The sequence below is a fragment of the Dama dama genome, chromosome 9 (genome assembly GCF_033118175.1).
Source record: "Dama dama isolate Ldn47 chromosome 9, ASM3311817v1, whole genome shotgun sequence".
Lineage (NCBI taxonomy): Eukaryota > Metazoa > Chordata > Mammalia > Artiodactyla > Cervidae > Dama > Dama dama.
Genome location: NC_083689.1, coordinates 14,787,521 through 14,924,984, shown reverse-complemented (window position 1 = coordinate 14,924,984; position 137,464 = coordinate 14,787,521). Strand labels below are relative to the sequence as shown.

The window sequence follows — 137,464 nt, the reverse complement described above, 5'->3', positions numbered from 1 at the left end:
CCTAGGCAGTTGGAGAGGAGGGCCCTGGTGACTCTGCCCCATCCACCCCTCCAGATGCCCCCCAGTCCCCTGGCACAGGCGACTCCGCCTGCTCCGCCACCAACCTGAGCCGCGTAGCCGGTCTGGAGAAGCAGCTGGCCATCGAGCTGAAGGTGAAGCAGGGGGCAGAGAACATGATCCAGACGTACAGCAACGGCAGCACCAAGGTGGGAGTAGCGTGCGTGCACACCCCCCTGTATGCATGTACACCTGCGGGTGCATCACAGGCTGGAGCGTGGGGTGGGGGGCTGGGTGGTACCTCCGTCTGCCCCCCAGGAGGCTGGGACGCTCTGGGCTGGGGACAGAGGGCTCTGGAGTGACTCTGCAGCAGGACTGGAGTGTGGGCAGCTTGGGTGGGGGCAGATAGGAAACTGGATGACTGTGGGTGATGTCAGATAGACACATGGCAGAGACTGACCCCCCCATATTCAGTTACCCCCAGAGACAGGGCAACATGCAGCCTCCCACTGCTGGTGGCGTCTCTGACATGTACACACAGATCAACACCTAGATGCACACGTTACTCTTTAGTGGCTCAGTCGTGTCCGACTCTTTGCAACCCTATGGGCTGTAGCCCACCAGGCTCCTCTGTCCATAGGATTTTTTAGGCAAGAATACTGGAGTGGGTTGTCATTTCCTCCTCCAGGGGATCTTCCCAACCCAGGGATTGAACTCAAGTCTCCTGCGTTGATAGGCGGGCTCTTTACCACTGAGCCACCAGGGAAGTCCAGATGCACACATACTATAATCATAATATCTAGAGACACACCCCATGGTCATAACAGCATCTAGAGACACACAGTGGCATATCACCACTGAGAGAGACACATATACCATCACAACATCTAGATTCACAGCAGTAACAACGCTCAGAAATACGTGGAGGATAAACCACCAGTCACCTCTAGGCACAGAGAGACACACCATCATAGGACACCCGGGACACACAGCACAGGCCAACAGGACGCCTGGACACACAGACACACACATCATCAGTTTTTCACACCCAGAGATCAGAGTTGTCACACAGACGTACCCCAGTTGTACCAACACCAAGTACACAGTCACAGGTTTGCAGCAACACCCAGAGACTCACCCACAGGCAGAGTTAGACCTACAGCCAGAGACCCAGAGAGCACCCATGCCTGTGAGTGCACACACAAACGTGAATATTACACAGGAGGACACAGACCATGCAGAATTGTTTTTAACCTTTTATTAAGGTGTAACAAATGGACATCAAGTGCAGAAAACCTAAGTGTACAGCCAGGGAATTTTCATCTAGGTGCCCACCGCCCTTACTGAACTACAGAACCTTTCCTGTCCCCCAGAAGGGCCCTCCTGCCCCTTTCAGTCAATACCCAGTCTTCTTGCATCACAGATTGGCAGTGCCTGGCTTTTTATTTATTTATTTATTTTTTTTTTCCTGATTCATATCAATGTATGACAAGTGCCTGGCTTTTTAAAAGTTTATTTTATTTACTTTTATTTTTGGGTGCTCTGGGACTTCATTGCTATGCTCAGGCTTTCTGTAGTTGTGGAGAGTAGGGGGCCGCTCTCTAGTTGCAGTGGCTTCTCTTGTCATGGAGCACAGGCTCTAGGGTGCGCAGGCTCAGTAGTTGTGGCTCATGGGCCTAGTTGCCCTGCTGCATGTGGAGTCTTCCCGGATCAGGGATCGAACCTGTGTCCCGTGCATTGGCAGGTGGATTCTTAACATTGGACCACCAGGGAAGTCTGTCAGTGCCTGGTTTTGAGCATAGCACCAAGTCGATGGAAAAATCCACCACCAGTTCCTGGCACTTGTACACACATAGGGTCCTTGGCTTATGCCCAGTCAACCCTGTAGATTGAACTGCACACACCAGCATTAGGACCCTGCTTCTTGCAACTGCCTACAACTGTCTCACACCCAGTCACCCTTGGACTCACCCGTGTGGCTACAGGCAAGGCTACGCCCACCATGGGGAACACTCACACACGTACGCCATTCTAACAGCTGACAAATACAGTGCCTGCTGGTGCCAGGCACAGTTCTGAGCCCTGCACACAGATTGCCTCCTTTAATCCTCAGCCCAGTGGTGGTTGGTGCTGTTGGTACTCCCCTTCCCGCAGATGAGCAGACAGACCCAGAGTGGTTGAGCGGCTTGTCCAAAGTCACACAGCTGTTAGGTGGCAGCTGTCAGGATTCACATGCCACAGGCTCCATCTCCCTTCAACACCCAGGAACACGTTCTGTCATACCCACACATGAATGCTTTGTCATCCAGAGCCTGCCTGGGGTGGACACCAGGATGGGTGGTCAGACCCCCACCTGCCCAGTCTTCCCCTCACGGCCTGTCTCTGCCATCAGGACCGGAAGCTGCTGCTGACGGCCCAGCAGATGCTGCAAGACAGTAAGACCAAGATAGATATCATCCGCATGCAACTGCGCCGGGCACTGCAGGCCTGCCAGCTGGAGAGCCAGGCGGCCCCAGACGAGGCTCAAGGTGAGTCCATCGCCCTGAGACAGCCTCCCCTGCATTCCACCTTGCAGTTCAGCTCCCAGCCCCACAAGGGGTCCCTTTCTAAGGCAGGGAGGTGGGTGCTGTGACTCACCATGCTAGAATGCGTTCCTGACCCTCTCTGGGCCCCAGTTCCCCATTCTGTCCCACTCAGGATTTGCACGTGATCAGTTATTGGCAAACTACAGCTCTTGGACCAAATCTGCTACTGCCTTTTTTGGTTTGTTTGTTTTAGAACTACTGAAAACCCAGCCATGCCCATTCATTTACTGTCACCCATGACTGCTTCTGCATTGTGACAGTGGGGCCAAGTGGTGGCAACAGAGCTTGTGGTCCACAGAGACAAAAATACTTACATTTTGGCTCTTTTAAAAAAAATTATTTATTTCTTCAGTTTTGGCTGTGCTGGGTCTTTGCTGCTGTGTGAAGGCGTCTCATTGCAGTGGCTTCTTCTATCGTGGAGCACGGACTCTCGGGCTTCGGTAGTTGCAGCTCATGGGCTCTAGCTCACAGGCTCAGTAGTTGTGCAGCAGGGGTTCAGTTGCCCTGCAGCATATGGGATCTCCCTGGACCAGGGTTTGAATCCACGTCCTCTGTATTGGCAGGCAGACTCTTAACCACTAGACCACCAGGGAAGTCCTACCCTTTGGCTCTTGATGGAAAACATGTGTGGACCCCTGGGCTAGGCAGTTGCCTTGCCATGTTGGTCTCAGTAATAGGAAACTGTGGGAGTCCACAGCATGTGTGTGTTTCCTGTGTATCTCAGTGTCTGAATGCCTGAGGACGTCTCAACCCAATTGTCATCCTGAATTTGAGACAGGCTGTGTTGTATGCGTCAGTTCTCCAGGTCTCATGTGCAGGGGTGACTGTACTAGTGACGTTTGTCAGTGTTAATGTGGTATTTGCCGTGGGGACCAGAGTTTGTACACATGCCCCATAACTATGAGAGTTCCTCTGTCACCATGAGAGTGCGTCAGCTGTTGGTGGGTGTTAGTGTGTTTGGGCTGCTCCACCACAATACCACAGACTGGGGAGGAGGGGGCATGTAAACAACAGACATTTACCTCTCACTGTGCTGGGGGCTGAAAGTCCAAGATCACGGCGCTGGCAGACACAGCGTCTGGTGAGAGCCCTCTTCCAGATTCATAGATGGTTGCCTCCTTACCATGTCCTCGCACTGTAACTTCTGGTGACAGCCTGATTTTGTCCCTGCAAGTGTAAAAGTCTTAATGACCATCTGGGCACATGTGACAAAGGTCTTGGTGGGTGCTGCACGGCTGTGGGTGAGTGTGGCTGTAGGAGTGCTTCAGTCTGAGTCTAGGTCGTCATATGGGACCACAAGACTGTCCTTGAGAGCTACAGCCGTGGATAAGCATGACTGTGAGCTTGTGTCTGTGGGTGACAGGTTTCCTGTATCTAGGTGACAGCGTACCCCTGTGCCGGTGGGTGACTGGCTGTGTCCTCTTTGGGGCTGTGGCTCTGTCCCTGGGACTTCACTCTGAGCGTGAAGCCAGCCTGTTTCCCTGTGACATTGGGTCTCTGTGTCTATGAGTATCGCTCACGCTACCCTGACTGTTATGATGTCATGACAGCATGTCTTTTAAAGATGTTTTTTCAATGTGGATCATTTTTTTTGTTCTTCAAAAAAAATTTATTTTTAATTGGAGGACAATTGCTCTACAGTATTGTGTTGGTTTCTGCCATACATCAACATGCATCAGCCATAACTATACATATGTCTTCTCCCTCTTGAACCTTCCCTCCCGCTCCATGCCATCCCTCTAGGTTGTCATAGAGCACTGGTTTGAGGTGCCTGCATCATACAGCAAATTCCCACTGGCTATCTGTGTTACACGTGGTGGTGTATATATGTCAGTGCTACTCCTATTCATCCCACCCTCTCCTTCCCCCACTGTGTCCACAAGTCCTCACTGAATTTGCTACAACACTGCCTCCATTCCATGCCTTGATTCCCCGGCTGTGAGGCACGTGGGACCCTCAGCCCCCAACCAGGGATCAAATCTGAACCGCCTGCCCTGGAAGGCGAAGTCCTAACCACTGGACCACCAGGGAAGTCCCGTGCTGGCATTTCTTTGCCTGTGCCTTATCTGTGTGGCAGTGTGACTGTGTTGCCATGATCCTCCCTGGGCTGGAATTAGAGCCCTGGGAGTTTTGCTATTGTGTGACTCTGTCCCGACTCAATGGACATGGGTTTGGGTGGACTCCAGGAGTTGGTGCTGGACAGGGAGGCCTGGCATGCTGTGGTTCATGAGGTTGCAAAGAGTCGGACACGACTGAGTGACTGGACTGACTGACCGACTCTGTCCCATTAGGGTGTTTATGTTTTGTGACTTTCCCTCTGTCCCTGTGACAGAGGGAGATGCTGAGAGTTGACAGGGTGTATAGGGCTTCCCAGGTGGCGCTAATGGTAAAGAACCCGCCTGCCAATGCAGAAGACATAAGAACTGCAGGTTCGATTCCTGGGTTGGGAAGATCCCCTGGAGAAGGGAATGGGACCCCACTCTAGTATTCTTGCCTGGAGAATCCCATGGACAGAGGAACCTGGTGGGCTACAGTCCATGGGGTTGCAAAGAGCTGGACAGGACTGAACGATAGCACGTAGCACAGCACAGACAAGGTATCTATCTGTGTCTATAACATCAGTCTTACCCACGTGACAGCGTCCCTGTGTGGCAGCGTGGTGACATCTTTGTGAGTGTGTATGGGTATGTGTGTTCCAAGGCCTACACCTGTGACAAAGTGACAATGCCATTGTCACCCTCTGACAGTCTGATGACATCTATCTGACCCTGTTCCTGTTCCTCTAACTACGTTGTATTTCATGGTGTGGGTGGTCACCATTCATTTACTCAGACCCCTACTAGAGGAAATGCAGTATCTTCCAATCTTTTGCTCTTGAAAAAAAATGCTATGAATAACCATATATAATACATATATCAAGGGAAATTCCCTGGCAGTCCAGTGGTTAGGACTCTGCACTTTCACTGCAGGGGAGGGGGTTTGCGATTCAATTCCTAGTCAGGGAACTAAGATGCCACAAGCTGCACAGTATGGCCAAAAAAAAAAACACCACCCAACATTTATCAAGTACAAAGTTGTTTCTATGGGATAAAGTACCTGAACTGGGATTGCTAAATCAAAAGGTAGATACATTTATAATTCGGACAGAAATCGCCAAACTGCCTCCATTGGAAAGCAACTTGTGTTCCCATCAGCAACGTGTCTGTTCCTAAGTGTGTGTTTTATTTTTATTTATTTATTTGGCTGCACCGAGTCTTAGTTGTGGCACCCGAGGTCTTCATTGCATCATGCAGGATCTTTCCTTGTGGTGCACAGAATCTCTAGGTTGAGGTGTGCAGGCTCAGTAGTTGTGGGGACATGGGCTTAGTTGCTCTGGAGCATGTGGGATCTTAGTTCCCTCACCAGGGATCGAACCTTCATCCACTGCAGTGGAAGGCAGATTCTTAACCGCTGGACCACCAGGGAAGTTCCCTAAGTATGTGTTAAGTGTGTGTCTGTGTATAAGACTGCCCCTGGGTGGCAGCTTAACTACATCCCTGGGACGGGCTCTGTGGGTGATGGTGTCTGGATAAAAGAGCGACAGCATCCGGGTCATGTGTGGCTGTCTGCCCGTGGGTGACAGTGTGACTGTCCCCATGACCCCCTACCTTGGGAGTAAGTGATGCTTGCTGATGGCTATCTGTCTCTGGCCAGTGCCTGTTCATACAGATGGCTGCATGTCTCTGGAACCAGGATGGTTGGACCCGGGGCTCAGGCTGGCCTCACTGCCTCGTGTCTCACGCCCACAGGGAGTCCGGACCTGGGGGCAGTGGAGCTGCGCATCGAGGAGCTGCGTCACCACTTCCGAGTGGAGCACGCGGTGGCCGAGGGCGCCAAGAACGTGCTGCGCCTGCTCAGCGCCGCCAAGGCTCCGGACCGCAAAGCCGTCAGCGAGGTGAGGGGCGGGGCGTCGGCCCGGAGAGGTGGGGCTTCAGCAAGGGGTGGGGATTCATGTTTCAAGTCGGACCCAGATGATTGGAGGGCTCGGGCTTCCGGGGAGGAGCTCCAGGTGGGACTTAGCCGGCCTGGGGGCGGGGCATGCCGGATCCCGCCCGCAGCCCGGCCAGGCTTCTCCCACCTTAGGCCCAGGAGAAGCTGACCGAGTCCAACCAGAAGCTGGGGCTGCTTCGGGAGGCGCTGGAGCGGCGGCTTGGGGAGCTGCCCGCTGACCACCCGAAGGGGCGGCTGTTGCGCGAGGAGCTCGCCGCGGCTTCGTCCGCAGCCTTTAGCGCCCGCCTGGCCGGGCCCTTCCCCGCCACGCACTACAGCACCCTGTGCAAGCCTGCACCACTCACAGGTGGGTCCCAACACCTCCCCCGTCCTCCCGCGCCCGCCCCAAATCAGGACCCCACCCTCGTAGCTCTAGACTCCTGCCCCTCTGATCCCCTAGCCGCAAGACCCGCCACTGGGATTTTCATTCTCCCTAGTCCTGGACTCCCATCCCACTGTCCCCTCCCTTCTCCATTCACCCCAACCCTGTAGCCCTGGGCCCCATTTACTCACGCCAGACAGACCCGTGGGCCGTAGACTTCCCACCCCAGCTTGCCCTCCCAGAGACTCTTGCCCTTGTCTCCCCATCCTTGATCCCTGGGTGGGGAAGATCCCCAGGAGATGGAAATGGTGACCCACTCTAGTATTCTTGCCTGGGAAATTCCACGGACAGAGGAGCCTGGTAGTCTGTAGTCCGCAAGGTCGCAAAAGAATCAGACACACACACACACACACAGAAAGAGTCCGACACAATTGAGTGAGTAAAGAGCAACAGCAGCAACAGTCCCATCTTCACTCCCCTCCCTGAAGGGCCCTGTCTTCTCTCTCCAGCCCAAGTCCTCGATTTCAGTCTCATAGTCCCTCACTCTCAGAATACTCAGTCCTGAACCTCTGACCCCCACTCCCAGACTAACCAACTCCTCCCTTCTTAGATCCGTCACTACCTCCCCAGACCAGTCCTACCATAGACCCCAGCCCCAGTGTCAGACCTCAGACTAGCCTACCAAATCCTACCTGGGACTCCCCAGTCCTACCTGGCTCACCACCGCCTGGACCTCCAGCCTACACTCTGAACTGCTCTTCTGTCACTAAACCTCAGCATCTAGAGTCCTTCCCCAGATTGTCCCACCCCTCCCCCTTGTCCCCTGTTTCTCTCTTCTGGGCACAGCCATCTCTGCATTAGACCCCCTGCCTCACCCCAGTTGTCCCTCACCAACTCCCACTTGCATGCTGGCCACTTCTGCACACGTCCTCTTCACCTGCACCTGCTCCCCGCGTCCTGCCCCAGAGGGAACCCACCCCATGAGCCTGCCCCTCTCTCAGGGACCCTGGAGGTGCGTGTGGTGGGCTGCAGAGACCTTCCAGAGACCATCCCTTGGAACCCTTCACCTTCGGTGGGGGGGCCTGGGACCCCTGACAGCCGCACCCCCTTCCTGAGCCGCCCAGCCCGAGGTCTTTACAGCCGAACTGGAAGCCTCAGTGGCAGGAGCAGCCTCAAAGCGGAAGCCGAGAACACCAGTGAGTGGCACTGATGTCTGGGAGGGATGAGGTGGGGTAGGCTGGGGGTGGTCCCTGATTTCCCACATTGGTAACATTCTGAAAAAGTCGTTCGTCACACTCATTAGGATGGATACTGTAAAATAGAACAAGATAAAATAACAGGTGTTAGGGAGGATGTGGAGAAGATGGAAGGCTTCTACACTGTTGGTGGGAATGTAAAATTGTGTGGCCACCGTGGAAAGCAGCATGGCAGGTCCTCAAATAATGAAACATAGAATTACCATAAGATCCAGTATTCCTACTTCTGAATAGATACTCAAAAGAGTTGGAAGCCGGATCTCAAAGAGATTTTGGTACACACCCTTGTTCATAGCAGCATTATTCACAGTGGTCAGAAGGCAGAAGCAACCCAGTGTCTGTTGATGGATGAATGGATAAACAAATTGTGGTCCATCCACACAGTGGATTCCAGAAAAGTCTATTCTATAGAAATGGATTCTATTCTATAGAAATACATCTACAATGATGGTAAATTTTATGTTATGAGTTTTACCACAATGTGAAAAGAAGCGAATGCACACATTTAAAAGTATGAATAAAAGAAGAATAACACTAGAGTAACTGCCAATGTTACCACCACCCAGGTCAAAAAATAGAATTCTCTGGATTTTTTAGCCTTAAAAAAGAAGGCCATTCTGAAACATGCTGCAACATGGATGAACTTGAGTACATAAGTGAAATAAACCAGTTGTAAAATGACAAGTGGAATTCCCTGGTGGCTCAGTGGTAAAGAACCTGCCTGCCAGTGCAGGAGACACGAGTTTGATCCCGGAGTTGGGAAGATTCCCTGGAGAAGAAAATGACAACCCGCTCCAGTATCCTTGCCTGGGAAATCCCATGGACAGAGGAGCCTGGCGGGCTACAGTCCACGGGGTCACAGAAGAGTCGGATATGACTTAGCAACTGAACATGGGGATGCTTCTTGTCTTTTTGTTGTTGTTGAGTCACTAAGTTGTGTCTGACTCTTTTGCGGCCCCATGAACTGTAGCCTGCCAGACTCCTCTGTCCATGGGATTTCCCAGGCAAGAAAACTGGAGCGAGTTGCCATTTCCTTCTCCGAGGGATCTTCCCCACCCGGGGATTGAATCCCTGGGTTCAACCCATGTCTCCTGAGCCTCCTGCATTGGCAGGCAAATTCTTTACCACTGAGCCACCTGGGAAACCAACAAGTAGTATAGGATTCTACTTATATAAGTATCTACATTGGTTACATTCATAGAGATGGAAAGAAAAGTGGTTGCTAGTGGTTGAGGGGGAGGGGAAAACGGAGAGTTATTGTTTACCTGGGACAGAGGAAAATGGAGAGTTATTGTTTACCCGGGACAGAGTTTCAGTTGGGAAAGATGAAGAGTTCTGGAGATGGATGATGGTGATGATTACACAACGGTGTAAACGTACTTGGTACCACTGAGCTGTGTACTTGAAAATGATAATGATGGTAAATTTTGTTATGTGAGTTTTACCACAATGTGAAAAGAAACGAATGCACACATGTAAAAGAATGAACAAAAGAAGAATAACAATAGAGTAACCGCCTGTGTTACCACCACCCAGGTCAAGAAATAGAATTCTCTGGAAGTCCTCTCATGCCCCCTCCTCAATTCCAGCCCCTTCCTCTGTCCTAGAGGTAGCTACTCTCCTCACTCTTACCGTTATCATTTCCTTGCTTTTCTTTGTAGTTTTAGCACCCATGTACCATTTCAAAGCAATGCAGTTTAATTTGCCTGTGTTTCAACTGCACATATGTGGAATCGTACAGAATGTATTCCATGGTAACGGCTGCTTTTATTCAACATTGTGTGGGAGACTTATTCATACCGTTGCATGAAATTATACTTCATTCATTTTTAGCCCGGTTTAATTGTCTTAGACTGAGCCATATCAAATTGCTGTCTTTTTTTTTTTTTTTAGGTAAAAAATAGTTGAATATAAGAGATTTCATGGTTTAGCTAATAACCCTATATTACCATTTATGTGTTAATTCATAGACAAATGTTTCTAGTTTAGAGCTGTTACGTAGGCATTATATTTATGCATCTCCCAGTGTATACTTGCTGGCATTTTTTTAGAGTGAATACTTAGGAATATATTGTTGGAATTTATATATAGAATAAAAGTGAATTTGGATCCCTGCCTCACACCACACACCAAAATCAACTGGAGATGGATTGAAGGGCTTAATGTGAAAGGCAGGACTGTAGAGCTTGGTCAGATAGCATAGCAGAATATTATAGGGGAAGAGAGGATTTCCTCATTAATAAGATATAAGAGATTACCCTCCTCCCCAGAATCTCCTGACACCCTCCCCTCACCCCTGTTCCAGATGAGGTGAGCACTGTGCTCAAGTTGGATAACACAGTGGTGGGACAGACATCCTGGAAGCCATGTGGCCCCAACGCCTGGGACCAGAGCTTTACCCTGGAACTGGAGAGGGTGAGTTAGGCTGGGGAGTGAGAGGGCTGGGAGAAGGCGGGGCCTGGGGCCTCAGGCACCCCAGGTGACAGCCCTCTTCTTCCCTCAGGCACGGGAACTGGAGCTGGCTGTGTTCTGGCGGGACCAGCGGGGCCTGTGTGCCCTCAAATTCCTGAAGTTGGAGGATTTCTTGGACAACGAGAGGCATGAGGTGCAGCTGGACATGGAACCTCAGGGCTGCCTGGTGGCTGAGGTACAGCCTGACCCCCACCCTGAGAAAATGCTTTTTTTTCGGCTGTGCTGGGTCTTCGTTGCTGCTCGGGATACTCTCGAGCTGCGGCACATGTGGATTTCTAATTGCACTGGCTTTTCTTGTTGTGGAACATGGGCTTAGGGTGCATGGGCTTCAGTAATTGCAGGACATGGGCTCAATAGTTATAGCTCCCGGGCTCCAGAGCGCAGGCTTAGCAGTTGCGGCACACGGGCTTAGTTGTCCTGTGGCATGTGGGATCTTCCCGGACCAGGGATTGAACCTGTGTCTCCTGCCCTGGCAGGTGGATTCTTCACTGCCAAGCCACCAGGAAAGCCCAGAAAAAATGCTTTTTGTGTCTCTTTCTCCTGGTTTTCTAGAAGGGGAAGGTGTGTTTTCCCCTTAGTCTCTGAACCTTGATGGGAAAGTACATGTAATTAGTCCCATGATGCGTGACTAAACTTGGGATTGGTTTCATTCTGAAACAAGATATTAAAAAAAAGAAGAAACAGCAAAATGTTGTCAAGCCAAAAAAGAAAAGGAAAACCAAGCAACGTATTATGGGGATTGCTACGAGAGCCACAGTTGAGCAGAGAGATTCCTTCCCCAGTGCCGTCAGGGTGAGGGTCCTCATGAGGGGAGCCCACGCCCTACCCTTGGCGCAATGGACATTTGGGCTGGATCGTTCTTGGTTGCAGGACTGCTCTATGTGCTGCAGGGTGCTGAGTCACATCCTCCGTCCCCACCCACGGGATGGGATGCTGGTAGCAGCCCCGCACAAGTTGTGACAACTAAAAATGCCTCCAGACCTGGCCAGCGGCCCCTGATTGAGAGCCCATAGTCTAAATGACATTCCTAGCTGACCCCTTGTCGTATGGCCATGCCCTGTCCCAAGTGCAGTGCTGTCACTGACTTATAAATCCTCACAAGAACCCGTGCAAGAGGGACCGTGATTAATTACATCTGACAGAGGAGGAAACTGAGACACAGAGAAAGAAAGTCACTGGCCCCGTCTTTTAACCAGAATTATTCTCAGAAATTCTTTAAATTTGCCCCTAAAATACTCATGTACCCTGTTTTATGTATTGGGCTGAACAGGAAGTTCATTTGGGTTTTCTCATAAGATCTTATAGAAAAAAAAAAACTTTTTGGCCAATCCAATACACAAACACACACACACACACACACACACACACACACACACACACGTATATGAATTGCTTCCCTGGTAGCTCAGATGGTAAAGAATCCGCCTGCAATGCAGGAGACCTGGATTCAATCCCTGGGTTGGGAAGATCCTCTGGAGAAAAAAATGGCAACCCACTCCAGTATTCTTGCCTGGAGAGTTCTATGGGCAGAGGAGCCTTGTGGGTTGTACAGTCCATGGGGTCACAAAGAGCCGGACACGACTGAGTGACTAACACTTGCGTTTCATGTGTGTGTGTGTGTGTGTGTACACATATGTATGTATTTATGTACAGATATATCTCCCCATGTCCTTAACCCTAGGGGCAAATTCTTTTTTTTTTTTTTTTTTTTAATTTATTACTTATTTTGGCTGTGCTGGGTCTTCATTGCGGCTCTTGGGCTTCTCTAGTTGTGGTGCCTGGGCTCTAGAGTGCTTGGGTTCAGTCATTGCAGTTTGTAGACTTGATTGCCATATGTGGGATCTTTGTTTCCTGACCAGGGATTGAACCTGGGCCCTGTGCATTGAGAGTGTGGAGTCTTAGCCACTGGACCACCAGGGAAGTCCCCACCACTTGCTTAGATTTTTAAATACTAGTTTTCTTTGCAAAAAGATCAGACCATGTGAAAGAGATCAGAAATGTGAAAAAGAAACAGAATTCCCAGTGTATGCGTGCTAAGTCGCTTCAGTCATTTCCTATTCTTTGTGATGCTATGGACTGTAGCCCACCAGGCTCCTCTGTCCATGGGATTCTCCAGGCAAGAATACTGCAGTGTGTTGCCATGCCCTCCAGAGAATCTTCCTGACCCAGGGGTCAAACCTGCATCTCTTATATCTCCAACATTGGCAGACAGGTTCTTTACCACTAGCTCAACCTGGGAAACCCTAGTATAAAAAATTCCCAGTGCACAATATTAAAAAAAAAAAAAAATACCAGCTGTATAACTAAGTCTGTTTTCAGGAATGGGGTAAGTATCAAGAGAGTCATTGGGTTCAAGTGAGTTTAAAGATTAACCTGAAAGAAGCTTTTCCTTGGCTGTGAAAGTCGTTCACTTGTGTCTGACTCTCTGTGACCCCATGGACTATACAGTCCATGGAATTCTCCAGGCCAGAATACTGGAGTGGGTAGCCTATCCCTTCTGCAGTGGATCTTTCCAACCCAGGAGTCGAACCAAGGTCTCTCGCATTGCAGGTGGATTCTTTACCAGCTGAGCTACCAGGGAAGCCTATAGAGACCAAAAATCTATATTACTCGATAAGTTTTCACTAGAAAATGCTTCCAAAATTTCAAAACATTAGTCACTTATCACTAATTTCTAACGAATTCACTAATTCCTAAAAATATCTAGAAAAATTCTTGAAATAGTCAAGGGCTATCCTACCATCTGGGTGAAAATTCTTACATGGTCTCATAATCCAGGACCACAGAAGGAAAGGAACAGAGAAGAGCTGACTTCAGATGGCAGGGCCATGAAATTATTCTTCTGTTAGGAAGATTGTCCAAAACCCAAGTGGACAATAGTGGTGGGTGGCCAGGGGTAAGAATTCTGAGGCAGTCCTGCTTGTCTATAAAATTTACTTATTATTTTTTTAAGAAAGATTGTTGTTTCTTTTTAAAAAAAATGGTACTTATTTTTATTTTTGTCTTGGCTGTGTCATTGTTGCTGCTCGGGCTTTTCTCTAGTTGTGGCGGGCGGGCTTCTCATTGCCGTGGCTTCTCTACTGATAGAACACAGGCTCAGTAGTTGTGACTCACGGGCTTAGCTGCTCGGCGGCATGTGGGGTCTGCCTGGATCAGCAATTGAACCTGTGCCTCCTGCATTGGCAGGCGGACTCTTTACCACCAGGGAAGCCCCCCAAGGTATACTTATAACATTCTATTTTGTTCTCCCCAAAGCACCATCCTATAGAACCTTCTGCAGTTCTGTTGTCGATGAGCCTACAATAGTTGAGTTCTGTCGTAGATAGAATTGTTCCGTGTCCGTGTCCTCCTATCTAGTAGCCGCTAGCCACTTGAAGTCTGGCTAGTGTGACTGTGGGACTGACGTTTTCCGTCAGCTTACATTTTACTTCATTTCAGTAGCCACACGTGGCTAGAGGTGACCAGATCGGACACCCAGAAAGTCACACGGTTCTGTGACTTCCGCACCTTCCAGAAGATGCGGTGCAGTTGGGAGAATTACACGAGACCAGTGGTTTCCCCACATGAGTGGACACCAGCATCATCACTTGGAAGGCTTGATAGAACACACACTGCTGGATTCCACCCCCAGGGTTTCTGATTCAGTGGGTCCAGGGTGGGTGGAGGTGCTGAGAATCTCCCATTTCCAGCAGGTTCCCAGGTGATGCTGGTCTGTGAGCACAGGTGGGGAGGCAGGATGCTAGAGGAAGGGTAGTTCCCATTTGCTAGAGTCATCTGTAGGTCTTGTTGGATCAGAGCTGCTCCCCACCCCTAGAAGAGGGCCTGCTTGCCTGCTTCTTGCTTTTCCAGGGTGGCTTTCAAGAGGTGATCCTGTCAAAGGATGGATTGGTTTTGTGACCCCTTAATACGCTGCATGGTACTCTGTGGTTGGATGCGATTCCACAGTGACCGGAACCCAGGAAACATACGGGTGTGCACGCCTATGACCCTGAGGCTGCCCCCAGCGAGATGCTAGAGGTGAGCCAGGGTCCTCACGCCAGCCCCTCCCCTCAGGTCACCTTCCGCAACCCTGTCATTGAGAGGATCCCCCGGCTAAGACGACAGAAGAAGATCTTCTCCAAGCAGCAAGGTGAGGGGATGAACCAGGGCAGCGCAGAGACCAGGGGTGCCGGGCGTGTCACGGAGGCTAATGTCCCCCCCCACACCCCTCCCCAGGGAAGGCATTTCAGCGTGCTCGGCAGATGAACATTGACGTCGCCACCTGGGTACGGCTGCTCCGCAGGCTCATCCCCAACGCCACGGCCACTGGTACCTTCAGCCCGGGGGCTTCACCAGGACCTGAGGCTCGGTCCGCAGGGTAAGTGGGTGGTGGGGCCCTGGGAGGCCGGCTGCCCCTGGCTGCTTGCCCGGATGCTGGGTCTTAGATGTGCCCTTCTTCCTTGTGCTGCAGTGACATATCTGTGGAGAAGCTGAACCTCGGGGCTGAGACAGACAGCCCACCCCAGAAGAGCCCTGTGGGTCCTCCTTCCAGCCCATCCAGTCTGGTGAGCAGCCCCCCTGGCCCAGCTCAAGCTCCAAGCTCCAAGCTCTCACCAGGAACTTCCTTGGTCACACAGCACACCTCTGCCAGAGCTAGGGTCTCATTTTCTATCCCAGATAAAATCATGAGCTCGGGAGCCAGGCCACCTGGGTCCCACTCCTGCCCTGTTGCCTTCTATCTGTGTGACCCCTGCCAAGCCGCTTTGCCTCTCGGTGCTTAGTACACCACCCTGTAAAACGATCAAGTTTAAAACTCAAGTCGATGACAGGAGTCAAGTTAGTGATTTCCTCTGGGCATTTTATTGACAGGAGGGTGGACTCAGGAGAGCCTGCCAGCATGATGAAAATGTTCTGAAGCTTGATCTAGGTCAGAGGGCAGTACAGTTTTTCTGGGAAGGACCATATCGTTAGTATCTTCAGCTTTGTGGGTCAGATGGGTCACAGTGATGACTTGTCAATACTACTCTCAGAAAGCAGCAACACGTGATAGAGACATGAAGGGGTGTGGCTGTGCACTGGGGAAGCCTTACTGAATGTCATATCCCTTTCAAGAATCATGAACTATTTTTCTTTTGATTTTTCTCCTCAACCCTTTAAAAACATAAAAATGATTCTTAGCTTACAGACTGTACAAAACACGGAATTTACCAACCCCTGGTCTAGTTCACAGGCATCTGGGTAGACACATATGTCTACCCACCCCACTGAATGCATTTTATACCTCATTTTCTAAAAAATGGCAGCAATAATAATATATGCTTCATGGTGTTAAATGAGATACCTCATTAAATAGATGAATTTGGCAAAAAAAAAAAAATCCAAAAGTTGAATAACACTAAATGCTGGAGAAGATGCAGGAAAACAGGCGGTCAGTGGGAGGCATGTGAATCACTACATCTCCTCAGGAGGGCAAGCTGGTTGAGTTAAACATGGGTATTATCTTGACTTAGATGTTCCACTCCTGGACATCTGTGATGGCCATTCACACACATGCACCAAAAAATGCTTGAATGGGTATAAAATACATCTAGAAAGGTACCCATGATATTATTAATAGCAGCTGGCTCTGGGGAGAGCAGCTGGGGCAGGAAAAACTGTATTTCCTACTGTATACCTGTTTGCACTGGTTGAACTTTTAAAACTATGTCTATAGTGGGGAATGATGGACCAGTAGGTAAATTTTCACCCACTTAAATTTTTAATTTTGATTCTTCATTATATATGCATATGATGTAAAGAATTAGGTTGTTCCATAAGGCTATTACCAATAAAGGCAATAGGTTGGAAGCATTAGAGCTTCCGCAGCAGTCCTCCCAATGACTGTGCAGAGTTGATTTCCTTTAGGACTGACTGGTTTGATCTCCTTGCTGTCCAAGGGACTGTTGAGTCTTTTCTAGCACCACAATTCAAAGGCTTCAGTTCTTCGGCACTCAGCCTTCTGTATGGTCCAGCTCTCACACCTGTACATGACTCTTGGGAGAACCATAGCTTTGACTATACTGAGAGGAGAGGTCAGATTGGAGATGGGGCATATCCATTGTGGTTATGAGTTACTGTACTCTGACCTCCTCTCTCTGTCACAGAGTTCTCCAGCCCAGGTGACTACTACCACTCCCGAGCTGCCTTCGGAGACCCAGGGGACCCCAGGCCCCACCCTGTGCAGGTGATACCCCTCCCCTGGCCCCCCTTCCCCCCCGCCACCCTTGCCCGCTGTCCCTTCCTTCCCACCAGTCCTGTCTTTCTGCAGCCCTCTGAGGAAGTCACCCCTGACCCTCGAGGATTTCAAGTTCCTGGCAGTGCTGGGCCGGGGTCACTTTGGGAAGGTGAGGTATGGGGGGTAAGGAGTAGAGGGGCTGGGGGTCCAGACCCCCAGGTCCTTGGACTGGCCACTAAGGCCACCCCTGTGACCACTGGTTTCAGGTGCTGCTCTCCGAATTCCGGCCCAGCGGGGAGCTGTTCGCCATCAAGGCTTTGAAGAAAGGGGACATTGTGGCCCGAGACGAGGTGGAGAGGTGGGGAGCCTGCTCATGCCCTCTGAGAGCTTCAGTCTTCTCTTCTGGGAAGTGGGAGATGGAGCACTCCCTCCTGGGAGTTGCTGTGAGAATGATTCATAACAATCATTCCTACTTGCTAAGCTAGTTGTCGTTGAGTTGCTAAGTCGTGTCTGACTCTCTTGCGACCCCGTGTAGCCCAGCAGGCTCCTCTGTCCATGGGATTTCCCAGGCAAGAATACTGGAGTGGGTTGCCATTTCCTTCTCCAGGGAATCTTCCCGACCCAGGGATCAAACCCAGGTCTCCTGCATCGCAGGTAGTCTCTTGCATTGCAGGCATATTCTTTTACCTACTGAACCGCCAGTATTTAATGACTCTTAGCAAGCACCGGTCATGTCCTTTACATTCAGTAACTCGTTCCTCACAACAGCTCTAAGAGGTCAACCCTGTTATAGTCCCAGTTCTGCTGATGGAAGAGAGAGATTGAGCAAATTGCCCAGGGTCCCATAGCCAGTAAGCAGCAGGTCTGGGATTTGAACTTAGGGACTCAGGTTCTGAAGCCTGTGCTATTAATGGAGCCATCTACTGCCTCTGCTTTGGGGTCAGGACCCTGAGTTCAAATCCTGCCTCTGCTGCAGATGTGCATAGAAACTTTAGAGTGGTCACTTTACCCTCTGAACCTCAGCCTCCTTATCTGTAAAAGGGGAGTAATAATTCCTTTCTTGCAGGGTTGCTGGATGGATTGAATGGGAGTATGCCTCTAGATAATTCTGCAGAGTGCCTTGCACCCTGTAGATGCCCAGTAGAGGCACTGAGATAGACCCAGTCTTCTTGACATCCTTTTATTAACCAGGAATTCAGCTTAGACAGGCTTAAGCAAATAGAGGAATTTATTGCTCTGGATCGGAAAAGTCCAGGGGTGGACTGCCTTCAGGCATGGCTGTATCCAGGTGCTCAGTTGACGTCTCTCACTTCTGCTTTTATCTGTGTGGGCTTTGCTTGTACTCGCCTCATAGGGTCAGAGATATCTCCTACTTTAGCACTTTTTTTAACTTTTTTTTTTTTAAACTTTAGCACTTTAAGGTTTATCTGCCAGCTTTGGCCCTTCTCCCTTATTCATTCCAGCAGAAATCTTGAGTTTGAATCCATTGGCTTGGCTTGCCCATTCATGAACCAATTCCTGGCCTGGGAGATGGGGTGCTCTGAAGGGAAGTAACAGTTCCCCTGGCAGTTTCCCAAAAGGAAGTCAGGGGACTGTTACTAGGACAATGGATGGATTCTGGGTGCCTCTTGAGCAGGTTCAGAAGCATTAAGCAACTTGCCCAAGTGTGCATAGCCATTCAAGGCCCTTGAGCAAACATCTGATGATTGAGGACTCTAGGGAACAACGGGAGTCAGGGGTGGTGAGCTGCTGCCTTCTCTGACCCCCCTCCCCACCCTGCCCTGCCCAGCCTGATGTGTGAGAAACGGATCTTGGCAGCTGTGACGAACGCGGGACACCCCTTTCTGGTGAACCTGTTTGGCTGTTTCCAGACACCAGAGCATGTGTGCTTCGTGATGGAGTACTCAGCCGGTGGGGACCTGATGCTGCATATCCACAGTGATGTGTTCTCGGAGCCCCGTGCTGTGTGAGCGTGGCACCCTGCCTCCCCACACCTCCTGGAGTTATGGGCAACTGTGGGGGGCTTTTGACGATGTGGGAGCCTTCTGTGACCCTCCTCCCTTGTCTGGAGACCCGGTCCCTCATACCAGCCTCTCTCTGCAGCTTTTATTCGGCCTGTGTGGTGCTGGGGCTGCAGTTTCTCCATGAACACAAGATTGTCTACAGGTGTGTGTGCATGTATGTGCGCGCGCGTGTGCGTTCACGCCTGTGGGCTTGTGCATACATGCACATACCCGCTCTGCCCACTGGGGGGCCCTCAGGCTTCAGGCAGAACCCACGTCCCCACTCATCCCTCCTTACATTCTTCCACCCCCTCTCACAGGGACCTGAAATTGGACAATTTGCTTCTGGACACCGAGGGCTATGTCAAGATTGCAGACTTTGGCCTCTGCAAGGAGGGTGAGGGGGTGGGGATTCGGATCTGAGGGGCTGACCTCTGGGGTTCAGACAGGGGAGGGAATGGAGTCCCCCAGCCCCACCTGGGTACCCCTACCAGGTTCCTAGGGCTGGCTGTCTAGGCCACCCCATGCTGGGCTGGGCTAGAGCTGTGACCTCCCCCATAACCTCACGTTGCCTTGCTGCCCCCCCCGCCAGGGATGGGCTATGGGGACCGGACCAGCACTTTCTGCGGGACCCCGGAGTTCCTGGCGCCCGAGGTGCTGACGGACACATCGTACACTCGGGCGGTGGACTGGTGGGGACTGGGCGTGTTGCTCTATGAGATGCTGGTTGGTGAGGTGAGATCCCAGGTGTCTCCACCCTGCCTGTCCCTGGTAACTTAGATGTGTGCTGGTGAGGTGGGAGGGTTGTTTAATCACTAAGTCATGCCCAACTCTGTGACACCATGGACTGTAGCCTGCCAAGCTCCTCTGCCCGTGGGATTTTCCAGGCAAGAACACTAGAGTGGGCTGCCATTTCCTTCTCCAGGGAATCTTCCTGACCCAGAGATCGAACCTGCATCTCCTGTATTGGCAGGCGGGTTCTTTGCTGCTGATCCAGTAGGGTAGCCAGCAGGGGGAGGGTGTCAGAGTCACCCTCCACTATGTGCTGTCTGATTGAGGACAGGTAGCTCTGCCTCCTTGGCCTCAGTTTCTGCATCTGTAAATTGGGGGCCTTCCCCTCCCAAGCGAGCCGTGTCAGAGTACAGCTGGAGCCCTAGGTGGATGGAACCGGGTGCGGTGTGGTCAGAGGGGCCTAATTCACCCACGCTCTCCTTGTCCCAGTCCCCATTCCCAGGGGACGACGAGGAGGAGGTATTTGACAGCATTGTCAACGATGAGGTTCGCTACCCCCGCTTCTTGTCAGCTGAAGCCATTGGCATCATGCGCAGGGTAAGGACCCCCGCCCAACTTGGGGTGAGCCAGGGGAAGTGACCCTGGGGCTGGGAAGGGGAACGCTGACACGGAACTCCCTCCACCCAGCTGCTGCGGCGGAATCCAGAGCGGAGGCTGGGATCCAGCGAGAGGGATGCTGAGGATGTGAAAAAACAGCCTTTCTTCAGGGTGAAGTCTCCCACCCCCAGGACCCATTCCCTCATGTCCAAGACCTAGTGGCTTCACTTCCAACGTTGTTACCTCCCCTCACCACCCGCCTGCCTTTGCTTCCTCCCATTTACCCCCACTGACCTTCCTACACCCACCCAAGTTAAGTGCAGGCTGGCCTGTTGGGGAGCATTGCTGTGTATGAGCCCAGCCGCCCCTGCCCCCGCCATACACTCATACCGTAATCCTTCCTGAGCCCCCAGCATGCCGCCCCCCACCTCTGTCGTGTGACTCTATGTTGATTCTCAAAGAACCAGACTCAGACAGGTCTCAAGGAGCAGACCTTCCTGCGGTCTGCCCCGAACCTCCCCCGGTGACCTCTCCCCTCCTCGCCCTGCAGACCCTGGGCTGGGATGCCCTGCTGGCCCGGCGCCTGCCTCCGCCTTTCGTACCCACGCTGGCCGGCCGCACTGATGTCAGCAACTTCGACGAGGAATTCACAGGGGAGGCCCCCACGCTGAGCCCACCCCGCGACGCACGGCCCCTCACGGCCACAGAACAGGCGGCCTTCCGGGACTTCGACTTTGTGGCCGGGGGCTGCTAGCCCCCTCCCCCGCCCCTGCCGTCACCGAGCTGTTAGTAGTTTTTAAAAAGGCCTTTGGGGTTTGCCCCGCCCATGCATCCTTCGTTTCTTTTTGTGCACAGTGATGATGGGGGCTGGGAGGAGTGCTTGGAGGTGGGAAGAGTTGGGAAGGGAAGCAATGGGTGACTGGCGGCGTAGGGAGTGATGGGGAGATGCCCTGGATTATGGTGGGGGATCATATGAGGAGGGGCCAAGGGGTGGTGGAGACTCAGGCCTGTGACTGGTGGAGAGCCTAGGTGGGCTGCCATGGGAGCTGTGTAGAGGAATCAGAGGCCCGTAATGGGGCGTGGCTTGTGGGTAGGGACTTGGGGTTGTGTTGGGGGCGGTCAGAGCCACAATGAGCGAATGGTTGTGGGAGTCATTCCTGATGGCGGCAGGGGCGACTAGCGCCCCCAAACCCTCTTGCTCTGCTCCCAGCGGAGCCCCCGCCCCCGGACTGTGACCCTGGAGTCTTGCGCATGCTCCCGCAACTCCCCCTCTGCGTCTCTACGCCCCCGCGTGGCAAGTTCAAGAACTGCACGCCCCGGAGGCGCACACAGCGCCTGTGCCGCCTCCGCTTGGCCACTAGGGTGCTGCAACCCGGACGGGAGCCACCGCCCTGGGCTTGTCCGCAAAAACCTTTCATTCCCCGAAGGCTCTGCGATGCGGACCTGAGGCCGGTCCGGAGTGGTCTGGCTTAGACGCCAGGCGTGCCTAAAAGGAGCTGAGGCCACTGTGCCGAGAACTGCGCAGCGAGCTGGCCTCCCAAGTGCTCCTGGTTAGGCCCAGCCCTGCATGGCTGCCCTTGGCGCCTGCCCTTGAAGGCAGCAGGCGAAGCAGTTGGCGAAGCACTGCCTGGCGCAGCAAGATGTACACCCAGGGGTCCAGAATCTGGTTCCACGAGGCGAGGCGCACGGCCAAAAACAGCGGCTGCTGCAGGGAGCTGGAGCCCCAGCCTGCGACGGCCAGCACCACCACCACCTGCGGGAAAAGGTGGTGTGAGCGGTGTAAGAAAAGGAGTCTGGGGAAGGGTAGGGCTGGGATGTGTGGGAGCCTGCCGGGGAAGTAAGGGGCCTGTGAGAAGGAACGCAAGGTAAAAGTAAGTGGGAGTCTAACTGGGAAGGAGCCGTGGAGAGGGGGTGGAAAGCGGGGCCTCACAGAGCACGGCAGAAGCAAAGGCTTCATTGGGTGTGCTCTCAGGCGAGAAAGAAGTCCCAGATATGCTAAGGGACAGAGGATGGAAGAAGTTTCCCTGGTGGCTCAGTGGTAAAGAATCTGCTTGCCAATGCAGGAGACGCGGGTTCGATCCCTGGTCTGGAAAGATTTCCTATATGCCAGCTGGGAGGCTAAGCCAGAGCACCACAACTGCTGAGCCTGTGGTCTGGAGCCTGGAAGCTGCAATTATTGAGCCCACATGCCTCTAGTACTGAAGCCCATACATCCTAGAGCCCGTACTAGGCAGTAAGACACTGAGCAAAAGAGAAGCCCGCGCACCACAAGGAGAGAAAAAGCCCGAGAAGCAACTAACATCCAGCACAGCCAAAAATAAAATTGTAGGGAAAAAAAGAAAAGGGGTGGTGATGCTAGAAGGGAGCTAGGGAGTGAAGGCACTTGGGAGGGTGGGGTTGGAACGGATTCGGTGAACTATACAGACCCCAGAAGGAGTAAGACAAGGGGCCTAGAAAGAGTGGGATGTCAGAGGGAGAGAGCAAAGGCTGGACTCTGGCAGGTGGGGGGCCTCAAGAGGGCAGAGCCCTGGCTGGGCCAGGGAGAAAGGACTCAGGATGGACAAGGGTGGGAGGGGTCACGGAGGGCGTGGGAATGAGCAGGGTTGGAGTGGACCTGTGCGCCCCTCACCAGCAGGGGACTCCAGCAGATACACGACACCACCATGATGCCTGCGAGCTGGCCCACCATCTCCACGTCGTGGGCGCGGGCTCTGCGCGAGGAACCACGGCCGGGAGAGCCGCCCGGGGCGGCGGAGGCCGAAGCGACGGACGAGGCGGATGAAGCGGAGGCCGAGCGGGGTCCGCGCCCTCCCCAGTGACGACGGCTGTCGGGGCCTCCTCCGGCTGGGAAGTGCTGTCGAGAGCGGCGGCGCCGCCAACGGGCGCGCAGCAGGGCCAGGCCGCTGAGCGTGTTGCACAGGAGCGCGGCGAGCAACGAAGCCAAGCCGAGGCCGGCGAAGAGGCCGGCGAGCAGCGCCTGGCGCCAGCCTCCCGCCGGGCCCAGCCCGATGAAGCACCACGTGCCGGGGTACTGCAGCTCATAGCGGCCTACGCGCGCCAGCGGCAGCAGCGCCACGGCCAAGGCCACGGCGGCCAGCGCTGCCAGAGCCAGCCGCGCACGGGCCACCGAGACGCGGGCTGCGTGCAACAGCGGCCGCGTGACGCCCACGCAGCGCTCCACGGCCATGCCGCAGCCCAGCAGCAGCGGGCACAGGCCGAAGAAGACCATGCAGCCGCCCAGGAAGTGGCAGGCGCCGCCGGCAGGCGCACGCCCCGCCGCGTACAGGCGCAGCACTAGCGCCCCCGGGATCACGTGGCCCGCCAGGTCGGTGGCCAGCAGGCTGGCGACGAACAGCAGGAAGGTGGCTGCTGAGCGGCGGCGCCGCAGACGGCCCGCGGCCTGCGCCAGAAGCCCCAGGGCCAGCACGTTGGACACGGCACCCAGCGTCATGGAGAAGATGGGCAGCGCGGGCGATGCGCCCGCCAGACCCAACGGTGGTCCGGCGGACGTGTTGGGGGACCCGGGTGCCGTGCACGTGGTCGCCTCGCCCGCCAGGCTCAGGTTGAGGGGCCCGCAGGGGCTCATGTCAGGTGCTGCGGGTGGGGCTGGGAAGAGGAGAGGAGGGGAAGGTGAAGTCCCGCCGTTGGCCTGGGACCAGCTGGTTTTCCCCTCCCACATCATCCCGACCCATTTGACTTCATAGAGTTCTCTTACCCATGGCAACTCTAAATGACTCTGGCTGCCCCATGCCTGATCCAGTTCTCCTCAGCTGCCCCTAATCAGCCGATCTCTCGCTCCCGGCCCCAGTCGCCCTCACTGCACACCTCCCCTGATCATCAGGGCTCACCTGGTTTCAATCCACCTGTCTCCAACCCCACTTCTGAGCCTTGCCCACCCACCTGACACCCACCTTCCATTTTGGCACCACCCCACATTCCTGGGCCCCCAGCTCTCTCTGATAACCATTAACCCATTTCTGATCCCAGGGCCCCACCTGACCTCACTGCCCCATCTCTGACCATCACCATGTCCCCTTTACTCCGGTCCCACCCTACATGCTCACAGCCCCACCTCTCCCACCATGGACACCACACTTTCCCCCCGGGCCATATCCCTGTTCCCTCAATCCCCATCTTTGTCCTCATAGCCCCATTTCTGTCCTCAAGGCCACATCTCTGTGCCCACAGACCCATCCCCTGGGCACCTCTGGCCTGTCGGCAGAGCCTCAGCCCTGTGCCCCACACTGCCATCCCTGAGCTCCCCCTGGATGTCCAGTTTCCTCCTGCTGGCTCCCCATCCCCCGCCCCAGAGGCCTCAAGGCTGACCCATCACTATCCGTTCCTTGATACCCCCTGGTGAGGGCTGAGAGGGCAGAACTGCTAGGTCTTCTGGAAAAAGAGGCTGGACAGAGGATAAGATCAACTGGGACAGACAGATGGGCTGAGAGTCAAAGAACACATGAAGCACAGGCTGCGGGAGCCCCGTCCTTCCACGCCTGCCTCCCCCACTGACGGTCCTCGGCACAAGCCTTCTTACCCGGTGCTGCCTCAGATGCAGGGTCCCCATCGCCTTCCGCCTGGCCCCTGCCGCCCCGCTGCGCCGCTGCACCCCAGCCTGCTGCCGAGCTCTCCGGCAGGCCGCTCCCTCCCCCTCCCTCCCTCCTGGGGCGGCTCCTCCACTCCCTGCCTCCTCCCGCTGCCCACTCCAGCCTCCAGGGGCCGTTCCACTGGGTGTATGCCTTCAGGGGACTTGGGTTGGCAGGGACCACCCCCGCCGCGCCCCCCCCCCCCCCCCCGCACTCCTGGAAATGGTCCGGGACCACTCCCAGACCTTAGCTCCCCTCACGAGGAAGTGGGGGCCTCCAGGAAGTTGGCCTGTCCTCCCTGCCCCGTGACCCTCTTCCCCTGGTGGGACGGGAGCAGCCCCCTTCCCCGCCCCCCAGGCGTGGGCCTCTTGCCTGCCTCATTAATAAAGTGGATAAAATCTAAACACTGGAAAATGTGAGTGTCGCCCAGGGCAGGCGGGGGCGGCTTAGGGGGGGCGCCGCTACCCCCACCAGGGCTGCGAGGTGGGAGAGCGAGCCCTAAGTGGGGCCACCGGCAGCCTCTTGCCCTGCCAGAGCCTTCCTGGATGCTGGGTGGGTGGTGGTGGGCAGAGCCTTGGGTGGACCAGCTTGGATCAGGCCCAGCCGGCCTAGGAGATCCGCCCATTATTTACACAGGGGCTTAAAGCCCAGGCATACAGCCAGTCATCCCCCAGGAAGGGAGAGGGAGGAGGCCGAAGCGGGGCAGGGGGACCAGGAGGTGTGGTGACCGGTAGGCGGTCTCCTAGATCCTGCTTTAGGACATGGTCCCAAGTCACACACAGCCACAGCTGTGGGCACACAGCTGCATCCTCACCTCCTGCCCCAAGAAATAGAATCACATCCCTGAGGGGCATGTGCGCGTGTGCACACACACACACACGGTCTCACACCCAAACATACACAATTGTATCCCTTAACATTCCAAGACCCCGCCACCATCATGGCCTGTTTCCAGCCCAGCAGCAGCCACATTCCTCAGACCCTTGGCATCAGCCACCGTCACCCTGAGACAGTGTCACCCCCAACACCCGACCCCCATAGTCACAGACTCCAACAGCCTGAAATACAGGCCCCTGTGAAAGGGACCATCACACCCCTTGTTGTTCCTGAGTCACTAAGTTGTGTCTGACTCTTTTGCAACTCCATGGACTGCAGCCTGCCAGGCTCCTCTGTCCATGGGATTTCCCAGGCAAGAATACCGGAGTGGGTTGCCATTTCTTTCTCCATGGCATCTTCCAGACCCAGGGATCGAACCCCCATCTCCTATATTGGAGGTGGATTCTTTACTGAGGCACCTGGGAAGTCCATCACACCCATAAGTGCCATCAAACAGTCTCACCCTGCACCTTGAGCAGTGCACACAACCGCTAACACTGACAGAGCCCCCCAGCAACACCCCAAATCACCTAGAGATGCCCCCTAACAGTCCAAGACAGGCCCCACAGGTACACACTGCATATGCCTGAGACATAAGGAGGGGTAATCCCCTAGATACCCCAAGATCTAGCCAGTCACACCCCTAGTAACAGCAACACCCAGAGAAACCCGCTTATGGCACTGGACACCCCAAGATGTGGTCACACAGCCACACTCCACACAGAAGCCCTGCCAGTTACAAACACCCTGGAACGTAAAGACAGCTGTCACACCTTATTCCCTCAACACAGTCACAAACCACCAACACCGAGAGAGACGGTCCTACCCCTCTCAACACCCAGACTCACAGCCTCACCCCTTCACAACCTGAGCGATTAACACAGACACACAAAGTACCCACAGGTGCCCAGGGAATCCTGGAGCAACCCCTGTCCCCGCGCCCCCCTCCCAGGACCCACTGCCTGCATGTGGGAAATGGGGAGCGAACAGGCTCACACCTTGCCTCTCAGCTCGTCCTCAAACATTCCTGTGGGGACCTCTGGCTGGGTTCCCCTTGCTTCAGTCCTTGCTCTTGCCTCCAGGTCTGGCGAGGGTCCCACCCCCGCCTGCCCTGGTCCCCCCTCAATCCTCAAGGATGAAGTGGGTTGTCAAAACAAGCACTCCAAAAAAAAAAAAAAAAAAGCACTCCAGGTTTATTACATCCAGCACAGAAGTATGGTGTGCCCTGGATGCTGACAGACCCCACACATCCAGAGTCAGCCTGGGCAGAGTGGGGGGGTGGGGTGGGTGAGGGTGCATCGTGACTGCTTCCCCACCAACGTCAAGCCTTAGGGTGGGTTCCTCCCCATCGGCACTGACTGGGCCAGGCTGAGACCCCATCTTCAGCCCACCTCATCTTTCTTTCTCCATGCCTTCTGACCCAGACAGCAAAGAATCTACCTGCAATGCAGAAGACTGGGGTTCGATCCTTGGGTCGGCAGCCCACTCCAGTATTCCTGCCTGGGAATTCCACGGGCTGAGGAGCCTGGTGGGCTATACAGTCCATGGGGTCACAACAAGTCAGACAGGACTGAGCCAGTAACACTTTCACTTTCTGACCTGGGGGCTCTCTGGGCCACTGGGTTGGAACAGACAAGGGCCCGCAGCCTCTTGCCCACTGTTCACATCAGGCCAGAGGGTGGCAGGAAGCTTTGTTCAAAAGGGAGCAAGATTTGCACCCTGAGTAGGCGAAGAAGCTCCGGCCTTGCCTGGAAGCCTGGTGGCTTGCAGCCAAGAGCCTCATCAGGCTGAACGGGTGGGAGGGGGCGGGTGGCTGGGGCCAGCTCCTAATTCAATTTGGAGCCCGAAGAGGATGGATTTCAGCTGCTACATTCTTTCCCAGCCCCGACCCACCCTCCTCTCTCACCCAGAAGCCGCCACACAGATCCAACAGCAGATAGATTCTTTATGTTCCAGACAGCAAATTCAGGTACAAAAGCCCACCGCCATCATCCCTCCCTCCTGCCCCTTCGGTCTGGGGCTGAGCTGAGGGAGACATGAGGGGGGCCGGGGAGGGAGGGAGTTTGGGAGGGTTTCACAGCAGACTAGTGTTTCAAATGCGGAGGTAACAGACTCCACAGTGAGGGGGCTCCTCTGGGGAGATGGGGGGTGGTGGAAGAGGAAGGTATTATTGCATTTGCTGAGGGGGGACACATAGCCCCCTCCTGCATTCCCTGCATCAGGAAACTAGGGAGGTCACGACCCCCAAACAGAACCCGAGGCCCCAGGGAGATAGGAGGGACCAGTTTGGCAGCTGAGGCGGAAAGTATTGGGGGCAGGGAGGGGGGGTGGCCACCCAATCTGGTTGGTCCCTCTCCGCCGCTGTGCCTGACCCTGGCTGAGGTAGGTGGGGAGGAGGGCGGGGGTGGGGGGCTGGGCGCCCCAGCCAGGCTGGGAACTGGCAAGGGGGTGGTACCGATTGGAGGAGGGGCAGAGGCCTGGCCCCACCTCCGCTCCGCATCATCTCCTGGCTACTGAGCTGGGCCCAAGCTAGATGCTGGGGTCCGGGCTCTGGTGTCTCCGCCCCAGAGGCTCCCACTGGGCCTGGCCCAAGTCATCTCGAGGTCCAGCGGAAGGCCTAGTAGCGGCCAACCTTGGCGTCCCCGATGGCCCCCCAGACGTCAAAGACAAACTCATCCGGGAAGGCGAAGTCACCCAGCCGTTCATCCAGGGCCTCGGCCAGCTCGTCCGGGTTCCTTTTGTCCTTTCCAAGCTCCACCATGGTGGCCGCTGGAGTGGGTAGGATGGGGGAGCAGAATGGAGGCACAGATGACAGAGGGGCTCAGGGTAGACTCAGCCCCACGGGACCTACAAGCCCCTTTCTCCCACACGCCCATGCATCCCCAGACCCTGATGACCCCATCCTCACTTACCCAGCTCTGTGTCCCTGATGCCCATGTAACTCTCCAACAGGTCATCTACCTTCTCAATGGCCTTCTCCTCAAAGGCTGAAGGCTGGGGGCAGGAAGAGGGATGACATTATAATAATGTGAATATACCTGTAATTATACTGAGCGCTGGGTGCAATTTTTTTTTTTTAACCACTTTTGATATAGAAACCCATGGTTCTTCCTCATGACAACCCCAAAAGTGGCAGTATTATTAGCCCCGTTTCACAGATTAGGAAAACTAAGGTCCACTTGCCCAGGGTAGGTCCCAGAGCTGGGAGATGGTAGAGGTGGATAGACATCCAGTGCCCAGAGGCCCTCAGCTAAGAGTGATGCTGCCACCTATAAATTTCACAGGGAAGTGGTGGGGGCGGGGAGGGACTTAGGCTCTGCTGGAACACTCACCAGATCCTCTACTGTGGCTGGACCCCGGGATCGGAGCCGGAGGGTTCCTCGGCCAGTGCCCAGCTGGGGACCCGAGCCAGGGCGGCCACCCCCTGAACGCATGCTGATCATGTCTGTGGGAGGTAGGGGGAAGGGTTGAGGACTGGAGGAGCCCAGTTCCAGCATGTTCTGGGCAGAAACCCAGACATCCCGGCCTCAGACCACCCTCTACCTTCTCCAAGCTTCTGTAGGCTTTGGGGGCATTGGGGGCTGAGGTGACCCCAGGAGGGTAGGTCTCCTAACTCTGGCTTGGCTGGGGTGTAGGAGGCGCAGCCAGGGCTAGGTATGGAAAAGGGCTGGGAGGCTGGAGGGGACCACTCCTGTCCTGGGGGCTGGAGGGACAGGAAGGGGATGGGTCCTGGGTCTCCAGCTAGTTTCCCCAAGGCCAAGGGGGTTTAGCTGCTGGGCAGCAGACCAGCCCTATCTGCCTGGGGAAGTGTTTTAGAGTCCCCCACCCCCAAGCCAGGGACCTTGAGCCCATTCCTGAGAGTTAATGAAGCTGGACAAAAAAGTAGGCGGGCTTGCACAGGGCAGCCAAGCCTGGCTTCTTGGGGCTAGGGGGTTGGCCAGGTTGGGGGCGCTTGGCTAGGCTAATGGCTCCTGGAAGCTGGGTGTGGGGGCAACTTCCTCCTTGCCTCCATCCTCCTCCTGAGCTAGGCAGTGAGCCAACACCCTCTCCCCGCAGAAGGGTGGGGCTGCCCCACCCCCTTTCCCACCCGTTACCACCAGCTGGGCTTGGGTACCACCTGCTGGTGGTCCTTGGTACTACAGGCGGGAGGGCGGGCGTTGCAGGGGGGGTAGGCGGCAGCCCCTCACCAAAGGCTTTTCGAGGCTCTGTGAGCTTCAATGTGAAGGTGCGGCCTCGGGGCAGCTCCTTGAGCAGCCGGGCCACCTCGTAGTGCCGGCAGCCCAGCAGGCTCTGTCCGTTGATGGCCTCGATCATGTCACCCACACTGATGAGCTGGATGTGGTCGATCACGCTGCCCTCCTTAATGCGCTGTGGGGAAAGGAGCTGTCAGCCCCCGTGGCTCCACCCTTGGGTCCTACTGTCATAGGCTAGACCTTACCCTTGAGACCCTGGGTGCCCCACGCCCAGGTACCTTGATGAAGGCATAGCCAGCCCCATTGTCTGTGATGGTGAGCCCCAATGCCTCCTCCGACTTGAACACCTCCACTTCCTTGCGCTGCCCCTTGACGTGGGCAAAGATGAAGTCCTCCAGCCCTATCTGCCCCCCTAGGAGCTTGTCCATGTCCACTTTGTGGGTGTTGAGGGTGCAGAACATCACCTGCAGGAGTGGGAGACATTCAACCGTCACCTCTCTCCCACGCCCTTTGCCAACTGCTACCTGAGGGGGAAGGAAGGAGCGCTGGGAAGGGCCTGGAGGTATCGCTCCCAGTGCTTGACCACCCCGGAGCCCAGTCAAAGCCCCCACTAGGATGTCAGCTCTGCTGGGGCTGGGTTTCTGTCCTAGAAAAAACTCCCTACTGGTTCCAGGGCATAGAGCCTGGCATGCAGTGGGTGATCAGAAAATGCTTTTGGAATGAATGAAGGGGCCCAGATACACATTCTGCCTACTGAGACCCCTGCATCTACTTCCTGCACGATCCCACTGTCGCCCTCTTTGCTTCCTCCATTCCTTTGGTCCCTGAAATCCTTGGGGTTGGACCTCCCAATGAATCATAGAGAGGTGAATCTTGCATCTGACCTCCAGCTCCCACAATCCACTGGGCTACAACCCCCTCAATGTAAGATGGGAATGTAGCATCCAGCCCTGGCCGTCCATTCCCACAATCCACTGGGGCTGAGGCCTCCCAGTGCTGATGGGAACTCAGCACCCAGTCCTGGTCTCCAGTTACCCACAATACACTGGGCTGCAGGTCTCCTAATGCATGCCTGACTGGAACTCAGCATCCAGCTGTGGCCACCAGCCCCCATAATCCACTGGGGCACAGGCCTCACAATGGCTGGTAGGAATGCTGCGTCCGCCTATGGCCTCCAGATTGCCACAAAGTAATGGGGTGCAGGCCTCCCAATGCCTGAGGAAACTCAGCTCCAGCCCTGCCTACAGTTCCCCATAATTCACTGGGGTAAAGCCTCAGTATTTGCAGCTTCAGCACCTGAGCCATAGCTCACAAACAGGATGCACGCTCTGGCCTCTCTCTAGCTCACCATCAGGGAACCCCGGTGCCCGGCTCCCCAGTGGGTACCTCGGCAGCTGGCAGCCGGAAGGCCTCGGCAATCTTGCCATACAGCTCCTTGACGTTGGTGAATCCCTCGATGCGGCCAGTGGGACTGCCATGGGCCAGCTGGGTGTGGAACACGAGGCGGGGCCGCAGGGCGGGGGGAGGAGGGGGCAAGCCCATCTGGGGCCCCCCCGCCCCACCTCCTCCCAGGGGCCCCGGCTCCCCCACGCCCAGCCCACCACGGCCTGGCTCAGCCTCCTCATTTTCCACCAGAGGTGGTGCCTTTTTCCGCCGCCCCAGTCCTAGTGGCATGAGCAGTGAGAAGAGGGGGCACACCCAGGAAATCTGCAGGACAGGAAAAGGTGCTCAGGGGCCTGGGTTGTAGCCTCAGGCCGCCTTGCCCCTACAGGCCCAATGAAATTATTCAGAAAACAGGCTGGCCTCAGTTCAAAATCGGGTCCCAGTTCAGAGCCAGGCAATCACCCAGCCAGATGACTGGCCAAAGGGAACCTGGAAAAAATGCCTCATATAAGTGATTCAAACTACCACAAGGGCATGACACTCTAAGTCCCTCATGTGTGCCTATTCACACTTTTTCCTCCTAATAAACACTTTGTTTCACTTAAAAAACACAAAACACCTGGTCCTAGCACTCACACACCTGCATGGAAATAATAATATCAGCTAATACCTATCATAACTGCTAACTGCTCTGTGATCTTACTTTATCCTCATGTCACATCGTGGGGACCATATTATTGTCCCAATGTGATTACATGACGTACCATATATGTGATTATGCCCGTTTAATAGATGAGAAAATGGAGGCTCACAGCCTACGTTTCTCTGTTTTTCTATTGGTTGCAATCATTAGTGCTGTGCACAAAAAATTTCTGACTCTTCCCTTTCAAAGTATGTAAGCAGATGGCATTCCTGGCCTCTTTATGACTGGGTAAGCATATGAACAGTTCTGGACAATTGAGTTGTGAGAGGAAGTGACACATGACATTTCTGGGCTGAAGCATTTAATTACTGGAGCAAGAACCTCCACAGATCTAATCTTCCTGGCAGGGTGACCAGCCACATTTGATGTGATGGCTACCCCGTCAGGGCAGGCTCTGAATGACTACAATGAATGAAACCCCCCAGCTAAGCTGCAGTGGACATGTAGCAGGAACAAAAAATAAACCATTGTAGAGTATGACTGCTAAGATTCTGGGCAATGTTCGTTACTGCAGCAAAACCTATCCTGACTGATACACTTTTTTTCTTTCTTCTCCCTCCACTCTATTTTTCTCTCTCTCTTCCTCCCTCCCTCCCTTCAAACAAATATGTTTTGGGTACTAACTATATTCCATGCACCATTGTAGATATTGCCTTCAATAAGATAAGCAAGGTCCCACATTTCCTTACCCAGAGTAAATAAGGAGCCTGTGATGAAAGGTTAATGGATGAAGAAAACAATCTTACATGGATAAATTCTAAGCATTTACAAATACACATACATATGTATGTATGTGTGTGTATATATATATACCATGGGTGTATGTGTTTAAGTGGATACATGCATGTGTGTGTGGTGTATATTTTTTAAAAACTTTAATTAGGAAATTCCCTGGCAGTCCAGTGGTTAAGATTCAGCATGGGTTCAATCCCTGGTTGGGTAACTAAGATCCCACAAGCATGTAGTGCAGTAAAAGAAAAAGCTTTATTTAATTATAATTCAAAGCTGTAATTAATAATTTCATAAAAGTATGCTAAATAGTATACCTGTGAAGGTAAGATAAAATCTCTGTGAATAACTCAAGCACATTACTGAACCACTGAGCATAATGTATGCTGCAAATATTAAAATAACTTCAATTATTAAAAAAAAAAAAAAAAGACAATCTGAAGGTCTCTGACTAGGGCCATCATGAGCAGTTACACAGGTTGTTCACTGTGCAAAAGCACCAGACTCAGGGTTGCATTTTACGAATTCACTCCTAGTTGCTGCAGAGGTTAGCTAGCTGGGGCTCTGTCCATGCTGTCCAAAAGCATACAGTACAGAGAAGATGTACAGTGAGCAAGCAAATGTGTAAATATTCTATATAATTTCTAAGAGAGCTATAAAAACAATAAAACAAGCTTTACAGACAAGGTCACAGAGGACCTGCCTCTCTGAGGAGGCGAAGCTGAGACTTGAAAGACAGGAGGGAATATTCATAGGAAGATATGAGGCAAGAACATTCAGGCAGAGAGAACAGCTAGTGCAAAGGCCCTGAGGTGGGGATTTACTTGACATATTGGAGGATCAGCAAGGAGGCCTGTGTGGTTGGATCCCCAAGTAAGAGGGACAGTAGGAAAAGGTGAGGGCAGAGACGTAAAAAGCAGAGACATTACTTTGCTGACAAAGGTCCGTCTACTCAAAGTTATGGTTTTTCCAATCGTCATGTATGGATGTGAGAGTTGGACTATAAAGAAAGCTGAGCACCAAAGAATTGATGCTTTTGGTGGTGCTGAGAAGACTCCTGAGAGTCTGTTGGACAGTAAGGAGATCAAACCAGTCAATCCTAAAGGGAATCAGTCCTGATTATTCACTGGAAGGACTGATGCTGAAGCTGAAACTCCAATACTTTGGCCACCTGATGCGAAGAACTGACTCATTGGAAAAGACCCTGATGCTGGGAAAGACTGAAGGCAGGAGAAGGGGACGACAGAGGATGAGATGGATAGATGGCATCACCGACTCGATGGACATGAGTTTTAGCAAGCTCTGGGAGCTGGTGATGGACAAGGAAGCCTGACGTGCTACAGTCCATGGGGTTGCAAAGAGTTGGACACAACTGAGTGACTGAACTGAACCGAACTGAGAGAGGTAACAGGCAGACTGTGCAGGGCCCTGTGGGCCAGAGGCAGAACTTGAACTTTTGATCTGAGTGAAACGGCAGTCATGGGAGATTCTGAGCAGATTCACAATTAAGCTAGAGACCAGTGTGGCTAGAGTGGAGTGAGCAATGGGAGAATACGAAGGGGGCAGTAAAAGAGGTGATGGAGGGGGACTTCCCTGGTGGCCCAGTGGCTAAGACTACATGCTCCCAATGCAGGGGGCCCAGGTTTGATCACCAGTCAGGCAAATAGATCCCACAAGCAGCAACTAAGGGTTTGCATGCTGAAACTAGAGATCCTGAATGCTGCAACTAAGACCTGGTGCAGCCTAACGAATAAATACTAAAAAAGAAAGAAAGAAAGAAAAAAAAGAAGAAGCGATGGAGGTCAACTGTATAGGTCTTTATAGACTAGGAAAGAGAGTTCATGTTTAAGTCACATGTCCAAAGTCACAGAAACTGGCCCCAACCCTCAGGTCTGACTCCCAAGCCCAAGTTCATCACAGTGATGCTCTCCCCTAGGTGACTCAACCTCCCTGGGCCTCAGATGCCTGACCTGTAAATGGGGACATTCCATCCACCTGGCCAGGTTGTGGCAAGGATCAGATTATGCCAAATTATATTTTTGTATGTAAGGGGGACTTCTTGCTCCCTCCTTTCAGATCACCTCCTCCCTAGGGCTGTCCTGGATTCAGCAGAGCCCCTGAGCTAGACCCATTTTCATTCATTCATCTGTTCTCCAACACCTCCTCTAACATCACCTGGTCCAGTCCCATCAACACTCAGCAAGAGCTTCTCAGGTGGCTCAGTGGTAAAGAGTTCCCCTGCCAATGCAGGATACATGGGTTAGATCCCTGGGCTCAGAAGATCCCACATGCCATGGAGCAACTCAGCCCATGCGTCACAACTACTGAGCCCATGCATCACAACTACTGAAGCCCACATGCCCTAGAGCCCATGTTCCGCAACAACAGAAAACACTGCAATGAGAAGCCTGTGCACTACAACTAGAGAAGGCCCCAGGGCAGCAATGAAGACCCAGAGCGACCATAAATAAATAAATCTTAAAAACAAAAACAACTCACCTAGACGACTGCAGCTGCCTTCTCTGAGTCTCCCAGCTTCTGCCCTTGCCCCCCCCCAGTGGTTAATACAGCAGCCAGAGTGATCCTGTAAAACATAAGTCAGGTCACATTTGTCCACGCTCCAACCCCTCCCAGGGCTCCTACCTCACTTGGAGTAAAAGTCAATGTCCTCCCCTTGGCCCATGGGCCCCAAATGACCAGCCCATATCACCCATGTGCCCTCATCTCCTGCCTCTGTCCCCTCGCTCATTCCCTGCAGATACAAGGGCCTCCTCCTTGTTTTTTCAACACACTGTATGAAGTTCAACCTCAGGGCCTTTGCACTGGCTGTGCCCTCTGGTAGCCACACAACTCACTCTCTTACCTCTTTCAGGTGGAAACCATACTTCGTTCATTTAGCTTGTTCATTGTCTGTTTGCCAAAAAGGGCAGGGAACTTTGCCTGCCTTACTCATTCCTCTATTCTTAGCTCAGAGAACAGGGCCTGGCACTTGTGGAATTAATGAGTGGGGAATTAATGAATTAATGGATGAATTAATGAATCTAATATTCACCAGCCCACCAGTCTCTGTGCCCAGCTCTGGGGAAACAAAGAAGCACAGGCTGTAGCATCTGCCCTCATTAGGATCTTGTCTCCCCAGCAACAGTATAAGTCCTACCTCTAGGGTCCCTTATTCCTTGCTTCCCAGCATAATTCTGGACACAAAGTAGGTGCTTCACCTAACCACGGAGACATTGAAATTTTGCCTTTTTCAACTCCCCTTCTAATCAGTGATACTAAACAACCTTTAAAACATTTGAAACCATTTGGATTTGCCCTTTTGTAAACTGTCTACTAAAGTCTTTGCCCATTTTTAAAAACCGCATTTTTTTTTTTTTTTTCTTGCCATGCCACGTGGCTCATGGGATCTTAGTTCCCTGACCAGAGATTGAATCCCGGCCCTCAACAGTGAATGAGCAGAGTCCTAATCACTGAACCACCAGGGAATTCTCTAAAACCACATGGTCTGTTTTTAATTGCAATGCCTAGTCTTTTCTCTTATTGATTTGTGGGAACTCTATATATTCTAGAAATAAAACACATTCTGAATGAATAAACCAGTACTGCTCTGTCAAGTTATTTCACTATACTCACTTAATGATGCTACCAAAAACAACAAAACCCCCCACATCATCACCTCCCCAGGCTCCCCCCCCACCACCACTCCCCATACATCTTAGCAGAATGCTAAGAACATAAATATTAAACCTGGATTCACCACTTATTAGTTGTGCAACCTTGGGCAAATGTCTTAACCTTTCTGAGTTCCAAAGAAATCATACATGTGTTTGGAACAGTTGCTGGCACACAATAAGAGTTCCACAAATGCTGGTGAAAATTACTACTATTTCTATCTGTATCATCTTTAGTCAGCTGCCAAGATTCAAACTCCCTCCTTTATCTAGGGACCCCACATCCTGCTCACCAACTCCCAACTTCCTTACTCTGCCTACACTTGATGCCCTGGTTCAGGCTGGCTTCATGTCTTACCCAGGACAGGGAAATAATGGTGGTAAGGAAAGTGGGTGGTTTATGGATTTGTTTTCCAGGCCAGAAGAGGCAGAGTGGCCTGGGTTCAAATCCCACCCCTGTCACTTACCAGCTGAGTGGCTGTGGGCAAGTCACTTCACTTGACGGGGCTTCAGTTTCCTCATCTGAAAAATGGGCAGAATTCCTGTCTCTCAGAGTGCTTACGGGAATCCAAAGAGTTTATGCAAGTAACTCAATTAGCACTTTGCCTGACATTTGATTTAAGAAAGTTATTATTACTCTCACTGTTATTACTGCCTCTTCCCTTGCCCTGCCCAGGAACATCCCAGTCCTCTCTGCCTGTCAAGGCCTACTCCAGGCCACCTCCTCCAAGCAGCCTTCCCGGCTTGTCCCTGCCTGTTACAACCACCCCTGTGGTCCAGACAACTCAGGCCCATGGATTTAATTACATGCTGTTCTGGCAGAACTCTTGTCTTCCAGTCTTAGGCTGTTATTTAATTTTATGTCTCTATTTTAAAACATAAACCAGATCGTGTTGCTCCCCAGCCTCAAATCTTATATCGGTTTCCCACGTGGTGGAAGAAAAGCTCTAAACTTCTTAATGTGACCCAAAGATCCCCACAGAATCACACCCTGGGTTCTCTCCTGCCCCAGCCATACCATGCCAAGCTTGGCCCAGCCTCAGAGCCTTTGCCTTGGCTGTGCCCCCTACCTGATCCTTACAAGGCCCAGCTTCTTTTTGTCATTCAGATCTTGGCTCCAAAGTTACCTCCTCTGAGATCCCCCTTTCTTACAGATTCTACCATGCCACTCCCTCATATTTTATTCATAGCATTTATCAACCTCTGCAAGTGTTTTTCTTATTTACTTGTTATTAACAACTTGTTTGTTGCCTGCTTCCCCCCAGTAGAATGGCAGCTGCCCAAGAGCAGGGATTTCTGTTGTGGTCACGACTGTATCCTCTATGCCAGGAACAGTACCTGGCCTGTGGTGGTGGTGGTGGTGGTTTAGTTGCTAACTTGTGTCCAGCTCATGCGACGGCCACTAGGCTCCTCTGTCCATGGGATTTCCAGGCAAGAATACTGGAGTGGGTTGCCATTTCCTTCTCCAGGGGATCTTCTTGACCCAGGGATCAAACCTGTGTCTCCTGCGTTGTCAGGAGGATTCTTTACCACTGAGCCACTAGGGAAGCCCACCTGGCACATAGTAGATGCTTAATAAATACGTGCAGAATGAACGAATAATGTGTCTTATGCCTGCATTCTGACTACTCTCCAAGCCCCCCTATCCTCAGAACATGCCTACCGTACAGCTTCAAGCTGCCACCTACCCACCACACTCCCAGTCTCCCCTTAAACTTGAACACAGGTATGGAGAAAATGAGCTTCAATTCAGCTCGTGGCACTGAGCAGATTGGCTGGAATCCCACATCCCTACCCTCTCTTCACTGGGAAGGGCCCGGAACTTAACAAGCCTACAGCCACACAGAGTTGCAATGGGAGGAGCAGGAAATGGGGAAGGGGGTTCCTGAGAGCTCACGCAAGCTAGGGGAGGGGACACCACGCCCATGCTCCCCTTTTCGGCAGTGTACTGCTTGGAAGAGGAGGGCGGGAGGCCTCTGAATCAGTCTTGAAAAACCGGCTCATGGGTGTTCCCAGGGAGAATGCCTACTATCTGGGGCCCAGGCCTCCTGGGGGGGCCCAGCAGCCACAGGACCCCGTGGCTCCCTGCCACCCACCTATCTCTCCCACAGATGTCACTCTCTTCTCAGGACCCAGTATTCTGGCCTTGCTTTTCCAGCGTTGGGGAAAAGGGATATGGGGGCAGCTTCCTGTCTGAGCAGCTGGTGAAAGCAACGACCAGCAGGTGTGCCCCAGACGGTGTGTCTGGTTGGAGGGAACGGAGTGGGAGGAGCTGGTCAGGAACACCTAAGCCCTGAAGCCACCGGATACCTAGTCTAGTGGCGGAGATTCCAGTTCTGGACTCTGAGGCATGGGTTTGAGTCCCACATCTGCCACTTACTCGCTGTGTGACCTTAGGCAAGACACTCCACCTCTCTGGGCCTGCTGCTTCACCTCTGAAAGAAGTAACAGCAACTTCCATGAGGGGTGATTCAATGATCCGCATGGTAAATACCTGACACGGAAGTGTTCAATGAATGCTAGCCCGGGTGATTTTTTTCATTATTACAATCGTGACCTCGGTTCTCCCAAGGCGCACCCCACCCTCTCCCCAGGCCCTGGACGATTGGGACAAGGCCAGCTTCTAGGACAAGGCCAGTTTCGGGGAATTGCCCGAAATACCTACCCTGCGCCTGTCCCCGCCAGGACGGGAACTCTCCAGAGGTGCAGGGGGCTGGGGTGCGGCTGGAGATGCCATCCCGGCGCCGGGAGGCGTTCACCCCTGCCCCAGAGGGAAGGCAGGCGGTCCTCGGGGAAGGGGACTCAGAGACTTACCCCCGCCCCGCCCCTCCACCCCGCTCTGCCTAGACCTCCAGACGCGTCCGTGGGGCCGGCCCCACCCCGCAGGATCGGCCGAATCCCCGCGGGTCCGCGATCTCGCAGGTCTGCTCCGGGGTCCCCGCGAGCGGCCGCGATGGACCCCCCCGCCCCGCCGCGCCTCGCAGGGTATACTCACCTGCGCCTCCTTAGCCGCCGCCCGGCTCGCCCAGCTCGGCCCTCCGCAAACTCTGGCCCGGGCCTCTCCCGCAGCCACCGCCAGGGGGCGGGGCCGGCACCCGCATCTGGCCAATCAGAAGCGGCCGCTCGGCGCTCGCGGCCAATCCACTCCACGCCGCCCCGCTTCGGGTGGAACCCGAAGGAAACATTCCAGAGGGATCCCTGAGCTTCACTCGATTCTTCACGACACCTCCCCCGCGCCGCTGAGCGTTGGACCTTCCCGCCCCTCCTAAGCCGCGGCGGGCTGTACCACCGCGAGACTGCGGAAGGGGGAGCTGAGGCCGAGCCCGAGCCAATCTCTGGGAGGAAGAAGGCCAGCGGCCAATGGGAAGCTGGGGCCCCTGGACCACGTGTTCTTGGCTAAGTGTCCGTGTGGGGTGCTGTGGGTGCTAAGAGGCGGGGGACTAGTCGTGGAAGTCAGGTGACCGATACTGGGTTTGGGGGTGGGGGGGAAAGAATACAAACTTCCAAAGTCCAGAAAAGGGAACCCTTTAGGACACTCGGAGGGAGCCAAAGGCGATCCCTAATTCAGCCCTCCACTCGGCCTGCCCATGCCCCAGCTTGGCCATCCTCAGGGCGGATAAAAAGATGTATTCATTCTGGGCGGGTGGGCGGGGGACTGAGATGAATAGGGAGGGTCCCGCGTGTCCGGCGTCCTGGATGGACAATGGACAAGGGCATTCATTCATTCATTTACTCATCAAATATTTAAGTCGCTCCTGCTCCGTGCCAGGCTCTGTCCTATCTCAACAGATACGTCTACGAGTAAGCTGAATGAATGTTCTCTTGGTAAAGGGAACAGGGCATGCAAAGGCTTGGAGGACGGACAGAGAGATACAATACACTTTAGGAGAGTACAATAGCGATGGAGCTTGCAACGCAGCTAGCAAAGCATCTTTAGGTTGCAGTGGAATGAAAGACAAAGGCAAAACGGTCTGTTCGCTTGCTGGTTGACCAGCGAATATTTATTGAGCACATATTATGTGCTAGATTACAAAGGATACCCAGCCAAGCCAAGTCTCAGCCCTCAGGGAGCTGACATTCACGAGTCTGTCTCCTTCATCTCTGTTGCCCCTCCGTCCCCCACCCTCCAGTCCTGAGAATGGCACAGAGCAGGGTTTCAGTATACATATGTGGATGAAAGAACTAGGTAATCTCACCATCTCCAGGTTTGGCTTGTAACTGGGATTTCTTAGGCAGACGCAGGTACAAGAAACAAAGACACAAATGCACCTTTCCCAGGCCAGGACAAACCTAGACAGCATATTAAAAAAAGAAGCAGAGACTGTATAGTCAAAGCTGTGGTTTTTCTAGTTGTCATGTAGAAATGTGAAAGCTGGACCATAAAGAAGGCTGAGCAATGAATAAGTGATGGTTTCGAACTGTGGTACTGGAGAAGACTCTTGAGAGCCTGTTGAACAGCAAGGAGATCAAATCAGTGAATTCTAAAGGAAATCAACCCTGAATACTCATTCCAAGGACTGATACTGAAGCTCCACCTTTTGGCCACCTGATGCAAACAGCCGATTCACTGGAAAAGACCCTGATGCTGGGGAAGACTGAGGGCAGGAGGAGAAGGGGGCGACAGAACATGAGATGGTTGGATGGCGTCACCAATTCAGTGGACATGATTTTGATGATCTCACTATTGGGAGACAGTGAAGGACAGGGAAGCCTGGCGTGCTGCAGTTCATGGGGTTGCAAGGAGTCAGCTACTATTTAGTGACTGAACAACAACAGGCCAGGACAGTCAGTTCCCAGGACAGATGAGAGTTCCTTGTTCTAGGAACAACCCAGTCACTCAGACGGCTGGGGCCAGATCAGGGATTCACTGTGTGTTCTGGGAGTTGTAGTTCTTGGAGACTTCAACTGTTCAAGCCTCATGGAATGATTGAGTCTTTGCAGTTCCCTGGGTGAGGTGAGTTGCTGCACATTCCAGCTGGGTTAGGGCCTGAGTGATAAAGTGAAGGGGAGAGTGGGCCCTGGGCTGTTGCTGAGGGCTGCCCGGCCAGCCCCACCCAGCTGGCAAATACTGAAACTGCTGTGGCAGCAGGCACAGCTATTGTCCTTCTCTTCCTGTTCTGCTGACCTCTGCCACCCCCACTGAGCTATCGATTGCCTCTGGCTAGGCCAGTGCTCTCTGTGGGACTGTGTCCACTGTGCTGCTTGTGCCTGACATCTGAGCTGCTTCCTTCTCCACAGCTGGAGAGATGGTATGTGAGACATGGGGACAACAGAGTCCTGAGTGGAATACACCTGAAGCCACCTGTTGACTGATGAGGAAGTGCCCAGGGAGGGGTCAGCAGGTTGCCCAAGGGCACAGAGCAACACTGGGTATCTCCTTCCTTCTTGATTTTATAGCTCAAGAGGTTGGGAGGCCCAGCTGGCGAGGACCTCAGATTTTTTTTTTTAATATTTATTTTAAATCAGAGGATAATTGCTTTACAGTGTTGTGTTGGGGTCTGCTGTCCAACAGTCAGCTATAAGTATACATATATCCTCTCCCTCTGAGCCTCCTTCCACCCACCCACATCCCACCCATCGAGGTCGTCACAGAGCACTGAGCTGAGCTCCCTGGTTATACAGCTGCTTCCCACTGGCTGCCTATTTTACACATGATAGTGTATATGTGCCAGTGTTTCTCAATTCATCCCCCACGCCCCCAGCCCCCATCAGGAGCTCAGATTTGAATGCTACCTCTACCCTTGTGTGTGGGGAGTTGGGGGTGGAGTTCTGGAATGCCAACTAATGATGCAGAAGGAAAGATCAGGTTAGAAAAGCACCATTTGTCATCCACTAGAGGAATGATTGATTCAGACAGTGCTTTGTTAAATGGGGCAGTAGATATTAACTGTCAAAGAACCAGCCCACATATCACTTGTTAATTTCAGTGGAGAAAAAGTTACCTTGGAAAAGGTGCAGTGGAGAAAGCTGGAAGTCACTACCTTAACCAAGTGATAAAAAGGTATGACCACTGATAGAATAGGCTGTCCTTACTGTTACTGCTGTGACATATTACTCAGGAAGACACATCACCTTCGAAGAACCTGGTCCTGCCTGAAGTGTTTAACCTGAATTTGATGCTTATTGTTCAGTCGCTCAGTTGTGTCCGACTCTTTGCAGCCCGTGGACTGCAGCATGCCAGGCTTCCCTGTCCTTCACCTTCTCCTGGAGTTTGCTCAAATTAATTACTAGGGAAAAGAAAACAACAGACACAACCTGATGGAGGGACATTCTTTAAAAAACAAAAACAAAATGGTCTGGACTCTTCAAACAGATCCATGTCATGAAAGGCAAATTCGATCCATTAATTAAATGAATAAATGACTGGTAAATGGTTCTAGGTTGAAGGAGACAAAAGATAGAAGACAACTAAAATCAGTCTTTGATTCTTGATTGGATCCTTGATAAAAATTTCAAAAAGTGGTAAAAGAGTTAGGATGGATATTCTTGGGATAATCTAGAATACTTGAATGTTGCCTGAATGTTAGATAATAATGCCATATGCATGTTAAATTTCCTAAGTGTGAGTGTTGTGTTGTGGTTACACAAGAGAATATTCTTATTCTTAGGACATAAACACTGATTTGCTTGTGTGCTAAGTCGCTTGGTGGCTCAAACAGTAAAGCATCTGCCTACGATGCGGGAGACCTGGGTTCAATCCCTGGGTCGGGAGGATCTCCTGGAGAAGGAAATGGCAACCCACTCCAGGAAAACCCATGGATGGAGAAGCCTGGTAGGCTACAGTCCATCGGGTGGCAAGGAGTCGGACACGACTGAGCGACTTCACTTTCACTTTCACTAAGTCGCTTCAGTCATGTCCAACTCTTTGCCACCCCATGAACTGTGGCCCGCCAGGCTGCTCTGTCCATGGGATTCTCCAGGCAAGAATAGTGGAGTGAATTTCCTTGCCCTCCTCCAGGGGATCTTCCCGACCCAGGGATTGAAACTGGGTCTCTTACATCTCCTGCATCGGCAGGCAGATTCTTTACTGCTAGCACCACCTGGAAAGTCCAAACACTGAATTACTAAGTGTTAAATTCATGATGCCTGCAACTGTCACATGGTTCAGAAAAAATTACACAAGTATAAAACATTTTATATACAATATTATAATATTGTATACATCCCTATGAACATATAGGGAGACAGAGAAAGCAAATATGACAAAATAATAACAATTGCTGCTGAATCCAGGAAAGTGGAATATGGGTATCACTTTACTATTCCTGTGAGTTTTCTAAGCTTTGAAATAAAAAAAAAAAAGTATTTATTTTTGGTTGCACTGGGTCTTGTTGCTGTGCCTGGGCTTTCTCTAGTTGTGGCATGTGGGGGCTACTCTGTTTGTGGTATTCAGGCTTCAGTCCATGGGGTTGCAAAGAGTCAGACACGACTGAATGAATAAGCAGAGCGCAGCACAGGCTTCTCATTGCAGTGGCTTCTCTTGTTGCGGAGCATCGGCTGTAGGGCTTGCGGGCTTCAGTAGTTGTGGCTCGAGGGCTCTAGAGTACAGGCTTAGAGTTGTGGTCCCCGAGCTGGATCAGGGATCAAACTGTCATCTCTTGCATTGCAAGGCAGATTCTTAACCACTAGACAACTGGAAAGCCCTAGCTTTGAAATTTTTAAAATAAATACCTGAAACGAATACTCCTACTGCCCTCCCATCCGTAAAGGCAACCTTTCACTGGTTTTATAAATAAATAATTATTTTAGAAATAAACAACAACTCCTAAAACAGTAGGGCTACTTTCTGGAGGGACATTGGGCAGGTCTCCTTTCAAAATACATCTTCAGTCACTACCCACCACTTCCTTGGCCCCCACCTGGTCCAGCCCCAACCAATTTCTCCCTGATCTCCCAGCTCCACCCTGGATCACCCCCTCAATCTATTCCCCTCATGGCAGCCAGAGGGCACCTGTGAGCACCCAAGTCTGATCCCATTCTTTCGCTGCCGATGACCCCCACGCCAAGAGGCCATGTGCCCTTGAAATACGTCAGTGAAATATTTCATCTGGAGTCAGGCCTAGCCACACTGATGTCCAGCATTATTTTCTCAAGGAAAGTTGGGCCCCCATTGAGACAAACCAGCCAGACCTCAACTCCAATTTCTGGGTAAAAGCAGATCATGCCATGTCCCTCCTGACTCAAACTCTTTCAACTGGCTTCTCCTCTGCCTCAGGCATGTGGGCCTGTCTCAGCAGGGCCCTGACTCTGGGCCTGTCTCATTCCTGGGCACACCCCACGTTACTCTCTCCTGCTGTCTCTGCCCCACCCACACCAGGCCTCATGTTCAGCTCAGACCTGCTTTATGTGTGCCCCTGGTCTTCCATGGGGCGGCTGCTCCAATGGCCTATCTCTGAGCCCTGACAAGCTCCTGTACCTTGGATGGTGTGCCCAGGACCTGCCATGCATGCGTCCTCTCTCCAAGCTCTCTGGTGATGGGAAGTACAATACTTTGCCCACTACAGTCGGTTGCATAGTGGACCCTTAGAAGGCATGCCCGTGTGCCTGAATCTGTGATTGTAACCTTATTTGGCATCAGGGTCTTGCAGAAGTAATTAAATAAATTGAGGATCTTGAGATGAGATCATCCTGGATTTAAATGGGCCCTGAATCCAATGTGTCCTTTTAAAGAGACAGAAAAGAAGATACAGAGGACTTTCCTGGTGGTCCAGTGGTTGGGAGTCTGCCTGCTAATGCAGGGGACATGGGTTCGATCCCTGGTTTGGGAAGATTCCACATGCCGAGGAGCAACTAAGTCTGCATGCCCCAAAGCTTGAGCTCCACAACAAGAGAAGCCACTGCAATGGAAAGCCCACGCTTGCTGCATCTAGACAGTAGCCCCCTCTCACTTCAACTAGAGAAGGCCCATGAGCAGCAATGAAGACTCAGAGCAGCCATAAATAAATTTAAAAAAAAGAAGAAGAAAACAGAGAGACAGGAAGGGAGAGATGACTTCTTGTGAAGATAGAGGCAGAGATTGGAGTGATGTAGCCACAAGCTAAGGAAGGCCAAGGATTGTTGGCAGCCCCCGAAACCTGGGAGAGGTGAGTGGAACTCACTTTAGGCTCCTTTGGAGCCTAAAGCAGGAGCCAACCCTACTGAGACCTTAGTTTTGGCCCTGTGGTTGCCTGAACTGCAAGAGAATAAATCCAGTTGTTTTAGGCCTCCCAGTTCGTTGTACTTTGTCACAGAAGCCACAGGAAACTAAAACAGAAGTCTCTGTTTCCTGGAAGACTGTGAGCTCCACGAGTTCCCCCCACCTGCTTTGTTTGCCTCTCGCTGGATCCCCCGGGGCTAGTGAGCTGGCCCTCAGGAACTGTGCCCAATGACTAATGCATGAATCATGTTGTAAGAACAGGATCCCAGGAAAGAGGGGCTTTCCTGGAGTCAGACAGAATACCCATTTCTTCCAGGTGGGAGTTGGAGGCAGTGGGGTGTGGGGGACCCCTTTCTTGGGGGAACCACCAGCAGACCTCAGGGTTGTTCTTCCTCGGCACACTCCCTGACGTGAGCGGTGGGCAAATGTTGCAGGTCCTCTTGTCTGAATCACTTTGTCACTCAATTACTCTTTCAACAAACATTCAGAGGGGCAGCTCTGGGTCAAGTGCTACCCTGGATACCAGCGATGCGACAATTATTAGGGCATGGTAGGTGACCTTGGACTTTCCAGGTGGCTCAGTGGTAAAGAATCCGCCTGTAAATGCAGGAGACATGGGTTCGATCGCTGGGTAGGGATGATGTTCTGGAGAAGGAAATGGCAACCCACTCCAGTATTCTTTCCTGGAAAACCCCCAGAGGAGCCTGGCGGTCACAAAGAGTGACTTCTTTGGGGTCACAAAGAGTCAGACACAGTGACCTCAAGGAAACTGGGGTTGCTCAGGAGGAGAATCTTCTGAAGTATTCCTGAGGCTCTCTCCTCTCTTCATGACAAAGAGGGAAAACATCTGAGTAATCAGAGTTTCAGAACTCAGAAGAAATCAGACACCACCACGCTCCTTTCCGCTACCAAGCTTAGACTCAGCAGACTGTGAAAGAATTCTCAGGTTTGTGTGGGGGGAACATGTACTTTATGGAGTAGATTTTAATAGAAAATAGATGCTTATTGCTTGTGTTATGCTAGTTGGAAATAGGGTTGGTGTGTTGAAATTTCAAGAGACTGATCATATATATAGCTCAGGTACTTTTAGTTGTTATATAATCAAATGACTCTCTCCTCTTCCCACACCCACCTCCCAAAGGAATATTGAGATAGAACAAATCCCCAAATCTTTGCAAGCTCCTGCCTCACTCAGGAAAAGTCAAAAGTCTCCAGTAGCCCACAGGCCCTATACTGTCTGCCTTTGCCTCCCACTCACCACTCATTTACTCTGGTCCAGCCTCATTGGACTCCTGGCTGTTCCTTAAAAAAAAAAATTATTTGGCTGTGCAGGATCTTAGTTGCAGCACGTGGGATCTTTTGTTGTTGTGGTGGTGGTGGTATGTGGGATCTAATTCCCTGACCAGGGATGGCACCCAGGCCCCCTGCACTGGGCGTCCCCTGGCTGTTCCTTAAATTCAGGCTCCTGCTTCAGTGCCTTTGCACAGGCTGTTTCCTCTGCCCGGAAGGTCCTTCCCTCAGTATTCATGTGGCTCTCCTCTTACTTATTTCCTTCAACTCTTTGTTCAAATGTTGCCTTCAGGGTGAGGCATTCACTGACCATGTCACTTAAAACTGCACCCAACACCCATGGACAGAGGAACCTAGTGGGCTGCAGTCCATGGGGTCACAAAGAGTTGGACACGGCAACTAAGTACACAGCACAACACAGTACCAACTTGTTCCGTATTTCGTCATTACTCTCTGCTGCTGCTGCTGCTCAGACATGTCCAACTCTTTGCGACCCCATGGGTAGCCCACTAGGCTCCTCTGTCCATGGGATTACCCAGGCAAGAATACTGGAGTGGGTTGCCATTTCCTCCCAGAGGGGATCTTCCTGACCCAGTGATCGAACCCTGGTCTCCCACATTGCAGGCAGATTCTTTACTGTCTGAGCCACCAGGGACGCCCTCTTTACCACTAGCACCACCATTTGGTTTTGGTTTTGTTCTTTCTCACCCCACTTGACTGTCAGCTCTGCAAAGGCAGGAATTTTTGCCTGTTTGGTCTAATACTGTCTCCTCAGCATCAGGAGCAGGACTGGACAGGGACCTCCCTAGTGGTCCAGTGGTTGGGAATCTACCTCCCATTGCAGGGGGTGCAGGTTCAATCCCCAGTCGGGGAAATAGGGTCCCACATGCCTCGGGGTGTGGCCAAAAAAGAACAGGAATGGACACACTGGAGGCATTCAATAAATGTTTATTGAATGGACAATGCTTATTACATATCAGGCATTATGCTGTGTTCTTTAATAATTAACAGCTAATGGGAATAACCAATATTTAAGGAGACCTGGGGCAAATTTTTCCCGAAGTTCCTTAGTATTTCCTCATGTTAATTCACAATTGTCCTGTGCCAGGCCTGTGTCAAATTCTCAGGGGTTAGCTGTCTGAGTTGTGGCCCTGGGGGAGTGAGAAGGTGGGAGTGGCCAGGGGAATGCAGTGAGCAGAACTTGAACTCAGCGCTGTCACCATTCAGAAGCCAAGTTCTTTGTTTAAATCTTTATTTGTCTGCACTTGGTCTTGTCACATGTGGGATCTAGTTCCCTGACCAGGGATGGAACCCAGGCCCCGTCAATTGGGAGTTCAGAGTCTTAGCCACTGGACTACCAGGAAGTCCCGGGAAACCAACTTCTTAATGCCATGTTCTTTTGCCTCCCCAGTGCCCTACCTTGCCCAGTGTTCACAACACCTCTATGAAGTCTGTATCTTCAGTAGCCCTGTTTTCAAAGATGGCCTCTGAGACTCAGAGAAGCGAAGTCACTTGCCCAAGAACACACACAGCAGCAGAGTGACAGAGCTGGGACTCAAACGCAGGCTGCTCAGTCCTGGGGCCTGATGTTCCACTGCTGGTGTCGAGTGAGCAGGTTGTGACCAAACAGCATGGGAGTGAGCCTGCTTTTTCTTTTTGGCTGCATTGCATGGCTTGTGGGATTTTAGTTCTGACCAGGTATTGAATCCACATCCTTGGCAGTGAGAGCAGAGCCCAAACCACTGGACCAGCAGGAAATTCCTGGAGTGAGCCTTCTCAAGTTGGGTGGGGGCCAGGGTGGAGTTGTGGGTCTCAGGGGCTTGCCTGGGGATTTGGTTCCTGGAGCTTAGCCAAGAGAATAGACCCAACAGACCGTGGACTCACCTCAGAGGTTTCTTTGGAGTGGGCTGAGAAACTTTTTCACATTAGGATACGGTAGCTGACACACAGAACTTGTTGTGTCAGGCTTTGTTGTGTGCTTCTATATCTCTATACCTGAAAATCCTCACAACTGTAGAAGTACAATTTTTGTGCTTATTCTACAGTTGAAAAAACTGAGGCACAGAGAAGTCAAGTCATTTGCTCAAGGTCACACAGCTACAAAGTGGTTGAGTTGAGATTCAAACCTGGAAGCAGGAGCAATGATAAAGGAGAAATAGGAGCCACCAAACATGGAACTAGATCTTCACACCCACCTGCACGTGTCTGGTAGAATCAACATATGGAAAAACAGAAGAGAAGAAGCTATTTCCATGTATGAGAGGAAAAAAAAAAAAGGTGGGGGGGGGGGCAGGGAAGCAGAGCATACAGTATGTACCACTTGTGTAAAAAAAGAAAAATGTCTTCATGCAACATCACAGAAGGCAAAGCACAGGAGAAACTGGGAAAGTTTTCCTGGCAGTGGACTCAAAAGGGATGGGAGGGAGAATTTTTAACTCTATATGCCCTTACAAATTCAGTACTGTGCTTACATAGCCAAAAATCGAAACTGAAAATTTAGAAATTATGTTTACGTTTATATAGGCAGATTGTCTCTAGGAGGCTGCACAAAAATATTTTTAAGAGGAAAAAAAATTTGTAATGCCATGGCTTGTCTACAGTGGTCCTGAGGAAGGAGGGGACTTGACTATTCACCACAGGCTGAATATGAATTTTTGTTTTCTATTGTTTGAATCATGGAAAAATGAAGCACTCCTGGTGTGATGGATAAAGATACTGTGCTTAGTTGCTCAGTCGTGTCCAACTCTTTGCGACCCCATGAGGTGCGTGCAAAACAGAGGCAGCTCCCCTCACACTGTTGTGGAAGGAGCAAACTCCGAAATGTGGTCAAATAGGCATCATGGGAAAATAAATTTGTTAAAGGGAAGCTAAGGGAGTGAGGAGAGAAGCCAGCTTGCAGACAAACACCTGACACACACATGCAACCAGGTCCAGTGTGGGCAAAGGCTGTGCATCCGAGGGACAGGCCTCCGTTTACTAGGGTCCTTGTCATTTTCAGGAGTCCCATCCACCATCACAGGAAGGTTATTTCTCCGTTACCAGGATTGTGTGTGACACACCGAAGCTTTGGGCACATTTGTGCCCACGGCCCTTGGATAAGAACCCCATACAGACCAGCTATGTTAATGAGGGAGGCTGGGGCAGGGGGATGGCAGCTCTGGGGGTCTGTGACCCCAGTTGGGGCCAGGGCCAATTCTGCAGTAAATATCATTTCTCATCCTAGAAGTGGTGATAAGGTCCCTTTTGACTCTTAATACTCCAGGGGTCACCTCCCAATGAGGATGGCCTCTCCGGGCTCAAAGCAGCTACTCCTCTAAGAGACCCATGGCTTAGGTTTGGGTGAAAAGCCCTAAGATCTGTGCTGTCCAATAGTCACTGCTAACCACCACGGGTGGGTGCTGAGCACTTAAATGTGCCTGTAGCTACTAAGCAACTTATGTTCTGTTGAATCTTAAATTTGTTTTAAAATGAACACTTCCATTGCTGAAGAAGGTTCTCTGGGACAGCACTGCCCTTAGATTGCTTCCAGTGGTTAAAGTGTTTCAGTGGGAAGGGAAAGCCCTCCAAGGTTGATGTTAAATATGGTTATTTAAGTTTCTACATCCAGATATCTTGTAGCAAAATAGCAATGCAGTTTTTGGCCTGTGTAATTACTTACCTTGTAATAAAACCAGTTCCTTAAAAAAAGTTACAAAGTAAAAGCAGTTTCAGTGCCCTGCAAATAAAGGGAGGGCAGGATATAGGTCCTAACCAGGGTGGGATGGCCCTGGCCTGGAATCCTAATCTGGTTTGGCCAGGGCCTGCCTGACACCAGTTTATTTCATCAAGAAAGCAGGGGTGCAGGGGGTGCGGGTGGAGATTAAGAGAGTAGGGCACACACTTCTCCTTGGCCCCAGCAACCAGATCTTGCAAGACTGGGAGGGGATCTGTTTAACTTTGGCCCCAACCTTCACCAAAACACAAGCTCTGAATCCACTGGGCTCTTCCGATGCCCAGAGCCAGTCCAGCAGGTTTCTCTTGTTCACCCCACATTTAGCTCAGGAGGGCAACTTCTCTCTCCCTTGCAGAGGACTCCTACCTCCTGCCTGCCCCTCCCCCTCCCACCCACCCTGGCCACCCCATCCCATCAGCAGAACCCTCAAACAGAGTCGCAGGACCGCTCCGCTGAGGTTTAGCATCAGTCTTTAATGCTGTCACGCTGCACATTGACAAGTCACACACTTTGGTCTTGTGTTGGCAGTGGCAACTTACAATGAGTCTAAAAGTCTGAGCACCAGACTGATCTTGCAAGGAACAAACACTTGTTCCAACACCCCCCACCCCCCCCCCAACTCCCACCAGGTTCTTTCTCAGTTCCATCATGGCCCTATACAGAGAGCAGCAGCTGCTGTGGACCGGTTTCATCTGACTGCACATCAACTTTACACAGAATTATAAAAACATATTTACAGACGTTCCACAGTGCTCCTGTAATCAGAAGCAAAGACCCTTTTATCAAAAGGGATTATAGCTAGGGCTGTGCAAAATTCAAAAGGATCAGATCCTTTTGAGAGAGTCCAGAGTCCATTGAACAAAAAAAATGACCTGGGTCATGGGGAAATCCCAGGTGTGCCAAAAGATTGCCTCTTACAGCAAAGGAAGGTGAAAATCTCTGCCTGGGAGCCCGGGGCCAAGACCGCAGCCAAGGCCCCCGACTCTTGATGGAGAGGCAGGTGCACATTACTCACTCAGTGAAGGCCGGCTCCCTTGGTCCTGCTGGAACAAGGGAGGTATTGCTTGTGGGAGCTGGCCAGGCAGTTCAGAAACCAGAGTTGAGATTCTCAATTTGAGATGGCAAAAAAGAAGAGGGGGTTTCTTAGGGAAGGGCAAGGTGGGGGAGACAAATACAGAATAAAACATGAACTGATCACACATTACAAAATGAGGAGTGTACAGGGTCTGGTAACCATGAAGGCAGGTCCACACCACAGGACGTCTGCAAGCGGAGGGACTACGACAGGGGGATCAAGTCCAGCTGTGGGTCTGCGGTCTGCCTCTCCCCCTGAGCAGGGTTTGGAGAGGGAGGAGGGGGGTGCTGCCCACCCAGGAGGGCTGCAAGGACCCAGTGGGGCAGACTGCACTGCCTTCGCCTGCTGTCCCCACCACCTGCCGCCCTACCGCTCGAAAAACAACTTTAGTCTAGTGCACGACTTTGAAAGATTGTAATATATTCTCTGGAAAACATTCAGCAGTATGAAAGCCCTCCCGCCCTCTCGCGGGTCCACAGCTGGTGGAACGGTGTGGAAATCCTTGAGCTCTGGAAAGGTCCCTGGTCAGTCCTTGGGCAACACAGGTTTACTATATCGGAAGAACCTGCTCAAGAACGGTTCTTGACGTCTGGGGAATCCTTTCGGGGAAGATCACTTCAAACTCAATAATGAGGTCCCCACGTTTCTCCGGCGTTTTAGGGAGAGGGAGGCCTTCTCCGGGAACTTTTCGCCGCATGCCAGGCCTGATGACATCTTTGAACACAACGGGTATGGTCCTGCCGTCCAGAGTGGGGACATTCACTGTACAGCCACACAGAGCCTTGGAAAGCAAAGGGACAGCATTAGAAAGAGTAGCTTAACAGCTCATATCCTGCCCAGAGGCTGCTCACTGGAGGGTAAGTGCCATCAGGCCTCTGCAGCTAAGACCCTGCCTTAAGATCTACCCAGGTCACCAGCACAGACACTCTGGAAAAAGAGCCCTGGACGGTCTTGTCGCCATTGCACTGTCCAAGCTTGGCCCACACCAAGTGCCCAGAAACATCTGTCAAGCAAACCCTGAAGGGCATCACAAAGCAGCCTTCTCCCTCCCCAGGCGCTAGTGCCTTACCTCCCGAAGGCTGATCCTGGCTGGATAAATGACATCAGAGCCATCTCTCTTAAAGATATTGTGTGGCTTGTCCTTTAAAACAAAGACAATATCGGCTGGAATATTGTTGGAAGTCTGGTCTCCTTCCTTGGGGAAGGTGATTTTGGTCCCTTCTTTCCACCCCCGCTTCACTTCGATGGTCAAGATTTTGTCTTCATTGCGAATGCTCTTTCCGTCGGGGTTCAGCCGCTTATGGGAGATTTTCATCTTCTTGGTACAGCCGCTGTAGATCTCTTCAAGTGAGACCCTAAGGTCATGGGTGACGGGGGGATCTTGTTTCTTTCGGGTGGGCTCTTGGGCAGGGCGGGAGCGGCCAAAGTTCATGTTGGTGAAGCCACCCATGCCCATGGGGAAGCCAGAGAACGGGTCATCGATGTCCATGCCTTCCTCCCCGTTGCGCTGCCCAAAAAAGGTGTCAAAGGGATTTCGGCCACCGAAGAACTCAGCAAACATAGCATGAGGGTCTCCATGGAATGTGTAGCTGAAGGAGGTACCGTTAGTACCGCCGCTGCTCCCACCGCTGGGGCCACTGCCCTTCAGGCCTGAAAAGCCAAAGCAGAAGAAATCAAATGAGTGGCTAGGAACTTAACTCTCCAGGAGCTTTCCTTCAAGGAAAAAAGCTTAGGAGCCATTGGGGGAGGCATATTTTTTAGCCTGTCAGGGAAGAACAAGGAAGAACTCCGAGCTTTTACCTCCCACTTGCAGCAGCAGAAACGGAACCCCCACCCACTTATGGCAGGTAGTTCACTGTGGCAAGACAGTGGTGAAGGATTCATGCTTTGAGATGGGCATCTCTTGGGGCCACCCAGGTCCTCACATCTGAGAAACCCATTCCTCTTGCACTATTATAATGAGTACGAAAAACTCACTAAGAGAGCCAATGAAAAATGCTTAACCCCGAATCAGTTTTCACTAAATGCTTACTCTTAAATCCTCTACTGCTAAAGACGTGTGGGAGAGTAAACCCAACGTGAAACTGCAAATGCAGACTTTCAAATTCTCGCACCCTGGCACTAACTGCTCCCATTCTCATATAATAAGCCGCTTCTTCCTGAGGACCAAGCCCAGCAACCTCCTGAGTCATCAATGGGCGACAGGACAAGAACGCTTCTTTTTCCCTTTAGAGGGCTGGCCCCACCTGCACCTTTACGGCCGACTAGGTAAGCACTTTACAAGGATTACCTCACTCCACCCTCGGAGAGGCGCGGGAGGTCGCTCGGCGCTAATTGGCATCTCATTTGCAGGCTCACTACTCGCAGCCTGTGCCCAGGGCACAGCCAGAGGCCCTGGCCTGAACCCCGGAGTGGCAGAGCCTCCCACCTCGCCCAGGTGAGCCCACGCCCGTAGCGCCAGCAGCCAAGCTAAGAGTACGAACCCTCTCCTTCCGCACCCGCACCCTCGGACCGATCGCGGACGTGGGTGGAGGCGAGCGCCCAGGGAGGGGCAGCCCCAGACATACTAGAAGCTTCTGAACGAGCAGCGCGGCCAGAGCCCCTCCTCCCATCGGGCGGCCACCAATCCGAGGGCGGAGGCCTTTGTGGCCAGAGGGCGGGGGCTGCTTCAACCCCTGGGCCCGGAGCGCCCCCCGGAGATGCTACAGGGAGGCCGCCCTGCCTCGGTTTCTCCGCTTGTCAAACGGCGAGGGCGCGCCCCCGGTTGCGCGCGCGCACGCACCTTCCTCCCCGTAGCGGTCGAAGATCTCGCGCTTGCGCGGGTCGCTGAGCACGTCGTAGGCCTCGGCGATCTCCTTGAACTTCTCCTCAGCGCCGGGCTCCTTGTTCTTGTCCGGGTGGTAACGCAGCGCCTGACGGCGGTAGGCCCTCTTGATCTCCTCGTCCGACGCACCGCGGGCGAGGCCCAGCGTCTGGTAATAGTCCTTTCCCATTGCCCCCACCTGCGGCCCGCCACCCAGCTGTCGCCGTCCCCCGGCTCCGCCACCGCCCCGTCCCGGACTCTATATACCCGTCCGGCGGAAGCTTCCAGAGCCCGCCAGCCCCCTCCAGAACCTTCCGCCCCGCCCCCCACGCGGCTTTGGCCAATCCCCGTCGCCCAGGCTGCGACGCGCGACATCCGGGGCGGGGTCGCGCCGCCAACGGCCGCCTGCGCGCGGCCACGCCCCTTCCCGCTCCGTCCTGGGCAACGCTTCTTAGCGGCGCGCGCCCCGGGCGGCGGAGGCCCTGCCCACCCTCCGCGGGCACCAATAGCGACCATGTTTTATTGCTTCCTGCAACCAGGCTGGCCTTGCGGCCCGCCTCCTGTCTGGGTCAATAGGTTACGACGCGCTACTCCAGGAAGGGGCGGGTCTGGGGAAGACACCGCCCCTTCACTCAGTTCAGTTCAGCCGCTCATTCGTGTCCCACTCTCTGCGACCTCACTGCAGCGCGCCAGGCTTCCCTGTCCATCATCAGCTCCCGAAGCTTGCTCTGACTCATGTCCCATCGAGTGGTTGATGCCATCCAGCCATCTCATTCTCTGTTGTCCCCGTCTCCTTCTGCCTTCAATCTTTCCCAGCATCAGGGTCTTTTCCAGTGGTCAGTTCTTCTCATCAGGTGGCCAAAGTATTGTAGCTTCAGCTTCAGCATCAGTCCTAACGATGAATATTCAGGACTGATTTTCTTTAGGATTGACTGGTTTGATCTTCTTGCAGTCCAAGGGACTCTCGAGTTTTCTCCAACACCACAGTTCAAAAGCATCAGTTCTTCCGCGCTCAACTTTCTTTATGGTCCAACTTTCACATCCATACATGATTACTGGAAAAACCATAGGTTTGACTAGATGGACCTTTGTCGGCAAAGTAATGTCTCTGCTTTTTAATGTGCTGTCTAGGTTGGTCATAGCTTTTCTTCTAAGGAACAAGCATCGTTTAATTTCATGGCTGCAGTCACCATTTGCAGTGATTTTTAGAGCCCAAGACAATAAAGTTTGTCACTGTTTCCATTGTTTCACTATCTATTAGCCCCTTCACTAGCAGATGCAAATATGCCTGCTTTTATCTCACAGGGCCAGGAATGAGTTCCAGCCAGGTGTCTCCAGGCGGTGGGAGTTGCCTAATTTTCCCCAGCCCCAGATACCGGCTTCCTTCTGGAAATAAAAAGTCACCCGCTCTGTTCTACCAGCTGTGTGTGCATGCTCAGTCATATCCAACTCTTTTCGAGGAGAATTCAGGTGGGAGCTCCAGTACTATCTGCGTCCTCAGTCATAAAGGACCCTGCAAAGTGAGGTGAGCACCGGGAGCTACAGTTCACCTCCCTGCAGAGGTCTTCTCAGTCCAGCCCTTCAAGCCTCTCACTTTACCATTTTCTCAAGAACACCTGCCACTGAAATCTGAAATTGTTCCTTGGTTTTCATGTTAAATGTCTCCCCCGCTCCTAGCCTGGAATCACCATAAGGTCAGGGACTGGGTCCTGTCAATGCTGAGTCTCCAGTGCCAGGAACTGTCTGGAACCAAGGCTTCATAAATACTCCTGGCTGTTTTAATTTTTTTTTTTCATATGCATGGTTAGTGTTTTATTCTTTGAAGAATGGTTCTGAAACATCACACTAAGTCAGGTTGAAAGGAAAAGTTTAAAATAGTTTTATAAGGATATAACATATGTACTGACTATTCAGTCTACAAAATCTTGATCATAGAGCTTATGATACACCTAGTTTGCAGTAGCACCCAGGTTTTCCTGATAGTCATTATTGCTCTCTTGTTTGCATAGACTTCTTATCATTGGCTGCCTTCTGCTTTTGTTGCATGATCTCAGAGTCCCGCTGCTTCCTCTGAGAGGTAGTCGGGCTATCCTCTTTTCTTTTTCCCTTACTAATTTCCTGGGATTTCTTCATGTTTTTCTGGCGGGTAAGTTCTCGCTGATTTCCACCTGCCTGACCTTTCAGGCCAGACCAGACTCAATTGCCCCTCTCCCTCCACGGACGAAAAAATCCTGGCTGTTTTTAATGCACCTGGTTCTTTACCCCTGCTCCACTACCTTCATGATGTGGGGGAGACATGGGCATGGAATACACCTCTCAGGGCCTTAGTATCTTCATCTCTGGGCAACATGATCCCTTTTGGTTCCTATAGTCTGGGGTGTCTGTGATCAAGGACAGGGCTGACGTGGAAAGGAGGCTCAGAAAGAGGTGCCACCTGAGAAGGGAAGAGGGGAGTAGGTGGTGGTGGCCTACAGAGGGGAAAGGTTCTTGGAAGAACTTCTTGGGAAGTCTGGGCAGTGTGACACTGGTGCTGGAGCCAGATAGTCACATTTCATTCTTGGTCCCAGCACTTCCTGGCTGTGTGATCTTGGACTTGTTACTGAGCCTTCCAGGGCCTTTAGCTTCCTCATCTGTGCAATGGGGGTAGTAGTTGTACCAGCCTCATAGGGCTTCGAAGTTGACATTGAGTCAACATTTGTAAAGTGCCCGGGATGGACCTAGCTTAGAAGAAATTCTGTCAAAGGGGTGACTAACCATCTGGTTGAATGGTGGGCTGCTGAGGAACCCCCTTCCTGGCAGGACCGCAGCAAAACATTTCTGGTAACCACTGTCCTTATGCAAACTGGAACTCTTGAGAAAGACGCCATGGCCTTCCGGCCATCCCTGGCCACTCCCTGACCCCAAGTAACTGTGTCAGTAAGGGATTCCCTGGTAGCTCAGTTGGTAAAGAATCTGCCTGCAGTGCAGGAGAACCGGGTTCGATCCCTGAGTCAGGAAGAGCCCCTGGAGAAGGGAATGGCAACCCACTCCGGTACTCTTGCCTGGAAAATCCTATGGACAGAGGATCTTGGTGGGCTACAGTCCATGGGGTCAAAAAGAGTCAGACAGAACTTAGCGACTAAACCACCACCATCAAAGGACTCTGGATTAAGACACACACCAGCCAACCTGGGAGGATGAGTCTAGGCTGGATACCCAAGGGCACAGCACTGCAGGGGTCCTGAACCAATCATGGAGGAGAGAGAGTTTGATTTTTTTTTTCTAATAAAGTTACATAAAGAGATAGTGGGAGAGTCATCATGGGGAAAGAAACCCAGAGCTTGTGGATTTCTTCACACTTATAAATTGAAGGGTTACAGATGTGCGGACTTCCTTGGCAGTCCAGTGGTTAGGATTATGCTTCTAATGCAGGGGGAATGGGTTCAGTACCTGGTTGGGGAACTAAGATCCCACGTGCTGTGTGGCCAAAAATAAAAGGAAATTTAAAAAAAAAAGGAGTTATAGATGTGGGGACTTTTCTGGTGGTCCAGTGGTTAAGGCTCCCTGCTTCCACTGCAGGGGGCGTGGGTTTGATCCCTAGTTGGGGAACTAAGATCCCACATGCCACTTATAAACCCACCCTGAAAAAATAAGTTAACAGATGTGGAGGCCTCTAAAGGTCTTCACATAGTTCTGGTGGACCAAAAAATTCAAGCAAGGGGTATCCTTGTGTTTGGGGGCAACCTTAGGACTGGGAAATCTCCCTCCCTTGAGTAAGCCTGGGTCATATTCAGGAAGTTTTAATTGTTTAACCACAGGCCCCGCCCCCCCCCCGAAAAAAAAAAAAAAAAAAGAAGAGCCCAAACTCAACTTCTCTTATTATGTTCTTTGACCTGGACATATACTCACTGTTTGTTTGTTTTTTTTTTTTTTCAGCCAGGCTGAGTGGCTTGTGGAATCCTAGTTCCCCAACCAGGGATTGAGCCTGCACCCTGGGCAATGAAAGTGCAGAGTCCTAGCCAGTAGACTTTCAGGGAATTCCCTCACCAGGCACGTTGGACTGTTACTGGAAAAGTGACTTTCACAGAAACGTAGCAGAGGTTTGAGCTATCAACTTAGAGAAGAGGAGACGATGTGATGGGTAGTTGTATGCATAGACTTGGCTAGGCAGTAGTACCCAGTTATTCAATTAAACACTAATCTAAGTGCTGCTGTGAAGGTGTTTTGCAAATGTGGTTAGGTTAACATCTATAATCAGTTGGCTTTCAGTATAGCAGATGACCCTTGATTTTTGTGGGTAGACCTCATTCAATCACTTGAAAGGCTTTAAAAGCAAACACTGAAAGACCTTAAAAGCAAATATGGAGGTCTGCCTGAGAAAGAAGCGTTAGTTCCTGGCCAAGACCTGCTGGTCTGCCCTACAGATTTCACACTTGCCTTGCCAGCCCTCACAACTGTGAGAGCCAATGCCTGAAACAAGTCTCCTAATACACAGACACACTCACAAACACATATATCCTATTGCTTCTGTTTCATTGGTAGAACTAAGAACTAAGAATATAAAACTAAGCAGGTCAGTCTGGAGTCAGTCAGTCTTAGCTGAAAACCTGGACCTGCTGTTTCCTTATTTACTGCCCATGTGATGTTGCACAACTTGGTCTCTGTAATTGCTAAGTATGTCCTCCATAAAATGGGGATAAGAGTAGATCTTACCTCCCAGGGTTGCTATGTGAATTTGAGAGGGCCCAGGCAATAAACCTTATAATAATAGCTAACACCGACAAGGTCCTACTCTGTGTCAAATCGGTTCCAAACACTCAATGTGTATGAACTCATTTAATCCTGACAATAATCCTGTGAGGGGCTTCCCTGGTAGTCCAGTGGTTAAGAATCTGCTTGCCAGTGCAGGGAATATGGATCCCATCCCTGGTCCGGGAAGATCCCACGTGCTGTGGGGCAACTAAGCCCAAGAGTCGTAACTACTGAAGCCCTTGTGCCTAAAGCCCATGCTCTGCAACAAGAGAAGCCACCACAATGAGAAGCCGAAGCCCTGCAACTAGAGAAAGACCCAGCACAGCCAAAAAGAACTTCTTTAAAAAAAAGAATCCTATCAGGTTGGCCTGTCATTACCTCTGTTTTACAGGTAGGGAAACCAAAGGTCTGAGAGGTTACGTGACTTGCCTGAGGTCACCTAGTGAATAAAATGCTGAGGTGTAAACTGTTTAGCATATTGAGTGTTTATGGTAAGCACTCAGCTTGTGTAAGATGTGATTCAGATGATGATAAAGCCTTAAGTTTTTATTTTTTAAAAGCATCACCACTCTTTTCAACTCTTCTTCTCTTCATCAAAAAGAACTTCAAAAGCACTACAGTCATATAAGCTAACAATCTTCCCTGGTGGAATACCTGTGTGAAATAAAAATCTATGTTCACATAAAAACCAGTGAGCGAATACTTATCAAGGCTTTATTTGTCATTACCAACAGCCATTAAAACCTGAATGTCCTTCCTTGGGTGAAATGTAAACAAACTGAATATCTTCAGTCATAAAAAAGGATTGAGCTATTGATACAGTAAACAATGCAGAGGAACCTCAAATGCATATGTTAAGAAGCCAGTTTCAAAAGTCTGTTCACTGTGTGATTTCATTTTAAGGTACTTCTGGGAAAGGTAAAAGTGTTGATGCAGAAACTGGATCAGTGGTTGCCAGGGACTGGGATCTTGGACAAAGGGAGACAGGGGAATTTGGGGGGATGACGGAAATGTTCCATATCTTGACTGTGATGGTGGTTACATGACTGTATTTATTCAGAACTGTACAGCAGAAAAGGTGATTTTTATTGGATGTAAACTATATCTCAATAAAAAGAAAGAAAATACATCCCATGAATTAAAAGATTCAAAAGGCAGAAAGGTTGGGAAATCTCTCTCCGGGGCTCCTGACACAGTGGAAAGTTGCAAATCAGCCCTGGCTTGTCTGCTGTAGGCTCTACCTTCCCTCACACAGCTCTGATCCAGTTTGATCACACACGCCAAAACAAGCCAAGCCAGGTTCCTGGAAGAATCAAGAGCCTATCTTTTATTTATTTATTTTTTTAAGAACCTATCTTACTTGCACCTGGGAAATAAAAAAAAGAGCTTGTCTCGGTGTTCTGTGATGACCTAGAGGGCTGGTATAGGGGTTGCGGGGGGAGGCTCAAGAGGGAGGAGATATATGTATACTTTTAGCTGATTCACATTGCTGTACAGCAGAAACCAGCACAACATTGTAAAGCAATTACTCTGGAATTTAAAAAAAAAAAAGAACTTGTGAGACTGACACAACCAAACACACCAGATCTTCCAGGTCCAAACGATCACGGGTTTGCCTGTCTCTGAGACCCAAGGAGGCCCTGCTCACCCTTCAACAGTGCCACAGCACAAGACCTTTCTGGAATTCCCCCTTTGGAAACTGCTTTAAGGGGCTTGTTACATTTGGCTCAGCAAATACCAAACGTATTTACTTGTCACCATTATGAATCAGGTTAGTGATTCACAGGTTAGTTTCCCCAGTGTCCTGGGAAAACTAGCTGTCCCTATCAACAGGTACAGACAGAGCCATGGTATAGTGTCATGAATGGCTCGAACAAAGTGGCCAGCCTTTGTTCCGAGGATGAATTCTGTTTGTGCTGGCAGCCTGATTACTGGAAACCAGATGAGGCCAACAAGGGGTTCTCACACTTGTGTGTGTTCAGTCACTCAGTTGTGTCTGACTCTTTATGATGCCATGGACTGCAGCCCACCAGGCTCCTCTGTCCATGGGATTTCCCAGGTAAGAATACTGGAGTGGGTTGCCATTTTCTCCTCCGGGAATCTTCTCGACCCAAGGATTGAACCTGAGTCTCCTACATCTCCTGCACTGACAGGCAGATTCTTTACCACTGAGCCACCTGGGAAATCCCCCTCTCCACCTGTAATACCCATCAAAACCAAAGAGGACTTCTCCTCTGCAGGCTGGATCATTCCTTTCTATCAGTTTCTTGTAGGTGAGGAGGCAGGTGGGAAGTTATTTGTATGCTGGCACACAGCATATTACATTCACAAAATTATTTGGTGCCTGTTGAGTGAGTTCAGGGCTCAGGAAAGAATCCTCCAAAGGGAAATTCCAGAATGTCCCGAGCCTGTAGGAATGTGTGTGGAATCTCCAAAAATGACATCCCTTTGGACACCATATGCCTTACCTAGCTGGAATCCAGCCATAGGGAAGACACACCTACTCAGACCACACTGGAGAACCTGGAAATTGCTAGCAAAACGTGGCTAGATTTTAGGGGTTCAACCCTACCCCCTTAGCATCTCAGAAGTAGATGCTTCAAGTAACTCAATCTGGTAGGATTTTAACTTGTGGCTTCTTTTTTTTTTTTAATTTTAATATTTATTTGGCTGCACTGGGCCTTAGTTGCAGTATATAAGATCTAGTTCCCTGACCAGGGATTGGAACCCAGGTTCCCTGCATTGTGAGCATGGAGTCTTAGCCACTGGACCACCAGGGAAGTCCCTAAACTTGTGGCTTCTGAGTGAGTAATCTCCTACCCTTCTCCATGAAGCCAGGAAACAAGGCCTGTTGGTACACAAAGGATCTCATGATACTAAGAGCTCCGCAACTGCCAACAGGAAAAGATCTGTGCTTTGGAAAGTACAAGTATAGAACACTTTATGGGACTCCCCTGGTGGTGCAGTGGATAAGAATCCACCTGCCAATGCAGGGGACACGGGTTTGATCCCTGGTCAGGGGAGATCCCACATACTTCAGGGCAACTAAGTCCGTGTACCACAACTAGTGAGCCTCTGTGCCACAACTACTGAAGCCCATGCACCTAGAGCCCATGCCCCACAACAAGAGAAGCCACTGCAGTGACAAGCCTGAGCACCACAACAAAGAGAAGCCCCCACTCACTGCAACTAGAGAGAGCCCGCACAAAGCAAGGAAGACTCACGCAGCCTATCTGTTTTGCCCAGACAGGCCTGAGGAAAAAGGTAATTAATTTCTTTGGGGTCTTTTTCCAGTAACCAGGGATTGAACCTTGGGCCCCCTGCAGTGGAAGCAAAGTGTCTTAACCACTGCACCACCAGGGAAGTCCTGGAAAAGGTAATGACTTAGCTTCCTTTATTCTGAGAGAGGCGTCCCCAAATGTTGTAGCTTCAGAAGTTTCTAGAGCCTAATCTGGATGAGTAAGTGCTGAGCACTGACTCACCTTCTCCCCGCCCTGCTCTCCTGTGAACCAACAATCTGTCTTTGAGGACTTCTCACCATGTCTCTGATGCCAGGCCTCTGAGTTCTGGAGCGCTCAACAGTTGAAGAAGGCTCAGGGGTGGGGTCTGGAACCAGGAGAAAGGAGATAAGGTAAGGGGGTGTGCCAAGTCTTGTTTTAAGTGTCTGCTTGAGTCTGTATGTGTGTGTAGTGGCAACCAACCTCCCCCGCCTGCTCATAACAATCAATGGAACAAAAGCATGACATGACCCCAAACCAGCACTGTCCAGTAGAGACAGTGTGAGACACACAACTGCCAGGCCAGCCACATCCAAGCTGTGTCTGATTTTAAATGTTCCAATAGGCATATCAAAGAAGTAAAAAGAAACAGGAATTTAATTTTAATAATGTATTTTTACCCAATATACCCAAAATAATATTTCAGCATACCATTACATAACTAATAATATTATTGTTAATATCATCAATAATAATAGCACTAATCATCATAGAAGTTGATTAATGAAGTTTTTTTTTACATATTCCTTTTCACACTAAGTCTTTGAAATCCCTGTGTGTTTCACTTTTACAGCACATCTCAATTTTGACCAGCCACATTTCAAGGACTCAGTAGCCACATGTGGCCAGCGGTGACCACACCGGGCAGTACAGATAGAGACAAAAGTGGGCTCCCTGCCTGTGGGGTCTAGCAAGGTGAGGCGGGGGCGTGCATTAGAAAGGGGAGTGAAGACACCCCCACAATAGTGAGCGAGCTCAGGTTACAAGTTGCGGGGTGTGTGCCTGAGAGCTTTTCCCCACCTCTTTCCCCTTTACTTTCCTCCCATTTGTGACAGATAGGGGTTCCCTCGCCGGAGCAGCCTCTCCATCCAGGTGCCCCAGCCCATGCCCCCAACCCCTTGCCGTCTCCCTTTGCTCCCCGGTACTTCCCGGGGGCCGCCCACCTCCGAATTCACCCAGTCGAGCTGCCGGCCATGTGGATGTTGCCTTCCCTGTCACTCAACTGCTAGCTCCCTCCCCGCGCCTTGCAATAACCGTCGCTTCCCTTGGTTTCCACAGAGACGCCACCAAGGGGCGGGGCAACGGGCTCGCGCGACCAGAGGCCCTCTTTGATTGGTGGATAGCCAAGCTCCTTCTTTTTCCTCGGTCCTCCTCCCTCTTGCCCGTGCTTCGTCCCCCTCGGTGGGTCCAGGAAGCTGATTGGCTAGCCCCGTGGCGAGAGCCGCTAGTTCTTGCACAGACCGGCTCTGCGGGGCGGGGACGAAGGTGGGCGCCTTGCGCGCTGATTGGCTGGAGGGGCGCGAGCGGCAGGGAGGGGCGGGGCGGATACGGATCCGCGGTTAGTCTCGCGCGGCGGTCGTCACCGCGTGAGGTACTTTGTGGTGTATCGCGCGCAGGTAGCAGGAACAGCAGGAGCAGTAGCCGCCGTGCGAGGCAGCCATGAAGCACTATGAGGTAAGAAACGAGAAAACGGGGACTGAGCGACTGCCGCAGATCTATTTTTCTTTTTCGTGAGACAGTCGGACCCCGTTTTACGTCCTGAGCCCAGAAGAGAGAGCCGGACGGCGCAGGCGCTGTAAGCGCGCGTTGTGCCCAGGGCCACTGGTAAATCTCAGTGCGCAGGTGCGGGGTAGGTATTTATAATTCTGCAACCCTGGCTGTTTTGGGGGTGCCTTTTCTTGGGGTCTCTGCAGGTTCCTCGCAGCTTCCCCTGCGGGATGAATTGTAGACTTTGGCAGGGGAGGAACGAGGGTATGGAACCCTTGCTCTCACTCTGAGGGTGTCTTGCACAAACCTTGCACCATGCCTCCGCCTCTGGCTTAGAAAGGGGCTTTGCAGTCAGTCCTCTCTGGCATGACCTTTGGACCCCTTCCCTCGCCCGGGACGGCTCCCCGAGCGGCTTAGGAGGTGAAGGAGGTGTAGCTGCAGTGCTGGCTGATCTTTGCTTTCTGTTAATCTAAGAGATCATCTCCGTCAAGCCCTGCGTGTCACCGAGGAGAAATCTCACACCCGCAGCCACTTTTGAAGTCCAGGACTTCTGACTCCTAACTGGGGCCTCTTTTACCCTTAAAACGAAGTGTTCTGATGAACTTATCAACCTAGCTGATAATATAATATTAATAATTTAATTTTTGCTGGCTTATAAGTAGCATTAAACGATAAACTAATTTGTTATTAAAGTTCATAATAATAATTTAGAGAGTGTTACGTTTGTGCCAGTGAGAGTCTGTTACCTTGTTTTCTTAGCCTCACAGCCCTGTGAGGTAGGAGACTATAATTATTGTTGTTTTTGTAAATGAAGAAACAGTCTCAGAGATGTCAAATAACTTGCTCAAAAGTCCCCAGCTAGTTAGTAAATGCAGGACAGAGAGAAATTCAGGACTCCAGAGGGTCAGTTGCTAACCACTTTGCCATACTGGTCCCCAAATGAAAATTAGCCAGTTGAGAGACTTTTTATTCCCCTTCCCGAGTTTAAAAAAGTGTGTTAAAATACACATAAAATTTACCATCTTAATCATTTTTAAGGGTACAGTTCAGTGGCATTAAGTATGTTCACATTGTTGTGCCACTATAACCACCATCTACATCCACCTCCAGAACTCTGTTCTTTTCATCTTGCATAACAGAAACTCTGTACCCATTAAACTCTAACCCCCTTCTCTCCTCTGCCCAGCCCCTGGCTACTGTCATTTTACTTTCTGTCTGTTTGAATTTGATCATGTTAGGTGGTTCATATAAGTGTAAGGAGACAGTCTGATTTTTGTTTGCTAGTGAAATACCACTGCTTCTGCCCACTCCCTTTACTACTGCTACTGTTACTATTATTACTTTCTGTGGTAATTTACCCAGAATCTTTTGAAAACTTTAACCCAGAAGTCCTTAATGATTTTTGACGTGGCACAAAAATGAGGAGGTAGAAGTTAGTAATCTCTTATGCCTCATTCAGCTTTATGATTGTAGAATGAAATTTTTCTAATACAGTTCTTCTAATACAGTTTTACCTTTCAAAGCCTATCTGTAATCCTGGAGAAAAAGCCACATTCAGTTTGAAAGATGGAGGATGGGAGATACATGTGGCCTTTTACAAAATGGAGTTAGTTTTGGTAGTTAGCAGGCAGATAAGGTAGGCCCCTGAGGATCCTTGGGGTGGACACTTTTGTTCTGGAAGCTTGTCACAGCCTGAGGGTTATGGCTTGATCGGGAGGACACTCAAATCCTGTCCCTCCTGGAAGCAGAAGCTTCAAACCCACTGTTCAAAGTGACCTTGGAGGAAAAAAATAAAGTTGTTATATTTCCATGTTCTGTGTTGACATTCTCTGCTGACATTTGCCAGGTAAGCACTGAGGTGGTAGCTCCAGGCTTTCTGTACAGGAGTAAACTATCTCTCAGCCGAGTTTGCACATCAGGCTGATCAGCTCTTTTTACAGGTATTTGTTGCAGATCAATAAAAATAGCAGAGATTCTTTCCTTCACATTTAACACCTTGAGAAAGACTGTATTTCTGTTTGGGACTAAGTCTGTTCTTCCACATCCTCCACCTGCCCCTCCCCCCCACCCCCAAAGCAACCCCTAAAGCACTGGGTGATTAACACCCACCAGAAAGACCTTTTTGACTGGGAGAGAGACCTTGGAGATTATGAAGTGTAATTTACAAGCGATAGAGATGATGCTCAGAAAGGTGCAGGACTCGCTCAGTGACACAGTGAAGTGAGTGAGGGTTGATATCTGATGTTTGAGGCAGGTAGGATTCCAGCTGGAGGAGCGATTTTTGCTGCTGTTTCGATAACTGTTTGCTGACACTGCCATTCTCTCTTTTGTGGCCCCAGAGGAAAATGCGACTCTTCAGTGGCCTCATTGAGACGAGGCAGGTAGAATGGGTTACTCTTGGGCCTTCTCCCAAGCAGGTCTTTGGAAGGCAGAGCGGGCCTTGGGATTGTCTCGGGGTCAGAGCAAGGTCATCAAGGGAACTGCTTATCCAAAGCTATAGGAAATTTTTTCTTTTTTTTTTAATTTTGTTTTGCCATTGCAGATGAGAGGTCCAAGTAATGATCCCAGTGGCAGCTCAGCTCTTACCTTGGAATCTGCTGATTCCTGGGAAGATGGGTCTGTCTCAGCTTCCTTGCATCTGGGTCACTGCTCATTTCCCATTGCTAGAGCCCAGAGGCAAGGCAGCCTCTTCCTCCTGGGGTCCCTAATAGGATCTTCCATTTAGGGTCCCATTGAGGTCCCCATTTAGAATCTTCTCCTGCTCTTCCCGCCTCCCCTCAAAAGGGTAGCTTTGTTGGTGCTCATCTTGTGAATAATATAGTTCTTGCTTTAGCTTCTCCACAGGAGTGAGTATGTGAAAGTTCGGCAAGTAGAGTTCTGCTGAAGAGGCAATTGTTTGAGCCAGAGAACTGGGTAGGAAGGGGGAAGTGAAGAAGAATGTGGACCCATGTATAATGTTGTCAGAGGGTGCTTGGGCCTTGGACGGGCCTGGCTCTGCCACTCACTAAATAACTAACCTAGAGCAGATTACTTAATCTCTCTGAGCTCCTCGGAGCAAAATAATTGTGACAGCAAAGGGGAGTAATAACATTAAGAAATTGCTGGAACTACATCATAAGGGGTATTTATGAAAGAGGAGGTGTTGCACGCAGTACTGGTTCATTTATTTTGACTGTTGTGCATGATTTCTTCATATGAAAAGCAATTTAGTTTGATTTACTTGGTCTTAATAAATCTCCAGGCATCATGTTGAGTAGAAAAAAGCAAATAGCAAAAGGTTTTGTAAATTTTAAAAAACATACCAAATGAGATTTATATGTGTTTTTTTTGTGGATAGATACCTAATTAAAGGATAAATTGTAATATGAGGTTAGAAATGTATGGGAATTACACAGTAAGAGGAACCATTGCTTGGGGAGGGATGGAAGGGGAGGAGACGGCATAGGGAGGGCTTCAGCTATGTCTTTTTTTTTTTTTTTTAAGGAATCTGTTGTAGTAAATGGAGTAAAATATAAATATCTGTTTAATCTGGGAGGTGGGATCTTAAGTGTCTGCTGTCTTGTGTACTTTTTTCCTTCTGAATCCTTGGGTCCCTTTGGAGTAGAAGGTGAGGGATAATTTGGGTTTTTGTAGCCATTGAGCGCTGTGTTAACATGCGGGTTTCTGACTTCTGCACATTAAATTTGGTGCCTGTTTGCGGGAAGGTATTGTGTTCTGATGGAAAAGGCAATGGCAACCCACTCCAGTACTGTTGCTTGGAAAATCCCATGAACAGAGGAGCCTGGTGGGCTGCTGTCTATGGGGTCGCACAGAGTCCGACACGACTGAAGCGATTTAGCAGCAGCAGCAGCATCATTGTGTTCTGAGATGGGGCCTGGTTGATCTCTTCATTCACACCCTGCTGTGTGCTGCATCCAGCAGGCCTTCAGAAAACGCATTTGGGATTGATTGTTTATTTACAGACAGGGTGGGAGCCCTGTTATGATCCCCCTCTTTCTGGGTCACTTTTTTTTTTTTCTGGGTCACTTTTTTTTTTTCCTTTTTATTTGGCTGTGCTGGGTCTTCATTGCTGCTCACAGACTTTCTCGAGTTGCGGCGCATGGGCTTCTCATTGCAGTGGCTTCTCTTGTGGCAGACCACAGGCTCTGCCTGTGCTTCAATAGTTGCAGCATGCAGGCTCAATGGGTGCTCCAACGTGTGTGAAATTTTCCTAGATCAGGTATCAAACTTGTGTCCCCTGCATTGGCAGGTGGATTCTTTACCACTGAGCCACCAGGGAAGCCCTTGGGCTACTTTTTGTTGCTGGATACCAGGGGCAGGTCACATTTCTTGTGTCCTTGCCAAAACCCTGAGAGTTGGATACTCCTTCTCCCTCCGTTTTGTGGATGAAGAACCTGAGGCTCAGAAAGGTGAAGGAGCTTGTCCAAGGTCACATCGTGGTGGAGACAGGATCCAGACCTAGGTCTGTCTGTAGAAGAGCCAGAGCCACGGTAATGTTGGGGATGCTGGCATTGCTGGTAGTAACAGCCACCGGTGGTTACTGAGGCCTGTGAGCACCTGATCAGGTGGGCATCGGTGTTACTTCTACTTAACAGGGAAGGAACCTGAGGCTCAGAGAAGTCAGTTAAGTTGCTCAAGGTCATGGAACCAGCAAGCAGTTTCTGTCCCTGTAACGATTCCCTGCTGATGCTAGTTCGGTTGGTGGCTGTGCTGTGCTGAGTACCCAGCATCCCTGGAGGGAGGATGCAAGGGGCCCTTTGGGCCTGTGTGGTCCTCCGACAGACAGCCCCTCTGCCCTCACATTGGATGGGCTGCCCCTTGGAGTTCCGGAGGTGAATTAGATTGGGATGGGGTAGCCTCAAAGCATGGTGAGCTTTCAGGACCTTTCTTGTGTTGGCGTGTGTCAGACCAGGAGCCTGTGGGGTTGGGGGTGGTTTTTAGGCTTTTCTATACTCTGCAGGCTCTGAGCAGGTGGTGATTCACATTGGCAATTCTCCTGGTGAACCCCTTTCTCTGGCCCTTAGAATTGTAGCTCTACACTTCAGCCACTCACCCCCTTGCTTCTTAGAATCTCATTTCCCCCAGACCTCAGTGAGTTCTAGAACTCTCAGATAAGGGGTGCTTCCCCCGAGCCACACAGTCAGGTCCCCTTTGGGTGGGGCGGTATCCTCCCTGGGAAGACAGAAAAGCCTACCAAGCTTTGGGTCAGAGCTAGGTTCAAATCCATAACTGCCCTGCACAACGTATGGAGCCCATAGATTCTGTAACCTCTCGAGCCAATTTTCTTATCTGTAAAATGGGGATCCTGGTTGGGGGGTGTGCCCTCAGTGGCTGACTTTGGCTCCAATCTTCCCAACTTTGCCTTCAGGGACATCAGGTTGATAGCTTGAAATCAGCCGTGGTGGAGCAGAGGGGGTGGGCAGGGGTTGTATTTACACCATGGACTGAGGCAGATGCTACAGGCAGGCCCCTCCCTCTTCCCCAATCCCAAGTTACTCATGAGCTGCACACCCCTGGGCACAGTGGGCCCTATCTCACAGGTTATCCCTTCAAGGAATTACTGCTCTGGTGAGCGTTAGATGGGTACAGCACAGCAGCTAACATTTAACTAGTTGGGCTGACCCACACCATGATCCTAAGGGCTTCCCTTGTGGCTCAGATGGTAAAGAGTCTGCCTGCAATGCAGGAGACCTGGGTCCGACCCCTGGGTCAGGAAGAGCCTCTGGAGAAGGAAATGGCAACCCACTCCAGTACTCTTGCCTGGAAAATCCCATGGATGGAGGAGCCCGGTAGGCTACAGTCCATGGGGTCGCAAAGAGTCGGACACGACTGAGCGACCTCACTTCAATCTTCACACAGTGATCCTGAGGCCTGAGAGAGGGAGTGGAGGCGGGGCCTGGGTGGAGGAGGCGGGGCCTGGGTGGAGGAGGCGGGGCCTGGGTGGAGGAGGCGGGGCTGAGGTGAGGAAGTGGGTGGGAAGAACCAAGTGGTAGGGGTGGCGGTGGGTGGGCGGCTGGGCACAGGGTGGGACAGCTGTTGGAGAGACTGGTGAGGGGCTCGAGTGGGGGGTGGGGAACCCTGAGCCTAGCAGAGCCTCTTGAATAACTGGTTCCTGAGGAGTAAGAAAGGTGGAGTTGACAGCCCTGAGTGTGTTAGCGTTGTTAATGCAATTGAGTTTGCTTGGGAAGCCCTGTACTTCACTGACAGGCTTGGCCGGATGAGAAAGGCCCGGAGACCTTGGGCTGGTTGGTCAAGTTCAAGCTAGATCTTAACACCCTCCTGCTGATATTGACAGTGGCAGCTGAGAATGTTTTAATACCTGGCCACAGCCAGAGCATTGTGATGAAAGTCACTACTGATACAGTGCTCACTCTGCTTTTTATTTATCAACTCATTTACCCCTCAAAATGAACCTGTGAACTTGGTACTCTTATCCTTATTTGAGAGATGGGGAAACTGGGGCCCAGAGTAGGGAAGCAGCGTGAATTCACAGCTGGTGAATGGCAGGGCCCAGATTCTACTAGACCCAGAGTGGGCTTTGCTGTGGGTGGGCCCAAGCGACCACGCACTGCAGACGGAATGAAGTGTGGCCGAATGGCCGTCCCTTTAAAGGCAGGCCACCAGCTCTACCCTCAGGACAGTTACTTAACTGTCTTGGGACATTTCAGTTGTCTCATCTGTGAAGCCAGGATAAAGACAGCTGTCTTGGGACTTCCCTGATGGTCCAGTGGGTAAGACTCCATGCTTCCAATTCAGGGGGCCCAGGTTCCATCTCTGGTCCTGAACTAGATCCTACCTGCTGTAACCAAAGATCATCAATCCCATGTACTGCAATTAAGACCCAGAATGGCTAAATAAATAATTTTTTTTTTCCCCTAAAAAGATGCCTATCTCAGGGAGACCCTGGTCCATCTGAAGTGCCAGCACACTGTCTGGTCCAGGGTCAAGGTCCAGATCATTAGGTGGTCAAGGACAGAGCTGTATCAGTGAGGCCACCTGGAATACTTTCTGCATGTGTTCTCTCTAGAACATCTCCAGATGTGTTAATGAACAAGACCCAGCGGGCTCCTGGAGATGGAGTTATGCCAAAGAGTATGCCCAGATATGGAGGAAGAAGCCCAGAAGCCCATGATGGTTCTGATGTCACACACCCTGAAGCCACATTTTGGAATGAGCTGTTCTGTCCATCTCTGTGGGAGGACTGTCAGTGAAGTCACAGCACAGTCAGAACCCACTTTCTAACATCGTGAGAAAGAACCATTCCAGGAAACAGGTGTCCAGAGTGGGCCTGGTCCTCTGATGCCTGTCACAACCTCCTTCCTTACAGGCACACCACTGTGTCTGTTCTTGGCCCTCCTGGCCATGTTCCTCACCCAGCAGCAGCCAGAGGGCCTCTGGGGAGGGGAGGATCACAGCACTCGAAACACCCCCCTCAGAGCTTCTTGTCCTCCTCTGCCCCCTACTGCCTTCACTCATTGCTGGGCTGGTTTCATCTCGAACATCCACCGCCACATTCCTGCCTTGCACATAAGCCCTTCCCTTGGCCAGAAATTCTCTTCTCTCTGTTTTTCCCGTGCCTGCTTTCTTCTCATTGAGAGCTTAGCTTCATCGTCATCATAGAGGCCTTCCTTGACTGTCCTGCTCGAGAGGGGCTGCTGCACCCTGTTCCTCTCCTCTGGCCCTCCCTGGGCTGTGGTTGTGTTTTCATTTGGGAACTTGATGGTCCTCCTCCCTGGACAGAGTGAGCTCCGTGAGGGGAGGGGCACAGGTTGCTAGCAGCTCCTGCTGGTCTGGACACTTTCCGTGGTGGGCTCCGATCACCTCTTCTCCAGCCTGTCTCCTTTTTTTTTTTTGCCCTTGGCTGTCCTGGGTCTTTGTTGTGGCACTTGGGCTCTCTAGATGCAGTGAGTGGGCTGGTTGCCCCGAGCCATATGGTATCTTATTTTCTGAACCTAGGTCCTCGGCATCGGAAAGTGGATCCTTAACCACTGGACCACCAGAGAAGTCCTCCATTGCCTATTTACTAGTGCATTCCTTCTGACAATTTTTTTTTTTCTTCTTTGTACCTATTGTGTGCCAGGAATACTGGACTGAAGGAACCTTCAGCCTCTGCCTTCAGGGTCTCTTCATCTAAGCCAAAGCCTGAAAGAAGTCTTCTGGGAAGGGAGGAGCTCAGCTTGGGCAGAGGTCTGGAGGCCAGGCTGAGTGGTTATGTGATGAGTGGTAAGGCTGATCAGGCCAGGCTTTGCAACGACATCCGTGGACTCACTGGTGATGGAGGTCCTTTTTCCTGTTGATGTTACCCAAAAGCTTAACTTTCAGAGAGCAGTTTATTGAGTCCTTGGAGGGCGTGCCCACTGTGGTGTGTGTTATATAAACGTGTGAGAGTAGTGGTTCCTTATTACTGACAACTGCGTTGTGGGTGGTGGTGGGCACTCCCCGCTCCTGCTCCCGCTCCCGCTCCCAGTCCAGTGGTTAGAGATGGGCCACGAGCCTCTCAGTCCTCTGGGGGATAAAGGGCCTCTCAGTAGCTTGCGGTGACTGGCAGGCTGGCACAGCCTTCCCCCTGTCCCTGCTCTAACCAGTCTCTTATGTAAGCAGAGCTCATAGGCCATTCAGGCAGCCTGGGAGACTGCAGAGTTTGCGCAGTCTCGGGGCTTCTGAATTTTTGTTTTCCTCTTTAAAAGGACCAGGGAGCAATGACTGAGGACCGTGCCCATTGTGTGAGGGGCCTGAGGGAAGGCGCCTGTCCTTTGGGTGGGACTGGGTCTTTCAAGCTGGTGGGGAGGGCAGTGGTAAACAATCTGCTTGCCAATCACACGGGAGACGCAGGTTTGATTCCTGGATCGGGAACATCTCCTGGAGAAGGAAATGGCAACCCACTCTGGTATTCTTGCCTGGAGAATCTCATGGACTGAGGAACCTGGCGGGCTACAGTCCATGGGATTGAAGAGTCAGACTGAGCACACACACATAATTTAACCCTAGCATTTGGAACTTCATAGAGCAACTGGAAGCAGGTTGAACTTGAGGGGGTCCAAGAGCTGTAGCTTCTGGTCTTCTTGTTAGGAGAAGCTGTCTCCCAGGACACCTCAAGAAGCTAATTTAGAAGAAGAGGGGTGGGTTGGGGGAGTTGCCGAATTGATGCTTCTCAGGAGGTGCAGTTGGCAGAGCGTGTCTCTGGTGGGGTGGTGGTGAGGGTAACAGCAGAATTCTTGGGAAGATACGTATAGCCTGAAACAGTGTGTTGTTGAGTCCACTCCAGAGAATCAGATCTCTTGCAGTCTCCTGGTTGGAGGTGGGATCCACAGAGGACAGGCTGGGGTTGAGCCGGGAAATCCCAGTGCTGGCCCAGATTCCGGAGACGTAGCTCTGCTTGTCCCATCCTCAGATCCTGTCATTCAGGTCTCAGCTTGAATGTCACTTCCTCCGAAAGGCTCCCTCTGACCCACCCAGGCCACACTTGTCACCTTCTCATCTCTTCTGTTTTGCTTGAAGTGGCACTTAACGCCTTCAGAGAGCTGTTTGTGTGAGGCTGTCCTCTGTCACCCCCACTGTGGATCAAGTGATTGTGTGCCTGTCTGTTAGAGACCCACGAGAACAGGCTGGGTGGGCTCAGGCAGTTAGCTGCATCGTCCATGCCTCCCCCCAAACTGTCCCGCACCCAGCAATCAGGAGGACCCTCCAGCTTGTGGAGTGCCTGGCGGTTCCCTGGAACTGGTGGCTTTAACTGAGAGCACTTGTAGCTCTGGTGCGTTAGCCTGGGCGCCTGCTTCTCTTGGAACTTTGGAACTTGGCCATTTCCGCCCCCCTGTTTTTGACTCCAAGTTACTTGAACCCTGAGTGTTCATGTAAGGATGACATGGGAATTCTACAGGAAGTGCTAACCATGACGGGCAGGCCCCAGTAATGTTTCCTGCCAGGCTTCTCCAGGTGCCATCTGAGAAGTGGGCCCTGGAACTATACACATTCTGAGCACCACATCCTGGCTCCCCGGGGGCCTCAGTGGATGGCAGCATTTCCCGTCTCTCCAGCTGGGCCTGGGAACCTGCACTATCCGAGGAGAGAGCGTGGGGAGGGGTGTCTGTGTGAAGACCCTGGGTCTCATTTCACTGTCTCTGCTGGAGCCGAGCTGGCCAAGCTCTGTGGGGTTGGGGGAGGCTCTGAGGGCCTTGACCTGTGAAGTTGCTCACAGGTAACACTGGACAGGGGGCAGACAACCGAGGGCGGCTTCCAGCACTCCTTTTGCAATAGCTGTAGCTGGGTATTTTCTCTTAAACTACCTTTCCCTTTATGGACATGGCTGGGCCTGTTCAATATTCCAGAAACCCTGCCCTCCTCCATCAGTCTTCTTTCACTTGTTAATTACTCTCCTCTCTTTGTCCCAGGATATATATCTTTCCCCCTCAGCATTTTCATGTTCCTGAAGTTGGGATGCATCTTACGATTTGTATCTGTCCACCCATTTATCTAATGTTGGCATATGTGTCCCCCCTCAAAAAAAAAAAAAGACTTGACAGCTTGTTTTGAATCAGTGACACTTCAGGATCCAGGAATTAGGGTGTCTTTCTTGGTGCTTGCCACCTTCATTTTCTCATCGCTGTCAGTGCTTCCCAGCACTTCGAGCAGCAAGAGGTTCCTTCTCAAACCAAACCAGACCAAACCCCACTTGTCTGAGCAGCAAGAGGTTCCTTCTCAAACCAAACCAAACCAAACCGCTCCAGCAGCTTCCCATTCCTGGACTCACACCTGGAGGGCTCGTCTCGGCCTCCACTCGGCCTGCTCTGCAGCTGTGTGCCTTTGAGTATACTGTGCTGCATCCAGTCTTCGGATGTTCCTGAGCCCTGCCAACTTGTGTGCTGCCCCAGGGCCTTTGCAGTTTCCTCCAGGAGCCTCATGCTGGCCATCACTTTGTCTCAAGTTGCACACCCTCAGAGAAGCCTTTCCTGACCACCTCCTGTGGCCCTCTGGGCTCCCTGCCCAGCTCTTTCCTTCCCAGCTGGTTCATCCTGACCTCGTGTTACGTAATAGAGTCTTTGCCCATGTTCCCCTTGAGTCCAGTGGGCTGGGGCGGGGGGTGGGGGGACGCTTGGCCATGGTATCCCAGCATCTGGGCCAGTGCCTGGCGTGCTGCACACAGGTCTTTCTGTTCTTCATCAAGCCCAGCACCCTGCACAGGCCTGGTGCAGCGAGGGGCTCAGTCAGTGTTGTCTGAGCAGATGAAGAACGGGAACTTCTCAGCCAGCAGAAGGCGTTCTTGGGGGTCTGAGATGCCCTCCGTACGTGGTTGAGCCCTTTGCAGGTGTCTGTGTAGGAACCCCTTCCGAGCTCTGCCTGGCACTGGACACTGCATCCAGGGCTCTGTGGCCTCTCTGGCCCGGGCCAGGCGTCTGCAAGGAGCCCAGGGAGCAGGATCGCTGAGGGGCAGAGCCCTCTGGCTTATGTACGGGAAGGTTTGATGGGCTTGCTCGGAGCTCCTGTGGGCCACGTATTGCCTGGGAGCTGGGCAGCCCCTGGGGCTGAGGCTGGACTGGGATACGGACTCTTTCTCTCACACCCTGACTGGGCAGTGCCTGCCTACTGCGTGTTCTTGGGGACCTGCGTGGGGCTGAGCAAGTGAGCAACGCCAGGCCCTGGGACCAGGTCACGAGTCACTGCTTTCAGAAAAACAGTGGAGTGGTGCCTAATGGTAGCTGGAAGACCTTACAGATATTTCTGAGACTAGGTCACCATGAGACTTTGGGCCAGTAACTCAGAAGGAGTTCACAGAATTGGGGACTTTTTGCTTTAACAGGGCCCTCTCTACTCATCTGCTTATTTATGTGAATATGGCTTCTTAGTGTTTACTTGAATAAAGAAATGTCAGAATAAAAGCTCTGTCTCATTCTAGCAATAAGAAATAGTCACCTTGGCTACATGAACTGATTGGGAAAACGGAACATCCATGCCATCTAGAGACCCAGTGCTGATAACCTCCTGTGTATGGTTAATATTTAGTGACTTGTTGATGATTCATAGTTTATATTTAGCTGATAGTGTAATGATAACTCATCCTGAAGGATTTTCTCCTTACACTTAGAGCCTTAGGTCATGAAAATGTTTTTCAGAAATTTAATTTCAATTTGAGCAGTAGATATGATGCCCAGTAATAACCTTCAATCAGGTACTTCCCTGGTGGTCCAGTGGTTAAGAATCAGCCTGCCATGCAGGGGACACAGGTTCGATCTCTGACCTGGGAATATCCCACATGCCTCGGGGGCAAGGAAGCCTGTGTGCCGCAACTACTGAAACGCCCTAGAGCCGGTGCTCCGCAACACGAGAAGCCGCTGTCGTGAGAAGTCCGAGAACCACCACGAAGCATAGCCACTGTGCTCTGCAGCTGGAGATAACTGGTGAGTCACAACGAAGACCCAGCACAGCCAAGAAAACCACCTCACAGACCTTCAGTCACGATCCTGTATTTGAATAAAACTCAGTGCAGGAGGGTAGCGAACAGAATTCAACTTCAAGGCAAAAAAGGAGCAAATATTAAGGAGCTTGTTTATAGCCTTTTTTTTTTTTTTTTAAGTGGAATGATGGTAGATAGACCATCATTAGGTATTTAGACCCTGGTGAGATTTAACAGAGCCCCATAAATTTTATATAGAATTTGCAATATCTGCAGTAGGCCGGAAATGACATCTTTTTGCAACTGTTCAAGCTCAGATGAAAAAGTATTGTCAACTTAAAAATGTGTTGGGGGCTACATACAATGAGCAAAATTATTTTAGGGATACATGTGCATTTAGTCATAGTCTGACTCTTTTGCAACCCCATGAACTGTAGCCTGCAAGTCTCCTCTGTCCATGGGATTCTCCAGGCAAGAGTACTGGAGTGGGTTGCCATTTCCTCCTCCAGGGGATCTTCCCGACCCAGCGATTGAACCCACGTCTCCTGGGACTCCTGCATTGGCAGGTGGGTTCTTTACCCCTGAGCCACCTGGGAAGCCCCATACATGACCAGAGAGTGTTCATAGAGCACCCAGTTTGCTCACAGATGCTTCCGTGTGATTACAGGAAGGAGGAGAGGTGTTTCTCAGTGAGCTGGCTCTCTCTGGAGTGTTCAGTCAGCATTTCAGATTTAACATGTCCAAAACTGAGCCTGGATTCCCGCCCCAGCCACCCCAACCTCAGCCTGCATGTTCTGCTTGACTCCCACTTTCCCACACCCACCCCTGCCAGTTAACGGCAGTTCTAGTCTTCTCCTCACCAGGCCCCAGGCTGTTTGACCCACCTCTTTCCCTCACTCCTCATGTCCAGGAGTCAGCAAATCCTGTATCTCTGCCTTGGGAATACCTGTGGAATATAACTGCTTCTTTTGAGCCCTGCTGCCATCATGAGGCCCAGGCCAGGGATTGGCAGGTTCTACCTAGGAAGGGCCAGATGGTAAATGTTCTAGGCTTTTCTGGCCATACAGCCTCTTGATGGCTTCTCAGCCCTGCAGCTGTCACAGAAGCAGCCCTGGATGAGCCGCCAGCCAGCGATCATGGCTGTGTCCCAGTGAGCCTTGTGGATACTGAAATTTGAATTTCATGGAATTCCCATGTGCCATGAAATAGGCTTCTGATTTTTTTCTTAACCACTTAAAAGTGTAGAAATCATCTTAGCTTGTACAAAAATAGGTGGTGTGCCAGAATTAACCTCTGGGCCATAGTTTGCTGGCCCCTTGGTTTAAGCCATCCTTTATCTTGATAACTTCCTATTGGTCTTCGGGTTCCATCCTTATTCCCCCATATATAGTCCAGAGGGTTCCTTTAAGAACCTGTCAGGTCACATCCTTCCGCTGCCCAGAACCCCCTATGGCTCCCACTTCAGTCAGAGTAGAAGCCACAGCCCTCACCGGGCCCGGGAGACCATGCGTGACCCATCATCTCCTGTCCTCGCCTCCTTTCCTACCCCCTCTACCCCGGTCCCCAACCACAGGAGCCTTGGCTCTTTGCTTAAGCACCCCGAGCAGGCGTCACCTCAGGCCTTTGCACAGGGCGTTCCTCTGCGTGGAGGCTTCTCCAATCTCAACCGCCCTTTGCTTAACCATCTTCAGGGCTTGGCTCAACATCCTCCCAGGGAGATCTTTCTTGACCACTATGTGAAACTGCCAGCTCCCTTCACCTGCCACTCCCTGTCCCATTTTATTTACTTTTTGACTGCTGCGCAGCATGTAGGATCTTATTTCCCTTACCAGGGACCAAACCCATGTCTCCTACAGTGGATGCATGGAGTCTAAACCTCTGGAGGCCAGGGAAGTCCCTGTAGCTATTCTATGGTCTGTGTTCCCTGCTAAAATGTCAGTTCCATACGGGCAAAGATTCCTGTCTGTCCTTCCAGGGCTGAACCCCCAGAGTCCCTAACAGTGCCTGGCATGTAGTAGGTATTTGGTTACTGTTCGTCACTGCTTATACAGTGGAGTAAGTATGTATCCTCACCTGAAGAGGGGAGTAATAATAAAGGAGATCATTTGTGTCAGGACCTGCCTCCCTGCCTGCACGTTGTGAGTATACAGGATGTGTTAGCTGTTGCTGCTGCTGTGGGCATTAAGGCCGGCCACGTGGGTCTCAGACTGGGCTGTCGCGCAAAACTGACCTGCCTGCTGCACCTAGGCTGGGCATGCTGGGCGCAGGTCGGGAGTCAGCCTGGACGAGCGCCCTCTGCTGGTCAGCGTGTTGTCAGCCTGCATCCACAGGGCTCAGTGTCTCCTCTTCCAGCTCTCTGGCCCGACAGCGCCTTCCTGCCAGAGATGCAGAGAGACCAGATGTGATCACCAACCTTGACCTGGCCAGGGTGTGCAGGGTTGCAGATCTGGGCCGTCCTCCGGGGGTCTTGGGGCCAGGGACAGTTCTGGAGGAAGAGTATTGAGTTCTAAGGAGCAAAAACAGGTGGGGCCCTGCCCCTGGAGCCTGTAACTCCTGAGCCTCTGCTGCCTTGTCCGTAAAGTGGGGTGACAAGGCCAGCTCGAGCTGGTGGAGGCTGGGTGCTGGCACCCTGCTTGACGGCTGAGGGAGGGGGCAGGGACTGGGTAGGGAGCAACTGGGGGGGTTGGCTGAGAGTTTTGAGGGCATGTCAGGCAGTCTGTCTGTCGTGATAAGGGTTTGGGGCATCGTCCAAAGGGCAGGAGCCTGTTGAGGAAGGCAGCCCACGGTGAGTTGGCTGCCTGCATCTGTCACTGGGAACTTTTGAAGCAGAGGTCCCTATTTTCTCATCTGCATTGTCCAGGTCAGGGCTTCATAGGTGGACAGGGTTCAGGGCCACTGGGCGGGGCCCTTTGCCACATCTTCCATGGGGATGCTCTCTGTTAGGCCCTCTTACGAGCATTCCCGTGTCAGGGCGCAGGCAGGGACGGAGGCTGGTCTGACTGTGACCTCTGCAGCACTGCCCCACCCCCATGGCAGTGGTTTTCCAAGCTCATTGGTGGCTTTAGTCTGTGGCAGAAAACTGCAGAACAGCTGCTGACCCTGCCTATGCCCCTCTGGCTGGTGTTGGGGTGACAGGCCCTTTGCCCTTGGTGTGGCCTGGCTCAGCAGGGGCCCAGAGTCGAGCAGGCCAGCCTCCCAAGGACATTCCCTGGGGAGGTGACTTGTGCAGAATCCAGACCTCTGGAACTGAACGTTAGCAAGGAGCGGGGTGCCTTCCAGATAATCAGGTCCAGGCTTTGTTCCCCCTTTCTTTCTTTAGCATTTAGCCCTGTTCTCCAGAATGCAGGTGGTTTTTTTTTTGTGTGTGTGTGAGGGTGGGCAGTGGAATTCTTTGGGCCCAAGTTGGCTGGCTCTGACCTGGTTCTGTGCCTTAGGCAAGAGTGCCCCTTTTCCCAGCCCTGGTTTTCTGGGCTGCTTAGCTGGGGTTACAGTCTTCAGCGTACAGGCCCAGGTGATTGTGCAGGTAAAGATCTCGGCACAAGGTAAGCAAGCATATGATAGACCGTGCTAGAGGCGGCACTGCCAATAAACCGGGCCCTCACAGAGCAGCTCTGTCCAGGACAGCGCCCTCTGGAGGCCCCGAAGGCCTGTAACCACCCAGGGAGGGGTCTGAGCCGTGGGCACCAGTGGGCTGCTAGTCAAAGAGGGTGGTGGCCCTCTCGGGCCCCAGACCCAGAGTCTCGCTGTGTTGGTCCAGCTCCTTCATCTTGGGCCTTCTGTGGTCATAGCAACCAGCTGGGGCACCTGGGCGCCCAGAGAATGTCCTGCAAGGCTGGCTACTACTGGGCTATGGGGGGCTCCTCCAGCTTCTCCTGCCCTTGGATCCCAGAGCCCAGGGACATTGGCATTCAGACCCTGCTATTAATCATCCTGCCAGCAGGGGTGGGAGGCAGAGCTGGCCGCTTGAGGCCCTGGGAGTGGGTGGTCAGTCTCTCTCTGCCCTTGCTATCCTGGGTGACATTCCCCGCCTCCCCACTGCAGCACTCCAGGGAGGCTGTGCAGTGCCCCTAGGCACCTCGGAGAAACGGGGTCAAGAGCTGAAGTCCCTGGGGAGGGAGGTATTTCTGGCTCAGCAGGTGCGGCCTGTGCTGGCTTCCTGGCAGCTGAGCCCAGGTCTTCTCAGCTGCCCTGGGATGAGTAGTGTGACTTTGATATTTCTGGAAAGTGGAAGGGAGAGGGAGCCGAAAGTGCTGAGCTGCCGAGTCTAGGTGAACGTGTTCAAGACTCTGCATTAGTGAATGGGGTGTGCCGGTCCGGCCCATGCTGCTCAGGGCCAGGCCTCCATCCATCCTTTGAGTGTGGCCACCCTTGTGCCCCCTGTGGGGCCTGTGGGTTCCAGGAGAGCCCAGGTCGGTGGCTGAGGGACCCATGGGGCCCTCTGCCCCTTTACCTGGAGTCTAGGCTGCATTGAGCAGGGCTTGCACCCACCGCAGGCCTCTTGTACCCCAGCCTCGGGAGCCCCCCCCAACCCCAACAATCCTGCCTGGTGCAGGCACTGGCACCGGCTGTGCTGTGCCAGGCTGCCCAGCACAAGGCGGCCTGGTTGAGGGCCCTTCTCTGGCAGGCAGCCCCTGTGGGGTCCCTGAGAGCCTGCTCTAGACAGGGGGCCTGTGCCACTGCTGCCTGGGGGTCTCCCCAGGGCATGTGCCTGCTGGGGGCACGGCTCCAGAAGTCTGTGTGGTGGGCAGTCGGGTCAGTTTACTGCTGCATGAGCTGGGAGTGCCCCTCGGAACTCGGCTTCCTCATCTGTGAGATGGAGTTAACGGCGCCTGCTCCCTCAGCCGCCCTGGGGACTGTAAAGGGGGGTGAGGAGAGGTGTCTGGGTAGCAGCTGCAGTTCTTACCCACTCCTGTCAGGAGGGTTCCCCTGTAGGACACACGGAACCGGGCGGTGATGAGGGTGACCTGGAGTCCACGCTGACTCTCAGGCCTGGGCCCCCGGGTCTTGTTTATATCCGGGAGGGGCCAGAGGAACACTGGGCCTGGCTGTTTATGAAAATGGGGAAACGGAAGCTTGAGTGGGGCCCGGCTTCTGGCTTGGGAGCCCTCCTGGGCACTGGCGCCTGGGCCCTGTGTGCCGCGCCGTGTGTGGCAGCTCCCACGGGTAAAGCAGCAGTTGCAGACTCTCCCAGCCCGGGCTTAGTTGGTGCCTCCCCTTCCTGCCACCCTCCTGCTTGGTGCTTCTCTCTTCTGAGGCCCAGGTCAGAACCTCAGAGTCCCTCCCCTCCCACCCCCACATCCAGACCCTCAGCACATCTGGTCACTTCCATCTTCGTGGCCTGTCCACTTCTTATTCCCTCCATGGTCACCTCCCTGCTCCTGCTCCCATCGGTGCCTCTGCCCTGGTCTCCCACTTTGCAGGGGGTGCCTCTGAACAGCTGAATCAGGTCACACCCCTCCTCTGCTCAAGAACCCTCCATGGCTCCCACCTCCCTCAGTAATAGCCAGAGTCCCTCCTGTGGCCCACACTGCCTGCGCCTTCCCTCCCCCTCTGTGATCAGCCCCCTCACTCCCCATTTGTGCCTTCCCACTCTCCCCCTCCACACTCTGCTCCAGCCACACCGGGTCTGCTGCTTGACACATTATACTGGTCAGGGACATATTAATACGGATTTTGTTGCCTGTTATTGATCGGAGACGGATGAGTATCACTTACATAACACGTCACCAGCCACAGGCAATGAGTTAAACATGCTGGTACAGTCTTGGCCTTTGCACTTGCTCTTCCCTCTGCCTGGAGAGCTCTTCTGGTGTGGACGTGTGCACGGTGTGTCCCCTCACTTCCACTGGCCGGCCTCCTGACAACTCTGAAGTGGCCATCCTCCCCACTCCCGACTCCCCCACCCCGCCTCCTTTCTCTGTTTTTCTCCACAACTCTTGGTTTAAAATATGCCACTATTGATAATCTGTCTCCCTGTCCCCTGCCCCCGCCAGAACGCATGCAGCTCCTGTGAAGGCAGGGATTCGGTTTGGTCATGGCAGTGCCCGTGGGAAGTGGGGAGGCAGGAAAGCATATGTGAACGAAGGAATGAGCGTGAGGTAGTGGCTCCCCGGGGCCGCCTGGCTGGTGAGTGGGAGAGCAGTGAGTGCACATTCTCCTGATCTCATCCTGCCCTGGGCGTAGGTACCCGGGTCGTTCACCTGGAGCTCCGGCTGCTGTGCGCACCCTTCCGGCCACGGCCGCAAGGGGGCAGTGGAGAGCGCGGCAGCCTCCGCGGCTGCTGTCTCCCGAGCGCTGGTGATGAGCTGGAGCAGGACGCCTGCCGCCGCCCCGCCGCCGCCCTCCGCACGTGTCTTGCTATTGTTAGGGTTCGGGCTCACTGTCACCGGCTCCTCGCAGCACCTCTCTGACCTTGGTGTGCTTGGGCCCCTCAGGGTCATCGTCACGTTTTGGAGAGAAGAGGCCTGGCACCTTGTGTGTCTGCCACTTGTATTTTGGGTGTATCGGTCTGATAACATTTACTTTTTTGAGAGTTATTCTAGACTGGACATGTTTGTGTGCTTTCTCAGGGAGGCCTTCCCTGACCACTCTGTCTGAAATGGCTGTCCTCCCCACTCCTGACCCCTCATTCTCTGTTTTCCCCTCATCTCTTGGTATAAAGTTTGCCACTGTTCTCTGTTCCTGCCCACCCCCTGCCCCCCAGCACATACAAACTAGAATGGTGGTGGTTATTGCCTGTAAGTCTTAGAGTAACCCTGTGAGATAGCAGGTGAGGCCAGCCCACTTGGTAGCTGAGAAAATGGAGGCTCAGAGAGGTTGGGTAACTTGCCCAGCGCCACACAGCCTGAAAGTAGGTGAGTCTTTTTGACCTCAGAGCCTCCTTGTGAGGGGCTGCTGGGCCTGTGGTGCTGCCTGCAGGCAGGGTGTGTGGAGCCTGTCAGCGGGGAGCCCCTTCTGTGTTGGGGGTGCTGGTGAAGAAAAATAGAGGGTTCCCTTGGAGCCAGAGCAGGCTCATTGCTGACCCTTTCCTACAGTCAGTGGTGAACCCAGAGCCTGGGAGCATTCTGGCCGCCAGAATGCTGGGCCCCGCAGGGTCGCGGAAGCTGGGCGGGGTGGCCTGCAGGCCTCACAGAGGCTTCCTTGGAACGAGGCTAGGGAAAGCTCCCTGCAGCATCTCCTGCTCTGGGGTCTGGCTGGTGGGCAGGCCCCCGCCCCCAAGTGTGGTGACGGAGGGGTGAGGGAAAGGCCTTGGCTCAGAGGCTGGTGGGGAAGGGGCTTTGAGCCCCACCTCCGTGACCTTGGGCGGGGGCCTCCCACAAGTGTTTCCGGAGCACAGCTCTCCCCAGGCTGAGTTCTAGGTGCCGGGGAAGGGCAGAGGGCAGGGCAGTCCCCGCCCCCTGGAGCCGACCATCCAGTGGGAGGCAGGTGGTAAATGTCGGCGTTGCTATTTTAAGTTGATGGTGGGGAGGGACCTTGCTGAGGCGGCATGGGAGAGCCCCTTGGGGCCTGGGGGAAAGCGGAGCCGCCGGTACTGAGAGCTGCATGTGCAAAGGCCCCGAGCCTGTCCTGCTCTCGAGCCAGGTCTCCTCATCTGCCACGTGGGGATCAGCCCGGGAGCCTTGCCTCCCTGAGGCTCTGGCCCTCCAGCCAGCTCAAAACAGGTGCTCAGGGAGTGGGTGCCCCTCCTTCTACAATGGCAGCCTGATCAGCGGCATCTGCCCATTTCCACGAAGGTGGGGAAAATGGTGGGCCCCACTGCCTCGCAGTGTCTCTGGGTACTCCCCTTGGGTGGGGCAAGTCTGCAGCCTCCCCCCGCCCCCACCCCTCCTGCAGGGTGGGCAGCACCCTGCCTCTTGCTCGACCCTCCCCTCCCACCAGCCCTGACCTTGTGCTCCCACAAGTCGCTGTTGGCTGGAACCCAGAACCTTGGGCCTCTGAGCGAGAATTCCTCCCGGGCTGGGTGACGGCCATCGCTGAGCCTCTCCTGCGCTCCAGGCCAGACTCCTGCCCTGTCCTTGTCCTCTGTCTGGTCATTGTGCCGGAGGCTTTGGGGCCACACCCCCTGCCTCCCCAGTGCCCAGACTTCAGGTCAGCCTGATGGGCTTTGTTTCATTCATCTTCAAGCTATCACCCTGCTCCGTGTCCCCCCAGCCCCTTCCCTCCATGGGGACAGGAGGAGATGCCCCCGCTCCCTTCAGGAACTTCTGCCACCCACTCCTCCTCGTCCCTCACCTGCCTTCTCCCTTGGTGGGGGCGTCCTGAGCCTGCTGCCTTCTCTTCTGGATTTCTGCTCAGCAGCCGCCTGGGTCACCTCACCCCAGTCCTGGGCCCCCACCCAGGCTGGCTTCAGGCCCGGGCACAGGGGTGTGTATGTGACAAGCATGGGGGTGAGTGCGTGCTTGGCACAGAGCAGAGGGTGGGGGGGTGCAGTGGGGGGTAACTCAGGGACTGAAGATTGGAAGCGCCTGACGGGGTTCCCCACATTTAGGCCCTCAGTCTGCGTGGGGCGGGGTAGTGGGGAGCCTTTGCTGCTCCTTGCCTCTTACCTTTTCTTTTTCCGGGTAATTAGAACTGGTTTGTACGCCACCCCCCCCCCCCCAAATAAAAAACTACTTTGTTGAGGTGAATTTCACATAACATGCAGTTAACCATTAAGAAGTAAGTGGTTCGACAGCCTTCCGTACATGCAGTGTCGGGCAGCCTCCGTCTCATTCCACAGCTTTCTCGTCACCACAGAAGGAGACAGGTCCCCGTTAGCTGGCGCTCCCCTTCCCCTCCCTGGTCCCTGGCAGCCACTGTTCCGTTGTGTGTCTGCTTCTGTTTACCTGTTCTGGACATTTCACAGGAACAGATGACCCCTGTGTGTCTGGTTTTTTTCACCTGGCATATATATGTGTGTGTGTGAGTATATATAAGTGTGTGTTTATGTATATTCTCCTACCTGGCTTTTAAACTTTAAAAATTTACCTTTCTTGAAGTAATTATAGAGGCACAGACAGTTGCAAAATAGGTACCCCCCCCCCCCCCCCCCCCGTCCCCCCCAACCAGAGCCTTGCAGACCTCTCTGGGGTGGAGGTTTGGGGACAGGACATGAGAAAGGAGGCCCCACCCAGCCACAGTGGCCCTGAGCTGGGGCCGCCCCCCTCCCCAGCAGGCCAGGGGCCTTGCGTGCTGCCCCCCGGGCGGGCTTACCTTTGCGAGGGCACCGCTGCTCCTTGCAGGCTGGGTGCGGCCGCGCCGGTGGCAGTGGTGGTGGCAGCTGCAGCGGTGGCCGCTGGGTGGGGTGGCCCCTGTCCCCGCCGCCCCCTCCCGCCGCCCCGCTTCCTTTCCCAGCAGCCAGTCGGGGCTCCGACGGCCAGTGTCTCCTCCCGGGTCCTGGTCTGGTGCCCGGGCTGGGGGAGAGGGTAGGATTTCAGCCCTCCCCCAGCAGCTGGCCGGCCGGGAGAGGGGCTGGTTGTATTTTAAGCTGTTGAGTGGTTCAGCAGGAACTCGGAGGCCTGCTCTCCCAGTAGACGCGGTGCAGCCGTCCTGCAGACCACACGGGTCCCGAAGAGGTGGGCACTGCCCGCCGGGGACCCAGCAACTATTAATATACCTGCAGCCCGCCCAGGGACCTGCTGTCATTGCCCTTTCTGGCACATTTCGGCCGTGCGTGCCCCTCCCCTCTCCCGGGAGTCCCCTGGGTGGGGCTAGATGCTTGGGGGTACTACCAGCCCCCTCCTCCTGGCCCTTCTGTCTGACTGTGTCATCTGTGTGACTCCAAGGCATTCAGTAACCTGCCCCAGGTGATGGCAGGCTCCTGCTCTAGCATAGTAAAAGGGACGTTGGCCAGCACTTCTTGGGCTCTGGACTCTCCTGCCCTCGGTCCGTGACGAGGGACAGGGAGCATGGATGGACACACAGGCCTACAGTCACCCCTGGTGGGTATGGGGAGCCAGGGTCTGAACCCAGGCCCATCCTCTTTCCCTCTTTGCAGGCCCTCGGGGTCTCCTCACATCCTGAGGTTTTGGGGTGCGTCTCGTCTGTCAGGCACCATGCCAGCCCCTCAAGGCACACACCTGCCTACCCGCCCCCAGGCTGGGGCTGAGAGAGAAGCCTGGAATCAGTCTTGTGTGCCACCTGCTGTGTCCCTCCCTCTCCTACTGGCAGTGGGGGGTGTGAGAGAGGAACCCTTTCCCTGGCGGGGAGGTCCCTGGGTGGGTGGGTGTGCTCTCAGAGAGCCCTGTCCAGGGCCCTGCCCTGGCTTCCAAGTTCTACTCCTTTTCTCCATGCTGCCTCCGATGAGGGTCTACCTGGTGGGAAGGGCCAACTTGGGGTCAGATCAGTCTTGCCTGCTATGTCCCCGTGTCTGATAAGAGCCACATCAAGCCCTGCCCTGGGGCCCTCAGACCTTTGATGATGGCCTCGGGCCCCGCTAGGCCTCACTCCAGCTCCCCCAAGTTCGCACCTTTCACTGCTGGCTGGGGTGCCTTCTGCCTGCCTGCTTAGGATGGGTGGGTCAGACCCTCCTCGGAGCCCTGCCCCTCTCAGCATTGCCCCCACACACCACTGCCTGGGGCTCAGAGACTGGGGCTCGGGGTGCCCGGGCTGTTTGCTCTGGGCTCTGGGCGCTCAGAGCCTGGACAGCAATGCTGTGTTGGACTGACGTGGTGGTGGCCTTGAGCAAGGCCTGGGTGGGCCTAATGAGAAGTAGATGGAGAGGGGGGCTGGGGAGGTGGGGGCCAAGGTCTCAGGATTGGCTGGGGGCGCGTGCTGGAAGCTTCTCCGTTTCCAGACCCTTTCCACACTTAAGAGCGAGGCTCTCTGCACCGGGAACCCCGGAATCTGTCACCTTCCCTGGGAACATGAACACACGAGGAAGCTAATCCAGAGTGTCCCTTGCAGCTCAGAAGGGGAAATGGATGATCTATCTCACGGATTCTCAGAATAGCTGGGATTTCTCCAAGCCCAGGGAGCCCTGAGGGCTGCGCTGGGCCCTGGGCTGCCCGCTGACCTCTCCCCCTCCTCCTGGTGGACTGGCTGTTGCTCTGCACTGCGCTGGGAGCTACTTCTGTGCCAGTCCTGGGCATCTCCCTTCCTGCCTTGCTGTTGGGGGTCCATGTCCACGGGAAAGCCTTACAGCCCCCCAGGCCTGGGGGGGGGGTGCTGCCCCCAGGTCCCCCCTCCCCAGGAGCTCTGCGGCGTGGCTCCTGGGGACTCCGTGTGGGGCAGTTTTATATTTAGCTGGGCCGTGGCTGCTGGACCACTCAGGTTACATCTGCACAGAAACTGGCAGTGCCAGGGCAGGCACGGGCTTCCTTCCAGCACCGCGGCAGAATTTGATCGCGCCGGCCTGGCCCAGAGCGCCTCGTGTGGGGAGGTCTGTGGTGGGGGCTGACGGCCGGCAGCTGGGGACTCTGGCCGCTGCGGGCAGAGTGGGGCGGCATGGACCTGAGCGTGAGCTTGGTGGCCCGGGACAGCAGCCCGGGCCTCGGCCCCGGCTTTGGCCTCAACGGCCTCCCTCGGCCTGCGCCCCCCAAAGCGACCAAGAAACCTAAAAAGGCCGTTCTCTTCTTCGAGGTGGAGATTCTGGACGCCAAGACCCGGGAGAAGCTGTGCTTCCTCGACAAGGTAGGACCGGCCGTGGCGCCAGTTTCATGGGCCTGAGGGTGCTGGGCCTGGGACCCCTCCTTTCCTGGGCTCAGCCCCCGGGGAGATGGGTGTGCCCCTCCACTTGTGTCCTGGCACCTACCGCCTGCCCTTCAGGGTGTGCGGGACGGGTGTGTCCCTGGGCCTGCCCCTGCCACTCGGCCCCTTGGGGCAGAGCGCCATTCCCTGGGTGTGGTCCGGAGCTGGCCTCATGGTGCATGAGGAGGCCGCGCAGCTTCAGTGGACCCTGCAGGGCTCTGGGGTCTGGGAGGGAGATGGGGTCCTGAGACCTGCCCCTTTCTGAGGCCAGGCCAGGGGACGGGGTGGTCCCATCCCAGGGAGGTCTGGAACAAACTGAGGGCCTTCACCCGGGGAGGAGCTGTGGGTGGGGTGGAGAGGAGGGGCAAAGCAGGCTTGGCTTCTGTGCTCACACCATCTCCCAGCTGGTCCAGAGGCGTCCTGGCTGCCTGGTTAAAATGGCCTTCCGGCCCATGGCTGTGGTGTCGGCTGAATGGGTTGGGGGGCTTGGTCTCCAACCCTCCCCCTCCCATAGCAATTGTCTAGGACCTCAGGCCATCCCACCTCCCCAAGAGAGATCCTGGGCCCCCGGCCCTCCAAACTCCCCGCCACGGCTGACTTGTCCCCGGCCTGTGCTTCCCCCAGGTGGAGCCCCAAGCCACCATTGCCGAGATCAAGAACCTTTTCACCAAGACACGTAAGTCCAGGGCCAAGCCACACGGCCCCCCTGTGACCCCTCTGGGCAGGGGCCTCTAGGTGGGACCCCATCCTGCCTGCCTCTCCCTCAAGGGCCTGCAGAGATGCCCCGGGTGTGGCCCAAGCCTCTCAGGGCTGGCCTGGGGCCGCCGCCCCCGTGTGGCCACCCGCAGGAACGCCCTTGCAGGGCTTCCAGAAGGACAACATCCCGCTTTGCCTGCGCTTCCGGTCCGTGTCCCGGAGCCACACCGGGGCCCAGAGGAGCCCATCAGGCCGTGTGCCTTGACATCCCACTCTCCCTACAGACCCACAGTGGTACCCCGCCCGCCAGTCCCTCCGCCTGGACCCCAGTGAGTACAGCTGTCTGCTGGGCTGCCCCCGGGCTCCCGGGTGGCCGTGGGCGAAGGCCCAGCAGCCCCTGAGCCCTGGCCCAACTCTCCTCAGAGGGCAAGTCCCTGAAGGATGAGGATGTCCTGCAGAAGCTGCCCGTGGGCACCACGGCCACACTCTACTTCCGGGACCTGGGAGCCCAGATCAGCTGGGTGACGGTGAGTGCCCAGCCCTCCTCCCCTAGCAATCTCCCCTCCCCGCTGCCCCCAGGGTGACCACCCTCCCCTCCCCAGGTCTTCCTGACAGAGTACGCTGGACCCCTCTTCATCTACCTGCTCTTCTACTTCCGGGTGCCCTTCATCTACGGCCACAAATACGACTTCACGTCCAGTCGGCACACGGTGGTGCAGTGAGTGGGGCCAGCTGGGAGGAGGCGTGGGGGAGGGGGGCCCGCCAGACCCGCCCCCGCTGAGCTGGCTCCCCGCCCCCAGCCTCGCCTGCATCTGCCACTCATTCCACTACATCAAGCGCCTGCTGGAGACGCTCTTCGTGCACCGCTTCTCCCATGGCACCATGCCCTTGCGAAACATCTTTAAGGTGAGCCCCGAGCTGCCCTTCAGTCCAGGTCCTTCAGCCCCGCCCCGCCCCGCCCTCCCTGGTCCCCCTCACCTGGGTCCTGCCCTCCACGGGGCCTCCATCCCGCCCCACTCTTTCAGAACTGCACCTACTACTGGGGCTTCGCTGCGTGGATGGCCTATTACATCAACCACCCTCTCTACACACCCCCCAGTAAGTAGCCGGGGACCCTGCTCCCCCTGGGAACCCCCCCCCCCCCCCCAACCCAGGCTCTCCCCTCACGGGCCTCTCCTCTCGGCTTCCTTTTCAGCCTACGGAGCTCAGCAGGTTAAACTGGCGCTCGCTATCTTTGTGGTAAGCAGGCCAGGATGGACAGCGGGGATGGGGGAGTCTGGGGGCCTCTGAGCTGACCCGCCTTCTCTCGACAGATCTGCCAGCTCGGCAACTTCTCCATCCACATGGCTCTCCGGGACCTGCGGCCGGCTGGTGAGTGGCCGGCAGCGGGCCGGGGTGTGGTCACCGGAGCAGGCCGGCCCGGGGGACTCATTGCTCCTGCCTTGTCCTCCCAGGGTCTAAGACCAGGAAGATCCCGTACCCCACCAAAAACCCCTTCACCTGGCTCTTCCTGCTGGTGTCCTGCCCCAACTACACATACGAGGTGAGGGTCTGCCCTGGGCTTGGAGTCCCCTGGGGAGGGCTAGCTTTGGTGGGGGGCGCGGTGCCTGGCTCTGTAGCTGCTTTTGCAGTTTGAACTTTAACATTTGGCGAGGGAGACTGTGGCCTTTTAGGGGCCTAGGGTGGGCGGTTGTCAGGCTGGCAGCCTCACCATGCAGCTCCCACTTCACTCCTGGCTGCTCCAGCACTGGAGGTCGGTTGCCATCCTCTTCCGAGAAAATGGCCCCGAGGGTGGGCGAGGCCTCAACAGAACACCCCTGCCCGCCCTCATCTGGCCGCTCTGCCCACAGGTGGGGTCCTGGATCGGCTTTGCCATCATGACGCAGTGTCTCCCAGGTGAGCCTGGCCCCGTCCTTCCCGGGGGCCCCGCCGGTCCCGCAGCGTGCAGCCCGCTCCCCCTGACACCCCTGTTCCCCCCACAGTGGCCCTCTTCTCCCTGGTGGGCTTCACCCAGATGACCATCTGGGCTAAAGGCAAGCACCGCAGCTACCTGAAGGAGTTCCGGGACTACCCGCCCCTGCGCATGCCCATTATCCCCTTCCTGCTCTGAACGGCGGCTCCCCACACCTGGGCTCGGCCAGGTCCGGCTCCCGTCCCGCCCCCCACTGCTGGAGGAAGAGTGGGGACCACTGCTCTCCAGGGTCTGGAATAAAGCCTGCCTGCCCGGCTGGACTCGGACTCGGCCATGTTTCTTTGGGGGATTGGTTCAGGGACCAGCACACCACAGGCAGGCGGAGCTTGGGCCGCGGGGCCTGGAGTCTTTTATTTCTTGACTGGTCCACAGAGTGGTGGGCAGGTTCGCTACAGGGCCACCTCGGGGGCCACCTCGCCGGGCCCCAGGCCTTTGGCCACGTCCGCCTCCCTCTGCTCCCGTCTCTTCTTCCGCTGCAGCAGCCGCCGCTCCCGCTCAAACTCCTTCATGCGCTTCACATAGCTGCAGGCAGAGCACAAGGAGGGGTGTCAGGACACAGCCGTCCTGTGGCCCGGGAGCTGATGGGCCTGTGTGTGGGGGGTGTCTCCCCAAGTAGGGAAGACCCGTGTGCCTGCGGATTAGGTCTGGGGTCTGCCCGCTACCTTGACGCCACTGAGCCAAGAGCAAGGACTGGGCCTCCCACCTGGAACCCGGCTGGGCCACTCCTCCAGGCCCGCCCACCCGGCAGCCCCCCCCCCCCCCCCCCCCCCCCCCCGGCTTCCTCTTTCTACTAAGGGGGGGCCTGGCTAGAAACTCAGTGTGAGTTCACAGTCCTCTGCCTCTGGAGTCAGGGGCCCAGGGCCCCGCCTTGTGGGGATGTGGGGCGGGCTGGGGGCTCACTCGAGGTGCTCGCAGTAGTCCCAGTCGTGCTGCTCGTGCTTGCAGGCCAGGAAGTTGGGGAAGTTGTCACGCTTGCACTTGAGAAACCGGATGAGGTAGTGGGCACAGTAGTCTCGTTGCTGGAGCACCAGCTGGGCGTCATTCATCTCCTGCTGAGTGGCCACCATCTCTGCAGGAGGAGGGGGAACCGGGGAGGCTCAGCCAAGGTGGCAGCATCCTTCTGATTTGCACAAAAGCAACAAGGGCAGAGTCCTTCTCCTGCCATCAACACCCACACAAGATTCTTGCCGCTCCACCCGCCAGGGTCACTCTGCAGACAGTCCTACCAGCAGAGCCTGCAATCCCCTCTGCTGGGCCCAACCCAGTGTTTGTGTGTATATGAGTGTGTGTGGGGGGAAGGGGGCAGGCAGGCTGCCTACGGGACTTGAATCCCAGCTCTAGCCTTGTTGGAGCTGTAACTTCTCAGAGCCTCAGCTTCTTCCCCTACTGCATAGACTTGGCTCTGAAGTGAGCTGAGCAACTACACGTAAAGTGCTTAAGTGCCCACCTCTTGGAGAGCTGAACTAATAACCCTCAGGTCCTGCTGCTCCACCTACCTGGAAAACCTGACCTGGATGAAATCAACCTTCATTCAACTGGGGCTCATTTGGGGCTCTAAGAAACGGTAGGGGCACACCCCAGTCTGTGTAGGCTGTGCTGGTGATCCTGAGCTCTGCCCCCTCTGGCAGGGGGTGCCTTCCTGCGCCCCCTTCCTGCAAGGACCAGCCTTCCTGCATCAAGGGAAGCACTCTCTCAGCTTACACCAGCATCTTTCTTGTCCCAGAAGGTCCTCACAAGTAGCCACAAGTCCTCACAAAGTTTCCACTGCTTACCTGCAATCCACTTCCACTGGCTCCTCTCCCCTCTGCTTCTCAGCCAAGTTTCTGTCTCACTCTGGCCCAGGGTCTGCCACCCACCAGCGTCCACACTCCACCCCAGCCCTGCCCACACGCTGGCTCTTTCCAGAGCCATTTGGGACCCCAGGGCACCGTGCTTCCTCAGCCTCTTGCTTGCTTCTTTCTCGAACATTCTTTTCCCGCGGCCCTCATCTCCACCATACCCTCCCCAGGTTTCCCCCCATCTCTCTGGCTGTCCATCCATTTTCTGCCCAAAGCTGAAGCGCTGGCTTCTGGTGGTTCCTGCTAAGAGCTCTCTGCTCATTCTAATCCGTGGCTTTGGTCTCCAGTCTGTAACCCAGACCCCAGCTTGGGCCCCCACCCTCAGATCGTCTGAGCCCCAGGCCTCGTGTCCATCTGCAGTCCGTGATGGTTTTCATATCAGTGTGCTGCCCCTCATACCAGATGCTTCCACATAATCGGTCAGCAGCCAGAATTTCTGGAGCACCTACTGTGTGCTCGGTGCTGGGGACCCATGGGGAACATGTTATGCAAGAATGGACGCCTGCTCTTGGAGGAAGACACTGAACAGACATGCAGAGCGAAATGTAAGATGCTTGGCAAGGCTCAGTGCTGCTCATGTGCATGCATGCTCGCTTGTGTCTGACTGTGACCCCATGGACTCCTGTGTCCGTGGGATTCTCCACGCAGGAATACTGGAGTGGGATGCCATGCCTTCTTCCAGGGGATCTTCCCAGGGATTGGGAATAACCCATGTCTCCTGCATCGGCAGGTTCTTTACCACCAGTGCCACCTGGGTAGCCTGGACATATGTACCTTATGGCTGATTCACCTTGTACAGCAGAAACCAACATTGTAAAGCAATTATCCTCCAATTAAAAACAAAGCAAAAACTCCAGCCCTGGCTCACAAAAGCCCTTTGAAACCAGGGGATGAGCAGAGACCCCCAGGGAGGGGTGAGAATGAGTGGAGACAGAAGGCAGTGTGGATTTACACTGGGCATTTCCAAGGCAGGGAGTTGGGGGGCAGTTGTTGGGTCTTGGAACCACGTGAAGAGGAGCCCCCAGGAAGGGCTGTGTCTGCTGCTGCTGTAATGGAGTTAAAACTAAGACTCTGAAATGGGGTTCTGCCAACACAGCAGAGTGGGGGTGGGGAGGAAGCCTGACCAGAGCCCTGTCAGTGAAGCTGGGGGAGACAACTGGATGGGGAGGTGAAGTAGGAGAATATTTTAAAAACAGCAGAAATAAGAGTGAATTTGCATGCTGATGGGAAAACCAATGTTCAATGAGAAGAGACTGGTTGGGACAGTGCTTGGGTGGGTGAGAAGATGGGATGAAGGGCATCAGAGGGTTCAACTGGAGCAGAGGTTTAGCTGAAGCTGGGGCAGATAGAGTAACGGGAGAGAAGGTGGAGTCCAGCAGGAAGCAGGGATGAAGGGAGCCCAAGAGAGTTTTGGCTGCATCTGTTTTCTTAACATTTTTTGGCTGTGCCTTGTGGCATGTGGGATCTTAGTTTCCCAACCAGGGATTGAACCCTTGTTCCCTGCCTTAGAAGTGCAGAGTCTTAACTGCTGGCATGTCAGAGAAGTCCCTGCATCTCTTTTCTTAAGAGGATGCCAAGTGACAAGCTGAAAGGAGATGCTGGAGTCTGAGAGGGATGGCCTGACACTGGTTGAGGGGGGAGCAAGAGAGAGCAAAGGGCCAGGGAATGTGCCAGGAAAACCAGTGTAGCGTGAGGGGACAAGTGGGGAGCAATCAGGAGACCGGTCAGGGAGGCTGAGTGTTTCTCTCCCACGATGTTCAGCTGCACAGGGGCAGGAGCCAAGGACTCTTGTTAAGCCAGAGAGAGAGGGCAGGGTGGAGGCGCCTCTGGGCGTGTGCAAAACATTAAGGGAAAGAAGGGTGCATGGAGCAGTGGGAAAGACTGACACGGAAATGGCCTACTGATGGACTACAGGTTCCGGTGGGGCTGAAGGGACTACCAGGAGTCGAGATACCAGAGGAGTGTACCCTTCCACGTTGTCTTAAATCCAAACCTCTCTGCACCACCCCCGTTCCCTTAGGGGTCTCCCTGTCTCCAAGTCATCGCCCACCAGGCAGCCAACAACGTGACCTTTTGACAAAACAAATCTGGTCGCGTGGCTCCTCAGCTTAGAAGCACGAAGCACTAAGGGGAGAGACCCTCTCCTTAGTCTCGCTGTGGTCAGCTCCATCGCAACCCCCTCAGGTCTCGATTCCAGTTACAGCCCCCTGGAAGCCCTCCTTGATATTCCTAGGCGCCATCACGAAGACTCGCCAGGTTCCACGGTCTCCCCTACAGGACAGTGAGTCAGTGCCTGCTGTATCCTCGGTACCCAAACTGGCTTGGTCCAGGATTGGCGCTCGATATGTCTGTGATATTAACTCATAAAAAAAGCAAAGTGCAGGACAGCTTGTGCGGCGTGAGTCCCCCGCCCCGTCCCCCCCGCTTGTGTTTTCCCGGGCATACCTAAAAAGAGCAGTCACATCTACCCAGAGGTACAGTGAGCAGATCTCTTCCGTGATAAACTCTCCCATGGCTCCCCACTCACTCCAGGACTAAGCCCAAGTTCGATCCCCTCATTTTAGCACCGCATCACTGCTCTCTTGCCCCCCAGGCTTTTTGTTCAAACCGTGCCCTCTGCCTGCAATGCCTCCACACTCTGACAAGGTCACGAACGTCCTCTGAATTCCTCCGGGCCGAGGTCAGGGCTGAACCCAGACACAGCGCACAATGCTTGAGCCCAGCAGTGGGGACGCCAAGGTTCAGGGGTTCCCGCACCGGTGCCCCACTCCCGCCGGCCGCTCCTGAGCACAGGGCCTCACCGCGTTCCTTGCGCTCGGGGAAGCCGTAGTCGGGCGGGAAGGTGGGCATACGCAGGGGATCGGGCTCCACCGATGCATCGCCCAGGTATCTCCGGGCCAGGTGAGCCCCCATGGCTGCTGTCACCGCAGGTTCCAGCGGCAGCCGGGGTCACCTAATTCCTACCCGGAAGCATTCCCCCTAGGCCAGCTACTGCTTCCGGATTGCTTGCGCCGCCGCAAGGATCATAGAGATGAATGACTCCGGAGGCCTTCAGGTAACTCTGGCGTCTCCTGGTGGCCGGGCGGAGACAGCAAGGCGTACCCCCCTAGTCTGGCTACCGCCAGAGGGAGTCTTCCTGCCTCGGAAAATACATCTGGGCTGGGGAAGGGTGGACTACCGGAGCCTGGGGTCTCCTCCCACCCTCTCTGGGCGCCACTGGTCTCCTGAAGCTAGAGTACGAAGGAAAAATATATTTTATATCATAATTAAAAAATGTTTTATTTTAACACATTCAAAGTTTTCATAAGCGCTTGCACAGTTGCTGATGATATAGTGAATATAAAAGGTTTAAATAAAATTACTTAAAATAAATATTTTAATTTAAATAAACAAATACAAGTTATTTATCAATACGTTATTTATCAATACACTATTTATAAACTGAGGTTTTTTTTAGAAAAATACTTTTATTTATTTGGCTATGCCAGGTCCTAGTTGCAGCATGAGAACTCTTAGTTGCAGCATGTGGGATCTAGTTCCCTGACCAGGGAACAAACCCAGGGACCCTGCATTGGGAACACAGAATCTTAGCCACTGGACCATCAGGGAAGTTCCTATTAAACTGAGCTTTTAAATAAATCCTACTGAATACTTTGTAAAAATGGAGCAAGCTGTGATTCTAGTATTCCTCTACTTGCCACTGTAAAGAATTGGTATTACATATCACATCTGTTAGGTTAGCGCTTCTATATGTGTATATTTAAAAGTATTTTAAATATACACACATATATATATTTCTTAGTACTTCTTGACCAAATGCTGCCTCCATGTGCAGCTGTAACAAATGCAAATGATGTGTTAATTTGTTACTATCTCTGGAATCTCAGCACAGGATTGGAACACAAAGGAAAAAATTTTCACTGGATGCTTGGCAGTGTTGGGAAATGATACTTGGCTGTGCAAGATTAGATTTCATTTGACAAGGTGCTGTGGGTTGAACTGTCTTCCACCGTCTGATCCCCCACCTCCCGCCAAATATATGTTGAAGTCTCTAACCACGGGGAATCTGTGAATGTGATCTTACTTGAAAACAGGGTTTTGCAGATGTAATCAAGTTAAGATGTGGTCATGACAGACTTGGGTGGGTCCTAATCTAATGACTGATGCCCTTCTTATAAAAGGGAAATGTTTTTAAATTGTAATTTTATGTATTTATTTATGGCTGTGAAGGGTCTTCTTTGCTGTGGGCTTTTTCTCTAGTTGCAGCAAGAGGGAGCTACTCTCCAGCTGTGATGCACCGACTTCTCATTGCAGTGGCTTCTCCTGTTTCAGAGCACAGGCTGTAGGGGGCACTGGCTTCAATAGTTGCAGCTCCCCGCCTTTAGAGCACAGGTTCAATAGTTGTGGCATATGGGTCTAGTTGTTCCTCAGCATGTGGGATCTTCCTGGACCCAGGGATCGAACCCACGTCTCCTGCTTGACGGGGGGATTCTTTACTACTGAGCCACCAGGGAAGCCCTAAGAGTGAAATGTGGAATCAGACAGACACCCAGAACATCATGTGATGCTGGAGGCAGAGGCTGGAGTGATGCATCTACAAGCCTGTGAACATCAAGGAACGTAGGCCAGGAAGGTTCTTCCCCCAGAGCCTTGGGAATGGCCATGGCCCTGCTCACACCTTGTTTTGGACTTTCAGCCTCCAGAACTCTGAGACTATAACTTTTTCTTGTTTTAAGTCACCTGCTTTGTGGTACCTTGTTATGGCAGCCTTAGGACACGGAGATACACGATCATTTGTCTTTTCTCTTACCTAAACTTGGTTGGTTGGTTTAGTTGCTAAGTCATATCTGACTCTTGCAACCCCATGGACTGTAGCCCACCAGGCTCCTCAGTCCATGGGATTCTCCAGGCAAGAATACTAGAGTGGGTTGCCATTTCCTTCTCCAGGGGATCTTCCTGACCCGGGTATTGAACCCACGGCTCTTGGATTGCAGGCAGATTCTCTACCAACTGAACCACCAGGGAAACTTAACACCTAAAGTTGTCTGGTGCCTAAATCCTCCTCACATTCCTAAGCAGCCTCTTTCCAGCATTGGCAGCTGCACAACCACATTCACACCCAGGAGGGCCTTCCTGGGGCCTGAGTGACATTGATACCAAGACATGTCATGTGTTTTTTATTTGTTTGTTTGTTTTGTTTTTTTGCCACACCGAGGCATGCAGGGTCTTAGTTCCCTGACAGGGATCAAACCTGTGTCCCATGCAGTGGAAGCACGAAGTCTTAACTACTGGACCATCAGGGAATTCCCACAGATGCCATGTTTAGAGTTATGGTTGTTCTATGCAGGTTCCTTTGCAAGACCTCAGGTGACAGCAGCATCATGCTTTCTTCAGTAAGCTTATTTTGTGTTTGTAATATGTGTGGTTTTCTAAAGCAAGCCAGATCCCTCCACTTGGGCCAAGGGGGTTCCCTCTATTTAAGAGAACAGGTGTCCTGGATTAGAATGCTAGTTGTGTGGCCTGCGTGAGTGTACTTAGCTTTTTTGTAAAGTGAAATATCATTTTTTATGTTGCAACATTAAACGTGTTAATTAGATGGAGTACTTATAGCAGTTCTTGTCATGTTGTTTAGTCGCTCAGTTGTGTCCGACTCTTTTGCAGTCCCATGGACTGTAGAGTGCCAGGCTCCTCTGTCCATGGGATTTCCCAGGCAAGAATACTGGAGTGGGCTGCCTTTCATTCTCCAGGGGATCTTCCCCTCCCAGGGATCAAACCTGCATCTCCTGCATTGGCAGGCAGATTCTTTACCATTGAGCCACAAGGGAAGCCCAGTTCTTGGCACTGCATTAGATAAGTGCTACTTATTACTACTACATCTTTCTTTTATGAACAGCTGCCTCAGATCTTGAGGACCCAGAGGTGAACAAGAAGATAAGAGTGGGGCTGGATGACGTCTGTCTCCATGCACACTCAGTCCCATGTGGGGCTTTAAATCCGACCTGCAGCAGGTTGAATCATGGTCCCCCAAAAGGTATGTCCATACCCTAATCTTGGAAACCTGTGAATGTGATCTTATTTGGAAAACATTCCTTTGCAAAGGTAATTAAGGATCTTTATATTGTCTTGGACTAATTTAATTTAATTTAATTCTTTGGCTCCAGGGACTTCCCTGGTGGTCCAGTGGTTGAGACTCTGTGCTCGCAATGCAGGGGGCCTGGGTTCGATCTCTGGTCAAGCAACTAGATCCCACATGCCACAAGTAAGGATTCACATGGCCTCAACTAAGACCAAGTGCAACCAAATAAATAAATAAATATGAAAAAAATCTCAGATCACTTTTCCCTTGCTCCCCAAGCCTCAGCTGTTTCTCATAAATATCCTGAGCCCCTCACCTTCAGGGAGGTGGGCTTGAGATTTGCTCCCCCTTCTCCTTGCTTGGCTGCCTTGTGAGTAAACCCTTTCTCTGCTACAAATCTTGGTGTTTCAGGCTTGGCTTGTTGTGTGTCAGGCAAACAAACCTAGTACAGTAACGCAAGCTACAGAGGACAGTCCAGTGGGTGACTGAGCTTCTTTCCCAGGGCTGCCTGTGACCTGTCCCCAGAACATGGCATAGATTTGTGACTCCAGGGGGCAGCATTCACGCTCTGGTCTTCGTGAATGGCACTCATGGAGTTGTTTTTATTTGTGCAGTGCACAACCCCCACAGCTGTACCAGGCCGTCCTGTTCTGTGTGTCTCCTCTGACTCCCTTTCTCTGGGTGTCAGCCGCTCATTCAGAGGCCAGAGCAGGAGGGAGACCCAGAGAGGCAGATCAGGTACCCAGCTCACTCTCCCTGTGTGACCTTGGGAAGTGACTTCCCTTTCAAATATGCAGTTTACTCACCTGAAAAAATGGGTCCCTATTAAACAGCTCCTCCCCACGTCATGGTTTTATTTTCCTTGTTAGCACTTAGCACCCTCTAGCCTGAGATTCATTTGACTTATTTATCTTGTTTCCTGTTGGTTTCTTCTCTTGAATATCGGCTGTGAGGAGCAGGGAATCTTATCTGATTTGTTCACTGCTGTATTCCTGGAATACAGGAATGGAACTGACATACAGTAAGTGCTTAGTAAGTAGTTGTCAAAACCAACACAGGAATAAATGAACAGGGTGGTAGGGAGGAGTCAGTTTGATGGCTGTGTGAAACGTTTCCTGTCAGGCACCTAGGATGTGCCCCAAACACGCTCACTACTGTTATCTAGCAAAGTGTTTATTAACTTTTTCTATTAAAAACATTTTTTTTTTTTTTTTTTGGTTGTGCTAAGCAGCTTGTTGGATCTTAGTTCCGGGACCAGGGCTAGACAACCCCCCCTCTCCCGCCCCTCGTTGGAAGTGCCGAGTCTTAACCACTGGACCTCCAGGGAAGTCCCATCACTTGTATTATTTTAATTTGGCGCGCACTCTCTGACTGAAAGGCCCCCCAGAGGGGGCTCCCACGACCAGTCGACCAGTCATCTCACTAGAGAATGAAGAAGTCCAAGTGAGGGGGTGGGGGAGGGGGGTGGGGGAGGTGACTGTGGACCATTCTGTCCTGCAGGCCCAGGACTCCAATGTTTCAGCCTGGTCTGTCTATATGCAGAGTTGGGGGTGGGGGATCATATTACAGTGAGTGCGGTATTAAGGGGTGAGGGAGGGGCCGGGCCTCAGTCACCCGTGCCCCACAGCCTTCCTGTTATTTTTTCTCTACCAGCCATCTGACAAGGAGCGCTTACGGGTTCCCCGCCCGTGTTCCCCGCATCGCAGCGCACAGCTTCCCCGCCCCTCCTTCCTCCCTTCCAGGCTGCGCCAGCTGCCCGGCGCCGCCCACTCGGCCCCCAGGCAGGGGCTGTATTAAGAGTTGTGGGCAGGTCGGCCTCAGAGGCCCCAGGTGGGGCTGAGGATGGAGAGAAAATTCTGGGTGGAGCCTGAGCCTCGCCTCGGTCCGCTGGATGGGAGATCGGAAGCTCTGGGTAATTCAGTTCCGGAGGAGGAGGCGAAATAAGTCAGCGTGTCCTAGACAGTCCCTGGGGAAGACCTCGCCTCAGTTTGATGGGTGCGTGAAAAGCGCTTCCTGCCAGGCGCCGAGGAGATGCCCAAGACCGACCAGATGTGCGCCTGTAATTGTAGCCAAATAAGGTCAGAGCATCCGGTCCCATCACTCCCCATCACTTCATGGCAAATAGATGGGGAAAAAGTGGAAACAGTGACAGATCTTACTTTCATGGGCTCCAAAATCACTGTGGATGGTGACTGCAAGCATAAAATTAAAAGACACTTGCTCCTTGGAAGAAAAGCTATTGACAAACCTAGGCAGTGTATTTATATGCAGAGACATCACTTTGTTGACAAAGATCCCTGTAGTCAGAGCTGTGGTTTTTCCAGTAGTCATGTATGGATGTGAGAATTGGACAATAAAGAAGGCTGAACGCTGAAAAATTGATGCTTTCTAACTGTGGTGCTGGAGAAGACTTTTGAGAGTCCCTTGGACTGCAAGGAGATCCAACCAGTCAGTCCTAAAGGAGATCAACCCTGAATATTCATTGGAAGGACTGATGCTGAAGCTGAAACTTCAATAATTTGGCCACCTGATTCGAAGAGTTGACTCAGTGGAAAAGACTCTGATGCTGGGAAAGATTGAGGGAAGGAGGAGAAGAGGGCAATGGAGGATGAGATGGTTGGATGGCATCACTGACTCAATGAGCTTGGGTTTGAACAAACTCCGGGAGACAATGGAGGACAGAGGAGCCTGGCATGCTACAGTCCATGGGGTTGCAAAGAGTCAGACACAACTTAGAGATCAACAACAGTTGTAGCCATGAGCTGCCCTGGGATTCTGTTGCCTATGTGGAAGGAGGCTGGCAAGTAGTGGAGGAACCAGTGAGCCTGGAGGGGCCTGACTTTAGTCAGGGCTTGGTAGGCTGGACGGTCACTCATTTATTCAACAATCATCTTATTGGACACCTAATGTATGACAAGATGGTGATAACTGTTGAGGAAAAACATAATGAATGGAGTGTATGGAGAAGGGCAGTCTTGGAATTTGAGTTTTATAAAGTCTCACTGAGAAGGAGACATTGGATCTCAGACTTCCAGTTTCTCCAAGACACCAGAAGCTTGCTGTCCTCGGGGCCTTTGTATGGACTCAAATGCTTTTTCTCCAAATATTTACAGGGCCTTCCCCCCTCCTCCTTCTGTGGATTTCAATTGTTAGGTCTTTCCTAATCACCTTCTCTTCCCCTCCTCCTCACCCCTTCCTCCTCCTCTTTCTCCTCCCCCTCCCCCTTCTTCTTCTTTATAAATTGAAATATAATTGACATGGGCTTCCCAGGTGGTGAAGTGGTGAAGAATCTGCCTGCCATTGCTGGAGACACAGGAGACAGGGATTCGATCCTGGCTTGGGAAACTCGCCAGGAGAAGGAAATGGCAACCCACTCTAGTATTCTTGCCTGGGATAATTCCATGGACAGAGAAGCCTGGTGGGCTGTAGTCCATGGAGTCTTAAAGAGTCCAACATGACTGAGCGGTTGAGCATGCACATGTAATTGATGTATGATAGTGTATTAGTTTTTTGTATAAACATAATGATGTGATATTTGTATATACTGTGAAATGATCACTGCATAAAGTCTAATTAACATCCATCCGTAACAGCACATAGCTACACTTCTTATTTTCTTGTAATGAGAACTTTTAAGAACTGCTTACTCAATGAAAGTGATATTATTTCAAGGCATGGATGTGCTATACTGTAATACATATAAGGAGGTGTTTATAGACACGTAAAAAATGTGGTTCTAAGAGTGCTAATTGTTCAGCAAGATTAGAAGGGTGTTACATCAGTAAATGATGTGCTGACCATTTTTTATTGCATGGAGAAAGAAAGTGAAAGAAAATGTTAGTCACTTGTCATGCCTGGCTCTTTCAGACCCCATGGACTGTAGCCCACTGGGCTCCTCTGTCCATGGAATTTTCCAGGCAAGAATACTGGAGTGGGTAGCCATTCCCTTCTCCAGTGGATCTTCCTGTCACAGGGATCAAACCCAGGTCTCCTGCGTTGCAGATGGATTCTTTATCTTCTGAGCCACCAGGGAAGACCATTGCTTGTAGAAGTATATTTAAAAACTCATGTATAAAAATGTATTTGGGGGGACTTTCCTGGAGGACCAGTGGTTAAGACTTCAAACTTCCAGTGCAGGAGGCAGAAGTTTGATCCCTGGTGGGGGGAAACTAAGATCCCACATGCCACGTGGTGTGTCCAAAAACAAAAACAAAGAATCAAAAACCATGTTTTTTGAGTGTTCCTTGCTCATCCAGTTGTGAAGTTTTACTTTAGTGAACGGGTATGTAGATAATTCTGTAACGCATGTAGAGAAATGTCTAGAAACGCAGGTAACAAAGATGTTCCTATGAGTGTTACTTGAGGAAAAAAAGAAAAGAAAAAACATCTACTCTCTTACCAACTTTCAGATAGACCCAGTCACCACCTTCTACTTCTTTCTTCTTCTTTCTGTGCCGTGCACCTTGTGGGATCTTTGTTCCCTGACCAGGGATTGAACTTTGGCCACGGCAGTTAGAATCCTAACCACTGGACTGCCAGGGCACGCTCCCGATTAAGAAGGAACACCTTCTTACACATGTGTTTAATTCCCTACTTTCCCCTTAGCACTGCTTTAGTTACACCCCACATATTTTTGTATGGTATGTCTTCACTTTTATTTAATTAAAGATATTTTCAAGTTTTGACTTTCCGTTTGACTTGTGGGTGAGATTTAATTTCCAACTACTTGTGGATTTTCCAGTTATTGTTCTGTGATTTCTAGTGTAGTTTGGTTCTGGTCCAAGACCATGTTTTGTGTGATCTATATTCTGTGATCTTCCTTACTATTGCCATGCTCCCCACCTCTATGCACACTCCATTCCTCTTGCCTGCTTTATTTTTCTTCTTTTTTTTGCTTACACCTACCTAACAACATTTCTAAGATATATTTTTTATTGAAGTATAGTTGGTTCACAATATTATGCTAATTCCAAGTGTACAACATAGTGATTCAACATTTTTATAGATTATACTGCATTTAAAGTTATAACCGAACTTCCCTGGTGGTCCAGTGGCTAAGAATCTGCCTACCAATGCAGGAGACACAGGTTTGATCCCTGGTCTGGGAAGATCCCACATGCCTTTGGGGCCACTAAGCCCGTGTGCCACAGCTACTGAGGCCGAGCTCTAGAGCCCTTGAGGTGCAGCTCCTGAGCCCAAGCGCTGCAACTACTGAAGTCCGTGCGCCTAAAGCCTGTGCATTGCAAAGAGAAGTCACCAAAGTGAGAAGCCTGTGTACCATAAGGAAGAATAGCCCATGCTCGCTGTAATTAGAGAAAAGTTCAAGCAACAACAAAGATTCAGTGCAGCCAAAAAAAAAAAAAAATTTACAAAATACTGGCTGTATTTCCCAATGCTGTACAATATGTGCTTGTTGCTTATTTATTTTATTCATAGTAGTTTCTATCTCTTAATCCTCTACCCCTGTCTTGACCCTCTTCTCTTCCCCCTCCCTGCTGGTAACCACTAGTTTGTTCTCGATACAAGATATCTTATTAATTTATTTCATTCATTATCTCTACTCCCAAGACTCTTGAGAGTCCCTTGGACAGCAAGATCAAACCAGTCAGTCCCAAAGGAAGTCAACCCTGAATATTCATTGGAAGGACTGATGCTGAAGCTGAAACTGCAATACTTGGGCCACCTGATTCGAAGAGCTGACTCATTGATTTATGACTCCCGGCATGAGTCATGTCAGCTGACTCACTGACATGCTGGGAAAGATTGAAGGCAGGAAGAGAAGGGGGTGGCAGAGGATGGGTTGGTTGGATGGTGAAGGAAAGTTACACGGCTCAAAATAGCCTGGAGCTAAAACTCCCCTCCAGGTCCTCCCCACCATTCTATGCAAAACAAAGAACCCTCTCACCAAAGGGGAAAAAAAAAGGATATTAAGGTTGATTACGCCCAGCTCCCAGCCAGTCCAGCCTCTGGCCGGTGTCCAGAATTCCTTGCCCCAGCCCTTTAAGAGATAACTATCCAAATAACCTTGGAGAAGGACAGGATCCCTTAAGACAGTAGCTTTCCACATATATGCCTATATATACTTACTCTTTTCTTTTGGGTTAGTGAAGCAGCTGGCTAATCTGACTGCTGCCCCTTCTCTCCTTGTTAAAGGTGATCTGTTTCTGTAAAGTGCCGGTCTCGTTCTTTTTCTGAACCTCGCCTTCTCTAACTCCCTTGCCCTACATTTGCCAACTCAATTGACTTGAGATTGAGCAAACTCTGGGAGCTAGAGAAGGACAGGGAAGCCTGGCGTCCTGCAGTCCATGGGGTCGCAGAGAGTCAGACATAACTTAGCAACTGAAGAACAATTACTCCCATGGGTAGGGATTTCTGTTGCTATTGTTGTTCACCAACCCTAGTTCCCAGAGCAGAGCCTAACATGTAGTAGGGGGTCAGTACACATCTGTTGAATGGATAAATGAATGGATAAATGTTGTTGAATGGATAAATGTTCCCAATTTCCCCTGGACATATAAGGAGACCTTTGCTCAGAGATGTTGTTCTACTCGCCTGAAGTCACACAGCAGGAGAGACAGAGCTGGGTCAGCCTGGGCCCATGGCTTTATGTTATACCCAGTTGATGGGACTGGATTTCACGACCAGTTCCTGCATACCTACTGTGCGTCAGGTCTCCAGGCAGGACCTTGGCTGCGTGGAGATCACCCTCGCATAGTGAGACCACCCAGCCTTCAGCCTGTCTACCTTCCCCAGGCTCACACACCTTAAAGGATGCTCTTGACGGCCAGAGATTCTCTCCATCCTCTGGGCTGGTGCCTCCAGCCCATCCCTTCCTCACACCTCCACCCTGACCCCCCATATCCATCTGGAATCTGATACTCGTTGCTCAGTGGGTATGTGCTGGGCAGACAGGCTCTCAGGTGAGCCTCCATTTCCCCATCCGTAGAATGGGAACAGCACAGCTACACCTCAGGTAGATGGGAGAGGTTCTGTGTGTGACATCATGGCACCCGGGGAAACTCCAGCCCCTGGGGTGAGCTTTCTCTGGAGAGGGGGGCTGGTCAGCTGCCACCCTCCCACCTCAAGTAGGGCTGGGGCCAGCCCCCTGTGCATGTGCTGGTGAAGAGTTTCCAGTGGCGGAGACTGAATTGCTTATTCTGAGACCGTGAGGTGAGAAGTAAATTCCATCTCTTTTAAGCCACTCTTGTTCTGAATCTCTATTAAAAACTACCCAGCCCGATATTCTAACATGTACAAGGATGTGACTGACGGGGTTTCCTTATTGTTTAAGCCAATCTGAGTTGCATTTCCTTTCACTTTTAGTGGAAAGCCCCTCAAAAGAGGAATTGGGGTCTTGCCCTCTGGGGTATGTAATATGCAATGCTTACTGAAACAAATCATCACAAATGTAGTGGTTTAAAACAATGAAAATGAATTCTTTTATAGTTCTGGAGGTCAGAAGTTCAAAATTGTTTCATGTGACTGAGACCAAGGGGTCAGGAGGACCACTGAGTGTCTGAGGCTTTGGTGGGGACATCTTTTATTTTCTTTTTTGCTTAAAAATTTTTTTATTTATTTTTGGCTGTGTTGGGTCTTCATTGCTGTGCTGGGCTTTCTTCTAGTTGCGGCAAATGGGGGGTACGCTAGTTGCTGTTCAAGGGTTTCTCTTGTTGTGGAGCATGGGCTCTAGGGCATGCAGGCTCAAGAATTGTGGTGCATGGGCTTAGTTGCTCCACATCATGTAGGATCTTCTCGGACCAGGGATCGAACCCGTGTCTCCTGCATTGGCAGGTGGATTCCACTGAGTCACCAGGGAAGCCCAGTCATGAAGTTTTGGGGGTTATGTCTTATGTAGCTCTAGGGAGCCTAGAACTTCACTGTGGAATGTGGGAGTACTTAGCACCGATCACTTTAACATCTTGTTGCAAATGTCACTGCTTCCAGGAGGCCTTCCCTGATCACCTCTCTACATTAGCCCCCATCCCATCCCTTTACCCTATTTTATCTTATTTTAAAATAATACTTTGTTGCTACTGGAAATAAAATGAAAAACCAAACTGTATCACTTATTTCTGTATTTCTTTACAGGTGTATCATCTTTCCTGTCTCAACTGATGGTTCCTTGAAGACAGGAGCTGCTCCATCTTTTTCACCCAGGGCTTGGTCTCGGTGGGAAGTCAGATGCAGGGGCTGTTGTCATTGTTAACTATGCATGAATTCAAACTGGGGGGAAATGTGTGTGTGTGTGTGTGTGTGTGTGTGTGTGGTCTGGGGTGTTGCCCTCCAGAAGGATTTGCATGTTCTTGATTATTAAAGAAAAAGAAAAAAGGAACTGAGAAAAGCCCCAGACACCTGAGCTGGGGACACAAGCAGTGGAAGCTGGCAGGCTCTGCCTGCCCCTCCTCAGGCTCCTGGAATTAACTGCACCCATGTGCGCCCTGTATACCAATGCTGGGTGCCGGGACCTGCCGGGTACGGCCCTGGCCAGGCGTGGGCTGGGGGCCAGGGGTTGTAGGGACCCAGGTTGCAGTGTTCCCACCTTGGGGCTGGAGACCAGGGTGTGAGGGACAGAGGAGAGGGTGGGCTGGGCTCTCACTTGCCTTCCCTCTAGAAGGGTCCATGGAAGAGGATGATGATGACGACTATGAGAACATGACGCCACCCTACAAGGACCTTCCTCCCAAGCCAGGTAAGAGGACCTCTCTGAGGCCAGGTGAAGAGATGTGCAGCCTGAGGGATGAAGGGTGGGGAGCAGACTCCCCGGGGGGAATTAGCTGGGCACAGCAGACACACACGGTCAGCCTGCTCATGCTGGGCACCATAATGGAGGGAGCACCCATGCCTCCCTCTTGAGGGTCTCTCAGTCTGACGGGGGAGGCAGATGTGTGTACACGGGCTTCCCTGGTGGCTCACAGGGTAAAGAATCTGCCTGCAATGTGGGAGACCTGGGTTCTATCCCTGGGCCACAAAGATCCCCTGAAGAAGGGAATGGCAGCCCACTCCAGTACTCTTGCCTGGAGAATTCCATGGACAGAGGAGCCTGGTGGGCTACAGTCCATGGGGTTGCTGAGAGTCAGACGTGACTGAGCAACCTACACACACACACACACTCAGTTCTGTGCACAGTCTTGGGTGAGCAAGTCAGAGAGGGGAAGGAGTAGGAAATTGGGGAAATCCTGAGGGTAATTGAGGGCTCTGCCTGCATTAGTGGGAGAACTGGGGGTCAGACGAGGGTCACTGGAGTGAGACTTGAGGAGTGAATAGGAGTTTGTTAAGGAAAGGAGCTCCCAAAAGAACTGGTGGATGCAAAGCCCTGAGACATGAGTGCCAGGCTTTTAGAAGCTGTTCAGGGACCAGTATTTCCTCAACCTCTTTGCATTCGCACCCAGGACCCAAATTAGACTTGAATGATCCACGCCTGGCTGGGGACTCAATAAGAGTCGGATAAGGGTATATAAACGTGGAGGCTTTAGGGATTCCCTGGTGGTCTGGTGGTTAGGACTTGGTGCTTTCACTGCCACGGCCGGGGTTCAGTTCCTGGTTGGGAAACCAAGATCCTGAAAGCTATGTGTATGTGTGGTCAGTCGTGTCTGACTCTGCAACCCCACAGACTGTAGCCTGCCAGGCTCGTCTGTCCATGTGTTTTCCCAGGCACGAATACTGAAGAGGGTTGCCATTTCCTTCTCTATGGTATCTTCCCAACTCAGGGACTGAACCTGCATCTCCTGCATTGGCAGTTGGATTCTTTACCACTGAGCCACCAGGGAAGCCCTGAAGGCTTTGTGATGCAGCCAAAAAAAAAAAAAAGAAAGAAAAGTGGAGGCTTTGAGGTTTCCCTGAATCAACTCCCACCAGGGCCCCTGAATGTCGTTGGACAGGGTCGGGGTGGGGGGCTGGCATTCCAGGTGGATCCACATCCCCCACTTATGAGTCTAGAGTGGAGTCAGTCTGGGAGGTCCCAGAGCACCATGGGGCTCGGTAGGAGTTAGGAGGTGCCCTGGGCTTGGCTCTTTTATTGTCCATCTTCAACTCCAACCTGGTCCCAACATGATCCCCAAGCCCAACTCCATGCCCCCCACCCCATTCCTGTCTTTTTTTTTAAATAAAAAAAATCGCATTTATTTGTTTTGGCTGTGCCACGTGGCCTAGGGGGTCTTAGTTCCCTGACCAGGGATCGAACCCTCATCCCTGCAGTGGAAGTGCAGAATCTCAGTCAATGGACTGCCAGAGAGGTCCCCCATCCCTGTCTTCAAGGTCACCTCTTCCCCAGATTCAGACCCCCTCATCTCCAAATTCAGGCCTGGCTCCATCCCATCTCTATGTCCAGATCCAAAGCCATCACCAAGCCCTACACAACTACAAACCAGCCTCAGCTTCTCCCCCGTCCCCAAATGTAGCTACAACCACATTCTTCCCCCCAACCACATCCTGAATCGTCACCCCCCCAACCACATCCTGAATCATCACCCTACTCCCATGAGCCTTCTTTCAGCCCCATCCTCACTGCAATCCAAACCCTTATATCAACCCTAACCTTTTTTTTTTTAAATTAATTTATTTGGCCAAGTCGGGTCTTAGTTGAGGCATAGGGGTTTCTTCCTTGTGGTGCTCAGGCTCTAGAGTTTGTGGGCTTAGCTGCCCCATGTGTGATCTCAGTTTCCCTACCAGGAATCTAACCTGTATCCCCTGCATTGGAAGGCGGATTCTCAACCACTGGACCTCCAGGGAAGTCCCCTAACCTTAAAAAAAAAATGTTTACTTATCTGACTGCAACAGAACTTAGTTTTAGCACATGGAATCTTAACAGTTTCATTTAGCTGTGGCATGTGGGACCTAGTTCCCAGACCAGGGATTGAACCTAGACCCCCTGCAATGGGAGCATGGAGTCTTAGCTGTTGGACCACCAAGGAAGTCCCCCAACCTTAACCTCACTCTTTCCCATATTCAACCTCACTTGTGTCTTTAACTTAGAGTAATCAACAGTCCCAGTTTATCCAGGGATGAAAGATTTCCTGGAATCTGAGACTTCCAGCTTTAAAATTAGGAAAGTCCTGGTAATTCAGGAGGCTGGTCATTGTATATTTTTCTCTTTTTTTGGCTGCACCAGGTCTCAATGGTGGCACAGGGGATCTTTCTTTAGTTTCAGCAAGCCGAATCTTTGTGGGCTTCCCTGGTGCCTCAGACAGAAAAGAATTCGCCCTCAAAATGTAGGAGACTCGAGTTCAATCCCTTGGTCCGGAAGATCCCCTGGAGAAGGAAATGGCTACCCACTCCGGTATTCTTGCCTGGAGAATTCCATGGACAGAGGAGCCTGGCGGGCTACAGTCCATGGGGTCTCAGAGTCGGACACGACTGATCTACTAACACTTTCACTTTTTTCTTTCTTTTATGGGATCTAGTTCCCTGACCAGGAATTGAACCCAGGCCCCCTGCATTGGGAGGACCACCACGGAAGTCCCTGGTCACTGGATCTTAACCCTGTCCCCATCCCTAAGTCCAGTTCCATTCTCATGCACAACCCCATCCCTAAGCCTCCCCTGCAATGTCAACCCTGTTTCCATCACTGGCTTCCACCCCAGTCCCATCCTTGGACCAGCCCTGACTCTGAGCTTCTCTTCCCCAGGTTGGATGGCTCCACCAAGACCTCCCAGGGCAGGTGAGCTGGGGCTGGGGGTATCAGAGACCCAGCGCTGGCTTGGTCCTGCTCTGAGCCTGAGCAACCGTTCCTCCCTCCTCAGGAAAGAAATCGGAGAGGCCCCCACTTCCCTGTAAGCTCCCGAAGAACACGGGTGAGGATCCAGGGCCGGGAGCATCCTGTTCCCTTGGCTGAGGTCCTGCTGTGCCTGACTTCTGTCTTTCTGATCCCTTCCAGGCCTGAATGTCACCCCGGTCACCAGCTTGACACCTCAGCTGGGTGAGCTGTAGGGATACCCATTACGATATCCTAGAGGGGCACTTGGAAGTCCTTATTCCAGTCCCCAATTCTGACCAGAGAACAGATCAGAGGGCTTGGGGGGAGGCTGTTGATCCTGGAAGACAAAGTCTTTCAGCTGGGTCTTCTTTGCTGCCCAGGCTCTTCTCTAGTTGCGGCGAGCGGACGCTACTCTCCAGTTGAGATGGGTGGGCTTCCCTTGTTGCGGAGCCTGGGCTTCAGGAGTTGGCACACTTGGGCTCAACAGCTGTGGTTCCTGGGCTCTAGAGCACGGGCCCAGTAGTTGTGGTGCATGGGCTTACTTGCTCCAAGGCATGTGGGATCTTCTCGGACGAGGGATAGAACCCATGTCCCCTGCACTGGCAGCTGGATTCTCATCCACTGTGCCACCAGGGAAGTCCCCTCCATTCCCCAATTCTGATCAGAGAACAAATCAGAGGGCTTGGGGGAGGTTGTTAATCTTGGAAGACAAAGTCTTTCAGTGACTTCTGAATAAACTTCTCTTGCCTTTCTCCCAGGCACTGATCTGATGCATCTTCCATCCCAGTCACCTGTAGCCAGTAAGTCCTTTGGGTGTGCTTCTGTCTCCCCTCCCATGGTGACCAGTGTGTGTAAGCTCTGGAGTTAGGCCCTGGGAGAGAAACATTTCCTTTCCAAGCTCCTCCTTTTTGAGTCTAGACCAGACCCCTAGGGACCCAGGATGTCTACCAGGTACTCCTCAAGCCCTACCTCCCGTTTGCATGTAAGTTAGGGGATGCAAGTGTCCATAGTTTGGGCCCCTGGGGAGCAACTTGGGTGGGGGGCTGCTGGAGCATAAAAGACGATACATCCTAAATGTTAAAGAGAAGAGCTGGGTACTATTTATGATAGCCAGGACATGGAAGCAACCTAAATGTCCATTGACAGGTGAATGGATACTGCAGGTGTGGTACCTATATATCATGGAATATTACTCAGACATAAAAAGGAATGAAATTGGGTCATCTGTAGGGATGTGGATGGAGCTAGGGTCTGTCATACAGAGTGAAGTAAGTCAGAAAGAGAAGGACAGATACTGCATATTAATACATATACATGGAATCTAGAAAAATGGTACAGATATATGCAGGGCAGGAATAAAGACGCAGGCGTAGAAAATGGACATGTGGACACAGTGGAGGAAGGAGAGGGTGGGATGAATTGAGAGAGTGGCATTGGAATGTATACACCACCCTGTATAAAAGTAGACAGCTAGTGGGAAGGGCTGTATAGCAGAGGGAGCTCAGCCTGGTGCTCTGTGATGACCTAGTGGGGTGGGGATGGGGGGGGGGAGGCTCAAGAGAGGGGATATATATATATATACTCTCTATATAGTATATATATGTATACACTGTATATATACTGATATATGTATATAGCTGATTCACTTCATTGTACAGCAAAAACTAACACAATATTGTAAAGCAGTTATACCCAATTTAAAAAAAAAGGATAAAAAAGAGAAGAACTGGGTCCAGGTTATGCACAACCTCTCTACGCCTGCAGTTTACTTATGTGCAAAATGGGAACAATTAAACCTATGTCATAAGGGTGAGGATTCAAGAAGATTATAAGGGTGTGACAGGATGCTGGGCACACAGGATGTAGTCCACAATCATTCTGGGCTTCTTCAGGGTTTGCTCTGTTTGGCATTCTCTTGCTGACCCCACCTGATGATCCAGTCACGACCTTAATCCTTTGCACCCCTCCACTCCATCCCCACTCTTGGAGAAAAGCTCAGGGGTCCTTTCCTCCCTGTCTGAAGCACCAGTGTCAGTGTCTCTGTCCCCATCTCCACCCCCCCAGCAACTCCAGTGCCCTGGATCAGTCAGAAGTTCGGAGGTCTTATGTGTTACCAGGAGAGACTGTTGGTGTACCTGTGTCTGCTGGTGGTGGTGTCACTGCTCATGGGCTGCACCAGTCTGGTTGTGACTCTGATCAAGTGTGAGTAAAGCGAGAAAGGGGCATGCAGAGAAACTGGGCAAGGGGTATGGGAGGCCTTGGGGGCCACAGTCCATGGGGTTGCAGAAGAGTCGGACACGACTTAGTGATTAAACAAGAACAACAACAACAAATGGGAGGGCTTGGGCTCACGTTGGACTCCTTCTCATAGACCAGGAGGTGGTGGAAGAACTGAGGATGTTGACCTTCCAGCATATGGCATGGCGAGCGAATGGTGAGTGGTGTTAATCATCCCTTCTAGCCATGCTGAGCACCAACATGATTGGCAAATCCAGCTTCATCACCAACCCCAACCCCAACCATGTTTGCCAGGCACTGTGCTAGGTGCCAGGGTGGGGGCTGGGTGCTTAGGAGGGTGAGCACAGCAGAGTCCCTGTCCCTATCGAGTGTGTGTGCGCGCGCACGGGTATACATGCGTGTATCTAGACCTCCACTGTTTTCCAATATGGTGGCCAAGAGTCACTGTGGTTGTCGAGCGCTGGAAATGTGGTCATTTTTCTGGGGGGGTGATTGTGAAGAAACATGGCTTTTATTTCCTCCCAGCGTTGTCACTTATTGTCTCAGCAAATCTACAGGGCAGGAATTCAGAACAGCTCAGCATGGTACATCCACTCTTTGTGGGGTGAGCTGGGGTCATTGGGTAGCTGGGCTGGGCTGGAAGGTTCCAGAAAGCTTCACTCACATGGCTGGTGCCTGGGTGCTCCTCTCTCCACATGCGTAACTTGAGCTTCCTCACAGCATGGTGGTGTTAGGGCTCAGCTTCAGAATGACACAGCCACAAGTTCACTGCACTCTGTTGGTCAAAACTAGTCATCGGACCAGCCTAGATTCAGAAGGAGGGTAGGTAATCCTGCCACTCCTTGGGGGAAGGACAAAGAATTTGCAGCCCTCTTTAACTTACCATAGCGAGGGCAGCCTTTCCACACCTCCAGTTGAGGCTCAGACCCTGTTATGGTCTCTCCGTGCCTCTTGAATTTCTGTTTCATGACATTTATCATAAGTTAGTTATGTGATGAACTGTCTGCTTCATCAGGAACCTTGTGGTCGATGAGGGCAGGGAATGCAGTGAATTTGTTAGACTCAGGAAATGTGGAATTAGCTAGGTAAGGAGTTGAGAATCTCAGGCATGTGCAGAGGCCCTGTGGTAGGAGGCAACATTTAAGTACAAGGGAGGAGGATGGGTAGTTGAGAGAGGATGGTTGCTTCACTGAGGGTTGTGGCTCTGGGGTTGCAGAGAAGTAGGTAGAGTAGAAAGGTTTAGGAGGTAAAATTGACTGACCCTGGGGATGGGTGAGTGGGAATGGTGATGGGTGAGAGGAAAGAATGTCAAGGATAACATATATGTTATCTATCTATCTACTATTATCTATTTGTCAATCATCTATCATCTATCTATCTAGTTATCTATCTTCGATTATCTATTTCCTCATCAATAATCTATTATCTATTTATCAATCATCTATATATCATCTATCTACCTATCTATCTATTGAGTTATTTATCTAATATTTCTATTTTGTCTAATTGAAGTGTCATCTGTTGATGACCCTGGGGAGTATTGAAAAGTGAAAGTGAAGTCGCTCAGTCTTGTCTGACACTTTGCAACCCCATGGACTGTAGCCTACCACACTCCTCTGTTCATGGGATTTTCCAGGCAAGAGTGCTGGAGTGGGTTGCCATTTCCTTCTCCAGAGGATCTTCCTGACCCAGGGGTTGAACCCAGGTCTCCTGCATTGTAGGCAGATGCTTTACCGTCTGAGCCACCCAAGAGGGCAGATTTGTGTGAGAGTAGTGGGAACACATTAGTTGTAGAAGAGGCCTTCACTATGATTGGTGATATCTGAATATTGCTCCATTCCATACTCCCTCACCCCACACTTCAGACCAACCCAGTCTTACACTCAGAAACCATTAGCTTCTCACTGCCCAGAGTCCAATACAAAACTTTTGGCTTGGCATTCAAGGACCCAAACGTCAGACCTCATCCCACTTGGAGCTCAAGCTCCTGTGAGATTCTCCTTGACTTTTACTGCACTAGCCTTTCCCAACATGCTTGCCTCTGGATCTTTGCTTCCAAGGTGGCCCCTGACTATTGAGCCTCCTCACTAATACAGAACCACCATTTCCCTTTAAAACCTGCCTCCTCCAGGAAGCCCACCATCTCTACTCTTCCTCAAGCTTCAGGGATTAATCTCTCCTCTGAGTAACTCTAGGACTCCTCTTGGGCCCTGACCATGTTGCTTTCTGAGTTTCAGTATCACCCACTGGGACATGGGTGTGGTGGGGAACACAGCTCCTGCCTCTGCCTGGTGTGTCTGCAGTCAGTGATTGGTAGGTGGGTAGATGGGGGTTTGGGTCTCTAACTGTTCAGCCCATTCCTGCTGACAGTGACCGGCATGGTGGGGTTAGCTGGCCTGAAGAAGGACCTTGAGCGCATAAGAGCTGACACCAACCAGTCCCTGCTGGAACTTCGGGGCTTATTAGGTAAGTGGGACTTGGGGAACTACCCTGAGTTGGGGGGGCATCGTGGAGCCAGTACAGAGCGCAAATCATTGGGAGTGATTCTCAGTGCAATCTATGTGATTGGTTCCCTCCCAACCCCCGCTAGAGTTGAGCAGTGCACAGCCTGAACACCTGTACATGGCATACCATGTACATTACTGTGGTTCTGGGGCCACTCTGACAGAATCCTATCCTGTCCCCAGACTGTACCAGGGTCACCTGCCCTGAAGGCTGGCTCCCTTTTCAGGGTAAGTGTTACTACTTCTCTCCAAGCACCAAGACATGGGATGAAGCCCGGACGTTCTGCCAGGAGAATTACTCTCACTTGGTCATCATCAGTAACTCTGATGAACAGGTGAGCTGTCCCTTCCACATCCCTGAGAACCAGCAGGGCCAGCCTGCCTCTCTCCTAGGATTTACACATCCTTCCCTGGCCTGAATGTAGAGAAACTGGAATTGTTTTTGAGTCACTAGAACTTTTAATATTGAGGTTACTGCTTGAGTTCAAATCCTGATTGTGTTGATTTATCCAATCTGAGTCTCAGTTTCCTCTCTAACATGGAGGTATAATAATGGCTATCTCTTTGGTAGCACTTTCTATTCTCTAGGCTGTATTCCAGATATCTTACACGCATTAACATAATTCTAACAACAGCCCTATAAATTAGGTGAGAGTCAGGAGAGGTTATGTTATGCTAAAATAACAGCCAGTCCCTGTAGCTCAATGGTGGAAGTGTTTGAGGCAAAATTTCTACCTGCATGCATCACAAAGAAAGTCACATGGGCACTGTTATGTTTTAAAGTGATAGAAAAAGACAGTTTCATCTGTGTGTATGTACTAGCAGAATTGAAATAAGTGTAGGTAACTTTAATGACTTAATACTACCAAAGCTATGTGAAAAGACCATTTGTACACGGTGAACATCATTACATATCAGCATTTCACAGAGGACAAAGCTGAGGCTTATTTCACTCAAGCAGCTTGCTTGTTACAACTAGTAAATGTCAGAGCTGGGGGTTGAGCCCAGGAAGCTAGTTTTGTTCTTGACCATAAAACTCAGAGCACTATTTGATTATTAGTGTTTGCCGGGTTTATTTTTCCCCATCCTTTTAATTTTAACCTGTGTCATTATTTTAAGTTTTCTTGTTGACAGCATATAGTGGGGTCTTTTTTTTTTTTAATTCAATCTGAGAATCTCTGGCTTTTAATTGGTATTATAAGATCATTTACAGATTTAAAAAATTTGTTAATTAGAAGATAATTGCTTTACAATGTTGTGTTGGTTCTGTAGGGATGGAACCCAGGTCTCCTGCATTGCAGGTGTATTCTTTACCAACTGAGCTATCAGGGAAGCCCAATCAGTCATAACTATATGCATATATCCCTCCCTCTTGAGCCTTGCTCCCCGTTTGCATCCTAACCCTCTTGGTTGTCACAGAGCTCTAAGTTGGGCTCCCTGTGTTATACAACAACTTCTAACTGTCTTACATGTGATAGTGTACATATGTCAATGCTACTTTCTCAATCTGTCCTACCCTTTGCTTCCCCAACTCTGTCCACAGTCCCTTCTCTACATTTATGTCTCCATTCCTTCCTTGCAGATAGGTTCATCAGTACCATTTTTCTAGAGTCCATATATATGCATTAATATATGATATTTGTTTTTCTCTCTCTGACTTACTTCACTCTTTGTTCATCCAGCTCACTGCAACTGATTCAAATTCATTCTTTATGGCTGAGTAGTATTCCATTGTACATATGTACCAGATCGTCTTTATCCACTTATCTACAATGTTGTTGCGAGTGTAAGCTGATACACCCACTATGGAGAACAGCATGGCAGTTCCTAGGTGGCTCAGTGGTTAAAAAAAAAAAATCCGCCTGCCAATGCAGGAGGCATAGGAGACGTGGGTTTGATCCCTGGGTCGGGAAGATCCTCTGGAGTAGGAAATGGCAACCTGCTCCAATATTCTTGCCTGGGAAATCCCATGGACAGAGGAGCCTGGCAGGCTACAGTCCATGGGGTCGCAAAGAGTCGGACACGCCTGAGCATTCACGCGCGCGTGGCAATTCCTTAAAACACTAGGAATAAAACTACCATATGGGAACTTCTACCCACTGCAGTATTCTTGGGCTTCCCTGGTGGCTCAGCTGGTAAAGAATCTGACTGCAATGAGGGAGACCTGGGTTCGACCCCTGGGTTGGGAAGATCCCCTGCAGAAGGGAAAGGCTACCCACTCCAGTATTCTGGCCTGGAGAATTCCACGGACTCTATAGTCCATGGGGTCGCAAAGAGTCAGACATGACTGAGCGACTTTCACTTTCCTGGTGGTACAGTGGCCAAGACTGCATGCTATCAACGCAGAGGGCCTGGGTTCAAGCCCTGGTCTGGGAACTGAATCCCGCATGCTGCAACTGGAGATTCCCACATGCCACAACTGTGATCCGGCACAGCCAAATAAATAAATAAAAATAGTAAATATTAAAAAAAAAGAGAAAAAAAGGAAACACTGCCATATGACCCAGCAAAAGATCATTTATATTTAATGTAATTATTGATTTGGTTGGATTTAGGCTACCATCTTATTTTTTCCCTCTGTATCTTCTCTGTTTTAAAAAAGTCCTTCTGTTTCATAGCATCATTTGTATTGAGTAGTTAATACAGGTTTTTTTTTTTGAGATTAGATTAGATGATGTGAATGGGTCAGGTGTAAGTCATATTCCAACTAAACAACAACTAAACTCAGGTAATTAAGAAATATAACTTTGCTTTAAATAACTCATTTCCTTCCTCTTTTGAGCTCCTGTTATACCAAGGTGGTGGAGATTTCATCTCAATCAGTTGGGATCATCTGTTTATCTTATGAATAGGGATGGCTTGGAGGGGAGTGCATATCTGGTCCTCAATATCTTTGTTCTAAGCTGGTATCCACTGGGACATCCACTGGGTGAATGATCCTGGACAAATTACTTAACTGCTCTGTGCCTCAATTTTCCCATTTGTAAAATGGGGTTAATAATCCTTGCTTCAGTGAGTCACCAGGAAGATCAAATGAGATAACCTGTGCAAAGTGTGTAGCTCACTTCTCTAGTCATTAAGTCGTGTCCGACTCTTTTGTGACCCCATGGATTGTAGCCCACCAGGTTCCTTTGTCTATGGGATTTTTCAGACAAGAATACTAGAGAGAGTTGCCATTTCCTTTACCAGGGGATCTTCTTGACCCAGGGATTGAATCTGTGTTTCCTGCATTTGCAGGTAGATTCTTTACTGCTGAGCCACCTGGGAAGCCTGTGTAGCTCACTTATTATTTCAATCAACATTTCTTGAACACCTACTGTGTACTAGTTGTTGTTGTTATCCAGTCACTAAGTCACGTCGACTCTTTGTGACCTCGTGGACTGCAGCACGCCAGGCTCCTCTGTCCTCCACTATCTCCCAGAGTTTACTCAGACTCATGTCCATCGAGTCGGTGATGCCATCCAACCATCTCATCCTCTGCCGTCCCCTTCTCCCCCTGCCCTCAATCCTTCCCAGCATCAGGGGCTTTTTCAACGAGCTGGCTCTTCACATCAGGTGGCCAAAGTATTGGAGTTTCAGCTTCAGGGCACTTTGCTAATTTGATGGACTGAGCAGCGCTTTGCTCTTTCTGATTTCCTGATACTTCTCTGGGGTTTTACCCAAGAAACAAGGTCCAGAGTCCCTCTACTTTTTAGAATTTTCATATCCATCTGGGGTTTTGGCCATCACTTCAGGCTCTACCAGAGAACGAAATGCAGAGCCCTCTTCCCGGCACCCACCACGTCTACATCTCTGTGGCGTCTTTCCCATTGCCATCTCTCCTCTTTACCTTTTAGGGAATCTTGGTCTTGAATAAGATTGAGTGAGTGAGACATGATTTTCGTAGAGTAAAATGCACAGATCTTAAGTGTACATTCACTGAGTTTTGGCATATGTAGGCATCTGTGTAACTGTCAACCCAGTCAAAATTTAGAATGTTTCCACAGCCCAGGGAGTTCTCTCATGCCATCTTTCCAGTCACCCCCACCCATCCCAGGAAACTACGTCTGGTTTCCTTACCACAGATCAGTTTGCCTGGAGAGGAGTTGCTTTATTTTTAAATTTTTACTTATTTATTTTTGGCTATGCTGGTTTTCTTCAAAAAAATTTATTGATTTATTTCAAACTTTAAATTTTTTATTTTGTATTGGGGTATAACCGATTAGCAATGTCATGGTAGTTTCAGGTGAAAGGAACAGTGAAAGGACTCAGCCATACATATACATGTATCCATTCTCCCCCAAACCCCTCTTCCATCCAGGCTGGCACATGACATTGAGTAGAGTTCCATGTGCTACACAATAGGTCCTTGTTGATTATCCATTTTAAATGTAGCAGTGTGTGCATGACCTTCCCAAACTCCTGAACTATCGCTTCCCTTTGGCAAGCATGTTTGTTTTCTAAGTCTGTGAGTCTCTTGTTTTGTAAGTTCATTTGTATCAATTCTTTCTAGTGTCCATGCATAAGAGATGTCATACGATATTTCTCCTTTGCTGTCTGACTTCACTCAGTATGACACTCTCTAGGCCCATCCGTGGTGCTACAAATGGCAGCATGTGGGGTTTCTCTGGTTTCATTGAGCAGGGGCCACTCTTCGTTGTGATGTTTGGGCTTCTCATTGCGGTGGCTTCTCTTGTTGTGGAGCACGGGTTCTAGGTGCGTGGTTTTCTGTAGTTGCAGCATGCAGACTCAGTAGTTGTGGCACGTGGGCTTTAGCTGCTCTGCGGCAGGTGGGATCTTCCTGGACCAGGGATCGAACTGTGTTCTTTAGGTTGGCAGGCAGGTTCTTACCCACTGTACCATTAGGGAACTCCAGGAGTTGCTTTAAATCATGATACTTTCTTCTCATCTTTGATCCAAGTCCTTTCTTTCCTCCCAAAGGCCTGGGCGTTGGAAATACAAAAGCTGGGAATCTCCTATTTCTCCCCTTCCCCCGCGTTCTTTTTCTGAAGCAATGAATTCCTTTTTTGCCTGGATGTTGCTTAGGACTGCAGGGGTTGGGAGTGTGAAAGTACCAGGAAATCCAAGGTATCAGTTGTTGTTATTAGAATGTTCCTTAAATTATCCGTTAAATGTTAAGATGTTGCAGTACTGTATGGAATACAGAAAAATAGTAGTGACAAACCTATTTGCAGGGCAAGAATAGAGACGCAGATATAGAGAATGGACATGGGGAGAGTGGTCCTGGGGTGGGGAGGAGAGGGTGCATTGAATTGAGAAAGTAGCACTGACATGTACCCACCACCGTGTGTAAAACAGATAACTGGTGGGAAACTGCTGTATAGTGCAGGGGGCTCAGCTCATTGCTCTGTGATGACCTAGAGGGTGGGATGGAGGTGGTGGGAGAGAGGCTCCAGAGGGAAGGGATTTTTTTTTAAATTAACTTATTTATTTTAATTGGAGGCTAATTAAGAGGGAAGGGATATATGCACACACATAGTTGATTCACTTTGTGAGAAACTAATGCAACGTTGGAAATCTCAGTCCAGTTCAGTTCAGTCGCTCAGTCGTGTCTGACTCTTTGCGACCCCATGAATCGCAGCACGCCAGGCCTCCCTGTCCATCACCAACTCCCGGAGTTTACTCAAACTCATCTCCATTGAGTCGGTGATGCCATCCAACCATCCCATCCTCTGTCGTCCCCTTCTCCTCCTGCCCCCAATCCCTCCCAGCATCAGGGTCTTTTCCAATGAGTCAACTCTTCACATGAGGCGGCCAAAGGATTGGAGTTTCAGCTTCAGCATCAGTCCTTCCAATGAACACCCAGGACTGATTTCCTTTAGGATGGACTGGTTGGATTTCCTTGCAGTCCATGGGACTCTCAAGAGTCTTCTCCAACGTCACAGTTCAAAAGCATCAATTCTTTGGCGCTTAGCTTTCTTTACAGTCCAACTCTCACATCCATACATGACCACTGGAAAAACCATAGCCTTGACTAGATGGACCTTTGTTGGCAAAGCAGTGTCTCTGCTTTTTAATATGCTGTCTAGGTTGGTCATAACTTTCCTTCCAAGGAGTAAGCATCTTTTAATTTCATGGCTGCAATCACCATCTGCAGTGATTTTGGAGCCCAGAAAAATAAAGTCAGCCACTGTTTCCACTGTTTCCCCATCTATTTGCCATGAAGTGATGGGACCAGATACCATGATCTTAGTTTTCTGAATGTTGAGCTCTAAGCCAACTTTTTCACTGTCTTTCACTTTTATCAAGAGGCTTTTTAGTTCTTCTTCACTTTCTGCCATAAGGGTGGTGTCATCTGCATATCTGAGGTTATTGATATTTCTCCCAGCAATCTTGATTCCAGCTTGTGCTTCATCCAGCCCAGTGTTTCTCATGGAGCCAAAGAAAAAACAATACCCACTTGTGGATGTGACTGGTGATGGAAGCAAGGTCTGATGCAATAAAGAGCAATATTGCATAGGAACCTGAAATGTTAGGTCCATGAATCAAGGCAAATTGGAAATCTACTATACTTCCATAAAATAAGATGTCACAGTATTTGCATGTCAGACACTGTTTTGAATTCTTTACTCATATTAATTCATTCAATCCTCTCAATAACTCTATGAGGAGGTAGTTACAATTATCCCATTTTACAGAGGTGGAAACTGAGGCACAGAGTGGTTCATAGGTTTTTCGAGAAAGCAGCATGACTATTCCCGCCACATGTGCTCAAGTGGGAGGAAGGTTTTGATCTTGTTCTGTATGCCTTGGGGATTTGGGATGGGTACTGGGGTGGCATTCACAAGCCCTCAGTATATGTGAGACAAGCAGGGTGTGTGTAGAAGAACTGATGGCTGAATGAAGTTTGTACTTGCAGGACTTTGTGGCCAAAGCTCATGGATCTCCACGGGTGTACTGGCTGGGGCTGAATGACATAAACGTCGAAGGGGACTGGAGGTGGCTGGATGGGTCACCCGTCACTTTGAGGCAAGTATCCAGGGCTTATTGGGTCTCTCCTCCTCGTAGGTCTTTGTGAAGTCCAAACAAGCAGATTCTTTAGAATCCCAGATTGAATAAAAAGGAATGAAATTGGGTCATTTGTAGAGATGTGGATGGACCTAGTGACTGTCATACAGAGTGAAGTAAGTCAGAAAGAGAAAAACAAATACCATATGTTAACGCATTTATGTGGAATCTAAAAAAATTAATATAGATGATCTTATTTACAGAGCAGAAATAGAGACACAAATGTAGAGAACAAATGTACAGATGCCAAGGGGGAAAGGGGTCCTAGGATGAACTGGGAGATTGGGACTGACATATATACACTGTTGATATTATGTATAACATAGACAACGAATGAGAACCTCCTGCCTAGTATAGGGTACTCGGTGCTCTGTGGTGGCCTAACTGGGAAAGAAATCAGAAAAGGGAGGGCATATGTATATGTACAGCTGATTCACTTTGAAGATTGTGGTCCATATACACAATGGAATATTACTCAGCCATGAAAAAGAACACCTCTGAGTCAGTCCTAAGGAGGTGGACGAACCCAGGGTCTGTTATACCGAGTGAAGTAAGTCAGAAAGAGGAAACCAAACATCATGTACTAATGCATAGATATGGAACCTAGAGAGATGGAACTGATGAACCTATTTGCAGGGGCAGCAGTGGAGATGCAGACATAGGGAACAAACTTGAGGACACAGTGGGGGTGGAGAGGGTGGGATGAATTGAGAGAGTAGCTTGGACACATATACATTACTGTATGTAAAATGGGTAGCCAGTGGGAGTTTGCTATATGACGCAGGGAACTCAGACCTGGTGCCCTGTGACAGCCTAGAGGGGTGGGATGGGGCGGGAGGTGGGAGAGAGGTTCAAGAGGGAGGGGCCATATGTATGCCTGTGGCTTATTCATGCTGATGCATGAAAGAGACCAACACAATATTGTAAAGCAATTATCCTCCAATTAAAAAATAAATTAAACATTAAAACAATAAACAAAAGCACATCAACCAATCACACACACACATACACAAAAAATCCCAGGCAGAGCTGGACAAGGGAAGCACAAGGGTGCTTTTTTTCTGATAGGGTTTCTGGTGCCTGCACTTTTTTTTTTTTCCTCCTTACAACATCTCAGCCTTTTAGCACAACTGCTCAAACATATCAAGTCCTCAGCCAATGGTTGAGGGGAAAAAAAGAGAGAAAAGATGCCATGGCTATTGGGCAAGAGGAAGAGGAAGATTTTTTTTTTTAAAGATGCATGCTTTTTAAAGATCTTTTATTTATTTATTTTTGGCTGTGCCACACGGCATTTGGAGTCTCAGTTCCCTGACCAGGGACCAAACCTGTGCTCCCTGCAGTGGAAGCTCAGTCTTAACCACTGGAGAAGTCCCAAGAGGATGATTTTGATTTGCCAAAAGAGTGAGCAGGATCTCATTTGGGGAGGCATTCTTTGTATCAACTCATTTATTTAATTTTCTTAGTAGTTCTGTAAGGAAAGCAGTGTTATCCTCTCCACTTAAAGATCTGGAAAGAGAGGGACAGACGGGTTAAGCGATCGTCTGAGGTCAGGCAGTTGGCGGGTGGTAGGGCCACGCACCCTGGCTTCCAAGTCCATGCTGTCAGCCATCATGCTCTATCTTCTTAAGGAGAATGTGTATTTGTACTTAATTTTATTTATTAAAATAATTTAACCAATTAGCAAATTCATTTTTGGCTGTGCTGGGTCTTTGTGGCTGCCTGCGGGGTTTCTCTAGTTGTGGCAAGTGCGGGCTATTCTCTAGTTGCAGTCTGCCGGCTTCTTACTGTGCTGGCTTCTTTTGTTTGGGAGCACAGGCTGTAGGGGGTGAGGGCTTCAGTAGTTGCGGTTCCTGGGCTCTAGAACACAGGCTCAGCAGTCGTGGTTGCACGGGCTTAGCTGCTCCCCAACATGTGGGCTCTTCCTAGACCAGGGATCGAACCCATGTGTCCTTCCCTGGCAGGCAGATTATTTACCACTGAGCCACCAGGGAAAATTTGTATTTATTTATACTGTGTGTATTAAATTTGTGTTTATTTAAAATATAAATATAGCCATGTCTGTATTTGTATTTTGAGTAAATATTAACAAATTGTCCCTCATATGATTATACCAATTTATTCTCTCACCAGCTTGACTTACATTTGTTTTTGTTTTTTTTCCCCACACACTCATCAAACTTTTGGAATTTTGTTGTTTTAATTGTAGGTGAAAAATGGAATACTAATGTAGTATTTTTAAAAATTAATTTTTATTGGAGTATAGTTTATTTACAATATTGTGTTATTTCTGCTGTACAGCTAAGCGAATCAGTTATACATTTACATATATCCACTCTTTTTAAGATTCTTTTCCCACATAGGTCATTAGAGGGTACTGAGAGGCCAATGTAGTATTAATATGCATTTCTGTTATGCTTGAGGTTGAGTGTCTTTTTGTATATTTGATAGCCATATGTATTAACTTCTCTGTGAATTATCTAGTCATCTCTTTTGTGTATTTTTAAGAAATATTTATTTATTTGTCTGTGTTGAGTCTTAGTTGTGGCGCATGGGATCTTTCCTTGTGGCACATGGAAAGATTTTTGTGTGTTTTTTATATTGGAGTTTTGGTCTTTTTCTTATTGACTTCTAGGAACTCTTTATATATTAGAGATATTAGTGTTTTGTCTGGGGATTTTATTTTTTTATTAAAGATTCCTGGAGGGAGGTAGAATTCTGTAAATAGAGATGGCATGGGACGGTGTGTCCCTGCAGGTCCTCAGCTCAGATCCCTTTTGGGGGCTGGTGCAGGCACCCCCCAGCAGGGGGCATTGGCTGCTAAAGGCTCACAGTTATGCTTTTTTCAGAGAGGTGACCTCAGCTGAATGGAAGCCTGTTCAGCTAGGAGGTTACGCCACTCCCATTGAAGTCATGCCACAGACAATGACAGGTTAAGAGCTGCCTGGACCCCTTGTTTCAAGTTGGAAAAACTCTGTTGTGCTATTCAAATTCCAGAGCTCCCTGTGGGTTCAGGCTGAGTCTAGACCAGGCTAAACTCACATCCTTGCTCAATTCTATCCCCTGCCTCATCCTTCGTCTCTCAGTGTCCCTCTCCTGAGAACACCCTTTAATAAATCCCATGCACCTGAATTGCCAGATTTGGCTCTGTGGACACGGTGATCGTTGGGGAGGGGGGAGTGGAACAAATTGTGAGATAAAAGCAGAACAAAACTAATAAACCAAACAAATGACATGTATACACTACCATGTGTGAAACAGATAGCTAGTGGGAACTTGCTGTAATGCACAGGAAGCTCTATGCTCTGTGATGACCTGAGTGAGTGGGATGGGGGATGGGGTGGGAGGAAGCTCCAAGAGGGAGGGGATATATGTATACTTATAACCGATTGACTTCATTGTACAGCAGAAACAACACAACACGGCAAAGCAATTATACCCCTATTAAAAAAAAAGGAACATGACCTAAAACACTATATTACTTGGAAGGTTGAGAGGGATGTGGTTTAACAAAAATGTTCTTTGGAAGAGAACAGAAACTGACCAGATGCAGGAAGCTGATTCAGGAACCTGCAGAATTTCTGTTGAACAGGGCGATGGGGCTGAGTTAGCACAGACAAGCTGCTGGGGTGGTGGGGACAACACATTTTCATGTAATTCTGAAAGGCTGAAGGAGTGATTTGGGTGGAAGAAAGAGCCCTGAATCATGAAGGCTTTTCTTGTTCTTTTTTCTAGTATTCTTTTTTTTTAAATTAATAGACTTTATTTTTCCTTTTATCATTATTTTTAAGTGGAAGTATAGTTGATAAACAGTATTATATGTCACAGGTGTACAACATAGTGATTTGCAATGATTAACGTTATAAAATATTGGATATATTCCCTATGTTGTACAATATATCCTTATAGCTTATTTTTAAATTTTATTATTTTAAAAATTGTTTACCTTTAAAAAGTAATTTTTATTTAATTTTAAAGATTTTTTTGGTGTGGATCATTTTTAAAGTCTTTATTGAACGTGTTACAATATCGCTTCTGTTTTGTGTTTTGGCCTCTGAGGCATGTGGCATCTTAGCTTCCTGACCAGGGATCAAACCCACAGTCCCTGAACTGGAAGGTGAAGTCTTAACCACTGGATTGCCTGGGAAGTCCCCAATAGGTTTTATTTTATATCAGAGTACAGTTGCCTTACATTTGCTTTCCAGGTGTATCACAAAGTGATTCAGTTACACATATACATATACCTATTATTTTTCAAATTATTTTCTCATTTAGATTATTACAGACTATTGAGGAGAGGTCCCTGTGCTACCAACAAAGACCTTGCGCTTTATTTTATACCTAATACTTTGCACCACTTTCTCCCCTAACCCTATATCGCCCCCTCTCCTCTCCCCACTGGTAACCTCTAGTTTGTTCTCTACCTCTGTGAGTCTGCTTCTTTGTTGTCGTATTCACTATTTTGTTGTATTTTTCAGATTCCACATGTAAGTGATATCATATAGTATTTGTCTTTCTCTGACTTACTTCACTTAGCATAATATCCTCCAAGTCTATCCATGTTGTTGCAAATGGCAAAATCTCATTCTTTTTGTGGCTGAGTAGTATGTTATTTTTTAGAAAAATTGAGCAGAAGGTACGGCGCACTGTTTCCCACATCCCTTCTCTCCTGCACACATTTTCCCCCAGTATTAACATCTTGCATTAATATAGTGCGTGTGTTACGATCGATGAACCAATATAGGCACATTACTATGAACTAAGTCCATAGGTCAGATTAAGGTTCACTCTTAGCGCTGTAAAAATCTATGCTTGCTAGTAGTGTCCGACTCTTTGGAACCCTTTGGACTGTAGCCCACCAGTCTCCTCTGTCCATGGCATTTTTCAGGCAAGAATACTGGAGTGGGTTGCCCATTCCTCCTCCAGGGGATTTTCCTGACCCAGGGATCGAACCCACGTCTCCTGCAGCTCCTGGATTCTTTACCTGCTGAGCCATTGGACCTTCCCAAAATTCTATGGGTTTTGACAAACTCATATTGTCATGCACCTACCATCACAGTATTGTATAGAATTGCAGTTTCACTGCCTTGAAAAATCTTCTGTGCTGCATTTATTCACCTCACCCTATATCCACTTTCTCCTTTGTCCAGCTTTTGGGACCCACAGGAACCCAACAACCTCTATAATAATGAGAACTGTGCCAGCATGAACAAGGGTGGCACCTGGAATGACCTCTCCTGCGACAAAACTACGTATTGGATTTGTGAGCGGAAGTGTTCCTGTTGAACCCCAGAGCTGAGGCTGGGTGGAGGTCCATCCGTACCCCATGCCCCTCGGCTCTTGGAGGTGAGAACCTCCCGCCCTTCTGGAACTGACATGAATAGTGGGAACTGGCAGCACCCAGGATGGAACCACCGGACGCAGCAAGTTCCCTGGGGTGCAAGTCAGATCACTTCTGGGGTGAGGACTTGGGGCTTGTTCAGTTGCATGGTGTGTTAGTCTGCTCAGGCTGCTGTTACCAAATACTGTACCCTGGATGGCTTATACATAACAGACGTTTTTTTCCCCTCAAAGTTTTGGAAGCTGACAAGCCCAGGATCAAGGCTCAGAGAGATATAGTGTTTAGTGATGACCTGCTTCCTGGTTCATGGATGTCATCTTCTCACTGTGTCCTCACATGCTGGGAGGAATGAGAACTCTCTGGGGTCCATTTTTATTTTTTAAAGACTTTTTATTTTGTATTGGGGTATAGTCAACTAACAATGTTGTGATAGTTTCAGGTGAGCAGCGAAGGGACTCAGCCATACATACACACGTATCCATTCTTCCCCAAACTCCCCTCCCATCCAGGCTGCCACATAACACTGAGCAGGATTCCCTGTGCTCTATAGTAGGTCCCTGTTGGTTATCCATTTTAAACATAGCAGAGTGTACTTGTCCATCCCCAACTCCCTAACTATCCCTTCCCTGCATCCTTCCCCTGGGCAGCCTCAAGTTCATTCTCTAAGTCAGTGAGTCTCTTCCTGTTCTGTAAGTAAGTTCATTTGCATCGTTTCTTCTTAGATTCCACATACAAGGGCTGTCATATTATATTGGGGTCCCTTTTATAAAGACACTAATCCCTTTCATGAAGGCTCCACCCCAAGACCTAATCACCACTAAGGCCCTACCTCCTAAGAGCATCACACTGGGGTTTGGGATTTAACATGGAAGTTTTTTGGGGTTGTGGCGTTGGTGGGACACAACTCAGTCCAGAGTAGATGAGCAGGAGGGATATAAGGTTTTAGTAATGGTCTCCCAGTTCTGGGTCTGGAGGGAACTCACCAGGTCCCTGATCATGGCTCTTAGGAAACCATATGGACTCCAGGAGCTCCAAGTCTGACATTATTTGAGCTGGAACTGAAAATCCTATGGCTCCTTTGGACCATGATCATGATGTGATGGGACTCGGACCCTTTACTGCCTACCTGATGTGAACCAACTTCTGGGAAGCCATGCCATGCTCACTGCTCAGTCGTGTCTGACTCTGCGACCCCATGGACTGTAGCCCACCCGAATCCCCTGTCCATGGGATTCTCCAGTCAAGAGTACTGGACTGGTTTACATTTCCTTCTGGGAAGCAGGTGGGGCAATGATTCCTGACATGCAACTGTTTCCATGTCCTGGGTGAGGTTTACCCAACCTAGGTGGTGGAATCAGACCTCTGCCAAGACTTGAGCCGTGGAACTTCTAGAAAGGGAGACCAGCTGAAAGTCAAAATTCCTCACCTAGGCCAGGCCATGACTTTGTGAGATCCTCAGGACAATAATGGAGACATCTTCCTACCTGCTTGTGCCTTTAGGTGGTTTGTGAAGCTCTTTGATGAAGTAATTCATTTTACTATGGATGGATTTTCTTGGACTATTAGCTCTTTTTTTAAAAAAATTATTTATTTTTAATTGAAGGATAATTGCTTTACAATATTGTGTTGGTTTCTGCCATATATCAACATGCATCAGCCATAAGTATATATATGTCCCCTCCCTCCTGGCCCTCCCTCCCACCTCCTACCTCATCCCACCCCTCTGTTGTCGCAGAGTACTGGGTTTGCGTTTCCGGCATCATATAGCAAATTCCCACTGGCGTATTTTACATACAGTAATATGTATGTTTCCATGCTACTCTCTCCATTAGCTCTTGCAATGTTGTTGTTTAGTTGCTGAGTCATCTCTGACTCTTTGTGACCCCATGGACTGTAGCCTGCCAGGCTCCTCTGTCCATGGGATTTCCCAGGCAAGAATACTGGAGTGGGTTGCCATTTCCTTTTCCAGGGGATCTTCCCAATCCAGGGATTGAACCCGAGACTTCTGCATTGGCAGGTGGATTCTTTCCCACTGAGTCACCAGGGAAGCTCTCTTGCAACTTTAGATCTTTTCAAAATAATCAGTTCACTGTGTGGTCCTTGCCTACTGTGTCAGTTTGCTGGGACTGTCATAATAAAGTGTCATAAACTGACTTAAACAACAGAAATGTCTTTTTATTTTTAAAAATCTTTGGCTGCACTGGGCTTTCGTTGCTGAACGTGGGCATCTCTCCTGTTGCAATGTACTAGCTCTAGAGTGTGCAAGCTCAGTAGTTGCAGTCAGACTTAGTAACCCAGAGGTGTGTGGGATCTTAGTTCCCTGACCAGGGATTGAACCCGAGTCTCCTGCATTGGAAGGTGGATTCTTAACCACTGGACCACCAGGGAGGTTCCGCAGTTCTGGAGGCTGGAAGTCTGAGATCAAGGTGTCGGCCTGGTTGATTGCTGGTGAGCCCTCTCTCCATGGCTGGACTGTGGCTGTCTTCTGTGTCTTCAGGAGGTTTTCCTTTTATAATTTCTCTTCTCCTTTTAATGACCCCAGTCATACTGGATTAGAACACACCCTGGTGACTTCTTTTAATTTGATTATCTCTTTGAACACTATCTCCAATGTCTTAACATTCTGAGCTGTTGGGGATTGGGACTTTAACAAGTGAATTTGGGGTGACCCAATTCAGCCCGTGACGCCCATTAAATTCCAGAGGTGCGCCTTCTAGTCACTGTGCCAATCAACCCCCCTCCCCCAGAGAGCTGGTACTACCCCCAGCTGGGCACAGCTCAATACATCAGTCTCTTCAGATATTCCCTGCATCAGGGTGGGTCTAAACCAATCAGGTTATTGATCAACAAGTGCCCTGAGTTATCAGCACAGTCATTCCTGTTATGACTCAGAGCAAGTGATTAAGGCAAGCAGATTCTGAGCAGGGCAAGTAGTGGGAGGAGGGGATTGGCATTCACTTCACTTCCTGTTCCCTCTGTATTTGTCTCCTCCCATTTCCACACCTGCCCCTAGCTCATCCGTATCGAAATTAACCCTCTATACAGCCCTTAGAGTTGGACCATTAAAAAGCTGAGCGCCAAAGAATTGATACTTTCCAACTGTGGTGCTGGAGAAGACTCTTGAGATTCCCTTGGACTGCAAGGGGATCAAACCAGTCAATCCTAAAGGAAATTAACCCTGAATGTTCATTGGAAGGACTGTTGCTGAAGCTGAAGCTCCAATACTTTGGCCATCTGACATGAAAAGTGACTGATTGGAAAAGACCCCAATGTGGGGAAAGACTGAAGATGAAAGAAGAGGGTGGCAGAGGATGAGATGGTTAGCTAGCATCACCGACTCAGTGGACGTGAACTTGAACTCCAGGAGATAGTGGAGGACAGGGAAGCCTGGTGTGCTGCAGTCCATGGGTTGTGAAGAGTCGGACACACCTTAGCGACTGAACAGCAACAGCCCATAGACTTCAGATTGGGTGGGCATCCTGTTCTAAGCTGTCCACCCAGGGGACCATTGGCCCAAGCAACTGTTTATCTGGGGTCAGGGGAAGTTCGCCCATCTCAGAAGAGGAAGCTCCAGTTTCTTCCAATACGTGTGTTGAGAAATGGGGAAGCAAGGGGGCCGTGGTCACATTTCTGAGTTACACTGTGGGGGAGCGGTCCACAGTGGAACTATCTCCCTTCTGCATCTCTCACCATTGTCCATTTCCGGTAGCGAGGAAAACATGAAGGAGGTCTTCTTTAACACTTTGGGTCCAGGGGACCAAGGGTTGGGTGTTCTTGGTGGTTAAAAAAAAGCCACAATTAAAAAAAATTATTATTGAAGGATAATTGCTTTACAGAATTTTGTTGTTTTCTGTCAAACATCAACATGAATAAGCCATAGGTTTTAATTGGAGGAAAATTGCTTCATAGTATTGTGTTGGTTTCTGCCACACAAAAATGCAAACCAGCCATAAAAAAGCTATGATCTAGCAAGCATATATTGTGCACTAGATAGATGGAGTACCTTTCATTTAATCTTCATGATGATTCTTTGAGTTTGGAATAATTACCAACCCTATTTCATAGCTGGGAAAATCGAGGCTCAGAGGGGGCTCATGGCTTGTCACTTGTCATCTAGCAGATAAGGGGCAGAGCTGGTGTTTGGGCTCTGTGTTTCTTGCTGTTGTTCAGTCACTCAATCATGTCCGACTCTTTACAACCCCATGTACTGCAGCATGCCAGGCTTCCTGTCCTTCAACTACCTCCCAGAGTTTGATCAAATTCATGTCCACTGAGTCTGTGATGCCATCTAACCATCTCATCCTCTGTTGTCCCCTTCTCCTCCTGCCTTCCAATCTTTCCCAGCATCAGGGTCTTTTCCAATGAGTCAGATCTTCACATCAGGTGGCCAAAGTATTGGAGCTTCAGCTTCAGCATCATTCCTTCCAATGAATATCCAGGGTTGACTTCTTTTAGGATTGACTGATTTGATCTCCGTGTAGTCAAAGGGACTCTCAAGGGTCTTCTCCAGCACCGTAGTTCAAAAGCATCGATTTTTCAGCACTCAGCTTTCTTTATGGTCCAACTCTCACACCCATACACGACTACTGGAAACACCATAGCTTTGACTATATGGACCTTTGTTGGCAAAGCAATGTGCCTTGCATGGTTGATTTTTTTCTATAGTGCCTGCTGCCTTTCAAGTGGCTATCTACAAACCTGAATTTTACCTGAAAACTCTAACCTTGTAGTTCTTGCCTCAGACTGCAGTTCTAGGAAAGGAGCAATGTGATGTGGTAGAACAGACATCCTGGGTTGAGGTAGGAGAGCAGGAGCTGGGCTCTGGCTCTGCTGATGGTCCTCTGTGGCTCTCCTGGGGCTGTTACAATAATGCAGGTGAGGGATGATGGGGACCTGGGAGCTAATGGCAAAGTCAGAAAGAATTCTACATCTGAAGATACAGCTAGTGGGACTGGCTGATGAACTGGATGCTCGGTGTGAGAGAAGAGCAGGCTGAAGAATGACTCCAAGGTTTTCAGCTCAAATCATGGGATAGAAGGAATTATTGTTGCTAGAGATGGGGAAGAAAAAATGCTCATGCAAACAACACATTTACATTTAGGTGGTTCGTGAACTCCTGTCAGGTTCTAAGAACTTCTCTTGGGTCAAGGGTAGAATCTTTGCAAAATTTTTTAATTTGGATATTTGTTTATTTGGCTGTGCTGGGTCGTTGTTGCTGTGAGGGTTCTTCTCTAGTTGCAGAGAGCGGGGGTTACTCTCTGTCGTGTGCTTTTCTCGTGGTGGTTTTTCTTGTGGAGCATGGACTTTAGGGGGCTCAGGCTTCAGGAGTTGTGGCACATGGGCTTATGAGTTTAGGCTCCCTGAATCTAGAGCACAGGCTTAGGTGCTCCAGAGCTTGTGGGATCTTCGAGGACCAGGGATGGAACCTGCATCTCCTGCACTGGTGGGTGGATTCTTTACCACTGAACCACCAGGGAAACAAACCCCAAGGATAGGATCCTGTGTGTAGCAGATGTGGTCATGCCCAGCTTACATCCTTGGTCCTCACATTTTCAGTGACTTCCAATGGCCAGCAGCTGCCCCTGGAGTCCTCCTTATCTGGCAGATGGCAGGTGAGAAGTGTCAGGGGGAAAATGCTTCCTAGAACAACCCTCAAAAAAACCTTGAACTTGGTGTACACAGCTCCCTCACCTCTCAGGTGAGATGACTCTGAGATGCTTGTCCTAGTTATTGCCCAGTGGCCCCTGTTGGGATTAAGCTCCCACCTTGTACCAGCTGTCTTTTTTCCCCTGATTCACTTCTTTGCACCCCTGCTGGCATTTACCAGGATCACCCCCAAAATAAACTGCTGCTGCTGCTAAGTCGCTTCAGTCGTGTCCAACTCTGTGCGACCCCATAGATGGCAGCCCACCAGGTTCCCCCGTCCCTGGGATTCTCTAGGCAAGAGCACTGGAGTGGGTTGCCATTTCCTTCTCCAGTGCATGCAAGTGAAAAGTGAAAGTGAAGTCGCTCAGTCGTGTACAACTCCTAGCGACCCCATGGACTGCAGCCTACCAGGCTCCTCCATCCATGGGATTTTCCAGGTAAGTGTACTGTAGTGGGTTGCCATTGCCTTCTCCCCAAAATAAACTACTTGCACTCAAATCCTTGTCTCAGAGTTTTCTCTTGGGGGAGCCCAAACTAAGACACCACGGGAAAGGAGAAAGGTGAGTTTGCAACATGATTCTGGTTTTCCTGGAACTGAGTGCTTCCTGGGATGCAGGACTTTCTGTGCCAGATGTGGGAAAGTCCTGGACAAGCTTGGACAGGTTGACCACCATTATAGGAAGATAGTGTCATGTTCAGGAAGCCCAGAGAAGAGAGTGCTTCAAGAAGGAAAGGGGGGACTTCCCTGGTGGTCCAGTGGTTGGGAATCTGCCTGCCAATGCAGGGGACATGGGCTTGATCCCTGGTCTGGGAACTAGGATCCCACAAGCTGGGGCAACTAAATTGGTGTGTCACAACTACTGAGCCCAAGCTCTAGAGCCCAAGAGGCACAGTTAGTGAAGCCCGTGCACCTACAGCCTATGCTCTGCAACAAGAGAAGCCACTGAAATGAGAAGCCCATGCACCACAATGAGAGAGTAGCCCACACTTGTCGCAACTAGAGAAAGCCTGTGGGCAGCAATGATGATCCGGCACAGCCAAAAACAAAAACAAAAACAAAAAAGAAAAAAAAAAAGAAGGAAAGAGGATATGCATATATAGATAAATCATCATATTGTACATCTTAAATATATACAAATTTTATTTGTTAATTAAATCTCAATAAAGCTGGGGGAAAAAAACCCAAAAAATATTTGATTGTCAAAAAAAAAAAAAAGAAGAAATGAGGGTCAATAGAGTGAAATGTGACCCAAAGGTCAAGTTAGAAAAAATTGAGAAGCAGTCAGTGGACCTGGTGCTGAGGGAGCGTTTGGGACACTGAGTTGCTCTTGGATGTGCTGGAAACAGAAGTCCGAGTGCAGTGGGCTGAGCAGTGAGGGGGTAGGAGGAAGTGGGGACAGCAGTGTGTAAACAGTTTTTCTAGAATTTTGGCTATGAAGAGAACTAGAATGGTTATTGCGGCAGGGAGAACTTCTGGGGTAGACGAGACCTGAACATGGGTGCCCCATACTCTTCCAACTCCTACTCCCAATTATTCCCATAGCAGATCTCCTGGGTCTTCAAGGCTGATTTTTTCCCTTCATGATTTTCATCTTTTGGCATTTTGCTCTGTTTTTTTTTCTTTTTGAGATGCTTCTTCCACATGGTCTTTTAACTCATTAATTTGTCCCTTAACTGGGATCATCTTCTTTAATTCATCCAGTATAATTACTCTTTTTATTTAGTTCCATAGAACATTTGGTGCTGAACTTGAATCTCCTCGCATTCTTCTTTTTCATCATTCTTTTTTAAAAGAAAATAATTTTATTTGTTTACATATTTTATTTTTTGCCTGTGCTGGGTCTCTGTTGCTGCTCAGACTTTTCTCTAGTTGTGGGGAGCGGGGGCTGCTCTCTAGTTGTGGTGCATGGGCTTCTCATTGCAGAGGCGTCTCCTGCTGTGGAGTATGGGCCTGGGCTCTAAGGCACAAACTCAGGAGTTGTGGTGCTCGGGCCTAGTTGCCCTGCGGGATATGGGCCTCCTGGGTCAGGGATCAAACCTGTATCTTCCTAATTGGTAGGCAGATTCTTTACCACTGAACTACCAGGGAAGCCCTATCATTCTTTTTTAAAGTTGTTGTCTGTCTACTCTAGCAGCTCAGTTTTGCTGGGTGACAATTATGTTGACCATACTCTTTTCGCCTGTTGAGTCTTTTCAAGGGCTGTCATTTTTCTTAGGGACTCAGATTTGGGAATTGAGAACTCTGAGTGGTGATAGTTTCCCAAGTGATGAAAGAAGATGGATTCTTCACCCATGGGGGTCCATGTGTGTACTAGGCAGGTGTGTAGAGGTGCCTCCATGCTCCCCAATCTCCTTGCTTTCTTCTAGATTCAGGAGCAGAGCTCCTCTTGAAGTTCTTGGGATCCAGATGGATCAGAGATGCACACACATGGAATGATCACACACACACACACACACACACACACATGAATGATGCTGACCTCATCCAGGAGGTTCATGGACCCTGAGGAGTCAAACTCTTCATAGGATGAACTGTGTCTAATTTTCACCCAGAGTTCTCTTCAGTTTAACTTGAAACTTTCCACCTGGTGCATGGGGGAGACATTTGAACCTCAGATTTCCCTTTGGGGCTTCCCCCCAGAGATATCTCTCTCATGCCCACCCATCTGCTATGGGTACCAGCAGATTTTGGGTTCAAAGAGGCAGATATATTAAGGTAGAGAGTGAAGGGGAACTGAGACAAGTGCAGGTGGCCATTTTCCTACAATTTGCCATCTTTCTTTCTTTATCATGGGGTCCAGCAAGCTATAGCCTGGGAAAGTGTGAAAGTGAAAACATTAGTCACTCAACCATATCTGATTCTTTGTGACCCCTTGAACTGTAGCCTCTGTCCATGGGATTCTCCAGGCAAGAATACTGGAATTGGTTGCCATTCTCTTGAACTGTAGCCTCTGTCCATGGGAATCTCCAGGCAAGAATACTGGAGTTGGTTGCCATTCTCTTCTCCAGGGATCCTTCTGACTCAGGGATTAAACCCAGGTCTCCTGCAGATTCTTTACTGTCTGAGGACCAGGGGAGCCCATAGCTTGGGATGGGGCTGTCAAATCCTTCCTGCAACCTGTCTTTATATGGCCAGTGAGCTAGAGGAAGTTTTTGTATTTCTAAAGTGATATACACATATAACACTTTATACATATATCACACAAATGTATTTATGTCCGTCTATTCTATCATCTGGGCTTCCCCAGTGGCTCAATGGTAAAGAATCCACCTGCAATGCAGGAGACGCAAGAGACACAGGTCTCTTCCCTGGGTCGAGAAGATCCCCTGGAGGAGGGCATGGCAACCCACTCCAGTGTTCTTGCCTAGAAAATCCCATGGACAGAGGAGCCTGGCGGGCTACAGTCCATAGGGTTGCAAAGAGTCAGACATGACTGAAGCAACAGAGTGCGAGCACGATTCTGTCATCTATCTATCACTGTATCTAGCCTGAAAAATCTAGAAAAGGTTTGCTCATCCATCTTTAGCATGAGCAAAGAGCATCTTTCCTCACGCGAGGAAGGTGAGGATGTGAGAAAGGTGAAAGACTCAGGAGAGAGGGGAGATAATCGGTGGAGAAAGGTCCCCAAGGAGGCATGAGGGGGACAAGGTCCAAAGCACAGAGGGGGAGGTTAGTTTTAAACAAGAAGAGGGACTCCTCTGCCATTGTGGAAGAAGAGAGGAGGTGATGAGCATCAATGGGGGAAGGAATCAAAGATGAGTATGGATGTAGGTATATCTGTAAGAGATGTCAGAAGGCTGAGGGTGTTTCCATCAGCTGGTGTTTATTTTCTCTGAGAAGTAGGAAACAAGGTCTTCTACCTTATATAGAGAAAGGGGATGCAGATTGAAGAAAGAACTGAAAAACTGGAACTCCCCACATGGGGAAGTTGACTAGGGATAGGAAGAATGAGTTCCAGGTAGCCTGGGAGGTCTTGTTTAGACCAGAAAGCACACATTTGTAATGACTCCTAGATGAATGATTCTGGGATCTCACTGCTTTGATGGAGAGTGGAGAAGAAACATGGTTGGTTCATAAGGAAAAATGCTTTTGGCTACAAGTAACAGATTACCTGACCCTAAGTGACTTAACAAAAGTTCATTTGTCTTACATATGGAAAAATTCAAGGGTTGGTTACAGTCATAAGCTGACAACATCATAAAGCCCAGCTTAATTCTGACTTTTCATTCTTCCATCCTTAGTATTTCCATGCTATCTCCTTTGTAAGGATCATATTATTATATGATAGCAGCTAAAACTAGGGAGTAATTGGCAAACTCTCCTTGAATTTGTCTTTGTTTT

General features: G+C 51.0%; 8 protein-coding genes across 20 annotated transcripts in view; 3 read left to right on the top strand and 5 right to left on the bottom strand.

Moving 5' to 3' along the window:
• PKN1 (protein kinase N1) overlaps positions 1 to 21,017 on the top strand; it is a 28,643-nt gene extending 7,626 nt beyond the window's left edge. For all 3 annotated transcript variants that reach the window (XM_061150094.1, XM_061150091.1, XM_061150093.1), the window contains exons 3-22: positions 55 to 206; positions 2,390 to 2,525; positions 6,371 to 6,516; positions 6,705 to 6,918; positions 7,935 to 8,129; positions 10,495 to 10,604; positions 10,693 to 10,836; positions 14,715 to 14,790; positions 14,877 to 15,018; positions 15,112 to 15,205; positions 16,784 to 16,863; positions 16,948 to 17,023; positions 17,121 to 17,212; positions 18,644 to 18,820; positions 18,958 to 19,020; positions 19,178 to 19,254; positions 19,450 to 19,592; positions 20,079 to 20,186; positions 20,277 to 20,357; positions 20,737 to 21,017. In XM_061150094.1, coding sequence (XP_061006077.1) covers positions 55 to 206; positions 2,390 to 2,525; positions 6,371 to 6,516; positions 6,705 to 6,918; positions 7,935 to 8,129; positions 10,495 to 10,604; positions 10,693 to 10,836; positions 14,715 to 14,790; positions 14,877 to 15,018; positions 15,112 to 15,205; positions 16,784 to 16,863; positions 16,948 to 17,023; positions 17,121 to 17,212; positions 18,644 to 18,820; positions 18,958 to 19,020; positions 19,178 to 19,254; positions 19,450 to 19,592; positions 20,079 to 20,186; positions 20,277 to 20,357; positions 20,737 to 20,940 — 2,510 coding nt within the window. In that variant the 3' untranslated portion in view covers positions 20,941 to 21,017. The remainder of the gene's footprint in view (positions 1 to 54; positions 207 to 2,389; positions 2,526 to 6,370; positions 6,517 to 6,704; positions 6,919 to 7,934; positions 8,130 to 10,494; positions 10,605 to 10,692; positions 10,837 to 14,714; positions 14,791 to 14,876; positions 15,019 to 15,111; positions 15,206 to 16,783; positions 16,864 to 16,947; positions 17,024 to 17,120; positions 17,213 to 18,643; positions 18,821 to 18,957; positions 19,021 to 19,177; positions 19,255 to 19,449; positions 19,593 to 20,078; positions 20,187 to 20,276; positions 20,358 to 20,736) is intronic.
• Positions 21,018 to 21,156: 139 nt separating this feature from the next.
• PTGER1 (prostaglandin E receptor 1) lies at positions 21,157 to 24,853 on the bottom strand. The gene is made up of 3 exons (XM_061150095.1): positions 24,724 to 24,853; positions 22,816 to 23,792; positions 21,157 to 21,939 (listed from the first exon to the last, which is right to left on the bottom strand). Exons 2-3 carry the CDS (start codon positions 23,770 to 23,772, stop codon positions 21,673 to 21,675), a joined length of 1,224 nt encoding a protein of 407 aa, XP_061006078.1. The 5' UTR covers positions 23,773 to 23,792; positions 24,724 to 24,853; the 3' UTR covers positions 21,157 to 21,672.
• Positions 24,854 to 27,573: 2,720 nt separating this feature from the next.
• GIPC1 (GIPC PDZ domain containing family member 1) lies at positions 27,574 to 39,500 on the bottom strand. 7 transcript variants are annotated; one of them, XM_061150085.1, is made up of 10 exons: positions 39,323 to 39,497; positions 38,708 to 38,821; positions 36,795 to 36,849; positions 35,156 to 35,240; positions 31,228 to 31,548; positions 30,120 to 30,305; positions 29,836 to 30,016; positions 28,981 to 29,093; positions 28,561 to 28,642; positions 27,574 to 28,417 (listed from the first exon to the last, which is right to left on the bottom strand). In XM_061150085.1, the coding sequence occupies exons 5-10, from the start codon at positions 31,513 to 31,515 to the stop codon at positions 28,266 to 28,268; spliced, it is 1,002 nt and encodes a 333-aa protein (XP_061006068.1). In that variant the 5' UTR covers positions 31,516 to 31,548; positions 35,156 to 35,240; positions 36,795 to 36,849; positions 38,708 to 38,821; positions 39,323 to 39,497; the 3' UTR covers positions 27,574 to 28,265. The 7 variants fall into 7 exon arrangements, with proteins under 7 accessions (XP_061006068.1, XP_061006067.1, XP_061006070.1 ...); XM_061150084.1 differs by having other exon boundaries at positions 38,708 to 38,762; XM_061150087.1 differs by lacking the exon at positions 39,323 to 39,497 and adding an exon at positions 38,993 to 39,010 and having other exon boundaries at positions 38,708 to 38,762.
• An 11,418-nt stretch (positions 39,501 to 50,918) lies between these two features.
• Positions 50,919 to 54,611, bottom strand: DNAJB1 (DnaJ heat shock protein family (Hsp40) member B1). Its single transcript, XM_061150083.1, has 3 exons — positions 54,323 to 54,611; positions 52,610 to 53,190; positions 50,919 to 52,321 (listed from the first exon to the last, which is right to left on the bottom strand). The coding sequence occupies exons 1-3, from the start codon at positions 54,531 to 54,533 to the stop codon at positions 52,091 to 52,093; spliced, it is 1,023 nt and encodes a 340-aa protein (XP_061006066.1). The 5' UTR covers positions 54,534 to 54,611; the 3' UTR covers positions 50,919 to 52,090.
• A 1,625-nt stretch (positions 54,612 to 56,236) lies between these two features.
• On the bottom strand, positions 56,237 to 57,027 carry LOC133061638 (small EDRK-rich factor 1-like). Its single transcript, XM_061149608.1, has 2 exons — positions 57,000 to 57,027; positions 56,237 to 56,538 (listed from the first exon to the last, which is right to left on the bottom strand). The coding sequence occupies exons 1-2, from the start codon at positions 57,025 to 57,027 to the stop codon at positions 56,330 to 56,332; spliced, it is 237 nt and encodes a 78-aa protein (XP_061005591.1). The 3' UTR covers positions 56,237 to 56,329.
• Positions 57,028 to 63,874: 6,847 nt separating this feature from the next.
• Positions 63,875 to 91,048, top strand: TECR (trans-2,3-enoyl-CoA reductase). The gene is made up of 13 exons (XM_061150081.1): positions 63,875 to 64,026; positions 88,007 to 88,057; positions 88,739 to 88,790; positions 89,095 to 89,139; positions 89,234 to 89,337; positions 89,413 to 89,528; positions 89,611 to 89,716; positions 89,836 to 89,908; positions 90,006 to 90,049; positions 90,124 to 90,181; positions 90,265 to 90,353; positions 90,661 to 90,706; positions 90,793 to 91,048. The coding sequence occupies exons 1-13, from the start codon at positions 64,012 to 64,014 to the stop codon at positions 90,918 to 90,920; spliced, it is 927 nt and encodes a 308-aa protein (XP_061006064.1). The 5' UTR covers positions 63,875 to 64,011; the 3' UTR covers positions 90,921 to 91,048.
• A 56-nt stretch (positions 91,049 to 91,104) lies between these two features.
• Positions 91,105 to 95,614, bottom strand: NDUFB7 (NADH:ubiquinone oxidoreductase subunit B7). Its single transcript, XM_061150082.1, has 3 exons — positions 95,422 to 95,614; positions 91,683 to 91,851; positions 91,105 to 91,304 (listed from the first exon to the last, which is right to left on the bottom strand). The coding sequence occupies exons 1-3, from the start codon at positions 95,531 to 95,533 to the stop codon at positions 91,172 to 91,174; spliced, it is 414 nt and encodes a 137-aa protein (XP_061006065.1). The 5' UTR covers positions 95,534 to 95,614; the 3' UTR covers positions 91,105 to 91,171.
• An 11,434-nt stretch (positions 95,615 to 107,048) lies between these two features.
• CLEC17A (C-type lectin domain containing 17A) lies at positions 107,049 to 129,658 on the top strand. Of its 5 annotated transcripts, none has more exons than XM_061150078.1 (12): positions 107,049 to 107,168; positions 107,308 to 107,385; positions 110,320 to 110,352; positions 110,435 to 110,464; positions 110,569 to 110,610; positions 111,147 to 111,188; positions 112,453 to 112,590; positions 112,760 to 112,822; positions 114,997 to 115,092; positions 115,314 to 115,465; positions 121,990 to 122,099; positions 127,286 to 129,658. In XM_061150078.1, the coding sequence occupies exons 1-12, from the start codon at positions 107,126 to 107,128 to the stop codon at positions 127,419 to 127,421; spliced, it is 963 nt and encodes a 320-aa protein (XP_061006061.1). In that variant the 5' UTR covers positions 107,049 to 107,125; the 3' UTR covers positions 127,422 to 129,658. The 5 variants fall into 5 exon arrangements, 4 of the variants coding, with proteins under 4 accessions (XP_061006061.1, XP_061006060.1, XP_061006062.1 ...); XM_061150077.1 differs by having other exon boundaries at positions 110,435 to 110,485; XR_009694046.1 differs by lacking the exon at positions 127,286 to 129,658 and having other exon boundaries at positions 110,435 to 110,485; positions 115,358 to 115,465; positions 121,990 to 122,009.
• Positions 129,659 to 137,464: the final 7,806 nt, after the last annotated feature.

Excerpts from the sequence above, each read along its gene's own strand:
- CLEC17A (XM_061150077.1), top strand. The coding sequence starts at position 107,126 with ATGTGCGCCCTGTATACCAATGCTGGGTGCCGGGACCTGCCGG. Across the intron at positions 110,353-110,434 it reads ACCAAGACCTCCCAGGGCAG|GAAAGAAATCGGAGAGGCCC; the intron begins GTGAGCTGGGGC and ends CTCCCTCCTCAG. Across the intron at positions 122,100-127,285 it reads GGGTCACCCGTCACTTTGAG|CTTTTGGGACCCACAGGAAC; the intron begins GCAAGTATCCAG and ends TCCTTTGTCCAG.
- LOC133061638 (XM_061149608.1), bottom strand. The coding sequence starts at position 57,027 with ATGTCAACTTCGAAGCCCTATGAGGCTG. Across the intron at positions 56,539-56,999 it reads TTCGAAGCCCTATGAGGCTG|TCTGGTCTGGCCTGAAAGGT; the intron begins GTACAACTACTA and ends GGGGCAATTGAG.
- GIPC1 (XM_061150089.1), bottom strand. The coding sequence starts at position 31,515 with ATGCCACTAGGACTGGGGCGGCGGAAAAAGGCACCACCTCTGGTGGAA. Across the intron at positions 30,017-30,119 it reads CTGGCTATGCCTTCATCAAG|CGCATTAAGGAGGGCAGCGT; the intron begins GTACCTGGGCGT and ends CTTTCCCCACAG. Across the intron at positions 28,418-28,560 it reads CATCAGGGACACAGAGCTGG|CGGCCACCATGGTGGAGCTT; the intron begins GTAAGTGAGGAT and ends TACCCACTCCAG.
- TECR (XM_061150081.1), top strand. Across the intron at positions 89,338-89,412 it reads CCCAGATCAGCTGGGTGACG|GTCTTCCTGACAGAGTACGC; the intron begins GTGAGTGCCCAG and ends TCCCCTCCCCAG. Across the intron at positions 90,182-90,264 it reads CCGGGACCTGCGGCCGGCTG|GGTCTAAGACCAGGAAGATC; the intron begins GTGAGTGGCCGG and ends TTGTCCTCCCAG.
- NDUFB7 (XM_061150082.1), bottom strand. The coding sequence starts at position 95,533 with ATGGGGGCTCACCTGGCCCGGAGATACCTGGGCGATGCATCGGTGGAG. Across the intron at positions 91,852-95,421 it reads CCCCGAGCGCAAGGAACGCG|AGATGGTGGCCACTCAGCAG; the intron begins GTGAGGCCCTGT and ends CTCCTCCTGCAG. Across the intron at positions 91,305-91,682 it reads GACTACTGCGAGCACCTCGA|CTATGTGAAGCGCATGAAGG; the intron begins GTGAGCCCCCAG and ends CTCTGCCTGCAG.
- PTGER1 (XM_061150095.1), bottom strand. The coding sequence starts at position 23,772 with ATGAGCCCCTGCGGGCCCCTCAACCTGAGCCTGGCGGGCGAGGCGACC. Across the intron at positions 21,940-22,815 it reads TCTGCTGGAGTCCCCTGCTG|GTGGTGGTGGTGCTGGCCGT; the intron begins GTGAGGGGCGCA and ends CTTTTCCCGCAG.
- DNAJB1 (XM_061150083.1), bottom strand. The coding sequence starts at position 54,533 with ATGGGAAAGGACTATTACCAGACGCTGGGCCTCGCCCGCGGTGCGTCG. Across the intron at positions 53,191-54,322 it reads CGACCGCTACGGGGAGGAAG|GCCTGAAGGGCAGTGGCCCC; the intron begins GTGCGTGCGCGC and ends TTGGCTTTTCAG. Across the intron at positions 52,322-52,609 it reads CCAGGATCAGCCTTCGGGAG|GCTCTGTGTGGCTGTACAGT; the intron begins GTAAGGCACTAG and ends TTGCTTTCCAAG.